Source organism: Muscardinus avellanarius (assembly GCF_963383645.1).
Source record: "Muscardinus avellanarius genome assembly, chromosome: 15".
NCBI classification, from domain to species: domain Eukaryota; kingdom Metazoa; phylum Chordata; class Mammalia; order Rodentia; family Gliridae; genus Muscardinus; species Muscardinus avellanarius.
The window spans coordinates 86,013,571-86,133,530 of NC_137801.1; the positions used below are offsets into that span (position 1 = coordinate 86,013,571).

Below are 119,960 nucleotides of genomic sequence, written 5' to 3' on the forward strand. Positions count from 1 at the left end.
CAAGAGGATCACAGGTTTTCAGCCAACCTTAGCTACTTAGGCCCTCTGCAAATTAGTGATAGTTTGTTTCAAAAGAAAGAATAAAAAATAGGGCAATGGGGGGGTGCACAGCTCAGAGGTAGAATGCTCCTGGGTTCAATCTGAAGTCGAGCGCGCACGCGCGCGTGCACACACACACACACACACCAGTCAATCTAAAATTTTATTTCTAGCCCAAATGACCTTCACAAATGAAGGTGACCTAGGTGGCGTCACATGCCTATGATCCCAGTATTTGGAAGGCTGAGTCAGGAGGATCACAGGATCAGGGCTAGACTCAGCAGTTTAGCAAAACTATTTTAAAATAAAAACTAAAAAGGGCTGGGGGTGTGGTTGGAAGTAGACTGCCCCTGGGTTCAATCCCTAGTCCTCCCCCACCCCCCAAAAAATAAGGTCTCACTAAGTTGCTGAGGTTGGCCACTGACCTGTGATTCTCCAGTCTCAGCCCCCCAAGTACTGGGATTATAGGCTCACACCACCCCAAGCTCTCCTCACTCTATGAATGGAGGGAGGGTAATGGGTGTGGAACTGAAGGTCGTTCTACTTCCGAGGTGCACCCAGAGCCTTTATTTATGTATCTATTTTATTTATTTATTTATTTATTTATTTATTTATTTATTTATTATTTTGTGGTATGAAATTGAGCCAGGGGGAATTCTACCTCCCAGTCACACCCCCAGCCCTCCCTATTTTATTTTATGTATTTTGAAATAGTACCTCACTAAGTTGTGGAGGCCCTTAGAGAGTTGCGGAGGCTGGCTGTGAACCTGCTATCTCTCCTTTCCAATTTTGAATAGGATCTTGAAAAGTCACTGAAGGTCTTGGTAAGTTGTAGAGGCTGTCCTCAAATCAGGAACTTCAAACTGGAGGTTCCTGTATCAGCCTCCCAAGTGCTAGGATTGTGGGCAAGAAACAACACACCTGGAAATATTAAAATACATTACTAAATTTTTTTTTGGTAGTACTGGGGATGAAACCCAGGGGCCTTCAACCTTCAGGCTACACCCCCAGACCTATTTTATATTTTATTTGAAAATAGTGAAACGGGAGTTTCTTCTGAGCCCAAGATGAAAAGGGGGGTTTCCCGAGAAGAAACCTGGGGTTTCATCATAGATGAAACGGAGTTTCTTGAGAAGAAACTCGGCATTTCCTTACAGGGTTCTTGTCTACGGTGAGCGAAGAATGACACCCGCAGACCGCAGGAAGGGGAGTAAAAGGTTTATTGGAAACAGCAGGGAATGGGGAAAGGTGGCTGAACACCCCCAAAGGGGCTGGAACTCTTGGAGTCCAGCAGCTGCCTTCAGGACAATACTTGAGAGTAGCCCAAGCCAAACTGCCTTCAGGTGCAGGCTGCTTTCTTCCGGAGTCCGCGCGATCTGCCAGAAGAGAATAGGAAAAGAGGCAGAACACCACTCGGCTCTCGGGTCTCTGATGTCCAGTAGTTGCCTTTAGGTCACTACCTGAGTGTCACCCGAGCCAAGTGCCCGTCAGTTACAAACTGCTTTCTCCCAGAGTTCACGCGATCTGCCAGAATAGAGGTGCAGGTCACCCCTAGGGGCCCTGGCCAGCCTTGATATCCAGCAGAGGCCTTCAGGTCACTTCCCAAGAGTAGCCTGAGCCACGTGCCATCAGTTGCACTCTGCCTTCTCTCAGGGCTAACAGGACCTGCAAGAGAGAGAACAGCTCCCCAAAGGGAGAGGGGGTCTCTAGAGGGAAAAGCCCCATCTGCTGACCGCCTAGGGCCATTGCCCGACGTCTGCGAGTCCTCTTTTTGGTTAAGGTGACTTTGGGATTCCCAGGAATTCTGGGAAGCAGCTCTCGGGATTTGCATAGGGTATTTGCAAGTCCTTTGAAGAGTCTCCTGTCAGACTTGCTCGGTGAGGGGCTCCTGGGTTGTTTTCTTTTTTAAATTTTTATTGGTGCACTGTATTCATACATCATAATGGGATACAAACTTTTGTAGACATATATGCACACATCGCCCAGTCAGCCCCCACCCAATCCCCACCCCATTCCCTCCCCATCCCTCCTTCCCATGCTTGGCTTAGTGGTTGACATCTAGTATTATAGCAATTTATCCAAAATTAAAAATGATAATCTCACATAACAGTTTCATTTGTCTGATACCAAACTTTTGATAACTTAAAGATAACATTTCAATATTTCTTTTTGCTTTCTTTCTTACCAGAGAATATTTTTTCTTTTTTTTTTTAGGTGAAACTATCATATATTTATATATTTATTTTTCAGAAAAAAAATCTATCCTAATATGGAATATGGACTCTAGATACCCAAAATGATCTCGAAAAAGAACAAAGCTAGAAGATATATATTTTCTGATTTCAAATCATATAAAGCTACAATAATTGAAACAGTGTAGTACTGTTCTAAAGGCAGATATATAAACCATTGGAGTTAAGTAAAAGCCTAGAGCTAAATTCTTCCATATATTGTCAAGTTATTTTTGACAAGGTTTCCACGAACATTTGGTGGAGGAAAAATAATCTTTTAACTAAATATTGTTGGAAAATAATAATTACATGAAAAAGAATAAAATTGGACCCTTACCTAATCCCATATACAAATATTAACTCAAAATAGATAAAAGACCTAAATATAAATCTTAAGACTATAAACTTTTAGAAGAAAATCTGGGTCATAAAACCTCACAACATTGAAATTGGCAGTGATTTCTTGGATATGATTTCAATGGCACAGGCAACAGAAGAGTATATAAACTCCCTAAAAAAAAAAAATATTGTATATCTAAAGACAATGTAAACAGAGTTAAAAGTTACTGATAGAATGGGATAAAATGTTTCCAAATGTTATATCTGAAGGTATATTAATATTCCAACTAGAAATCCTAAAAATTAACAACAATAAAAGCAAACAATACAATTTAGAGATAAGTAAAAGACGAACATAAATAATGAATCTCCACAGATAACCAATCTTAGTTGTCTGTTGGATGGAAAATCTTGTTTCTCTGGTTCTGGTGTGTGTTACCTATTTCTTTTTTGTAGTTAATCTTTGAGTATTTTCTCTAGCGCTGGTTTTGAAGACATAAATTCCTTCAGTTTCTGTTTGTCATGAAAGCTTCTTATTTCCCCATCTAATTTGATAGAAAGTTTTGCTGGGTAGGAAATTTTTGGCTGGAAGTTGCTTTCTTTCAGAGTTTGGAATGTGTTACTCCAAGCCCTTCTGGCTCTCATGACTTGGTTTGGGAAGTCTGGAGTGATTCTAATTGGTTTGCCTCTGAATGTCACGTGGCCCTTTGTTTTTGTTGCCTTTAAGATTCTCTGCTTGGCTTCCACATTGGTCATTTTGACAATTATGTGGCGTGGGGATCCTCTTCTCCGATCCTGTCTAAAGGGAGTTCTATAAGTTTCCTGGACCTGTGTATCGACCTCTTGCTCTATGTTTGGAAATTTTTCTGCTATTACTTCCTTGAAGAGATTGTTGATCCCTTTGGTTTCACCTTCTTTTCCCTCCTCTATTCCAATTATTCTTAGGTTAGCTCTCTTAAAATAGACCCATATTTCTTCAATGTCAGATTCCTGCTGTCGGATATTTTTTTCTAGATTAGAAACTATGTTCATTTTTGGATTGATCATCTTCTAAGAGCGAGATTCTATTCTCCATGTGCTCTAATCGGTTGTTTGTACTTTGAATTGAGGCCTTTACTTCATTAATTGCATCCTTTATCTCTTTTTGGCTCTCTCTGAATTCTTTTAGAAACACCTCTATTATTTCTACAGTTATTTTCCTGATTTGATCTTCTAGAAATCTCTGATTTTCAGTTTTATCGGGTTCTGATGTTGTGGGGTTGTGGGCATTCATTGCTCCGTTGTTATTCCTCTTTCCCATGATTTTGGAAGTTTGTGCCTTCTCTGGGTTCTTCCCTTGGGTCACTACGACTTCACTTAAGGTGCTCTGGATCTCGAGTCTGTGGAATCTCGGTCCCCACTACTCCTTTACTGGGTTGTATCGCAGAGTCTCAGACCCAGGGAGTCAATAGAGGCTGCTTTAGACTACGGGGGGGTGCCAGGTTGGGCGTTCTCCTATGGTGTGATATCTCTGCCACCGCCACTCCCCCACTGGATCAAGTCCCTGGGAGTGCTGTACTGGGATTTCTCCTCTGGGGCCCGCAATTTGACTCACTGTTGTTGAGTACGCAGATGGAGCCGTTGTGGACTCGGTGAATTCGCTGCTGCTGCCACCGGTGGCAAAATGGCATCGCTGCCACGCCCTCAGCCATGAGGCTGGCGTATTTCTTCTCTGGTTTTGAGCTCCACTCTGAGTCCCTCGGCTCGCTGTCCGCCGCTCCTCTCTGGAGCCTGGTGGGCTGTTGAGTGCGTTGGCCTGGTGCCGTCTGGTTAACTCGCCGCTGCCGCCGGCATTAAGGCACTGCTGCCATGTCCCCGGGCGTGAGGCTGGCATATCTCCTCTGTGGCTCTGAGCTCCGTTCTGAGTTCCCCTCCTCTCTGGAGCCTGGTGATTTTTTTGTTTCTCTGGTGATGGTGTTTTCTGGCTATGAAAGGTGCTGATTTTGTTGTAATGGAGATTGGTTGTTAGCGGGGCTCTTAAGTCCTGCTTTTCTCGGTTGCTATCTTCCCGGAAGTCTCCTAAAATTTTTATTTATTTAGTTTTTTTTGTGTGTGTGGTGCTGGGGATGGAACCCAGGGGCATTCTACCTCTGATCTACAAGCCCAGACAAATTTTTGTTCTTAATTTTGAAACAGAGTCTGATTTGCAAAGGACCTAAGTAGCTGAGGCTGGCCATGAACCATGATCCTCCTGTCTCAGCCTTGCAAATGCTGGGATTATAAGCGTACACCACCATACCAGCTTATTTATTTATTGTGGTACTAGGAATTGAACCCAAAGGTGCTCTACCTCTGAGCTATACCCTCAGCCCTATTTCATTTTCATTTGGAAACAGGGTCTTGCTAGGTTGATGGAAATCTGCTTGCTGAGGCTGTCCTCAAAGCTGCAAACTTTCTGTCTCAGCCTCTCAAGCACTGGAATTACAGGCTTCCATTACCATGCCCAGCTGATAGGACAATTTCTGGAATAGACATTTATATCTCCTCTGATTACAAGTTATCAACATTTTCTCTTAGTCTTCAGAGTCTTCGTTTGGGTTGTTTTATGGGTTCAGAGTTTTAACACTTCAGCAGTGCACACTTTCTGCACTTTATCCTTTTTCACTATAAATCCCTTTCTCTTTTGATGTTTTTAACTTTCAATTACAGTCACATCCTATATAACAGCAGTCTATGGTTGGTCACTTATGCATTGGTGGTCCCATAAAATTTAATCGGTTAGTGACATCTTATTTAGCCTCTATCAGTACACTCTATGATGTTAGCAGAATGAATGAAGTCACCTTATACATTACTCAGGACATATTAGTGGCCCATGATTATATGTTAATATTGACATTTGGCTACCTTTTGTTTAAAACCTCTAGCCTAATATTTTCAAGCTTCTTATATTGTAGTTTCTTGTGGTCAATTTATAGCTGGATTATGATTTTAATACAAACTGTCCTTTAAAATCTATGAGTAAAATTAACCCATTTATATTTATTGTAAATACTGTTTGAATTTATTCTTCTCATTTTTATTTTAGCACATTTATTTCTAGTTTCTCTTGCTTTTCTTGTCCCCATTTCTGCCTTTCGTTGGACTGGATTGGCTTTGTTACCACCCCCACCCATAGTCTGCAAATTATAATTCCAATGTAATTCTTCAGGGTTCTTGTTAGCTTTCAAAAAAATTAAGGTCACGTATTCAGAACACGTGTATTCAAAATGAACGATGGTGTGAATTGCATCTTCTAATCTCTCAAAACTGCTTGGCAGTTCTGATTTCTCATTTCGAAATGATAAATTTGAGAGCATGGATTCTCCAACCATTATTTTAAGGATTAAATGTGATGTCATGTCAAGCCCCGCCTTTACAAAGAAATCTTCAATCCCTTCCACTTCTTCGTTCAATCAAGAAATTCGTGGTCCAACTCGGAGGCACAGAATCACCCTGAATCCCCTCTGTCCTTCAAAGTCACCTTCTCTTAGATTATTTCTTGCATCATCATCATGGCCTTCATCTACTCTTTCAATTCCTTTGTAAACCTCAGAACATCTTCTTATCCCTCTTTAGGTTAAAAGAAAATCACATTCCATATAGCATTGAAGGGCTTCTTTTGCTCCACATTGAAGGAACGTCATTTCCCCGGGACTCCAGGCTTTCTTCATTTACCCTCCAAAATGGCGGACTTAGACTTCACGATGAGCACCACGTGCGCCTGCGCCTCCCGCGGTCATTTCCCCCAGCAGCCCGCGCGCCAGCATCCGCTGGCGAGGCGCCTGCGCACGAGGCCCGCGCAGCTCGCTCCTCCCCCGGCTGAGTACGCCTGAAACCGCACGTCCCCTGCCCGCCCTCCCCCGCCCGTCGGCCCGCCCTCGCCCTTCCTGGGAGATTCTTCCGCCAAGGGAAAGGCCCGTGTTTGGTCGACAGCCTACGCACTTGAAGAACAATCCAATAGGCGCCGGAAGCCCCGGGTCTCCCCATTCCATCTCATCTGGGCGCCAGCGCAGTCTCCTCGGGGCCCCAGAGTTGACAACCGATCTCGCGGGACTTTTTGCCAACCGTGAGGCCACGAACGGAAAGAATGGGGCCGTGGCGGAGGGATCTCGCTGGTCGCGCGCACTTCAGCGATGGGGGTCGCCCGGGAGGCGGGAGGGGGAGGGGACGGGGCGGAGCCGCCGAGGGATTGTTGTCTTCCCTCGCCCCGCCCCCGCCGGCCGGGCCAATCGCGCCGGGCCTGGCGCCCCGGAGCCCCGCCCAGCCCCGGCGGCGGGGCCAATGGGCGGCGGCAGCGGCTCCGGGGGCGGGCCCGGCCGGCCGTGCGTGTCTTGTGAGAGCTCTTGAACCAAGTCAGAGCTGGAGTCGCTGGGCGGCTGGGGCGGCCGCGGGTGACTCAGGCGGCGGGAGGCGGGGTGAGCGCGCGGGGCCTCGGCCGCGGGCGGCGGCGGCGGGGCCGGGCGGGCCGGGCCGGGCGGGCCTTGGCGGCCGCGAGCCCGGGGGCGCGGGCGGGGCCGGGAAGCGGAACTCGGCGGGGGTCGCGGGCCCCGCCGCCGCCGCATCGCCTTCCGTGTTCGCAGGGCGGAGCCTTCCTGCCGGCGTGGAAACATGGTGCTCACGCTCGGGGAGAGTTGGCCGGTGCTGGTGGGCCGGCGCTTCCTCAGCCTGAGCGCGGCCGACGGCGGCGGCGACAGCTGGGACGTGCGGCGCGTGGCCGAGTGGCCCTGGCTCTCCGGCACCGTGCGCGCCGTCTCGCACACCGACGTCTCCAAGAAGGACCTGAAGGTGAGCCGGCCGCCGAAGTTGGCTCCGGGTCCGGTGCGGGCGCCGGGCGGCCTCGGGCCGGCGTTCGGTAACAGGCTTGGGCTGTGGAGACACGCTTCGTTCACGCCGCCGCCGAGCCGCCCAGGGAGGAGGAGTGCTGCTGTTAGGGTTGGGGTGGGCAAGTGCGGAATCGTGAAAGCCGAGCTAGAGCTTGGAAAGCATTCCGATGGATGGGTTTTTTTTGGGGTGGGGGGTGTTATTCCTTTTGATTTCCTCACTCAAAGAAAAAACAAACTTTACGACTTGTTAAAAATAAAGTGAGTGTAGAGGGAGGGGCTTAGCTCTGTTTGGCGTCTTAGGGTGGGTGTTTGGCCGTATATGGTGGGTCAGGGCAGCCCTGGGTTCCTGGTCGTCTCCGGTGAGTTTGTGGGTGGGTGTAGCATATGACCATATATGGCGGGAGGGGCGGAGCTGGCCCATATATGGTGTGGTGGAGGTTTCGAAATACTGCACTTGAGCGTCTAGGGGGAGGGAGAGAAATGGGAACAAGTGCAGCCAGTGGTTTTTTTTTTTTTTTTTTTTAAAGCTGAATGACACCCAGAACCTTTTTCAGCTGGATCTTTTGCAAGAGGGACGAATTCTAACTGTACTTCCTAATGGAAGTATTGGTGTGAAAGGATTGTCTGGGAGCAACCAGTGAGGAAGCCATTGTACCAACAAAGGCTTCTTTGTGCAAAAACAGCTGAAAAAGGCTCGCTCGCAAAGACTCCAAAGTGGTGATAACCCGAAGGAAGCCGCTCAGAACAGAAGGTATTTCCACACTGAGTAACGCTGGTGTTTCAGGATCTGCCCTTGGTCCTCACCTTTGCTTTTTCTTGAAAACTCTGCTCGAGAGAGGGGAAGCAAGTTGTAGCGTTGGCAGCTGGCTGTTTTTGTTTCTGAAGCATAGCCCTTGATTTGGACAAGGGGCAGTATATGCCACACACTTGGGAGTCTGTAGAGGATTGTGAGAAAGGGAAACTTAGTTACATGTTTTCAAAGCTTCCACCCTGTAGCTCCTCTTGGTGTGAAGAGTGAACACAGGGGCACTTAACCATGTGCCAAGCATCGGGCTGACCCCTAAGAGCCATGATCTTTCTCCTATCTTTGCTGTGAAGCAGTACTCCGGGGTCTGGTCCCGATGGTGCCCCTATTTTACAGGTGAAAATATCATGCCTAGGGAAGATCACGTGTGGCCCGGGGTTACCTGGGGCCTGGCATAGCATGTTTTCTAACGCAGCAAGTTTCACTCCAGAGGGTGTTCCCTTAACTATCACAGCAGTGTGAGCTTTGGTCTTTATGTTTAGACACAGTATGCTGTACAGGCATGGCCAAGCTATTTGCTTTAGGCTAATAACCTTTCTACATAAAATGAGCTTTGTGTACCAGATTTCAATCACGGTTGTTGTGGTTTATTTCACCTGCCAAGTAAAATTTTCTGTAGTACGCTTGTCTTATCTGATTTGAGTGAAATCAATACTTTGCAGTCTTGGGTTCTTTGGCAGATGACAGGAGACCCAGTGTTCCCTTCCTCGCCCTCCACGGTAGTGACGAGGACCTGCTGGAGGCAGGCCGCCGGGAGGGCCTTCACTTGTCTTCTTTTTCACCTCCATGTTCTTGCCACCCGCACCCTTTGAGGAGGAGGTAGTGTCTTCATTTTCAAAATGAGAAAGTAGTTGAGGAGAAGGCCTCTTGCACTCTTGAGTTAGCTACTAAGTGATGAAGGACTTGAATCCAGGTCTGGCTGTGGTCTTCACTGCACATCGCGCTGTGGTGCCTACGCTGGAGACAGTGGGATTTCGATTCAAGAACAGTTTTGATTATGTTGGGTTTTTGTGTTATCTTCAGACTTCACAAATCAGCACCTTTCGTAAGGCGCAGATCTGACAATTTTTATGTTTTGAGGGTGGGTGGGTGGGGTTGGGGGCAATGGGGATCTAAACTCAGGGTGTTGCACCCCTAAGCTACACCCACTATTCCTTTTTTCTTTTGAAACTCAGTCTCACTAAATTGCTGAGAGCCTCGCCAAGTTGCTGAAGTTGGGTTTGAACCTTTGAGCCTCCTTTCTCAGCCTCCCAAGTCCTGGGATTGCAGGTGTGCATCTCTGCAGCCCACTTATTTCTTTATTCTAATGATATTTGTATCACTGCATTTCCTAGTAATGATGAAGTTATTGGCTTAAGTTCTGGTTTAAGTTTCGGGACAGTGTTGTAGTTGATAAAAGTGGGTTTTAAAACACTAGAACTAGCAGCGTTGCACACCTGTGATCCCAGGATTTGAGAAGCTGAGGAAGGGTCCAGGTTGGAGAACAGCTTGCTCACTTAATGAGTTACTGTTTCACACAAAACAATAAAATAGGGCTGAGGATGTAGCACAAAGCTAAAGGCTCTTGGTTTAAAGCCCCAGTACCATACAACACAATAAAACAAAAGACTAGCTGGGTGTCCTGCCGCATGCCTGTAATCTAAGTAGGTAGGTTGAGACAGGAGGATCACAAGTTTGAGGCCAGTCTCAGCCACTTACTGAGACTCCTAAGCAGTTTAGTGAGACCGTGTTTCAAAATAAAAATTTTAAATGAGGATTGGAGGGCTCTCCCTTAGACATACATCATCTCTGGGTTCAGTCCCCAGTAATAGCAACAAAAAACAAAACACTAGAGCCAAATTGTGCATGGAGAGATGCAGGCAGGAACCATGTAACTAAGGCCACACCTATATTTGGGCCTAAGGGACATTAAGTTTTTTGGGGGTGGGGTGGGGAGCTGGGATGACTACAAATAAATCAAATTCAAGTAATGTGCAGCTGTTCTTCCCGGGTATCGGTGCAATACAAGTCTGTCAAGACTGACTTGTTTAGTTAGATGTGAATTATATTAAAGGCCAAGGCTTGTGTTTAAAAAAAAAATTAGAGACTTTGTATCCAAGTCACTTATTTGAACAAAAAGACAACATACTGCAGAGTAGTTGGTGTCAGAGAAGTGAAGCTGTAGACATAGCCAGTAGTAGTGATGATTAAATGGCTCTTGTATGGCAAGGAGCTCTTGTCCTGTAAGGAGCTGATTTGGTGAGATACATTTTTAGTGTTTGAGGTTTGAGGAAGTTACATACTTGCCCAAGTTTGATTCCAGGCCTTAAACACCAGGCTTTAATATGTAGGTCAAATGAGTCTAGAACACTTGACTTTGCTCCCCTCTGTAACCCTAACAACTAAAACATTGCTTGGCATGTAATACAGGCTCAAGTATTTGAGTAAATGAAGGGATCGTACAATTCTTTGTTTTACTGTGTGGCAACACTTCAGAAGTAACGTACTGGTAGGGCAATGGCGTTTGCCACTTCTAGAGTAACAGCATCTTGGAGCTGAGTGTGGTGGCCTGAGATCTCTTACTAGGGAGGCTGAGAGGAGGATCGCAGGTTGGAGGCCAGCCTCAGCAAGTAGTGAGACTCTTGTCAACCTAGTGAGATCCTGTTTCAAAAAAAAAGGCCGGGCGTGGGGGCGCACGCCCTGCCCTCCTCATCTTTTATTGTTCTCTTTGTACTTGTGTGAAGTAACTGGCTTCCTGTCTTTTTTATTTTCATTATTTTTTTGTGGTATTGGATGTTGAAGTCAGGGGCACTCTGCCTCTGAACTACACCCCCAGCCCTCTTTATTTTTGTTTGGAAATAGGGCAGGTACAGGGATTACAGGTGTGCACCATGGTGGCCAGCACTTCCTGGCTTCTTTCACAAAATCTGCATGTTGGGAATGCCATCCTCGCGGCGCGCCTCTGTGAGTCTTGTTCCCTTTGAGTCTCTCCCTCAGCCCTCTGCCGCTTCATGGTCCTTTGGGGTCTCAGGCCGGCAAGCGTCTTTGTCACCTGTCTGTGACAGTTCCTGTGTCGGCAGCAACTGAGTGTCTTCGCCAGGGCTCAGCTTGTCACCCTTGCGCACAGTTGGAGTGTGAATGGAGGTGGAGGCTGCTCTCAGTCCTGTTATGTGGATGGGAAACTCCTAACGGCATCATAAAAACTGCTGGCTGCCGGGCGTGGTGGGCACGCTTGGAATCCCCGCGCTCGGGAGGCTGAGACAGGAGGATCGCGCAGGTTCAAAGCCAGCCTCAGCTACTTAGTGAGGCTCTCAGCAACTTAGACCCTGTTTCCAAATAAAGCATAAAATAGGTCTGGGAGTTCAGCCCGGAGGTAGAAAGCCTCTGGGTTCCACCCCTAGTACCACACACACACACAAAATACCCCAAATAAAACCCCCAAAAAAACCTGTTAGCTGGCCATTGTGGCTCATTCTTGTAATCTTAGTACTTGGGAGGCTGAGACAGGAGGATCACAGGTTTGAGGATAGCCTCAGCCAGTAGTGAGAATCTCATCAACCCAATGAAATTCAGTTTCAAAATAATAAAATAAAGCTGGGCGTGGTGGCGCACGCTTGTAATCCCAGCATTCGGGAGGCTGAGACAGGAGGATCGCGGTTCGCGGACAGCCTCAGCTGCTTAGTGAGGCCCTCTACAACTCGGTGAGACCCGGTTTCAAAATAAAGAATAAAAAGTAGGGCAGGGGGTGTAGCTTGGAGGTCAAATGCCCCTGGGTTCCATCCCCAGACCTGCAAAAACAAACAAACAAAAACCAAAATAATAAAATAGCAAGCAGGCATGGTGGTGCACCCTTGTAATCCCAGCATTCATTCCCGGAGGCTGAGACCAGCTGAGACTGGAGGATGGCGGTTCATGGCCACCCTCAGCTACTTAGTGAGGCCCTCCACAACTTAGTGAGACCCTGTTTCAAAATAAAAAAAATAGGGCTGGGGGTGTAGCTCAGAGGTCGAATGCCCCTTTGTTCCATCCCCAGACCCCCCCCCCCCCAATAATAAAATAGTTAAGAGAGAGACAGAAGGGTTGCCGATTTTGGCTAGCCTCAGCTACTTAGGGAGGCTCTCTGTAACTTAGTGAGACCTTGTTTCAAAAATAAAAAAAATAGGGCTGGGGGTGCGGTTCAGAGGTAGAATGCCCTTGGGTTCAGCCTCCAGTACCATACACACACAAACACAGATGGAAGCATAATGAATTTCTTAATTTGTGTAATAGTGAAATTAGTGATATTCTGCATTGTAGAGCAGACATGGAGTCAACATATAAGTAAAACATTTTAAATTAATAACTGTGCTATTACATGTTTTCTACTTGGAAACATTTTCTCTTGAGACAAGCCAGGCTGGCGCATGCTTGTAATCCCAATACTCGGGAGAATGAGATAGGAGGATCACAGGTTCCAGGATGGCCTCCGCAAGTAGCCCCGCTCTCATCCATCTAGTGAGATCCTGCTTCAAATAGAAATAAAATTGGGCTAGGGTGGAACTCAGAGGTAGAATGGCCCTGGATTCAATCCCGAGTGTCATAAGTAAGTAAATAGAAGCCGGGCGTGGTGGCGCACGCTTGTAATCCCAGCATTTGGGAGGTTGAGACCAGAGGATCGCAGTTCGAGGACAGCCTCAGCTTCTTAGTGAGGCCCTTCGCAACTCAGTGAGACCTGTTTCAAAATAAAGAATTAAAAAAAAAAAATTGGGCAGGGCATGTAGCTGGAAGGTCAAATGCCTCTGGGTTCCATCCCCAGACCCGCAAAAAAAAAAGTAAATAAATAATATACTCAGTAATATAGGTTTTTATACTAACATTGGGAGGTTTTGAGATTATAACACTGATTCATGTATCATAAAGATTTTTTGTAGGGAAAAATTAGCTTCAAATATTTAATTTGAAATATCTAGCATCTGGTCAAGAATATATATATGTGTGTGTGTGTGTGTGTGTGTGTGTGTGTGTGTGTAGTACTGGGGTTCTTGGAAACCCTTCTACCTCTGGGCTATACTCCCAGACATACATACATACATATATATATACACACACACACACACACACATATATATATATACACACACACACATACATACATACACACATACATACATACATACATATATATATATACACACACACACACATATATATATATATACACACACACATACATACATACACACATACATACATACATATACATACATTTTTGGGGGGTTGGAATCAGGGTCTCTTAAGCCAGTAAGGCTGGTTTTGAACCTGGGAACCTGTACGATCCTGTCTCCACCTCCCAAGCCAGGGATTACAAGCGTGCGCCACCACGTCTGGCTGGTCAAGATATTTGATAGACCAATTAAATAGACATTTTCCAAATGCCTTACTGAAAAAATAGCAGATTTGGAAATCGGAGGTCAGGAATCCCAGTGAATCGGCCCATTGGCCTTGAGTGTCAGTCAGCGCAGTGGACACTGGGTACCTCTGTCAGTCACTTTAGTCCCCTGAATTAAATGCCTTTTTATAGAAGTATTTGCAGAAGAGGCTTTTTTGGGGGGTCTTTAACTATTGAACCTCAGACCTCAAGGCAAATAAAGGACGTTTTGATTTGTTTGTTGTGCTGGGAATTAAACCCATAGCCTCACCCGTGCCAGGCAAATGGTCTACCATAGACCTATACCATCAGCTCCAGAAAGACATGACAAGTTTTTTTTTGTGTATGGGATCTGGGGATTGAATCCAGGGATTTTATTGGGGGGTTGAGGGGACATTCTACCTCTGAGCTACACCCCCCAGCCCTATTTATTTATTTATTTATTTATGGTACTGAGGGTGAAACCCAGGGGATTTTCTACCTCCGGGCTATACTCCCAGACCAATTTTTAGACTTTATTTGGAAATAGGGTCTCATCAAGTTGCTGAGAGCCTCACTAAGTACCTGAGGCTGGGTTCGAACCTGTGCGATCCTCCTGTCTTAGCCTCCCAAGCGCGGGGATTACAAGCGTGTGCCTCCACACCCCACACCCACCCGCTTCTACTTTATTTATTTTGAATCAGTCTTGCTAACTTGCTGAGGCTCTCTTCAAACCTGTGATCTTCCTGTTTTGGCCTCCCAAGTACTGGATTACAGGCGTGTGCCGTCACACCTGGTGATGTCATTTTGGTTGGTTTGGTTTTGTGGTGCTGGGGTTTGCACCCAGGGCTTTGCACATGTTGGGCAAACCACCACTGAGCTACATCCCTCGCTCCAGCATCCCCCCCCTTTTTTTTGGCGGTACTGGGGATGGAACCCAGGGGCATTCTACCTCCGACTGACACCCTGGGCCCTGTTTTTTATTTTGAAATCGGCTCTCTGAGTTGCAAAGGGCCTCACTAAGTAGTAGCTGAAAGCTGTCTGCGAACCGTGATCTTTCCTGTCTCAGCCTCCCGAATGCTGGGATTACAAGCATGCACCACCACACACCCAGCCCTCCACCTCCTTTTTAGTTTTTTGTTTTTACAGGGGGACCCACTAGGTTCTGAGAGTCTTGGTACATTGCTGCGGCTGTCCTCAAAACTGTGATCCTCCTGTCACAGCCTCCCAAGTACTGGGATTACAGGTGTATACCCATTAGGTGACTGCCTTTTCTTTTTATGCTGAACAGATATTATCTAATGTGTTGGAGTCCTTCTCTCCTCTTCACCTAACTTAAAAGATGTAATTGACTAAATTACTATTGTGCCTTTCTTTTGTGTGTGTGTAGGGGGTGTGCGAGTGTTTTTACCTCTGAGCTACATCGACAGCCCTTTTTACTTTTTATCTTGAAACAGGGTCTCTAAATTGCTGGGGCTGGATTTGAACCTGCAATCCTCCTGTCTCAGCCTCCCAAGTATAGGATTGCAGGTGTGTGCCACCATGCCCAGCTGCCGCATTTCTGATAAGTGGAAAAACTGGCATTGAAAGCCGAGTTGGTTTTGAGGTTGATGGAAATGTGAGGCAGAAGGACTAGTCAGTCTAGGGAGAGATCACCTTTCTGGGTTCTGTGGAAGGGCGATAGGCAGTCTGCACACCTTGGTAGGAGTATATGAAGCCAGGAAGAGAGCCCCTGCCTGCTTGCATTTATTCTGATTTTGGAAGTGTCAGGTGACTGCGGAGTGAAAGCCCGCCTTGCCTTACCCAGGTCTGTGAAGCACCTGGGGCCGGGCTGCCTGGTTGTTGTTGGGGTGGGGAACATGGGTCTCGAGGACCTTTCAAAGATATCTGTAAGCCGGGCCTGGTGGCGCACAGGTAGGAGAGAGCTGATTCAAGGCCAGCCTCGGCGAACTAGTGAGACCCTGTTTCAAAACAAAAAGTACAAGGGCTGGGATGTAGCTCAGAGGCCTCTGGGTTCCGTCCCAGTGGTACACACACAACACACACACAGTCTGTAGTCTGAAAAGGTTTGGGATTGGAGTTAGCACAAACCTGTTTTAAATTTACTGCCTTTTTAGTGGATAAGAGAAACAAGTTAGGAACTCGATTCTAACAAGTACTTGAGTGGTGATTAGGGCCCGTTTGCCAGTGTTATACAGTGGTAAGCGAAACTCTGTGTTAATCATCTAGCCACAGTAAATTATACCAAATGTGGATAAGCACAGAGCACTGAGTCCAATTAGCAAGGAAGGGGACCTCTCTTGGGAAGGGCATGTCTAGGAAGGGATTCTTGACTGTGGTTCTGAGAGATGAATGGAAATGAAACCAGTTACGATATGACTGATGTCTAAAGTCAGGAGTAGATCTGGTAGATGGCAGATTTAGTAACTGATCCTTGGTATTCTTCAGAGGCCTCTTTAGTAAGAAGAAAAATTATATTTATTTATTTATTTATTTTGCGGTACTGGAGATTGAACCCAGGGGCATTCTACCTCTGAGCTATACCCCAAGCCCAATTTTTTACTAGCGTCTCACTAAGTAGCTGAAGCTGGCCACGAACCGTGATCCTCCTGTCTCTGGCTTCCAAGAACTAGGATTACAAGTTCTTCTGATAGCAGAGTAATTTAAAGCAGGTTGTAGTGATGGGTCATCTTAAGCCTACCTGCTGTTTTCAGAGAATTTCAGTGCAAAGGGATAAGGATTTCTTTTGAGTTTCAAATTCTTGTCTTCTAAATCCTAAAACCCACGTGCCTAATTCAGACAGACAGAGCTTCTGAGAGGGAGTTATTCGGTTTCTGGGCCTCTCAGAGGTGACTCTGAGGACCCTGGTCCCAGAAGTACCTCTCCGTCCCAGAGCAGTGAGCCAAAGCTGGGTGCTTGCGTGGTTCTCCTCTGGGCTGTGAAGGAAGCAGGGAAGAGGAGGTGGGTCCCATAGCCAATGAGAGTCAGGTAGAATAACGGGGACATACTTCAGCTTCGGCATCTGCCGTGTTTGCTCTTGTTAACGGACTCTGCCTTTTCCGTATTTTTTGTCCAGGTGTGTGTGGAGTTTGATGGGGAGTCTTGGAGGAAGAGAAGATGGATAGAAGTCTACAGCCTTCAAAGGAGAGCTTTCTTAGTAGAGCATAACTTGGTTCTGGCTGAACGAAAGTCACCTGAAATTTCTGAACGGGCTGTTCAGTGGCCTGCAATTGTGAGTAAAGTTCAACCTTTGCTGAGCTGGGGAGAGAGTGTTTCATCCATTTTGGGTGAAACAAAGGAAGTGTATGGGTAACGCTTGGAAAACAGCACTCCACGTGTGCCGCAGAGAGGATGAACTATGTAGACACCAGAGTCCTTAAGGTATCCTGCGAGGTAGGGGCCTGGGCGTGTCCCTTGGCTTCCTAGGGCTCTTTTCTTCGCTTAAGATGGGGTTGGAAGCATAGCATGGTGGCATATATCTGCAGTCTTAGTAGTTGGAAGACCAATACAGGAGGGTTCCAGGTTCGAGGACAGCCTCAGCAAAATAGCAAGATTCTCAGCAACCTAACAGACGTTGTTTCAAAAACAAAAACAAAAAGGCCGGGCAGGCTGGGCGTGGTGGCACACGCTTGTAATCCCCGCGCTTGGGAGGCGGAGACAGGAGGATCGCGCTGGTTCAGAGCCAGCCTCGCTGGCTTAAGAGACCCTGTTTCCACATAAAGTTAAAAAAAAATAGGTCTGGGAGTGTATGTAGCCCGGAGGTAGAAGGGCTTCCAGGAACCCCAGTACCACCACCAAAAAAAAAAAAAAAGGTTGTGAGTGTAGTTTGAAAGTAGAATGCCTTGGGGATCAATCCCCAGTCTCACCACCAAACCGGGGGGGGGGGGGGGATTGAACCAATATAAGAAAGCCTAGGTCAGAGGACATAAACAATTCATACAGATCTGTTTTGTTTGGCCCAAAGTCAGTGTTTTAAGAAAATTTGAGTTAGTGACCCACTTTTTTTTTTTTTTTTTTTGGTACTGGGGTTTGAACCCAGGGGCATTCTACCTCCAAGTTACACCGTAGCCTGATTTTCTTATTTAGAAACAAGGTCTCACTAGGTTGCCGAGAGCCTCTCTAAGCTGCCAAGGCTGGCTCTGCGATCCTCCTGTTTCAGCCTCCCAAGTACTGGGATTACAAGCGTGAGCCACCACGCCTGACTGTTAATGATCTACTTTATTATTTCATTTTATTTTTGTGGTACTGGGAATGGAACTCAGGAGCTTTCTACCTCCAGGCTATACCCCCAGACCTATTTTATATTTTATTTTTGGAAACAGTCTCACTACGTGGCTGAGCGCCTCCCTCACTCAGTAGCTGAGGCTGGCTTCGAACCTGCGTGATCCTGTCTCAGCCTCCCAAGTACTGGGATTACAAGCGTGCGCCACCGCGCCCGCTGCAGTGACTTCCTTTAAAAACGTGAGCGATGTGCAGCACTCCTTTAACCCCAGGACTTGGGAGGCCAGCGGGCAGATCGCAGGCTCAGAGCCAGTCCACAGAAACAGACGTTCTGAATAAAAATAAAATGAGCTGGCAGTGCAGTTCCCTGTAGAAGGCCCCGGGCTCCTTTCTTAGTACCGTACACACATACAGAATGAAAGTACATCTAAAAATGTGGGTTTCCATTATTTGGTAGAGCTGCAGGGTGAGGCGAGGTTGGCTAGAGTAGGGCTTGTCCCTGTGGCAGCAGTGGACGGGAGCCAAGGAGGCGCTATGACCTCCTGTCTAAGGGCTCCCAGGTTGGTCTCCTGACCGCTGTCCAGTGTCCTCTGGCTCACAGTGACTTGGTGTGCAGCTGTGCCGTGTGCGCATGGTAAGTTTGGTGCAGTTGGGGGGCAGCAGCTGCTACAGCCGGAATAGACAGTCAGGCACCGAGGGACGGAAGCAGGGCTTGGAGGAGGGAGGTGGTGACAGGCCTGCACTGCTGCTTTGCCATGAGTGAGAAAAACTGCTGGACAGTTTCATACAGGGTTGTGCTTAAAGCTGTATTATGCTGGGTGTGTGTGTGTGTGTGTGTGTGTGTGTGTGGTATTGGGAATGGAACCCAGGGGCATTCTTCCTCTGAGCTACACCACTAGCCCTATTTTTTATTCTTTTTTGTTTGTTTTGGGTGGTACTGGGGTTCCTGGGAACCCTTCTACCTCCAGGCTGCACTCCCAGACCTATTTGATATCTTTATTTGGAAACAGGGTCTCTTAAGCCAGCGCGGCTGGCCTCCAACCTGTGCGATCCTCCTGTCTCCGCCTCCCAAGCGCGGGGATTACAAGTGTGCGCCCTGCTCTATTCTTTATTCTTTATTTTGAAACAGGGTCTCACTGAGTTGCAAAGGGCCTCACTAAGTAGCTGAGGCTGTCCGGGAACCGCGATCCTCCTGTCTCGGCCTCCCATATACAAGCGTGTGGTGTCACCACGCCCGGCTCTGTGCTGTTTGTATTTTTGTTCCTTGCTCTTAAGAATTTTTCTGAATACCTGGCCCCATTTCCCCAGAAAAACATATACACACATAATTTTTTCTTTTTTTTTTTTTGCAGAAGATTTTTAGAAACCTCGGATATGTAGACCCATATGTTAATGACTCCTATACGTGTATCTAGTTTAAATTGTGGGGTTTGAATAGAATTTGTGTGATCTTGTGGCTATATAAGTAGTTATTATGAGATCTTTGCAGTAAATAAAAATTTAATAGCTTTGTCATTTTCTGCTTGTGAAAATTGCTGGTTCCTACTTTTAGAATACCAGTAGCAGCTATGATGCCAAATACTTCTTTCTGTCTTCTTTTAGATGTACAAACCTCTGCTGGACAAAGCTGGTTTGGGATCCGTAACTTCTGTTCGCTTCCTAGGAGAACAACAAAGTGTATTTCTTGCCAAAGACCTTTTGAAGCCTATACAGGTAAAACATAGGAACATCATTAAGTCATAAAAATAGCTAGGTGTGGTGGCGCGTGCTTTTTATAATTCAGTGCTTGGGAGGCCGACACAGGAGGAGCGCAGGTTTGCGGCCATCCTCACTTCCTTAGGGAGGCTCCTTGTAACTTAGACCCTGTTTCAAAATAGGGCCAGGGGTGTGGCCCAGGTAGAATGCCCCTGGGCTCCATCCCCACTAGTGCGTGCACACAAAATCCTGAAACATAGAAGTGGGAATTCACTTAACGTGAGAAGTAAAATACTGCTGTTGATTGCCCTCATTTAGATGTTTCATAGAAAAAAGGATGATGTTCGCGTCCCTCGGTGTTAGCCTTGGGTTGTGCTGGGTCCTACGGCTGTTGACGTATGTGTTTGGAAACATCTGAGTGGTCTGAAATTGATTTTGAAAGTTGACTTGTGATAGTTGGCATGCTTACAAAGAGTCAGTCCTCTTTATTCGTCAGTTCTGGGTTGTGGATTTGCCTGTTCATTAGAATATGTCTGTCACCCAGATCACTGCTTGCGATGGCTGCAGTCATGGGCACGCACAGAGCAGCAGACGTTTTGAGTGTCTGAGGCACGTGCCCAGCTTGGATCAAGTGAGGAAGTGATGCCAGCCCCTCAGCTCCCATGCTGTACACAGGTGTCCCTTTTGCAGCTTATTAGTGACAAAGTTTTGTGCCTTCTTTGTGATTTCATGTTTAAAACACCCCTCAAAACAGTGCTGAGGTGCTATTTGACATGCTCGAATTCAAGAAAGCTGTGAGGTATGTAACAAGGAAGTGTTAGGTAAACTTCAGGGCTTTTGCCATGAGTCCAAGGCTACTGAATACACGGTGTGTATTAAATGAGGTAATGAGGTGTCTTTTACAGAAACACACGTAGGACACGGCTGTTTGGGTCCACTGATGGAAGTGTGACTGGAGGTGCACGACACTCCTTTCTCTTAGGAGCAGGAGCTTGGGATCCGCTCAGTCAAGAACTCCTGTGGATAACGTCAGTTGGCTCTCTGTATGCTCTTTGCAGTTAGCTTGGGAATACTTTTTGGGGGGGCACTGGAGATTGAACTCAGGTATTTTATCTCTGAGCTACACCCCCAGATGGATTTAATTTTTATCTTGAAACGGGGTCTCATTAAGTTGCTGAGGCTATTCTCTAACCTGCGATCCTCCTGTCTCAGCCTCTTCAGTTGGGCATGGTAGTGCACACTTGTAATCACAGTACTTGGGAGGCTGAGACAGGAGGAGGATCACAAGTTAGAAGCCAGCCTCAGCAGCTTAGTGAGGTTCTCAACAATTTAGTGAGACCCTGTTTCCAAATAAAATATAAAAATCCAGTACTAGGATTGTAGGCACGCACCACCATGCCTGGCTGGAAACACTTTTTTCTTTACAACTTTTAGCCTCCAGGTTCTTGCCTTATATGGTTGTTATGAGAATGTTGGAGAGGAGGGGATCACCATCTTCAGAATAGCATTCACCTAGCCGGGCGTGGTGGCGCTCGCTTGTAATCCCTGCGCTTGGGAGGCGGAGACAGGAGGATCACGCAGGTTCGAAGCCAGTCGCTGGCTTAAGAGACCCTGTTTCAAAAAAAAAAGTATAAAATAGGTCTGGGAGTGTAGCCCAGAGGTGGAAGGGCTTCCAAGAACCCCAGTACCACCACCAAAAAACAATAGCATTCACCTTTCAGGTATCACTTAGGAAGCTTATTAATCCTCTTTGTCTATGGAATTATGACTTCAGGCCAGAATGTCTTTGCCGTGTGCGTAGCTGTTTGCTAGCACAGTCTGGAGTCACTGCCATGCATTGCTGGACTGCACTGGCTTTCTCTCTGCTGGCGTCACATGTACGCTTCCCTTCCCTAGAAGTGAATGAAGACAAGGCACAGGTGAACTTGACTTCGTAATGTGTACGTGAATGGGGCAGGAGGCCCGTGGAGTTAGCTCCGGGTGCAGCTTCCCTCCGGGTGCAGCTTCCCTCCGTACATTCTACATTCGGGCCAGAAATGTGCAGGGGAAGTGACAGGCATTAGGACTGAGCAATACAGTAGCTTTTACGTGTTAACATTGTTAGTTTACATCTTTCATGTGTCCAAGCTTTTCACTTAAGGTAGAACTTCTGAGATTAAAAAAGAAGAAACTAGATTACTACATTTTTATTTAAAACTAGGCATGGTGCCGCACGTTTTTAATCCCAGCATTTGGGAGGCTGAGACAGGAGGGTCGTGGTTTGAGGACAGCCTCAGCTACTACCTAGCGAGGCCCTCTGCAACTCAGTGAGACCCTGTTTCAAAATAAAGAATAAAAAATAGGGCCGGGGGTGTGGCTTGAAGATAGAGTGCCCTGGGTTCCAGCCCAGTGCTGTGGATGTTATGACTATAATGCAAGGATATAATTGAGGGGACAGTAAGGTGCGCTCTTGCCTTTTACTCCTGGTATTGGTTAAAGTATAGTTCTTGAGAGGACTGTCTCGCAGACAAGGACAATCAGATTAGGCTTCTCCTGTATGGAATTCCACGTTAGCGGATGGAGTTACCCAAGAGGCTGCTTGCTCTAGATAATGCAGAGAGCACCTGGAAAATCATTTGCCAGATACAAAATTCAGGATAGAACTCAAGGACTGCCTTTAGGTTGAATTCAATCCACTCTTGTATGGGTAAGGAAAAAAATGTATCTGCGCACGCGCGTACGTGTGTATGTGCATGCGTGTGTGTATGTGTGTGTGGTACTGGGGATGGAACCCAGGGGCTTATGGTACCCCAAGCTACACTCCCAGCCCTATTTCTTAGTCTTTTTAAAATTTGTTTATTTATTTTTGCAGGTCTGGGGATGGAACCCAGGGGCATTGGACCTCTGAGCTACACCCCCTGCCCTATTTTTTTATTCTTTATTTTGAAGCAGGGTTTCAGTGAGTAGTAGTTGAGTGTCTGCAAACCAGGATCCTCCTGTCCCAGCCTCTTGAATGCTGGGATTACAAGTGTGTGCCATCATGCCCGGCTTTATTTATTTATCTATTTATTTATTTTGTGGCATTCGGGGTAGGACCCAGAGGCTTTCTACCTCCGGGCTATACTCACAGAGTATATTTTATTTGAAAACAGGGTCTCACTAAGTTGCCAAAGCATCACTAAGTAGCTGAGGCTGGCTTCGAACCTGTGCGATCCCCGTCTCAGCCTCCCAAGCGTGGGGATTACAACCGTGCGTCACCACGCCCAGTGTTTTTTAATTTTTGAAGCAAGGTCTCACTGAGTTGTGAAGGGCCTCGCTAAGTAGTGGAGGCTTTCCATGAACCGCGATCCTCCGGTCTCAGCCTCCCAGATGCTGAGATTACAAGTGCGCGCCACCACGCCCGGCTTATAAGACGCTTTTAAATGGGTCCTGAAACTCTCTTAGGAAGTTAAATTATTCTACATTACTGGAGAGCCCTAGGTGGCTTTCTCTAATAGGTTGTTTCACTTTACAATAGTAATTGGAGAATATAACCTAAACTTTTTGAAATTGTAGTAATAATGTATGAGGAAAAAACACAGACTTATATTTGACCCATTCTAATAATTTTGAGCTTTCTGGAGACCCTAGCCTCATCTAATGTTGCATGTTTTCCCAGCACAGCCGCAGCCTCTAAGTGACCAGGAGCCACGGGCAAGCCGTGCTTGGCTACCATGTATACGTCACCGTGGCAGAAAAGTGTGAAGGGCCTGCGTCCTGAGGCCTGTGTGTGGAGCTGTGTTTTCTTGGCCCTGCTAGCCTCTGGGTTTGGCTAGCTCTTCCTATTGACAGTTTCTGTATACATTTATCGTAACTGGGTGTGCACGCAAAGCCAGAAGCCTGGAATGGCGCCACGAGTGGGGCTGCTGCCAAGAACACAGTGTCTCAGAAGCAGGCGCTCGGAGGCCCCAGGCGGTTCATTCAGACCTTCCCTTTGCCCCTCCCCCACCTTCCTTACCTTTTGTAAGGAAGAATGCGTTTGGAACACTAGTTAGTTGAAATGAATTCATGTGAAATGAGTTGTTAAAGACAGCATTTCAATGAGTTGACACCATACATCTGTCTCTTATTTCTGTGTCTTTTGCCGCTTGTTTTTTTTTTTTGTGGTACTGGGGGTGGAACCCAGGGGCTTTTCTACCTCCGGGCTATACTCCCAGATCTATTTTATACTTTATTTGGAAACAGGGTCTCACTACGTTGCTGTTAGAACCTCACTAAGTAGCTGAGGCTGGTTTTGAACCCGTGCGATCCTCTTGTCTCAGCCTCCCAGCGCGGGGATTACAAGCGTGCGCCACCACGCCGGGCTGCCCTTGGATCTGATTTTTTATTCCCAATGTCTTTTTTCCTTGGACTGACCAGCTTAGTTTGTTTTTCCTTGGGCTAACCAGCTTAGTTTGCCTATTATTTTCCTATAACCAAAGTTATGTCTTGCTTAAAATTATGCTTTGAGTTGCTCTCAGAATTCCAAAGGCTACTAGCTTGGGTGACTGCATCTCAATCTTAGGCCAGTGATTATGTGATGATTTCCAAATCTTTTTTTTTTTGTATGTGTGGTACTGAGAATTGAACTCAAGGGCATTCTGCCTCTGGGCTACACCCCCAGCCCTGTTTATTTTCTTTTTTTTTTTATTTTTGAAACAGGGCCTCAGTAAGTTGTGGAGGGTCTCACTAGGTTGCTGAAGCTGGCCTTAAACCTGTGATCCTCCTGTCTCAGCCTCCTAAGTACTGGGTTTACAGGTGTGCACCACCATGTCCAGCTTGGTTTTTAGCTTTTGACCAGTTTGTTTCACTGCAGTTGAAAGGGTTTGGTGCCATCAGATGGCTGGTTGGTGTTACTTTATTCCATCTGATTAAACCAGTTGAAGTAGCCACTGCTATTTAAAAACTGTCCTTTTTGCTGGGGCCTCCGAGGCCTGGATCGGAGCCAGCTGAGGGGTTAGGCCAGTGTTGGGGCCAGCGAGACCAGAATCGGGGCCTCCCATGAGGCAAGGCCGCTGCTTGAGCCAGCGAGGTCTGGATCAGTCCACCGGGTAGCCAGGCCACTACTGGGGCTGTCAAGAGTGGGATCGGTATTTGCAATGTGGCATGCACAGAGAAATATCGCAGAAAATTAAAACCAGATGCTTCCCGTAATCAGCAATAACTAGGAGGAAAGGGGCAACAGGAAGAGGTCGAGCTATAGAAAGGGCCCTATAGTGAAGCAAGTAAGGTGACCAATCAGAGGGTATGGAATAGGGGAGGATGGAGCCTCTTTAAAAAGCAGGAGGAACATAAACAAATGTATCAAAGTTAATCACCAAACAAGCATGGGATGGAGGGAGGGGGAGGGAATGGGATGGGGACTGGATGAGGGCTAATTGGATGATGTGTGCTTGTATATCCTCTCAAGTCTTGTATTCCAATGTGATGTATGATTACAATGCACCAATAAAAATAAATTAAAAAAAATAAATTTCTTCTGTAAAGTAAAACAAATAAAAAATAAACACTGTCCTTTTTTGTTATCTTAAAGTGTAATGGTGTTTGATTTTATAGGACGTAAACAGTCTCCGGCTCTCCCTCACTGACAATCAGAGTGTCAGCAAAGAGTTTCAGGCTCTGATTGTGAAGCACTTGGATGAAAGCCACCTTTTAAAAGGTACGTGGCGGTCTGAGGTGGTGGTGCATAAGCGTCCAGTAATAGCTTGTAAGAAGCGAGGGTGCAGCCGTTCTCCTCAATTTGTCATTAAAAAGTATTTAAAAAATACGTGTGTTTGTGTATTTGTACTGGGGATTGAACCCAGAGGAATTCTACCTTCTGAGCAACACCCCAGCTCATTTATTGACTGATTGTGATACTGGGGATTGTACCCAAGGGCGTTCTGCCCTGGAGCTATCTCCCTCCCCATTCTATTTTATTTCTTGTTTTGGAATAGGATCTTACTAGGTTTCTAGAAATCTCGCAAAGTTGCTAAGGCTGTTCTTGAATTCTGATACTCCTCTTGTCTCAGCCTCCCAAGTACCATGGTTCTAGGCATGCACAACTACGCCTGTTACTGTTTTTTGTGGTACTAAGGGTGGAACCCAGGGGCTTTCCTACCTCCGGACTATACTCTCAGACCTATTTTATACTTTATTTGGAAACAAGGTCTCACTAATTTGCTGAGAGCCTCCCTAGGTAGTTGAGGCTGGTTTCAAACCTGTGCCATCCTCCTGTCTGAGCTTCCCAGGCTCTGGGATTACAAGCCCGGCCTGTTTTTTGTTTTAAACAGTCTCACTAAGTGGCTGAGGGTTTTGCTGAATTGCTGAGGCTGGCCTCAAACTTACTCTGTCTCAGCCTCCCAAATACTGGAATTATAGGCATGCACCACTGTACGTGGTTTATAAATAACTTTAGAATTAAAAAAAATTTTTTGGTAAACTGGGCGTGGTGGCGCATGCTTGTAATCCCAGCACTCGGGAGGCTGAGACAGGAGGATCATGCAGGTTCGAAGCCAGTCTCAGCTACTTAGTGAGGCTCTCAGCAGCTTAGTGAGACCCTGTTTCCAAATAAAATATAAAAAAATAGGTCTGGGAATATAGCTCAGAGGTAGAAAGCCCCTGGGTTCCACTCCCAGTACCACCAAAAATAAAAAAATAAAAAAATAAAATTTTTTTGGTGGTTTCCCATGCAATGAAATGAGTAAAAAACTTAATATATTCCAAAGCTCCTAAAATTTGAAAACTTCACAGATTATGTAAACTATCAAAGTAGACATTTATAAAAAGATTAAGCTTGCCTAGTATTAAGAGGCTGAGATAAGACGATCACAGGTTCACAACCAGCCTCAGCAACTTAATGATGCCCTCTACAAATTAGTAGGCCCTGTTTGAAAAATAAAAAGACTAAAAACTAGGGCTGGGAGTGTAGCTTGGAGGTACAATGCCCCAGGGTTCCATCCACGGTACTGCAAAAAATAAAAAAATAAGAATTAGTAATAGGGCTGGGGATGTAGCTAAGAGGTAGAACACCCCTAGGTTCCATTTCCAGTACCAAAAAAAGAAATAGGTCTAGAGATGTAGCTCAGAGGCAGAATGCCCCTGGTTTTAATCCCCAGCAACACACCACACACACACACACACACACACACGGCAATAGGCAATATTTGGTGGAATTTCAGTCTCATAAATTGATAGAGGATTTACTTGCTTTTTTTTTTTTTTTTTTTGTGGTACTGGGGATGGAATTCAGAGGCATTCTACTTCTGAGCTCTACCCCCAGCCCTATTTTTTATTTATTTTGAAATGAGGTCTTACTGAGTTGCAAATAATGTTACTAAGTGTTACTAAGTAACTGAGGCTGTCCACAAATCCAGATCCTCCTGTTTCAGCCTCCCAAATGCTGGGATTACAAGCATGTGCCACCATGCCTGGCTGCAAATCTTTTATCTTTTCATTTACGGTTATTAAGTTTCTCAATCCTAACAATTTTTTTTTTTCAAATCTAACTTCAGCGGTTCTGTTGGGATTCCTAAATATGATCTGTCTTTTTTATTTTCTTTGTGGTACTGGGGAGTGAGTCCAGGGGCGTTCTACCTCTGAGCTACACCTCAGCCTTACTCTTTCGTTTTCATTCTGAAACAGGGTCGAGGTTGCCAAGGGCCTCACTAAGTTGCTGAGGCTCTACTCGAGCCTACCTCGTTTCAGTCTCCCAAGTCCTGGGATTGCAAGCTTTCACCACTGCACCCAACTTACTGTGTTTTTAACATTTTCTTGGATAATGGGGCTATCAGCAGACTAAGAATCTTTTTTCTTTTCAAGGTGACAAGAACTTAGTTGGTTCAGAAGTAAAAATTTACAGTTTGGACCCATCTACTCAGTGGTTTACAGCAACCGTTGTCAATGGAAACCCAGCGTCGAAAACTCTTCAAGTCAGCTGTGAGGAGGTAAAGATGACTGTGCGGCCGGCAGGGCAGAGCTCTGCAGAGACGGTGCTCTTCAGGAGCGAAGCCCTTTCCTAGTCTGTAAGATATTAGAGCAGGAAAGGAAATTATTACAGTTGTTTAAAAAAATCATAAGCCGCCTATTGTTCTTTTAATGGAGCTGATTTCCTCTATGTTCTCAAACATTTTTAATTTTCCAGCGTCTTTGTTGTTTTTATTTTTAAGATTCCAGCATTGAAAATTGTTGACCCATCGCTGATTCATGTTGAAGTTGTACACGATAACTTTGTGACATGTGGTAAGGCCCTGTTTGATAAAATCTCTGCTTCTCCTTGTTCCCTTTTCTCTTGACCTTAGGAGAAACAGGGAAATCACTTAACCTATTTTTATATATTTTAGGTAATTCTACAAGAATTGGAGCTGTTAAACGCAAGTCTTCTGAGAATAATGGCAGCTTGGTTTCCAAACAAGCAAAACCTTGTTCTGAGGTAACCTTGCTTTATTTTATTTGCTGGTGTCGAGCTTTCTCGACTCTTCCGTGGCACGGCCAGGCCCTCTGCTAGCGACGTGGCATCTGCTGTCCTTACTCCACGGCGTGGCCAGGCCCTCGGTTAGTTCCACAGCCGCCGGCTTTCTCACTGTCCCACGGCGTGGCGCGGCTGTTGAGTGTGTGCGCAGCTGTGGCTGTCTGCTCCCCTACTCCCCCGTGGCGCGGCCAGGCGCTCGGTTCGTTCCATGGCTGTTCTCCTCGGTAGCACGGTGGACTCCCGTAGTTACCCAGCCGTCTGCTTTGCTCCTCTGAGCTGTCTTGTCTACTCTTTGCAAGTTCCAGATGTTGGCCATATTTCTGCCCTCAAGCAGATGGAGATAATATAAGTTTCTGTTTCACTTTCAGTTTTTGGTATTTCCTGCAAATTCTCAATAGGTGTGGTAATTTCACCATATGGAGGTGTTTCTTTTTTAATTTAATTTAATTTATTTTTTTTATTGGTGCACTGTATTCATACATCATAATGGTATAAAGAGAGGTGTTTCTGAAGGTAAATAAGAGTTGTGTGTATCGAATTGGAAGAGTGCCTGGCAGGGCAAGAGGAGAGAGAACCTTAAAATTCTGAGTAGAGAGCGTTTTGAAATAGGACCCTTGTCCTCCTGATAATAGGGAAGTGTCACCGATCTTTTATATTTGGGTGTAGAAATGTACTAGTTTTTCAAAGAAAGTGGTTAATTTGCCATCATTAATTTCTACCCAGAGAAGAATAGGCTTCTATGAATGTCATGTGGGTTCAGGTGCCAGGTTTAATTTTTGAAATAGTTACTGTTCGAACCAAATCACTGCTTCTCCTTTAGGTGAGCTCAGCCATTAGGACTTATTATAGGAAAAATAACTTGTATAACTCAGTTACAGTTAGTATAACTGTATAGATAGTTCCTATTATTACGATCATTAAAAACATGTTTATAGGCAGGAGATAGAGTCCCATGGTAGAGTGCTTGCCTAACATGTGCAAAGCCCAGTTTAATCCCTAGCATGGTAGGAAAAAAAAAAATCTTTATGACACTCTGCTCTAGGCTGGAGTTTAGATTTGTAAAAATTAAGGCTTCTGATGATAGCATTTGAGAAGGAACCTTGAGGTCGGGGGAGCTCTGAAAAGGGAAACAGCATGAGGTGGGGCCAGAGTTGGCGCGTGGATCTAGGACTCTGGGCAAGGGCAGCCTGGACCGCAGCATCAACTGGAACCAGAGTCACCGCTGCTGCGCAGCCCTGGCCGAGCTGGATTGCTCGGCCTTCTTGAGCCCCTTGCCTGTGTGCCAGCGACGGCCCCTTTGATACTTTTTACCAAAAGCTTTTTACACCCATGTGTACAAAACTCCCACCTCCCTTCCAAGGTCACGGGCCTGACCTCTTGGGTGGAGGTTCAAGTTGTTCAGAAAGAATGAAGAGGTCCTTTATGGAGCTTGGTATTAATTGCCATTCATTTCTGTCTTAAAGTTACAAGGCAGTTCCAATCCTACCCATCCAAGAAACTGGAAATATTGAGCATTTCTGTGTGCTTGGGTACTTGGTACCGGAAACTGAGAGGTATATGGAGTTCGTGTCTCAGCAGAGCCACTCGTCTAGAGTGGTTATCCCAGCTCTGAAGGAGCCCTGGGCAGCAGCGGAGGCCCAAGTCCTTGGGAGGACGTGTCTTCTTCGACCAAGGCCATCCATGTGTGTTGCTGAGGCTGGGGCACAGGAGGCATTGGAGGGGAGAGGTAGGGTCAGAGGCAGAGTGGAAGCACAGCGCACAGGCGCAGTTCATGGGACCGCCCGCCATAAAGGAGTCTGAGACCAGGCGCAGAACGAAGGGTGGAGAGCTGTGTGGGGGCACCGCACTGGGCTGGTGGGAGACGAGGTGTTAGGACTGAAGAGGGTAGACCGGTGACATGTTGGCTTCCTAGAGCACACAGGTTTCTGGCTTAGAAAGGTCACGTATGGTGTTGAGTTTGGGGATTCTTGTTGCGGCAGGAAATAGATTAGGCTTCGGGGAAGTAATGTGGTTAAGGGCTGAGGAACTTGAGCAAGTGATCATTTTCTCTTAGTTACACTCAGAGAGGACGTTGCCAAGTCATCTCCAATGTCAGAGGCTGAGCGAGAACCTGGGTGGAATCTAAGCTGTCAGGTTCTGACAGTGGCGAAGTTGTTAGCAGTCTAGAGATGAGGCCATTTGCAGGGTTTTGGGTAGGTGTCGTCTGTCGGGGGAACGTGTCACTGAACGCAGTCGGAGGTACAGGAGACTGAGTTGCACAGCGTAGTGCTGGGAAGGGGCTCAGGGAAGATCTTGCTCAGAGAGGATCAGCCTGGGTGCTGAGAGTGCCGAGGCCAGTGGGGACCTCCTGGGAAGTTCTTCAGTGTCAAGCGTATCAGTGATGGAAAGGGAGGTTGAACATGGGAGCTTACAGCCTACAAGGCAGTGCTCGTAGACTACATATAGAGATAATGTGATCTGCCTACTCAAACTCTTACGGGGTGGGAAGGGAGCATGGCTTTTTAAAATCTTAATCAGCATGTTATTCACACGAGCCACGTGCAGTAAGTTTGTATGCTGTTGAACAGATTGCTAGATACAACAGAAGGTATTAAAAAAAAAGCCTAAACTTTAGCTTGCAGATAAGTTCCTTGACTTCTGCATCTAAAATGAGAAACTCAAACTCAATTCCATGATTTAAAAGTGTCTGTTCATTTCTTAAGCCATTATAGTAGTCATTATAAAGGAAGTTGGATTGTAGATTTGTGTGTGTGTGTGGGGGGGGTACTAGGGAACCCAGGGGCTTTCTACCTCCAGGCTATACCCCAGACCTATTTTATTCCTTAAGTTGTTAAGAGCCTCATTGAGTTGCTGAAGCTGACCTCAAATCTGCAAACCTTCTGTCTCAGCCTCCCAAGTACTGAAAGACCCCCGCAGAGGGGAGACCCTTAATTAAGCCTTGGGATAAGCGACGCCAAGTACACACGAGAGACTTATTCTTGATGCAAAAAGCAAAAGGTTTATTAAGGAGCCAGTGCGCACTGGGGTCGTCTCATGATTCACGCAGGAGCTGAGATCGACCCCGAGTGCTAGGGGCTGGGAATATTTAAAGGGAAAAACCACAAGCTGGGGAGGGGATTGGGCCGGATTACATACGTCAAAGGAAAATTACAAAATCATTTAAAAAGCACAATCTGGGGTCAAACGTTGGACAAGATACTAGGTGTGTCCATCTTGTAGTCAGCAGATTTCTGGAACAAGGTGGGCTGACCTGGGGGGTCATACTGACCTGGGGGTCACATATTTTTTTATCACTGTACCCTTAATCATGATCTTTCCTAAGCTTATACTTTTTAAACTGCAGCAGAAATATATTTTAAGCTTGCACTTTTAACCCGTAGCAGAAAGATTTCTCAAATCTGCACTTTAACAGGAATGAGGAACTGTTTGCTGTGCATTGGGCTAGTTGCTAGGGGCTTATAATTTTTCATTGGGGTCTTACAGTACCAGGATTACAAGTGTGTACCACCAGGCCTAGTCGATGGTAGATTTTATCCTGAGTATTAGTTCTAGAAATTGGAGACACACACACACACACACACACACACCCCAGGGATCAAATCCAGGGGTATTCTCCCTCCAAGCTGCATCCCCAGTCCTTTTTTCTCAGTAAGTAGCTGAGGCTGTCCTTAAACCTGCGATCCTCCTGTCTCAGCTTCTCGAGAAAAGTACTGGGAAATAAGTGTGTGCCACCACACTGGGCTTGGATTCTACTGTTAAAGGCGTTCTAACATTTTTGTTGAATCTGGACTAAATATAGTAAAGAGAAGAAAAATACCTCGTAAGTGTAATCGACTTTTCTGTGTGCATTTTGTAATATTTCCTTTCCTCTTTTTTCCCGTATATCACAGAGGCCTGTTTTTGTTTTTTTAAACTAAAAACCATACTCTTTTGTAGCCTCCTTGATTCCCATGTGAATATTTTTCTATATCAGTGTTCTTTTTCATTCTGGATGATTCTTATAATCAGGCAAGTTTTGGCATGTTGGCCTGGCCTAGATTTCAAGAGGAAGCAGGGGGAACGAAAGGGTTAATGTAAGTGTGAGTGAAGGGTGAGTACAGCAGCCGCTTGTGTGTGTGTTTTCCAGATAAATCGAGCTGGCCCAGGGTCGACTTTCAGGCTGCGTTTGGGACTGGCAGGCAAGGCCTTGACCGCCTCCCTGAGTGCTTCTGATTAAGATAAACCGTTCTGCCAGTGACGTGGGGCTCATTGAAGGTCTTCTCTGCCTAGCAGACTGTTCCTCAGAGTGTCGACCTTGCCTGGCTCGCTGGGGAGTCTGCTGAGGAGTGTGAGCCAGCAGTGTCCTCTTAAGAATACTGTCGTACACTCAATTATATTATCTCCGTCTGCTGGCAGGGAGGAGCTACTGGCATGACTGGTAGAGAAGACCTTCAGGGAGCCCCTCCAGGTAAGAGACCTGGGCCTTTGCGAGGCAGGCGAGTGCAGAGGCGTGCCGGGAAGACCATGTGCTCTGGAGCCAGGGGCCTGTCCCTACTGAGCTAGCCCCTAGGTAGCTCGTAGGCGGTTGCACTTCAGCTTCTGACAGGAGCAGCACCCTGCCTCACGCTAATCCTATCACGTGGTGTCAGGATAGAGCATCTTTACCCGGTTTTTCTGCGTGAAGATATTGATCTCAAAATTGGCTTTACCACGTACCACGCGCTTTGGTGAAGCATGGCCTTGTCACATCTGCTTTATTACTCTTGCCTGACAAATGAGGGGAGTGTGCCAGGAATTGCAGAGTCTGACGACAAGATCCAGTGCTCTCACCCACTGCGCCGCTGCCCACACACCTCCTGGGTCCTCCTGGTGCGCGGAGAGACGGCCAAGCCCCCTCCTTCCCTTCGCCCCGCCTTCCAGCAGATGCTTACTGAATATTAAACGCGCGGGGACACTGAACAGCACTGGAGCTGTCTCATCAGGCAGCCCATAGGACTTACTGTAATATCTAACACACGAGGTGCTGACTGCATTTATTCTCTCAGGTCATTCTTCCAGTCCGTGTCACTGAGCACCTGCTGTGTGTTGGTTGATGGGTCCAGCAGTGGACATGGGAGAAGGGGCGCTGCCCCTAAGGCCTGTAGCATCATTGTGAGCAGGGAGTGTGTGGAGGGACTTTGGCAGGAAGCACGTGCAGCAATGTGATGGACTAGTGGGTGGCTTCTGGGGCGCTGTTTTAGGATGAGCGGTCGGACTTTCTCAAGAGTGGACATTTGCGCGAACAGCGGAAGCAGCCAACGACTGCAGATGGGACAGCAAGCTCAGGGACCGGCTAGACGGGGGACAGCGAGCGCAGGGGCCGGCTAGACCTGGGGGGGGGCAGGGAGCTCAGGGGCCGGCTAGATGGGGGGGCAGGGAGCACAGGGGCCGGCTGGGGGACAGCGAGCACAGGGGTCGGCTAGACAGAACAGTGAGCGCAGGGGCTGGCTAGATAGGCTCAGTGTGTTCAGACCAAAGAGGCAGCCAGCGCGTTGACGTGCCGTGAGCAGCGGGACAGAAGAGCAAGCAGGAAAGACGACACGGGACCCTTCCAGGCAGTGGAGTGCCACGAGCGTAGTGGACGTCATTTCAGAAGGATTGGGTAGGAAGTAGAGGATTACCAGACTAGGAAGAGGCCGGCTAGCGAGGAGACGTGCAGTGTGGAGGCCCCCTGGCACTAGTGGGCGCCGAAGGAAATGGACAGGCCCAGCCAGCATGGGGAGACAGGCAGGACTAGTGTCGACTCATGGATAGATGTGGGAAATGAGAGAGGGGAAGTTTTAGGTGGACTTCAGTGGCTTGATGGACATTGTATAGACCAGAAACTTTGGTTATGGTCTGAATTTGTAATTATGTTGATCTCAAGGCAGAATTTAGGAGAAACCGTTAGTGCTTTGTCGCTAAACATCAGCGTTTGGAAGGTCTAGATGTAAGGAAAGGAGCTTAAAGTGAGCCGCGAATAAGCATTTTGTAATGATTTGACAGTTAAAATCTTAATCGGTGAGTACCAGCGATTTGTAAAATAATTTAGTCAAAAGTTTATGTTTAAAAAAATTTAGTTAAGTTTATGTCTTAAAAAACATAAACTTGCCGGGCCTTAAAAAACATAAACTTGCCGGGCGTGGTGGCGCATGCATGCAATCTCCATACTTGGGAGGCTGAGACAGGAGGATAGTGCAGTTCAAAGCCAGCCTCAGCTGGCTTAAGAGACCGTTTCCAAATAAAATATAAAATAGGTCTGGGAATATAGCCCGGAGGTAGAAGGCCCCTGGGTTCCATCCCCAGTACCGCCAATAAATAAATGAAGAGGCAAACAAACACAACTAAGTTCTTCATTTAAAAGATTAGGAAGCCAGGTGCACGCTTGTGATCCCCGCGCTTAGGAGGCTGAGACAGGAGGATCGCACAGGTTCGAAGCCAGCCTCAGCTATTTAGTGAGGCTCTCAGCAACTTAGTGAGACCCTGTTTCCAAATAAAGTATAAAACAGGTCTGGGAATATAGCCTGAAGGTAGAAAAGTCCCTGGGTTCACCCCCAGTACCACCAAAAAAAAAAAAAAAAGTAAGCTAGTCGTGGTGGTACGCATGTAATCCCAGTGTTTGGGAGGCTGAAACTGGAGGATTGCAGTTTGCAGACAGCCTCATCTACTTAGCGAGGCCCTTCGCAACTCAGTGAGAACCCTGTTTCAAAAAAATAAAACTGGCTGGACTTGGTGGCACATGCTTGTAATCCCCACGCTTGGGAGGTGGAGACAGGAGGTTCGCACAGGTTCGAAGCCAGCCTTGCTGGCTTAAGAGACCCTGTTTCCAATTAAAAAACATAAAATAGGTCTGGTCGTGTAGTCCAGAGGTAGAAGGGTTCCATCCCCAGTACCACCACCACTAAAAAAAAAAAAAAAAATAGGGCTAGGGGTGTAGCTCAGAGGTAAAATTTTATCCCTCGTACAAAAAAAAAAAAAAAAAAAAAAAAAAAATTAGGAAACAGGCCCTGAGAGGTGAAACGAACCATCCTACACATAGACGCATCCCTCCCCCTGCTCCAAAAGCAAAACAAGCATAACTCCTGGAGAATGCTAGGCTGCGGCATTTAACCAGAGTTGCATTGGTGAAAGTAGCATGATCTGTGAGATAATTTAGTACTTAGTTCGAAGCTCTGGCAGAATTCTCCTAGCGATTAGATTCTTATTTTGCAGATATTTCTGTGGAGTGCTTTGGTTTTGGGGGCGGAGTCTTGTGTGACCCTCAGTCTCCCAGGTTGCTGAGATTGCACCTGGCAGGCGGGCTTCTGTTGAGCACATCCTGGACCGTCTTTGCAAGGCTGCCCAAGTAGATGAGAGACTCCTGAGGAGGCGGCATATAGAACGTGCAGAACTGCCCGGTGTTACTTTCCAGGGGTACTTCTGCATCAGGGTTTAGAAGTTAATTTCTGGAAGATGACACTTGTGAGGCTCCTGGAGCCTGGAGAAGCATCGCAGTGTGAGCACGGCTGGGGGCTGAGGCACCGAGGAGGACACTGCTGAAGATGGGCGGCGCTTTCACGTGCTCCAGCCATAGGTCAATTTGTTGTCTTGAGTTTCTTTTTTCATAGTGAGAAATTTTGCTTTGCTTGATAATATAAACTATCAAGAGGATCCAAAATTTCATACATTTGTGGGGACAAAATTACATGGGAAGGGAATGGGAAAGAATATCCCCAGCTTGTCCCGTAGGCCTGTGATGACTTGATAATTTTTGCCACTTGGGATGACCTTGAGACTTAGAGCCACATAAGAGCAAGGATCTTGTCTTCAACCTTCATGGCAAGGCAGAGGCTTATCCTGGTAGCCAGGAGGTGCCGCCTCCAGGAGTCCTGTGTGGTCTGGTCTCCTGCCAGTCTGCAGTAAGTGCGTGGCGGGTGCTCCAGGCTTGTCAGGCTGAGTGCGCGCGAAGCTGCCACCGTTGAGGCTCACCGCACTCCATTATTCAAGTAATTGCCACATGGCTATGTTATCCTGGCAGAATGACAGGTCTGAAAAGATCAACTTGTAATCTCTTATAGGAGCACAAAAGTTTTGTGAAAAAACAAGTTATATATTTACAGCCTTCAGTTAAGTGAGTCCGTCATTTGCTTATTGTGCTGGTCTTTGATTTGGCCATGATACTGGGCTGCTTTAGCAATAACCAAGCAAGTAATCTTGGATTTTGCTAGCACTTTGTAATTTCCACCGAGGGGCTTTCCTTTAATGTGTCGGTTTGGTATCTTTTAGGCCTCTCCCAGCATGTGTCCTGTACAGTCTGTTCCCACAGCAGTTTTTAAGGAGATCCTGCTTGGTTGCACTGCAGCAACTCCACCTAGCAAGGACCCCAGGCAGCCAGGTCCCCAGGCAGCCAGCTCGCCACCAGACCTCGGAGCGAAAGTCCCGCAAGGGTGAGTAGTGCTTTGCTAAAGACTCTCCTCTCCATGAGCTACCTAGTCCTGGCTCACTGTTCTATCTCAGGTTGTCCAGAAAGGGTTTCCGTAAGTTTCCAACCAGAGGTGTTGGACGGTGCTGTCAGGTGAAGCTGTGGAAGGCGCACATAGCACGGGGAGGTAGGGTAGGGTGAAGGGGCACGCTTCCTCCACCTGAGCACAGGGAGGAGGACCGGTTGAGGCGCCAGGGCATCTGTAGAGCAGGTGGCTGGCTGCTGCAAGAAGGAAGCAAGCTGCTGGTGTGTGGACTGAGGTCAGTGGTTGCGCAGAGACATTGCAGTGAGGGTAGACAGACACACGTCGACTCCACATACAGGCAGGAACAGGCAGAAGACGAGATGCTCGGAACAGAAATAAGGACGCAGTAGCCACGGGTGATGTTATTAAGTGAAGAAACATACAGTATAGTCAGAGGTGTAACGTGGGCACAGGTTGAGCGGCAGAAAGGATCTCTTGAGGGAGCGATGGACTAAAATATGGCTGGGAGACTGGGAGAGTAGGCTTTGGGAAGGCGGTTCCCAAAGGGTGAGAGGGGCTGTGCACTTGGCGTTTTTTTTCACTAGGGAGAAAATGGCTGTCTGGGATGGAGTGTGGAGGATCCTGAAGTGGAGAAGCACTCTTTACAGTGGAAGGTACAGGAGAGCGCCGAGTGACAGCCCGGCAGAGACTGTAGTCTAAGTGATCAAATGAAAAAAGGTTTCTCCAAAAGGAAATCCTGTGTTAGAGCAGTAGAAGAGAAAAGAGCAGAAATAAAAACTTGCCATCTGCTGGGCGTGTGGTGCACACTTAAAATCCCAGTACTTGGGGAGGCTGATAACAGGAGGCTCACAGGTTCATGGCCAGCCTCAGCTACTTGTGAAGCCCTCTGTAACTTAGTGAGACCCCGTTTCAAAATAAAGGGTAGAAAATAAGCTGGGCGAGGTTTTGCATGCTTGCAATTCCAGCATTTGGGAGGCTGAGACAGGAGGATCACAGTTAGTGGCCAGCCTCATCTACTACTTAGGCCCTCTGCAACTCAGACCCTGTTTCAAAATAAAGAATAAAAAAAACAGGGCTGGAAGCTGGGCGTGGTGGTGCACGCTTGTAATCCCGGGCTTGGGGGGCTGAGACAGGAGGATCACACAGGTTCAAAGCCAGCCCCAGCTACTTAGTGAGGCTCTCAGCAACTTAGTGAGACCTAGTTTTCAAATAAAATATAAAATAGGTCTGGGAGTATAGCCCGGAGGTAGAAAGCCTCTGGGTTCCACCCCCAGTACCACCAAAACAACAACAACAACAAAACAGGGCTGGGGGTGTCGCTTAGAGGTAGAATTCACCAGGGTTCCATCCTCAGTACTGAAGAAAAAAAAAGGGTAAAAAATAGGGCTGGGAATGTACCTCAAGGTAGAATGCCCCTGTTCAATCCCAGGTGCTGTAAAAAACAAAACAAACGAACGAACAAAAAACCTTTATGTCTTGTGGAAAGAGAACTCTAGAATGAGTGTTCTCAACCTAGGGCATGATGACACACACCTGCAATCCCAGCACTGAGGAAGCTGAGGCAAGATGATTGCAGGTTCAAGACCAGCCTCAGCATCTTGGTGGGATGCTCAGCAACCTAGTGAGGTTCTGTTTCAATGCCGGCCTGGTGCGCACGCTTGTCATCCCCGCACTTGGGAGGCTGAGACGGGAGGATCGCGCAGGTTCGAAGCCAGCCTCAGCTACTCAGTGAGGCTCTCAGCAACTCAGTGAGACCCTGTTTCCAAATAAAGTATAAAATGGGTCTGGGAGTGCAGCCTGGAGGTAGAAAGCCCCTGGGTTCCATCCCTAGTACCACAATAAATAAATAAATAAGGCTGAGGATGTAGCTCAAAGGTAGAATGCCTCTGGGTTCGATTCTTAGTACCACAAAAAGTGATAATAGTAATAAGTAAAGAACTCTAGGATGAATTATGGAGGAGAAACGTTCTTTGAGGAAATCCTAGTCAGATTGGGGGGCACCGAGCGATTCTGTGAACAGGCCAGTCAGCCGCTGCCCGTGTCCTTTGGGGCCTGACCACTCAGATTGCATGCTGCTCGTTGCAGGACAGGGTTTTGTACTTTAGTCCTTAAAATGCATTGTGTGAATAGCTTTCAAGGGAATTCTAATATTTCTAATACACGTGTATTTAAGATTTAAAATTTTTTTATCTTGACACATTTGTCTCCTGCCATGAGACTGAATTTGTAAATCCTGGCCAGCAGCAAGAATACTCATTTTAGCTTTGAAATTTAAGTGTAATCTTTATTATATAAGAAAGAGAGTTCACCAGAGGTTTCTCTGATACTAAATAAAAAACAAAAACATTATAACTGCCTTTGCACAGGCTTTTAATTTTGGTACTTTGAAAACACTGAGTTTCTTAAGTGGTGAGTGTATTTTCTGGTTCCACTGACACTGTTGTTTTGAGGGAACGCCAAGGAGCACCATATTATCAGAAGGAGAACTAATGTGGCCCGGCGTGGAGGCCGAGACGGGAGCAGCGCAGGTTCCCTGCCAGCCTCAGCAGCTTAACCAGTCCCTCTGCAACTTAGTGAGACCTGGTTTCCAAATAAAAAATAAAACTGGGTGTCGTGGCGCACGCTTGTAATCCCAGAATTTGGGAGGCTGAGACTGGAGGACCGCGGTTCGAGGACTACTTAGTGAGGTCCTCTGCAACTCAGTGAGACTGTTTCAAAATAAAGAATAAAAAAAGGGGCTGGAGGTGTAGTTCAGAGGTAGAATGCCCCTGGGTTCCATCCCCAGGACCACCCCCAAAAAAGCAAAGAATCAACTTAGGAGTTGACCTTTATGAGAACATGGTGATAGGGTTTAGGTTGTTTTTCTATCACTAACTAACATTTAAGACACTTTTGCAGTGTCGTTGACTGGCTGCTTTTAATTCCAACCCACAGAAACCTATTGCAAATTGCCTGCCATATGCAGTTTTCTTTTCCGTGCTGGGTGCTGTGGGGAACCAAATGGTTGAGAAGGAAGGAGAGATGAAAGAGTCCTGAATGCTCCTTTTTTGTTTTCTGTTTTTCAGTTGTCATAAGCAGAGTTTACCAGAAGAACTCCCTGTCGGTCTAAACACAAAGCCTGAAATACAGAGGACAAAAGCAGACGTTATCTGCAAAGCCAGCTTTCTCTCTCCGAAGTCTTCTCAGGTTGGGCCTGGAGACTTGAAGACTGCGAGTGAGCCCCAAGGCGGCCGTGACCAGCCTGCGGCGAACGCGGATCAGGACGACAGGCTGGAATCCACTCCGCCTCCGTTGACCGGCCTCCCCAAGGAGTGCCCGCCTGCAAAGGCTTCTTCCAAGGCAGAGGGGGAGGCGGCCAGTACTGAACTGCAGAAGCACCTAGAACATGCGCCGGGCACATCCCACGTCCTCTCCGACAAGCCCGAAGTGAGAGCAGTCAATAGTGGTAGCCCTACTAGCTGTGTGGAAAGGAAGGCTGAGCCCTCAACTGTAGGCTGCCCGCCGCAGAACTCAAGGGAAACGTCTGGAAAAGTAGACAGTGAAAGCTGTTGTGCAAGGCACAGCAGTAACGTCCAGAACGGTAAGTGTTTAAAAGATTGCGTGTGTGTGAGAGGGGAGGGAGGGACACATACACACATCGTGTGTGCGCTCTGGGAACTGAACCTCCAGGCCACATCTCCCAGCCCGATTTATTTATTTATTTTTTATTTTGAAACAGGGTCTCACTGGGTTGCTGAGGCTGACGACAAACCCCTGATCCTCCTGTCTCAGCCTCCCAAGTCCTGAGATTACAGGTGTGTACTAACATGCCAGGCTTCAAAATCTTTATTGGTAGATGGTAAGACATGGTATCTGTTTCATACCCTATGATAAACAAATGAAAATTACTTTATAAAAACAACTTCACTTAAAATGTATAAAACAAGTGGAGTAACTGGAAGTGGTGGCGCACGTTTGTAATTCCAGTACTTGGGAGACTGAGACAGGAGGACCACAGGTTCAAGAGCAGCCTCAGCAGTTTAGCTAGACTCTTTTAAAATAAGAATAAGATACGGTTGGGGGTATAGCTTAGAGTTACAGTGCCCCACTGGGTTCAATCCCCAGCACAAAACACCCTGTGGATTCATGACAGTGATGATATCTGTTAATGTGGTAAAGCTGTAAGGCTTCCATTATATGTGTTTATTACCATATGGCTTAATTGTTTCCTGTTGGGTAGATAATTGACTCCATTTTAAAAATTTTATTTTTAGTTTTTATTTATTTTTTAGTGGTACTGGGGGTGGAACCCAGAGGCTTCCTACCTCAGGGCTATACTCCCAGACCTATTTTATTATACTTTATTTGGAAACAGGGTCTCACTAAGTTGCCGAGAGCCTCACTAAGTAGCTGAGGCTGGCTTCGAACCTGTGCGATCCTCCTGTCTCAGCCTCCCAAGTGCGGGGATTCCAAGCATGCGCCACCACGCCTGTTTTTTTTTTTTTTTTTTTTTAACAGCATCTTATTTAGTTGTAAGTGACCTAATGTTGATTACGTGATAACCTTCTGTGAGGTGAGAGTGAAGAGGGGACACTAAAATACACAAGGGTGCCGGGCGTGGTGCACGCTTGTAATCCCAGCATTCGGGAGGCTGACACAGGAGGATAGTAGTTCAAGGACAGCCTCAGCTACTTAGACCCTTCGCAACTCAGTGAGACCCTGTTTCAACAAAAAAGAATAAAAAATAGGGCTGGGGTGTAGCTCGGAGGTAGAATGCCCCTGGGTTCCATCCCCAGTACTGGGGGGGGGGAGTACACGAGCAGTCCAGATCTGAAGTTTTAAGACTGAGAAGTCGCGCATAGTGGTGCACGCCTATAATCCAAGTGAACAGGAGAAGCGCAGGCTAGAGGCCAGCCTCAGCCAGTAGTGAGACTCTGTCAACCTAGTGGACCTGTTTCAAAATAAAAATAAACTAGGGCAATAGGGCAGGGGTTATGCTTGAAGGCGGAATGTCCCGGGTTCAGTCCCCAGCACCACAAAAACAAAAAAGCAGAATTGCGTCATCGCTCTGAAAAAGGACTTTTGGTCAGCGATGTGGAGGGCTTGGCTGAATCTCCCGGAGTCCCTGGGCTCGGCGGGAGGTCCCTGCGCACTCAGCGCTTCAAACTGAGCCCTCTTCTTACAGGGAGAATTGTATCTCATATTACAGGCTGAGCATCGCTAGTCCACAAAATGCTAGCTCTAAAACGTTCCAACATCTGAAAGTCCTTGCGTGCTGTCATGGCACCTCGAGGGCACGTGAGGCCACGGTGCAGACCTGTAATCAGTCTAGAACTTGGGACACCGAGACAGGATGAACACAGATTTGAGACAACTCCCAGCAACTTAGGAAAACCCTGTTTAAAAAAACTAAACAGAGCCGGGCGTGGTGGCGCATGCTTGTAATCCCCGCGCTTGGGAGGCTGAGACAGGAGGATCGCGCAGGTTCGCAGCCAGCCTCAGCTACTGAGTGAGGCTCTCAGCAACTTAGTGAGACCCTGTTTCCAAATAAAATAGAAAATGGGTCTGGGAGTATAGCCCGGAGGTAGAAAGCCTCTGGGTTCCACCCCCACTACCACCAAAAAAAAAAAAAGCAACAAAAAAAAACTAAACAGTTGTGGGGGTGGCCCCAGTACCAAAACAGAAAGAAAGCAGCACACTAAAACTTGATCTGATTACCTCCAGGCTCTGCATGTAAAGTTTATATGAAACATAAATACATTAATGAATTTCATGTTTACACCTGGGTCTCATGTTTAGATTCAAGTCCCATACCTAAGATACCTCATTTTGTATATGTTACTATTCAGATAAAATTCGGGATGGATAAAATACAGATATATTAACAGATTTATCTCTGATCTGTTTATTTGCTTAAAGAAGGTAATTTCTAGGGGGCTGCTGAGTAGATTTATTTTTTTTGAAAAGGCAGTAATTCACATAAGTTTGGAAACCTTTGATTTCGAGGAATAGAAAGAGAACTCTCTTGATCTCAGGGTCCTTCCACACCTAGCCTCTTCATTCTTGAGGCTTAAGTTACCTAGCTGTTATTTTGCGTTAGATTAATTGCATAAGCTATTGTTTGTAAGGAGTTACATAACTCTCCAGAGAAAGTGAATATTCATAATGCTGTATCTGTTCTATTTCTTTATTCTTTTTGAGTCATCAGCCTGCACACTGAGCAGGGTTTTGAAGCCAACCACTTTAATTTGTGTGAAGAAAGAATAAAACTCCTGGTTGGGTCAGCAAGCGACAGGCTCGCGGGGAGCCTCGGGGTCCAGCTTTGTGTCTACAGTTCTTCCCCATCGACAGGACTAAGAGGAGAAGCACAGGCGCCCTCCAGGACTGTCACTCGCCGCCCAGCTCAGGGCTCAGGAGCGGAGTGGGCGCCGTGCAGGAAGCGCTCTGCTGCCTCCTCCAGTCCGCACAGCTGCCTTTCCTGGGGAGGCCGATGCAGGAGCGGCCTCGCCTTTCTCTCTTGGCTCTGCTCTGCTCTGAGCCTCTGGTTCAGTGCGGGCTTCCCTCGCTGAGGAGCTGGGCTTCGCTCCGCTCCCTTCTCTAGGTGTCTCCTCTGTTAGGCCAGGGCAGGACAGCTGAGGTCACGTTTGGACCCGGCCTGTACTCAGAAACCGGTTCAACTCAGGTTGTTGTTTTCCAGTCTTTGAGTAGTTAAAATTACATCCTTAGCCGGGTGTGGTGGCGCACGCACACTCCCAGTACTTGGGAGGCTGAAACAGGAGGATCGCAGGTTTGCAGCCAGCATTCACATCTTAACGAGACCCGGTTTCAAGATAAACTAATAAAACAGGGCTGGGGGTGTAGTTCAGAGGTCGAATGCCCCTGGATTCGCTCCTCAGTGTAAAACAGTAGCAATGCCTTCTTGGTTTGGGATCCTCTCGTGTCCCCCGGACTGACACCCCCACCTGTCTCCTAGCTGTTTATTTAGAAGTTACTTTTTGTTTGCCAGGCACGGTGGCTCACGTTGTACTCCCAGTACTTGGGAGGCTGAGCCAGGAGGATCGCAGGTTCAAAGGCAGCCTTGGCAACATAAGACTCTCAGAAGCCTAGTGAGACCCTGTTTCCGTATAAAATCGGGTTGGGGGTGTAGCTTGGAAGTAGAATGCCTCTAGATGCAATTCCCAGTATGGGAAAAAAAAGTTATTTTTTGTTTGTTTGTTTGCCTAAGAATCTACTTCCCTCTTCTCAGTTCCCTGTGGGGCTGAGGGAGGGTCTTTGGCTTACAAACAGGCTCTCTCCTGTACTGTTTGGGCAGACACAGGTGATTGCCATTTCCTCTTATGTCTCTACCATTTCTCTTTCCTTAGAAACCATATTTCAACATTTCTTTCTTCTACTTCTACCTGCTACAAGTTAAAACTTGGGTGTGTTGGGAGGCTGAGACAAGGAGGATCACGGTTCGTGGACAGCCTCAGCTACTTAGTGAGACCCTTTGCAACTCCAAACCTGTGATGGGCACATAATTTAGAAAGTAAGCTCTTTCTGAAAGCCACATGGCAAGCCGGGCTTTGTGGCGCACACTTGTAATCCCAGTACTCGGGAAGCTAAAACAGGAGGATCACAGGTTTGCGGTCAGCCTCAGCTACTCAGTGAGGCCCTGTTTCAAAGTCAAGAATACAAAATAGGGTAGGGGGTATAGCTCGGAGGTCAAATGCCCATGGGCTCCATCCCCAGACCCGCAAAAAAAATTAAAAATAAACAATAGGGCTGGGGATGTAGCTCGAAGGTAGAATGCCCCTGGGTTTCGTTCCCAGTACCTCAAAATAAATAGAATAGAACTTTTTGTGTATGCGGGGGTACTGGGGATTGGGCCCCTGCCTCTGTTTTGACTTTGAAACAGTCTCGCTATATTTCTGAGAGTCTGGCTAAATTGCTGAGGCTCTGCTCAACCTTCAGCCCTCCTGTCTCAGCTCTGAGGTACTGGGATTACAAGGTGCACCACCACACTTTACAAGTTAAAACCTAGTACCCGAGTTTACTCAGAATTTTGTCTTTAGCCAATGCTCTTAATCTTGAATGGAGGAAACCAAATATCTGTCAAAAGCTAAATGACATCTTTGGGAGCTGTTCAGAAGATAGCTCTTACATCATTAGACCAAAGGGTTATGCACAAATGCAGTTTGGTTTTTATTTCATTTAGAATGGTTAGCTTCTGTTCAGAAGCCCATGTTAAGCCAGTCTCTCCTGGGAGGTGATGGAGCCGAGGGCCAGGAGTGCGCCACCTTGGGCTGCACCGAGTGTGTGGGAAGGGCTTGACCTGGAATCTTTTTTTTTTTTTTTTTTTTGGTGGTACTGGGGTTCCTGGAAACCCTTCTACCTCTGGGCTACACTCCCAGACCTATTTTTTATATTTTTATTTGGAAACAGGGTCTCTTAAGCCAGCAAGGCTGGCTTGGAACCAGTGTGATTCTCCTGTCTCCCCCTCCCAAGCGGCAGGTGTGGGGGGGGGTTACAAGAGTGCGCCACCACACCCGGTGACTTGGAATCTTTAAACTGCTCCTGGCACTTTCAGTGTGAGTGAGTAGGCGTGTACACTGACTTGGAATTACATGTCTTTGTGTTCATCTTGAGATTTAAGTTGCCAGATAGACTCACCACACATGAGAACAAGTTTATAAAGAGACCAGAAGTTCCCAGTTGTCTTTTCTTAAACCATTTTTAAAGTAATTACTACTGAACCAGGAACAGAGATAATTTTTCCTTGGGGAACATTGTCTTTTTTTTTTTGGCGGGTTTAGAGATGGAACCCAGAGGCATTTGACCTCCGAGCTACACCCCTTGCCCTATTTTTTATTCTTTTTATTTTTTATTTTTTAAAACCGGGTCTCACTGAGTTGCAGAGGACCTCACTAAGTAGCCGAGGCTGTCTGCAAACCGTGATCCTCTGGTCTCAGCCTCCCAAATGCTGGGATTACAAGTGTGTACCACCACGCCCGGCTTGGCTTTTATTGTTTTTAATGGTACTAAGAATTGAACCTCGGGCATTCTACCTCCAAGCTATATCCCTAGTCCTATTTTATTTCTTTATTTTGAAACAGGGTCTCACCAAGTTGCAGAGGGCTTCACGAGGTTGCCGAGGCAGCTGTGAGCCTGCAGTCCTCCTGTCTTGGCCTCCCCAGTACTGAGACGATAGGTGTGCGCCACCACGCCCAGCAGACACTGGCTCTTTGAATCGAATTCAGTCGCACACTGATGGATATTCCAGAACTTGGAGGCGCGGGTCCTAAGTCTTGTGTTTTCCTCGCCCTAGCCCGGAAGTCGGTTCTGACAGACCCGGCAAAACTCAAGAAACTGCAGCAGAGCGGCGAGGCCTTTGTGCAGGACGACTCGTGCGTGAACATCGTCGCACAGCTGCCCAAGTGCCGGGAGTGCCGCCTGGACAGCCTGCGCAAGGACAAGGAGCAGCAGAAGGACTCGCCGGTGTTCTGTCGCTTCTTCCACTTCAGGAGGTGAGCCCGGCCCGGCCCGGCCCGTTGCACACTTGCTACTTAGGTACAGCACTAAGGAGGCAGGTGTTACGATTTTATCCATTTAGAAACCTAGGTCTTCCTTCATATTATGTCCTTTCATTTGCTTTTTCATTTTTTATTTTGGTGTTCCTGGCAACTAAACCCAGGGCCTCATACCTGCTAGGCAAACCAGTGAGTTCTACTGAACTATATAAAAAAAGTACTTGGGCTGGGGATGTGGCCCGATGGTAGAGCGTGTGCCTAGCATGTGTGAAGCCCTGGGTTCAATCCCCAGTATCCCTCCCCAAAAAATACTCTTATCATTGAGCTATATAAAAACGTTTTTGGCTGAGCATGGTGGCACACGCTTATAATTCCAGTATTTGGAAGTCTGAGATAGGAAGATCACAGGTTTGTGGCCAGCCTCAGCTACTTAGGCCCTCCCCAACTTAGTGAGACCCTGTTTCACAATAAAGAATAAAAAAAGCCAGGCATGGTGACACACGCTTGTAATCCCAGCATTTGGGAGGCTGACACAGGAGGATCGAGGTTCAAGGACAGTCTCAGCTACTTAGGCCCTTTTTTCAAAATAAAGAATAAAAAATAGGTCTGGGTGTGTAGTTCGGAGGTAGAATGCCCCGGGTTCCATCCCCAGTACTGCAAAAAAAAAAAAAGAATAAAAAATAGGGTTGGGTGGCTGGGCGTGGTGGCGCACGCTTATAATCCCCACGCTTGAGAGGCTGAGATAGGAGGATCATGCAGGTTTGAAGCCAGCCCCAGTTACTTAGTGAGGCTCTCAGCAACTTAGTGAGACCCTGTTTCCAAATAAAAAATATAAAAAAATAGGTATGGGAGTATAGCCTGGAGGTAGAAAGCCTCTGGGTTCTACCCCCAGTACCACCAAAAAAAAAACAAAAACAAAAACATAGGGCTGGGTGTAGCTCATTGGCAGAATGCTCCTTGGTTCATGCTGGGCGTGGTGGCGCACGCTTGTAATCCCCGCGCTTGGGAGGCGGAGACAGGAGGATCGCGCAGGTTCGAAGCCAGCCACGCTGGCGTAAGAGACCCTGTTTCAAAAACTATAAAAATAGGTCTGGGAGTGTAGCCCGGAGGTAGAAGGGCTTCCAGGAACCCCAGTACCACCAAAAAAAAAAAAAAAGAATGCTCCTTGGTTCAATCCCCAGTACCACAAAATAAATAAATAAGTAAACAGTATCTGTATTCAAATATAATTGTATTAGCTGGGCGTATTGGCACACGCTTGTAATCCCAGCATTCGGGGGGGCTGAAACAGGAGGATCGTGCTTTGCGGCCAGCCTCAGCTACTTAGGCCCTTTGCAACTCAGTGAGACCTGTTTCAAAATAAAGAATAAAAAATTGGGCTGAGGGTGTAGCTCGGAGGTCAAATGCCCCTGGGTTCCACCCCCAGACCCGCCACACACACACACACACAGTTGTACTATATCACCTTCTGTTGGTTGTCAACTTGCTTCTGTGGCAGTTTTGTGTGTTGTGGTACTAGGGATTGAACCCAAGGGGTGTTGGACCTCCAAGCTATCCCCCCAGCCCTTTTTATTTTTTGTTTTGAAATAGGGTCTCACTAGGACTAGGTTGTTGCTGAGAATCTTGTCGAGTTGCTGACACTAGTCTTGAACCCGTGGTCCTCCAGACCCAGCCTCTCCTGTGGTAACCTCTGGTCCTTACTGTTAGTAAGTCTAGCTGGTTAGACAGTTGTCTGTGGAGGCAGTACGATTATATCTTGATTTGAGCCTTCCTCATGGCTGGCCTTTACGGTGAAAATGTCAGTGTGTCTGTCTTTCTAATGGCATTATCCAACACCTGGCTGTAATTGTGGAGATTGGAGGCCGGGAAGGCTGCTGACATGAACAGCGATGGCGAGGTGTGCGTCCGTGTGTCTTCCACTTTGCGCAGGTTGCAGTTCAGCAAGCACGGAGTGCTGCGGGTAGAGGGCTTCTTGACACCCAACAAATACGACAGTGAAGCAATTGGCCTGTGGCTGCCTTTGACCAAAAACGTCGTGGGGACTGATTTGGACACCGCGAAGTACATCCTGGCCAACATCGGGGACCACTTCTGTCAGATGGTGATTGCTGAGAAGGAAGCCATGTCGACAATCGAGCCTCACAGTAAGAGTCCCCTCGGGCAGGATCTGTGCGGCCGCCTTCAGTTGCACCTGCACGGTTGCATCCTTACCCAGAAGCTTCAGCGACTGGCATGACGCAGCTTTTCCCCCTCTTGTAGCAGTTTCTTAAAAAATCGGCTGCTGTCTGGGATTATTTCAGGACTCTAATCAAAGGAGTGATGTAGAGGTATGGCAGCGTATTTGCAGAGCTTCGCCAGCAGTGTGGGCTCAGCGGAGGGGGATCTGGCCAGGCGCCCACGTGTGTAATCCCAGTCCTTGGGAAGCTGAGACAGGATCGCAGGTTAGCCTCAGCAACTTAGCAGGAGCCTGCTTCAACACAAAAAATAAAAAAGCGCTGGGGGCATAGCGAGGAGGTAGAATGCCTCTGGGTTGAATTTCCAGCACCACCAAAAGGGGAGGGCGATGAGGCCTCACACTGATTGAAGGCAGAGACTCTTAATGGTAAAGACATTTCAGAGAAAATAGAGGTCAGGCTGTGCCCTATGGCCTGAGTCAGAGCCTGCAGGGCTGGCCACAGGCAAGAGGGTGCCACATGTGTGCACGGGGAGGGAGTGCTCCCCTGAGGAGGAGCTGGGTGTGTGCCCGAGGCCTCCAATCTGGGCCCAGTGTGGGGAGGCAGTGGGGCTGGATCTCCTTCGTGACAAGGCAGGGAAGTGCACCCCAGAACCTTCCTCACTCGGGCTTTCCCACAAGGTGTGAGCCAGCAACGAGGGGGTCCCCTTTGTTTCGCCAGCATGTGTTGTCTTTAGGACATGCGTGACCAAGTACATTTGAATACAAGCACCCACTCCCCCTCTCCCGTCTTTTTTTGGTGGGGGGGTACTACAGATTGAACCAGGACCATTTGACCTCTGAACTAGTCCCAGCCCTTTTTCTTAAATTATTATTTTTTATTTATTTATTTTGTGTGTGGTACTGGGGGTGGAACCCAGAGACTTTCTACCCCCGGACTATACTCCTAGCCCTATTTTATATTTTATTTGGAAACAGGGTCTCACTAAGTTGCTGAGAGCCTCACTAGGTAGTTGAGGCTGGCTTTGAACCTGTGCCGATCTTCCTGTCTCAGCCTCCCAAGCGCAGGGATTACAAGCGTGCGCCACCACGCCCAGCCTTAAATTATTTTTTATTTTGAAACGGTCTCACTAAGTTGTGGAGGCTGGCCTCCAACCTACAATCCTCCAATCTCAGCTTCCCAAGTACTGGGATTGATTCCAGGTGTGCACCACTACACCTGGCTCCGCCCCAGTCTCAAACTAACAGAAGGCCGCCTAAGCAGGGAAGCGTTATTAGGTAAGGCCTGGGTCCTGTTGTCTGTCCCAGTTTGAGGAACGGAAGCCTGAGCGGGAATCCAAAGCTGCCGGAACCCAGGCGCCCGGGGCAGAGCGTCTAGAGCTGCCCATCCTTGGGGGTAGGGCTCTCGGGGGTCAAGGGTTAGGAACCAGATGATAGAAGTTTGCCGTTTTCAATAGAGATGATGAAGTTTTCTTAATTCAGTACATTTTGGTAAAAGCAGTAGATTTAAAGGACTTAGTGACTGCCGTAGTGGGAGACACATGACTGTGGCTGGAAACCTTGTTCAGAACGCATCAGCTGCCGTTTTAAGCACATGATGTTTTTCTTAAAGGGGTCTTTTTTTGTCTTTTTGGACTGGGGATTGAACCCAGGGCGGTGCACTTGCCAGGCAAGCGCTTTGCCACTGGGCCACATCCCAGCCCGCACGTGATGTTTTTTCTTTCCTGAAGGCATTTCTTTTTTCTCAGAGAGAAAGAGGCACAGGATTTTAAGAGCATACTTAGGGAACTCTCTCCCTTCTTGAAAACTTAAGTGCAGTTAAGCTTTTTCCTTGCCTTCGACTGTCCTGTTCTGTCTTCTATGACCCGCGGGCAGATCAGAGACAGACTCAGCGCTGTGACTCTGAAAGATGCCGCCGTGCCCAGAGCCTGGCTCTGGCTCTGACGTTGGGTCTCCACTTCACACTGCCGTTTTTCAGTGAGAACCATTAAAGGGATGGCTTAGAGAGCTGAGCACACATCCCAGTAGAACGTCGAGCCCAGTGACAGGAGTGAGCCGAGAGCTTGCCCTCGAAAATGCCCGGAGCTGCGCGCCTCAGCGCCGGCAGAAGCCGCCCGCAGCCGGGGTCACGGGCGCAGGCTGGCGACGGACCGCGGGGGCTGCCGGCCGTTCAGGAGGAACGACGGCTTTCCCGCTGCACGTCAGCTCCGTGGAGGAATGTAGCAGCTTGACCCAGCGTTGTCTGAGGGAAGGCTCTTCCCGCTGGACTAAAGAGTCTGTGTCCACAGCCCTGGGGTTTCCTATGACTCCGAAGTCTCCTTGAGCTTTCCGCGGCTTGATCTGGTCACAGGACTGAGCACCCCTCCGTGCTGGGGACGCTTCCAGAGCTGCCGGTCCTGCAAGGCCCTATCCGGGCTGTCACCTTCTGCCCTGATGGACCAGGCTGCTTTGTAGACGCCTGGTGTGTCTCAGTCTGCTGAGTGTCTGGCTAGTGTGAGTCAGTCCCTGATGCTCAGTCAGGGGTCACTCCTGGCACTGGAAAACTGAGTGAGGGCCTGGCCCTGCCCTGCCGTGCCCACACTGAGTGAGGAGCCCCTGCAGGCCGCCAAGCACCCTTGGGCTTTTCATGGGTGCTGGAGAGAATGGAGACTAAAAAGCCTCAGGCTGTGTGCCCATTGGCCGCTGTGTCTGGGTGCTTTTTCCCTTGGAGGAAGCTTGGCCCATCCCACCTCAGGTTCTCAGAGGGCCACGTGGTTTCCAGGTTAGGAGCGGCTGCCCTGGGCAGCGGAGCGGGGCTCTGATCACGCGAGCTGCCGACCCTGTGCGAGGGACCACGTGCGGCGCGTCAGTGCTGAAGCCTCAGGACAAGGGCGCGCTGGGAAGCTTCCTGGGCGGCTCTGGGTGTCTCACCCTCCTAGTCAGCCCCTCCCTGCCCCTCGTGTTTGATTCCTGAAGCGTGCTCCCCCAGACTAAGTGATGAGTCGATTGTTGCAGGACAGGTTGCTTGGAAGAGAGCTGTCAAAGGCGTTCGAGAAATGTGCGATGTCTGCGACACCACCATCTTCAACCTGCACTGGGTGTGCCCTCGCTGCGGGTTCGGAGTGTGTGTGGACTGCTACCGGATGAAGAAGAACAACTGCCAACAGGGTGAGCAGCCGCGTCCCCAGCCCCGCCGGAGCCGCCTTCCGGTGCTTGCTGGATCTCTGGAGCACCGGGCTGGGGTCGGGGCCGTGAAGAACGGTCACCGCAAGTCGGTTATTTGCAGGTGCCGCCTACAAGACTTTCTCTTGGCTAAGATGTGTGAAGAGCCAGATCCACGAGCCTGAGAACCTGATGCCGACGCAGATCATTCCTGGAAAAGGTACTGGCATGACAGCCAGGGCTCTTGCAGGGCTGGCAGCTAGGTTAGCGAGTGCATCACACAGAGGAAAGACAATTTGAGTATGTTCAGTGGACGGTCCAGAGCGTGTTACACAGCTCTCCGCTGCCCCAGGGTGCTTTCATCCTGTGAATAAGGTCGTGTGGGCAGTTTTGTAAAGGAAAGAAAATGGTGCCTCGAGGGCCGGGGTGAGGTGAGGGTGCGCCCCTTCCCCACGCCGTGGGCAAAGGAGCCTGGACTGTGCCAGCGTCCACCTCGGGCTGAGGCTGGAAGTGCCCAAGGCCCGGGCTCAGGTCTTCACCCACGCCTTCTTTTCAGCCCTCTACGATGTTGGAGACATTGTTCACTCTGTAAGAGCGAAATGGGGAATAAAGGCCAACTGCCCCTGTTCGAACAGGCAGTGCAAACTGTTCGCCAAGCCAGCCTCGAAGGACGACCCGAAACAGGTACCGCTGCTTGTGCGGCTCGCATGCCGCCCGCATGCCGGGCTCTGCGGGCTGTGAAGGGCCTGGGACTGCGGTGGGGCCGCGCTTTCGTGCTCTGGGGCACGCTCTGGGGCCTCTCTCAAAGGTTTCACGTTTTTGTTCCCTGAAAAAGCAAAAACCTCTTCTGCAGTCTTCCTTTAAGCTGTAATATTTGTAGGGAGTCTTACAAACTTCTTGTATGTTGCAGGATAACCCAGATAAGGTTCAAAAAGCTTTAAACAGTTGAGCATGGTAATCCCAGCATTCAGGAGGCCAGGACAGGTGATGGCAGTTAGCAGACAGCCTCAGCTACGTAGGCCCTCTGCAACTCAGTGAGACCCTGTTCCAAATAAAGAATAAAAAAATAGAGCTGGGGGTGCTGCTCAGAGGTAGAATGCCCCTGGGCTCCATCCCCAGTGCCACACACACACAAAAAGCTTTGAATCCGTAAGCACACTCTGCCTGTATATATTGGAGAGAAGGAGGTGACAACCCTTCCCTGCCCCCGACTTGTCCCCTTTCACCCTTGCCCCGGAATCCCCCACATTATGTTCAGAAGTCAGAGACTCCGGTTTCTCTAAAGCTGCCCCGAAGGCGTGGAGGGCGGCGTGGGGGGAAGCGGTGTGGTCTTTGGAGTCCGATTCCTCAGTTCTTCCTCCGTCCATGCTGCCTGTGTCCTGGCCCACCCGAGCCAAGGGCCGTCTGTGCGGTCATCAGTCACACAGGAGGGAGACAGTAGCAGTCTCTGGCGTCGCGAGTGGGTGCTGGGTGTGAGGGGTGGATGGACGATGCCTCCTGGACCTAAGCCCCCCCACGTCATGGGTTTCCCCTAGTAATTATTATTTAGGAGCTAAAAAGGAACGTCTTCCTCCACAACTGAGTGACATGGTGTTTGAAAACATCGGCTGGAAGCGGGCGCCCAGTGCCACGCGGGCCAGCAGTGACCAGTCACGGGCGCACCGCTCCATTGCTGCCGTCGCTGTGGTTTCTCAGGGGACTGTCTGGATGTTTCTCTTGCTTGTGCAAAATGTTCCTTTTATACCCAACACAGACTTCCTTAGCTGGGGAGAGACCCAGTCTCGGTGCGGTGCTGCCTCAGAGTCCCTCGGTAGTGGAGCCCCCGGCCGCGGGCGGGGGAGCAGCCTCCAAGCCGGCCTGCAGCGCAAAGCCCCCCTGCCCGGCCGGCTCGGCGCCTTCCCACTGGCTGCCGGACCTGACCAGCGGGACTGTCAACAAGGAGAACAAGGGTGAGCGCCCCTTCCGTGCTGGGGTTGGTGCCCTGAGCACACGGCCTCAGGCTCTGGGCCCTGGGATGCAGCGCAGGTCAGGCATGGCAGGAGGGCGGCAGTCATCTCACTGCTCTCCTGATCAGAGTAGTGCCTGCTTCGTCCAGAGTGAAATGTGCTGTCTTCACTTTTATTTTGGCCTTTGTGCTCTTGTCTCGGTTTGATGGTAATATAAAGAACAGCCGGGCGTGGTGGCGACCGCTTGTAATCCCAGCATTTGGGAGGCTGAGATGGGAGGATCGTGGCTTGTGGCCAGCCTTAGCTACTTAGTGAGGCCCTCTGCAACTCAGTGAGGCCCTATTTCAAAATAAAGAATCAAAAATAGGGATGAGGGTATAGCTCAGAGGTAGAACGCCCCTGGGTTTATCCCCAGTACCACAAAAAAAGAAAAAAAAATAGTGTGTGTGTGTGTATGAAGAACATAGACTTTGGATTTAGGTAGAATTACCTAAATTCTAATCTTTCTAGTTGTTATCAAAGAAAACTTAGGCCAGTTTTGCACGTGTGTGCATGTGTGTGTGTGTCAAGTTACTGGGGATAGAACCCAGGGGTACTCTATCACTGAACTATACACCGGGTCCTATTATATTTTGAAACAGGGTCTTACCAAATGGCTGAGGTTGGCCTTGAACCTGCAATCTTCCTGTCTCAGCCTCCCAAGTACTGGGATTCCAGGTGTGCATTACCATGTCCAACTCTTAATATCTGGACATTTTGGGTTTTGTTTTAGAAAAACAACAAACAATGCCAATTTTAAAGAGTGAAATCAAATGCCTTCCACCCCTCCCCCCGCTGAGCAAGTCCAACACGGTCCTTCACACCTTTAACAGCACGATCTTGACGCCCGTGAGCAACAATTCTGGCTTCCTCCGGAATCTCCTGAATTCCTCTGCAGGAAAGGTAGGTGCTTGTTTTACTGTTTGTATTCTGCCCCGTCAGGATGAACAGAGGCAGTAGTAAGACACGGAGAAATTGAAATGGAAAGCGAGAAAAAGGACGCGCGGCCCCGAGGCTTCCCAGAGCGCGGTGCTGGGCGGGCCCCATGGGAGGAGGGGCTTCCTCTGCCTTGTTGGTGTGGTGGGCACCCGTCCACCATCACAGCAGTGGGCTTTTTGTATGAGCAGTGGCATCTATACAAGACACGTGCTTTCTCAAATTCAGACAGAAAATGGACTCAAGAATACACCCAAAATCCTCGATGACATCTTTGCCTCTTTGGTGCAAAACAAGACTTCCTCTGATTTAGCCAAGAGGCCGCAAGGGCTGACGATCAAGCCCAGCATCCTGGGCTTCGACACGCCTCACTACTGGCTGTGCGACAACCGCTTGCTGTGCCTGCAAGACCCCAACAACAAGAGCAACTGGAACGTGTTCAGGGAGTGCTGGAAGCAAGGCCAGGTACGGCCCGGCCGCGCTCACCCTGGCTGCGGGGTGATTGGGCACACCCTGGCACAAGCCGGTTCTGATGGGTTTTGGTTGAGAGCCGGTGGGCATTGCCATCTGGTGCGGTGAACGCCTGCAGGAGACGCGAGGCTGATGGGGCTCGGGGATTAGACGGAATACGGTAATCACACATCCACTTCCACGAATTCGAGCTGAAGACAGACCTTGTGGTGGGCCTGGGCGTGTGCTGTCATCCCGGGGCAGTTTGTTGGCCCCAGAGGTGCCTGCGTGGGAGAGCAGTGTTGTTGGCTCCTACGACACGGTGGGTGTTGGGGTGCTTGTTCTTAGGGCCCTTTTCTATGATGTTTATGCTATGGTTCTAGTTTCTGAATCTTTGGGGTCTTCACTAAAGGAACACTCTGCTCTTGGACAAGAATTTGGGGGAACTTCCCGAAAGAAAAATGTTCGTCAGGAGAGGTGGTGCACGCCTGTCATCCCAGCACTTGGGAGGCTGAGACAGGAGGATCGCAGTTCCTGGACAGCCTCAGCTATTTAGTGAGGCCCTTCACAACTCAGTGAGACCCTGTTTTAAAAAATAAAGAATAAAAAATAGGGCTGGGGGTGTAACTTGGAGGTAAAATGCCATTGGGTTCCACCCCCCGGTACCACACACACAAAAAAAGTCGTGTTATAACAGTAGTTGCTCTAAAAGTGTTTTTTAGCCCTGTGTACCAACTAACAGGATTTGGTTTTTGTTTGTTTGTTTGTTTTGCGGTATTAGGAGTGGAACCCAGGAGCATTCTACCTCAGAGCTACACCCCCAGCCCTATTTTTTAATTCTCTATTTTTGAAACAGGGTAAAACTTAAGTTGCAGAAGGCCTCACTAAGTAGCTGGGGCTGGCCTCGAACCTGGATCCCCCTGTCTCAGCCTCCCAAATACTGGGATTACAAGCTGTGCCTCCACGCCCGGCTGGGTTTTTTCATTTAATCCTATACACAGCCGGCATGGTGGCGCGCGACTGTGATCCCAACACTTAGGAGGCCGAGTCAGGAGCGGCAGGCTCGAGGCCAGCCCCTGCAAGTACCAAGACTGCAGCCTAGTGAGAGTCTGTTTCAAGACAAAAAGTTAAAAAAGGGCTAGGATGCAGCTCAGAGGTAGAAGGGCCCTGGGCTGGATCCCAGCATCAAAAGTAAATTATGTGTACAGTGGCAAGACGACAGACTCCAGAGACTCACTCCACCCTCTCTGGCAGCAGGTTTCATTTGGGTTGTGTGTCATAGGTAAATTTGCGGTCCTGGAACCCGGGGGCATTCTACCTCCGAGCTACACTCCCAGCCCTGTTTTTTATTCTATGCGGCCTTAATATGTAAATATTTTACATAAGAAATATTAAACTTAGTGTAAAGTCAGGATTCCTGGCTCAAGCTGGATAAACAAAAGACTTAACTGCGCAGGGCGGCGCTCACCTGTAGTACAGTACTTGGAGGCTGAGACAGGAGGGTCCCGGGTTTGAGGCTGGCCTCGTCCATTTAGGAGGTAAAACAGGGCTGAGGGTGGAGCTTGGCGGCTCAGGTGCCCGCCGGCGCGGGTGACACGGTGGCCGTGCAGGGCGTGCCCTTTCCCCACAGTCCTCCCTGCCGTCTGCCTGCCTGCCTTGTGGGGTCCGTGAGTGGCCAGGCCGAGGCTGAGGGCGGCCTTGCCTCCCAGAAGCGTCCAGCGCCGTGCTGCGGAGGGTCGGGACGCGCTGGGCCCCGCGGGCGCGCACGCTGACGCCATTGCTCTGACCCTGCAGCCAGTCATGGTGTCCGGGGTGCATCATAAGCTGGACGCTGAGCTCTGGAAGCCTGAATCCTTCCGGAGAGAGTTCGGCGAGCAGGAAGCGGACCTCGTCAATTGCAGGACCAACGAGCTCATCACGGGGGCCACGGTGGGAGACTTCTGGGATGGATTCGAGGACGTGCCGAGTATGTCCTACGCTTGCCCGGGGTGGAGGGTGAAGGCGGGCCCGGGGCTGGCAGGCGCTGAGGATTTAGTATTGCTTTCATCCTCCCCTTTCTCTGAGGGTTTATTTTGTGGTACTGGGAACGGAGCCCAGGGGCGTGCTACCTCCAGGCTACACCCCTAGCACTACTTTTTATTCTTTATTTCAAAACAGGGTCTCACTAAGTTACAGAGGACAGCCTTACTAAGGAGTGGAGTCTGGCTGTGAACCTACGATCTTCCTGTCTTAGCCTCCAAAGTACTGGCATTACAGGTGTGCGCCACCATGCCCCGCCACCTCTTAGGGCCGAGCTAAAGTCAGCCGCACGTGTACCTGAGCCCCATTTTATATTTTATTTTGAAACAGGTTCTTGGAGTTGCTGAAGGTTCTCTTGAATTGCTAAAACAGGGTCTCACTGAGTTGCAAAGGGCCTCACCAAATAAGAGGCTGGCCACGAACCTGCGATGCTCCTGTCTCAGCCTCCCAAGCACTAGGATTATCGGCATACGCCACCACGCCTGGCTGAATTTATGTTTTTGGAAGGAGACAACACCTGTAACCAGTTCTATTCCAAGAAAGATTCCAACTAAAACCTCGGCGTCGCCAGAAGACGGGAGGAACGAGCCCGCCTGGTCCTTATCCCTGGGTGGAGTAGGCGGTGCTCGGCATCTCTGGTGCAGCGAGCCAGTCATTGCTGTTGGGCCCTGGCCTCGGACACCAGCAGGCTCTGCTGTTGAGTGTCGCTGTTGGTGAGCTGGGAGGCACTCAGCTCAGAACGCAGTACAGAGGCCAGACGACCTGAGGGGGACAGCTGCTGAGCCGCTGCCCCTGTGACGGGCACCAGGGCGTGGCCAGGTCTCCGGACAAGCAACAGTCCAGCACCTAAAGACAGGCGACCCGAACTCCTAGGCCAGGGGCAGCAGCGCATCCTCTTGAGCCCAGTGCTTGGGAGGCCGAGACGGGAGGATCGCGGGTTTGGGACCAGCCTGAGCAGATAGTGAGATTCTCGTCAACCTAGTAAGACCCTGTTTCAAAATAAAAGGAAATAGGGCTGGGGTGTAGCTCAGAGGTAGAACGCCCCGAGTTGAGGCCCCTGATATTCGTTCTGCCGCCTTCGGGGTACAGGGGGATTTCTAGACACTGTAGAAATAACATGGTTGCCAACGCGGTGTGTGTGCACTAAGCAACAGATGACTGTCCTTGTGTCGCCTGAGGTAGGAGTAATAACAGGTTCTTTCTGGTTACCTCTCAGATCGCTTGAAAAACGAGAAAGAGCCCATGGTGTTGAAGCTCAAGGACTGGCCCCCAGGAGAAGACTTTAGAGACATGATGCCCTCCAGGTACGCTTCAGAAGGCCGAGGACAGATCATTCTTTGATTTGGTGGCATAAATTATTACAGGTAGTGAGAAAAGTTATTTTAAAGGGGATGTAAAAGGTCTGTGGATTTTTTTGGTGCTTGGTTTTCATTTCGAGTCTCATCTTTGGAGGAGTGGGTAGTTTTGTGAGGGAGGGTACTGGGACCGGAGCCAGTGGTACTCTACCTGTGAGCCGGCCCCCGGCCTCTTGTCAAAACAACGTCTCACTGAGTAGCTGAGGCTGGGTTTGAACCTGCGATCCTGCTGCCTCAGCCTCAAGTACTGGGATTACAAGCGTGCCCACCACGCCCGGCCGAAGTGCATCTTTTTAACTGAGATGACGTAAATGACTTGAGGTCTGGTGTCGAGATGAAACTGCACGAGGTTCCCGTGCTCGGGCTCTGCTGTGAGGAGGCTGACCCGGACTGGAGGGCTTGTGCAGACAGTCGTGGGTCGGAGGGAAGAGATGTCCACAGGGTAGGTCTGTTCTCCCGCGTTGGACTTGCAGAGGCGCCTCCCCACTCAGCACATTCTCCCGCAGTGTTAGTTCTTCCCAGCAAGTTACTGCTCAGATCTTGTCTGAAATACTCCAAATACTCCAGGTCATCGGTCACATCCGTGAGGCGTAGGAGGGAAAGAGATGTCTTTGTTCACAGCTGCGCAGATCTGCTCGAATATTAATGGCAGCTCTCTGCAGCTGCGCGAGCACAGGCGTGTCCGTTCCTGTGGTACCGAAGGAGCAGATCTAGTCACAGCAGTGAACAGGCAAGCTTATCCTGCAAACCCGCCGCTCTGTCCTAGATTTGACGACCTGATGGCCAACATCCCGCTGCCCGAGTACACCAGGCGAGACGGCAAGCTCAACTTGGCTTCCAGGCTGCCCAGCTACTTTGTTCGGCCAGATTTGGGTCCCAAGATGTATAATGCTTACGGTAAGGAGGAAGTCACCAGCTTTTAAAAATAACAACGGGAGTAAAACAAAGTGTTGGGGTTGGTTTGGGGAGGGAGAGGTGGAAACCAGCAGCTGCCCTGATTTTTGCGTGTTTCCTTTCATTCCGTTCAGATTATCTCCTTTTCATAGCTATAGTTAGTTATAGGGCCTGTGCAGTTTTGCATTTTTCTTTTTTCTGCACTTAATTTTAGGTTGCAGAATCATTTCGGTGTTGATGGATTTAGGTCAGCCGGCAGCATTCTGTGCTGCTGTCACGTGTGCTGCGCTCTGTCACGTGTTAGAGGGTGAGAGTTAGTGTTGGAAGCGCACTGTGGATGGGTTTTCATTGCGGATGACCGTAAACTGCCCGAGGAGGGGGGCTGCTAGGGAGAAAATGCTTTCTAAATGTCCCGGAGTTGCCGGGCACGGTGGCGCACGCTTGTCATCCCCGCGCTTGGGAGGCTGAGACAGGAGGATCACACGGGTTCGAAGCCACCTCAGCTACTTAGTGAGGCTCTCAGCAACTTAGTGAGACCCTGTTTCCAAATAAAATAAAATATAGGTCTGGGAGTATAGCCCGGAGGTAGAAAGCCTCTGGGTTCCACCCCCACCCCCAGTACCACCAAAGGAAAAAAACCACCCAGAGTTGCCTTTAACAGAGAGCCTTTAATTAGGGCTGGATTAAAGTTGGACTCTCTTTCAGGACTGGGAATGGAACCCGGGCGCTGTACCTTCGAGCTCCCCCCTCAGCCCTATTTTTGATTCTTTTGAAACGGGGCCTGAGTTGCGGGGGCCTCACTACGTGATCTTCATCCACGTTTGTGCTCTCTGGCTGTCATCTTCAAGTCCTCGTGTAAAGTCTTGGATTTCATTTTTTTCTTATAGTTACTTTCACGTCAGCTTCCACCTCTGCGTCTTAGACCAGAGGCAGCCCTGTTCAAGAAAGGAGTCTGTTGCCGGGCGTGGTGGCGCACGCTTGTCATCCCCATGCTTGGGAGGCGGAGATGCGCTGGCTTAAGAGACCCTGTTTCCAAATTTAAAAAAGTATAAAAGAGGTCTGGGAGTGTAGCCCGGAGGTAGAAGGGCAGTACCACCAAAAAAACAGGAGTCTGTTGTGTCTTGGTTTGGGGGCTGGGGCGGGGGCGTACTGTAACAGCGAGTCGGCTCGGAACCTCAGGTGGGAGCGTGTGTGGTCGTGTTGCCCAGCAGTCTGCGTGCCCAGGAAGTTCTGCCAGGATGGTGGGAAGAGAGGCGCTTGGCATCCGTCCCTTGCAGTCTGGTCTCGGGGAGCCCCGAGGTGTTCCCCTGCGGGGCCCGCTCCCCTCAGAGCCGAGCAGAGCAGCTGGAGGGAGGACTCGGGCGTGGTCACAGCGGGGCGGCCAAGCCTGCACGGGGACCCGCTGCGCGAACTTGCCAGGAGCAGAGTACAAGTGCACGTCTGACAGGTGTTCAGAACAAATGCCAGGCTGTGCGTGGTCACGCGTGCTTATGGTCCCAGCTCGAGGACAGCCTTGGCAAACAGCGAGACCCTGTTTCAAAATAAAAAATAGAAGTAGGGCTGGGGTGTAGTTCAGAGGTAGAGCCCTGGTTCAATCCCCAGTACCACAAAGAGAAAAAAGACAAAATTGCCAGCCTGGCTTAAATACCTCAGAGTGGCCACGGCGGCTGCGGCCTTCTGCCTCTGCCTCCCAGGTGCTCGTGCGGCTGTCGCGTAGCTGGAGTCCGTCTGGCCTGTGTCCGTCGTCTGTACTGTGTCTGTCTTCTTGCACAGTATTATTTTGAACCTGCTTTTGAGCTTCACGGAGTAGAATCCGTCTAAGCCCTCAGACGCCACCTAATTGTTGCACTCATTTTGTGTCTAGTACGTTGATGGCTTCTCTAAGATTTTACACTGTCCACTTTTTACTGTGGAAGTCTCCTGAGAGGCCAGAAGGGCAGAGGAAAGTGGGCGCGCAGGGTGTGCGGCTCTAGCTGCTGCGTCCGAGCTGGTGTTCCGGGCGCCCCCTCTGTTCATGCCTCCAAGAGCCAGCTCAAAGTGGAAGGTTAGATGAGCGCTGTGCGGGAGGCTTTGTCCTCAGAGGGCCTGCCGTCCGCTGTCGCAGGGCTGATCACTCCGGAGGATCGCAAGTATGGGACCACGAACCTGCACTTGGACGTGTCTGACGCGGCGAACGTCATGGTCTACGTGGGCATCCCCCGGGGACAGTGTGAGCAGGAGGAAGGTGCGTGCTGCGCGCAGCGGGGCGTCCCGCGGGGCTGGCCCGAGCTCACGCCTGCCCTCTCCCCCGCAGAGGTCCTCAGGACCATCCAGGACGGAGACTCGGATGAACTCACCATCAAGCGGTTTACTGAAGGAAAGGAGAAGCCAGGAGCCCTCTGGCACATCTATGCCGCCAAGGACACAGAGAAGATACGGGAGTTCCTTAAAAAGGTGCGCTCCTCCCAGGCGCCTCCGTGGGCGAGTGCCGGGAGCCGCCTGCACGCCGGGCAGGGGGCTGCTGGGGAGCGAGGATGCTACGGGACGGGCTGCACTTCTGAAAAGAGGCGGCGCGCCGTCCTGCCGCAGAGCTGGAGCTTGGGAGGCCCGGTCTCTGCTCAAGGCAGGCTTTCTGGTTGCCGCTTCGGAAGCTCGTGGGTGCGTCTTGGCCGGAGCGGCCGGGTCACGTCCTTCCCAAGGTGCCGTCTCGGGTGGAGAGAGCCCTCGCCGAGGCTCACGAGTCGGGGATCGCAGGCTCCGGGTTGATCTGGACTTGGCCGATTGTGCGGCACAGGCGCCGTGTGCGATTCTGGAACTGGAAAGGCGGGGCTTTAAGCTGGTTTGGTGCTGAGGCTGCTGGCTGGCAGCTGGGTACCTGTGGCGTGAGGCCGATGCCCGCACGGCTGGCCTGCTGCCTGGCACCAAGTGGGCCCTTAACACCCACTTGTGCATCAAGATGTTTCTGGCTGAGAAACATCTGCCTCTTCTAGAAAATCCCACAGGTCACCATCTCATTCCCTTGGTGGTGGTGTTTAGAATAAAGTTTAATCTGCAGCCATCTTGAAGACGGCTTAGTAACAGATTATTAAGTGAATACAGGTCTGTAATAACAACAAAACAAATTTAGCCCCAAGGAGCTCCTTGTATTTAAAAGTCTAGGCCAAAATGTCGTTCAAATACAATATTTACAAAATAGGCAGAGACTTCCGTCCCAGTTTACGGGAAGCGCTGGCCGGTCCAGCAGGTGGAGGCACGTTTGCCTGGCATCCGTCAGTTGGCTCAGTGTCCTTGACGTCTGTCAGTGGGACAGGTAGCGTGAAGAAAGTCTGCCACTCGGGGTGTGAGCGTGTCGTGAGCTTTTACGCGCTCATTCCAGGTGTCAGAAGAGCAAGGCCAAGAAAACCCAGCCGACCACGATCCGATTCATGACCAGAGCTGGTACCTGGACCGATCGCTAAGGAAGCGTCTCCAGCAGGAGTACGGCGTGCAGGGCTGGGCCATCGTGCAGTTCCTTGGGGACGTGGTGTTCATCCCGGCAGGCGCCCCCCATCAGGCAAGAGCGGTTACTTTTTCTTGGTTCTCTCCACGGTGGAAGTTTGAGTTTGTTCTGACGCGGCGTGTGTGTTTCAGGTTCATAACTTGTATAGCTGCATCAAAGTGGCTGAGGACTTCGTGTCTCCAGAGCACGTCAAGCACTGCTTCTGGCTTACTCAGGAATTCCGTCACCTGTCACAGACGCATACCAATCACGAAGACAAGCTGCAGGTAAGGCGGTGCTCGGTTCTTGCCTCTGGCTTCTTGGCCCATCATGGCCTCCTGAAGCCAGTGAACATGGCCGCTGCATGTGCTGGCTCCTGCCTAGTTCTGGCTGCTTCCGTGAGGGAGGATAGGACCAAAGAAGAGGAACCTTGCCTCGCTGGACATGGCTTGGGCTTGGGGAGGGAGTGCACCCCGCACAGGCCTCTGCTCCTCAGCGTCAGGTCTGCCCGGCCTAGCCAGGCGTCGGGACGTCCTGGTGGAGCGGAGCGGGATCTTAGGCACCAAAATGGGTGGTAGTTTCAGCGCTCATGTTTGGGAAACTGGCTAAATTGAAACTGAAAAAAGAAAGCTTCCCTGGGCACTTACCTCCTGCACTGTGCCAGGCCTATGGCGACAGAAGCCTTAAGCTTTGAAGTCCTCTGGAAGCCGGGTGCAGGGGCGCGCTTGTAACCCCAGTACGTGGGAGGCAGAGGCGGAGGATTGCGTTGTGGCCAGCCTCAGCGACTTAATTTGGCTCTCTGCAACTTAGACCCTGTTTCCAAGTAAAAAATAAGAAAAAAATAGTGTTGGGGCCGGGTATAATGCCCCTGGGTTCCATCCCCAGTACCACACAAAAAGCCTTTTTTTGAGAGGTAACAGACGGTGGGTAGTGGGTGTTTGTGCTCAGTGCCAGACGGTGGCGCACGTGGTGGAGCAGTCGATTGTTCTCTGCGTTTCAGGTGAAGAATGTTATCTACCACGCGGTGAAAGACGCAGTCGCTATGCTGAAGGCCAGCGAGTCTGGGCTCTGCAGACCGTGACCTGCGCGCCGGAAGCGAACTCTTGGCAGCTGTTGAAACTTGAGGCGGATCCCTGTGGACTCGGAGATTTCATGTTACCTCATTTTCTCTCTAAACTACCCGCCGTGCGCGGCGCCCTGTCTAATCATATCCGTGTTTACAGACACCACGTGTGTATATGTAGTTACTGTTACAGAACATGCTTATACTGTGACTTCGCACCAGTGCAAAACTTACACCAGGACCTAAAACAGCCGGCCCCGCAGTCACCCCGCAGCGCGTCTGGACAGCTGCTCGGTGGGTGGTGACTAGTGGGGCCCTGCGCATCGGGCCATCCGACCCGCTCCCGCTGGTGCAGGGGTGGCGGGGCGCGACCCGGCACTGCCGCTCCATGGCACAGGACTGGCGTGCAGCGCGGAATCAACTACTGTACGATTCTTGGGGTTAACCATCTTTAGTTAAAGGAAATTTTAATTTAAATGAAGCTTTGCTAATTTTAAGTGTTAAGCATTTTGCATTAAAATATTCATATAATGTTTTGGCCCAGTTTATTGACACTTCTCTTTCAGGTTATGGGTTCAGTGCATTTTTTACCAAACGCAGCTTAAAAAAATTGCAAGAATTTTTTTGGGGGAAGCTGGGTACTGGAGTCTAAACTCGGGCATTTTACCTCCAAGCTGTACCTCAAGCCCTGTTTTGTTTTTTGTTTTGAAATAGGGTCTTACTAGGTTGCTGAAGCTGACTCTGAACCTGAAATCTTCCTGTCTCAGCCTTCCAAGTATAAGGATGACAGGTGTGTGCCACCACACCTGGGTAGAAGTGTATTGTGTATGTTTATGTGGTGCTGGGCCTGGAACCCAGGTGTATTCTACCTCTGAGTTACATTCTCAGCCCTATTTTATTCTCTTATTTTGAAACAGGGTCTCACTGATGTGGAGGGTCTAAGTTGTTGAGGTTAGCCTTGAACTCGTGATCCTCCTATCTCAGCCTTCCAAGTACTTGGATTACAGGCATGCAGCTAAGAAGCACTTTTTTCTTTTCTTGTGCGGTACCGGGGCTGGAACCCAGGGGCCTTCTACCTCTGGGCTATACCCCCAGAACAATTTTATTTTTTATTTGGAAACAGGGTCTCACTAAGTTGAGCAGAGCTGTCCTCAAACCTGTAATAATCCTGTCTCAGCCTCCCAAGTACTGGAATAACAAGTACCCGCCACCATGCCCAGCTAGGAAGCACTTATTAAACTTCTTAAAAGCAAGGAAACCAGAAGGTGCTATGATGGGTTTTTGTTTGTTTGTTTTGGTGGTGCTGGAGATGGAACTCGGATATTCTGCCTTCGAGCTACACCCTCAGCCCTATTTTTTTATTATTATTATTCTGTATTTTGAAACAGCATCTCACTGAGTTGCAAAGGGCCTCACTAAGCAGCTGAGGCTAAGGCCATCCTATCTCAGCCAGAGTTACAAGCCTGCCACCACACACGATTTATTTTGAAACAGTGTCTCACTAAATTGCCTAAGTTGTGGAGGGCCTAAGTAGCTGAGGGCCTCATTAAGTAGCTGAGGCTGTCCGCAAACATCCTCCTGTCTCAGCCTCTGGAATGCTGGGATGGCAAGGTGCCCCAGCACACCTGGCCTGTGATGATTTCTGAAGATTGTGATTACACCATCATGAAAAGCTTCCCCGTCAGGTGGAAGCCTGTCACACGCTTTTGCAAAAAAAAAAAAAAAAAAACCCAGAAACACCAATTCATTAAATTTAGAAATGGAAAGTAACCAAAAAAACCAAAATAGCCACTGAAAAAGTGGCACTAAGAAATGAGACTGCCACACATCCTCTCTTCTGGTCCTCTACCATGAACGACCACAACAGTAAAACTACATGAGCAGTTTTAGAGCAGCAGCAGCTCAACTACGCGCCCTGTGGGGTCAGAAGGCTCGCAAAGGCGCCGCCTCTGCGCAGCCCCATCGCCTAGGCCGCTCTCGTAGAGGATTCCCAACTCCTGTCCCGGAGAAGGCCCCGCCGGGCTGCGGGGCTGCTGTGGGCCTGCAGAAGGGAGGGCAGGATCCCGACTGCTGCCGGCCCCGAATGCACCTGAAGCCGCGGAGCAACTTGGCGACCTGTGTGCCGGATTTCCCGAAGACCTCAGGAAAGCGCCGTGACTGAGGTGCGGATCTGAAGTTGGCGCTGTTGCTTAGCGGTGCAGGACGCGGCCTGCAAGTCAGGCTTCAGACAAGGCTCTGGCTAAGTTTATTGTCACAAAAGCAACAAGCTCCCCTGAGCTGGAGTCACCAAGATTAGGTTCCTAACAGCCTCAAAAGTCTGAAGCTAGCGGGCGTGGTGGCGCACGCCTGTAATCTAGTGCTGGGGAGGATCGCAGGTTCACGGCCAGCCTCAGCTGCTTAGGCCCTCCGCAACCTAGTGTGACTTGTGTCCAAATGAAATAGGCTGAGGATGTAGCTCAGAAGTAGAAGGCCCCTGGCTTCCAGCCCCAGTATCCTCCCCCCCCCAGTACTTAGGCGAAATATGGAACATGGGCCGGGCGTGGTGGCGCACGCTTGTCATCCCCGCGCTTGGGAGGCAGAGACAGGAGGATCGCGCAGGTTCGAAGCCAGCCACGCGCGCTGGCTTATGAGACCCTGTTTCCAAATAAAAAAGTATAAAAAATAGGTTTGGGAGTGTAGCCCGGAGGTAGAAGGGCTTCCAGGAACCCCAGTACCACCAAAAAAAAAAAGAAATATGGAACATGTTTAGCACATGGGAACCAAGATGAAAGGATTGGGTAGAAAAAGCCAAATAGAGCCAGGCGTGGTCTGGGAGTGTAGCCTAGAGGTAAAAGGCCCTTAGGTTCCATCCCCAGTACCACCAAAAAAACAAAAAGCCAAATAGAACTTGTGAGATGAGGCATGATGGTTACAGTTAGAAACTCAGCATGTGCCGGGCGTGGTGGCGCACGCTTGTAATCCCTGCACTTGGGAGGCTGAGACAGGAGGATCGCACAGGTTCAAAGCCAGCCTCGGCTACTTAGACCCTGTTTCCAAATAAAGTATAAAAAACGTTTGGGAGTATAGCCCGGAGGTAGAAAGCCTCTGGGTTCCACCCCCAGTACCACCAAAAAAATAATAATAATGCTGAGGTGTAGCTCAGAGGCAGAATACCCCTGGGTTCAAGCCCCAGTTCCATACACACAAAAAAAGGGGATACAGTTTTAGTTCAGAGATTGAATGCTCCTGGGTTCAGTCCCCAGTACTAGTATACTTTTTCAAAGGTTAAATGAAGAGGGAATAATCCAGATCATGATCTTGATATCACATCTAGAATCACTAGGACATTTCAAGGAAATTACACACCAAAGTTTTCAGCAAAGATGATGCAAAAATCCTCTACAAAATACACACTAGAGTAACAGAACACGACCACGTGGAATCTACCTTCCAGGATTGCAGGACTGCGCGCGTGCACCACCACGCCCAGCTCTGGGAAATATTACTTCAGTAGATGGAGGAAGAATCTTAGATGAAATTCAATAGTCTCAGTAAACTAGATAAAGTGCATTTATAAAAAGTTAAAATAACAGTATATAAAAATAATTTCTAAAAAGCCGGGCGTGGTGGGCACGCTTGTCATCCCCGCGCTTGGGAGGCTGAGACAGGAGGATCGCACAGGTTCGAAGCCAGCCTCAGCTATTTAGTGAGGTCTCAGCAACTTAGTGAGACCCTGTTTCCAAATAAAGTATAAAATAGGTCTGGGAGTATAGCCCAGAGGTAGAAAGCCTTTGGGTTCCACCCCTATTATCAACAAAATAATAATTTCTAAAAAGCAAATGCTAAATACTAGCAATAAAAATGAAAATTTAAATACATACAATAGCAACGAGCTGTCACATTCCTAGGAACACATTTACTGATAGTGTTTTCTATTACTACAACAAAATACCTGAGGCAAGTTAGCTTTATCAAGAAAAGAGGTTTACTTACCTCACAGTTTTGGCTGAGTCCGGATCTGGCAGCGCCATCTGCTGGGCCTCTGGGGAAGACTTCAAGGTGGATGGCAGCCCAGCCGAGCAAAGGTGAGCTGGGAAGCCAGAGAGGCTCAGGGTCAGGCCGGGCAGAGGGACATGGGCCTGGAATCCCAGTACTTGGGAGGCTGAAACAGGAGGGTGGAAAGGTTTGAGGCCAGCCTCATCAATTTAGCAAGACCTTATTTTGAAATAAAAGAGCTGGAAGTGTAGTTCAGAGGTAGAGTGCTCCTTTGTTCAAGCTCCAGTACCAAATATAGAGAGTCCCCTCCTAAGTCTTGAGGCTGAGTTGGGAGGATTGTACATCCAAGGACAGCCTTGGCAAGGTAGCAAGATTCCAACCGAGCAGGACCCTGATTTAAAACAACAAAAAAAAGGGTGGGTGTACCTGAGAGGTAGGGTGCCGGCTTCCATCCCTACTAGAAACGTGTGTTTTCAGCACTGGGGATGGAACCCAGGGGCAGTGCGCCTCCGAGCTGCACCTGCAGCACTAGTTTAATTATTTCAAAACAGGGTCTAAGCTGTGGAGGGCCTCAAGAGGTTGCTGAGGCTGGCCATGGCCTGATCTTGCCTCAGCTTCACAGTACTGGGATTACCAGCCGGGGCCACCAGGCCCGGCTACAAAGTTTTTTGGTTTTTTCCTGTGGCATTGGGGATTGAACCCTTGAACCTAGTGGTATTCTCCCTGCAAGCTCCACCCCTAGGGCTGGGCGTAGCTTGGAGGTACAATGCCCCGGGGTACCAAAAACCTCACTCTGCAAGACCAGCTCCGTTCCAAGGGGCTTACTGGCCATCACTAGGCCCCACCTCTTAAAGGTTCCACGACCTCCCACCACCACACCACGCGAGCGTCCAGCACTGCACCGCCTTTGGGGGAAAAATCAGCAAAACAGGCAAACTGGCAAGACTTGTCAGGAAAGGCACAAACTGACTAATAAGTGTTAGCAATGAAAACCTAAGGACAAATACACTGGAGATTGTTAAATTATTAAGTAATAGTTTGGAATAGTGCATTAATAAATTCTTCTTTTTTTTTTTTTTGGTGGTACTGGGGTTCCTGGAAGCCCTTCTACCTCCGGGCTACACTCCCAGACCTATTTTTTACATTTTCATTTTGGAAACAGGGTCTCCTAAGCCAGCGCGCGCGCGGCTGGCTTCGAACCTGCGCGATCCTCCTGTCTCTGCCTCCCAAGCGCGGGGATTACAAGCATGCACCACCATGCCCGGCAATAAATTCTTAAAACAGGCTTTTTATTATCAAAATTCAAAATTATGACGACACACGCCTAGAATCCCAGTACTTGGAATGCTGAGACAGGGGGACTGCAGGTATGAGGACAGCCCCTCTCAGCAAGTTGTGAGACGCTCATCGACCTGTTTCAAATTAGAAATAAAATAGCTCAGTGTGGTGGCGCACGCTTGTAATCCCAGCACTTGGGAGGCTGAGATGGGAGGATCATGGTTTGTGGCCAGCCTCAGCTACTTAGGCCTTTTGCAACTCAGTGAGACCCTGTTTCAAAATAAAGAATTAAAAAACAGGGCCAGGGGTGTAGCTCAGAGGTCAAATGCCTCTGGGTTCCATCCCCAGACCCGAAAAAAAAAAAAAAAAAAAAAAAGAAAATAGGGCTGGGGGCATAGCTCAGAAGTAGAATGCCCCTAGGTTTAATCCCTAGTACTGCAAAATAACTTTTTGACAATATAAGTAGTATTAAAAATGAGTTGCAAATCAAAAGTCTACACCATCACCACCACCGGAAGGCCCCAGGTAGAGGCAGGTTTGTGGGGAGCAAACCCAGGGGCCTTCGAGACGGCGCCCAAGCCGCCGGGCTCCTTCGCCAGCCTGCGGCCCTCCGCCTCGGCCTCCCACAGACCGGGATGGCGGGCGTGCGCGGGCCGCGTCGGGGTGGGGGGTGTATTTCTAAAGTTCTCCTCGCCCCAACCGGAAACTCCGGGCTCCGTACGCAGTAACTTGCCTTCCATCCTCAGCCCTAGGACCTCTGACAAGCTTTCCTTTCTTTATTCTTTGTGCATTCAGCCATTACCTGTTCATTCGGCCTTAAGGACACGACACGATGGCAAGGCAGCTGTCTAGTGCTGAAGACCTCTCTGTTTCTGGGAGTGTCTGAATTTCTCGTGTGTGTGTGTGTGTGTGTGTGTGTGTGTGTGTGAGAGACACCATTTTATATTTTATTTGGAAACAGTCTAAGTTCCTGGGGAGCCTTGCCGAGGCTGTCCTCGAACCTGCGATCGTCCTCTCGGCCGCCCACGGGGCTGCTGCTGCGTGTGGCAGGCTAGGCCTGTGCAGCAGCCACAGGGCACGCTCGACTCTGGGCAGCTGGAGCCCCGGGCGGCAGCGCTCGGCTTTCTTCTGCCCCAGGTCAGCTGAGCACACGCAGCACCGGGAGGCACGTGCAAACACGCGGCGAAGAGCGGCTGCACGGCGTTCCCACACACCCGGCAGGCAGGCAGCTGCGGCCGAGGCCCCAGCGCCCTTTCTAGATGTTTCCTGAGAACGCCCCTGGTGGGGCCGGTCCTCTGCGTCAGCTCCGGCTTTGGGGAGGCCGAGCGGCCCGCCCGGCCGTGCCCTGCACAAGGCCACCAGCCAGCGCAGGGCTGCGGCCGAGGGGTGAGCGGCCCCAGCACCGAGGCTGGAGGGCAGCTGCAGGACACGTGGACGAGGGCCAGCACCGCCGTGCTCTCCAAGGGCCGCCAAGGAATGGCCTGGGACAGCCACGCCTGAGAGCCGCCGCCCATGACAGTCTACAACAGGACCAAGTGTTAAAGCAGAAATTTATTAAAACCCATTTATATAGTGTTTTATACACACTCACAGTCCTCAACCTTCGGGCGATTGACTATGCTCAGGATTGCTTCAGGAGAAGATGGACGTCTTCCCCTCCCTCAGCGAGGCTTCTGCGTCTGGAGTCCTGACAGTTGTCACCCACCTCAGAGCCCACAGACACGAAGCCTCTGCAGAGAAGCCCAGCGCCGCCTCCGAGGCTGGCAGACAGAGCTGGAGTGCAGGAGTGCGCGGTGGCCTGGAAGCGAGGCCAGGAGGCCGGAGGCTGGAGGCCGGGGCCTAGCTGCGTAGCGTGGCCAGCCGGGACTGCATGGCCTCCAGGGCCTCCTCCTCCTCCTCATCCTCCGAGGCAGCCATCGCTCCCAGAGGCTCAGGCTCGGGCAGGGCGTCGGTCACTTTGCTGGGAGCTTTGCCTAAGGCCCCTGGAAAGGAACAACAACAGGCTGGCACCACGGGAGTGGACGGCCCCTCAGCCTCTCCTGGCCACCAGGCTAGGTACGGAGGGGGCGTGAAGCGCGTGTGCCGGCGCACACCTACGATCCTAGCGCTTGGGAGGCTGAGACAGGAGGATCGCAGGCTCAAGGCCAGCCTCAGCAACTGAGGAGGCCCTCAGCCACGCAGCAAGACCCTGCTTCCAAATAAGAAATGAGGCGGGGAGTGCGGCTTGGAGGCAGAACGCCCGGCGTCCTACCTGCTGTAATCTCAAACAGAATCCTGTCGATTTCCGCCTCGGCTTCTTCCTCCATTTCCTCCTGATCCTCCATGCTTTCAAGCGTGTCCTCTAACATCTCCTCTATGATCCCAGCCTAAAGAAAGCACACGCCACGTGAAGCTCGGGCCTTCCCGCCAGACGCCGCGGGCACCACCAGGCAGGAGGCGAGGGAAGGACGGCCCCTCCGCACCGAGGCTGGGGAGGGCCACGCAGGAGGCTCGTGGCGGTCCTGCAACCCCGCTGCAGGGCGGCGCCTTCCGCAGGGGAGTCTGCCGCGCAGGCGAAGCACGAGCCCACGCCCAAAACACAAACACGACCCGGCGACGCAGCCGCGGCTCTGAAAGGACCCCTCGGCTCCCCACAGCGGACCGCTGCCCAGCAGGACGGGACAGGGCTTCTGGACCATCGGGTAAAGGCCAGATACTTATTTTTGGTAGAACTGGGGCTGAACCCTGGGGTATTCTGCCACTGAGATACGCCTTCAGCTCTATTTTTTCATTTTGAAACAGGATCTCATTAGAGGCGAGCTGAGAACCTTTGATCCTCCTGTGTTGGGATTATAGGAGTGGACCACTATACCTGGCTTTTGCTTCTGTTTTGGGGTGTGGCAGTGGGGAGTGACCCCAGGGGTGTTCTACCTCTGAGCTATTCCCTAGCCCCATTTTACTTTTATTTTGTCTTTGTGGTACTGAGGGTTAAACCCAGGAGCATCCTACCTCTGAGCTATTCCCTAGCCCCATTTTACTTTTAAATTAATTTATTTGTGGTGCTGGGAATTGAACCCAGGGGCATTCTACCCCTGAGCTACACCCCCCAGACTTATTTTATTTTTATTGGGAAACAGGGTCTTGCTAGATCAGTCTCACTACTTGCTGAGACTGTCTTTAAGCTTGCCACCTTGTCACAGCCTCCCAAGTCACTGGGATCACAGGCCTGTCAGCCCCCCTCTGCTTCTTCTAAAGAACCCAGCATCTGGCCAGCCTGTCTTCTCGGCCCCTGGCTTCAGCCAGGGCGGGCACCCAGAGCTGCTCCCTCCGGCGCTGGAGGGGCAGCGAGGCGAGGATAGGCACACCCAGAGCTACTCCCTCCAGCGCTGGAGGGGCAGCGAGGCGAGGGCACGGCACACCCAGAGCTGCTCCCTCCGGCGGCGCCGGTCACCTTCATCATCTCCTTGGACAGCTCCCTCATGGTCGCCTGGATCTCTGGGATCTTCACAAGACTCTGCATGGCCTTCATTACTTCCGTGCTCTTCTGCAGGGAGCCAGCCACCCGCAGGACCGCTGAAAGGCAAGGCTGCGTCAGGAGCGCTCGTCAGCCAGGAGCCGAGCGCCCACCAGAAGCCGCTCCCACAGCCGGGCAGAGGCGGCCCAACCTACCCAGGTGCCTTCAGAATGGCGCGCTCTACAGAGCCAGGTCCTGGCTTCTCGAAACTGCGTGTTGCTGGGCTACCACTGAGTGCGTTGTCTGAGTAGGCACACACCGCACCTGTCAGAGCACTCAGGCCACCACGCAGTCTGGAGGCCGTTCACACCACTGCGCCTGAGAGCACGCACACCACCCCACTGTCGGAGAGCACGCACACCACATCAGTGTGGTGAGCACTCACCACTGCGCCTGACAGCACGCACACCACCGTGCCAGTCTGGAGAGTAGTCAAAGGACTGTAGCTAACCAGAAGCCAACTTGAAATGACTGGCAGCCAAGGACAAGCCCAGGTGTAGCAAGGGCCACGCTGGGCGAGGAGACCTCAGGAGAGCCCAGGCTCCCGTATCGCCAGCCTGGGCAGCACCTGCCTGTGCCGAGCTGGCTGCTGCTCCTCGGGAAAACGAGAGAAACTGGGCTGATACGCGAGTCAGGATGGGGTGGGCCCTGTGCTGGGGAACACCTCTGCGTCCTCCATGACCACACGCCTGCTGCCCTCTTCTCCAGAGGAGACCATCCTGGTAAGCAGACGACCATTCCCCTCGTTGTCTTCAGCTCATCAAAATAAGGAGCTGGCAGCGAGGCATGGTGGCACACGCCTGTAACCCCAGTACTTGGGGAGGCTGAGACAGGAAGATCACAGGTTCAAGGACAGCCCAAGGACAGCCTCAGCAAGTAATGAGACTTCATCAGCCAAGCGAGATCCTGCTTCAAAATAAAACAGGGCTGGAGTGTAGCTCGGAGGCAGAATGCCCTTTGGTCAATTCCCAATGCCATCAACAACAACAACAAAAAAGCCAGGCATGATTTTACACACCTAAATCCCAATACTTGGGAGGCTGAGATAGGACAGCAGGTTCACAGCCAGCCTCAGCCACTTAGTGAGGTCCCCCGCAATTTAGACCCTGTTTCAAAATAAAGAATAAAAATAGAGCTAGGGATATAACTTGAAGGTAGAATGCCCCTGGGTTCAATCCTCAGTATACCCCCCCCGCGCATGCACGTGTACGTGTGTACACACACACACACACACAGCATACACTTTTTATTAAAAGAACCAGAAAAAGAGTCAAATGGAAGGGGAAGAACTTAGAAATAAAACATTATGAAAAGATTTAACTTGATAATGAATCAGATTGGGAAAATAGTTTCTAAAAGGCCAAAGCAGCCAGGCGTGATGGCACACACCTATAATCCCAGTACCTGGGAGGCTGAGATATGAGGATCACAGGCTGAGGCCAGCCTCAGCAACATAATGAGCTCTCTGCAACTTAGTGAGACAAATTGAAAAACAAAACAGGGCTGGGGTGCAGCTCAGAGGTAGAGTGGCCCTGGGTTCAACCCCCAAGAACACACACACAGAGGCTGGCGGTGTAGTTCAGAGTCAGAACGCCCCTCGTAACTAACACGTTCGTACACACATGCACACGTTTTCTGTGCTATTTCCTAATATAAGAAATTGTTAGACATTAAAATAGAATTGAAGCCGGGTGTGGTGGCAAACATTTGTAATCCCAATACAGGAGGATCGCGGTTCGCAGCCAGCCTCAGCTACTTAGTGAGGCCTCTGCAACTCAGCGAGACTATTTCAAAATAAAGAATAAAATATAGGACTGGGGGTGGAGCTCGGAGGTAGAATGCCCCTGGGTTCCATCCCTAGTTTTGAAAAAAAAAAAAAAAAAAGAATTTCTTTACGTGGACTGTAGGAGAAAATACATAGTACACGAAAACTCGGAATACAGGTACTGAATTAAGTAAAAACCAGAAAGGCCGAGTAGTCGACGGAGACCACACACACGGGCTGGGTGCAGCGGCGCGCACTGAGCTCCGGCACTTGGGAGGCTGAAGCGGGTGGCAGGTCAGCCGCAAGCCCCGCAACTTAGCGAGGCCTCTGGAACTTTGTGAGACCCTGTTTCAAAGTGAAATGGGGCAGGGGATGTAGCTCAGAGATAGAGTGCACCCAGGTTCAATCCCTAGTACCGCCCCAATGAAAAGCTGGTAAAGCAAAGAAATAAAAGTTGTAATAATAATATTAAACACCCTAACTAAGAAGATATAAAGACCGGGCCTGAACCTGTTAGGGCGAGGATCCACAATGTCCCCCAAAAGCTCGCGCATCCAAGGCCTGGCCCGCAGCGGTGCTCAGGGCGGGGCCTGTGATGAGGGGCGCCTGGCTGGGCAGCACACTCAGGATGCAGCCCGTGCCACGCAAGCTCCCTACCGGGGAATCTGCCTCAGCACCAGGTCTGACACACCAGAGCCAAGGAGCCGTGGAGTGAACCCTCTGAGACCTGGGACAGATCGACCCTTCTCTCTTTTACACCGGCTGTCCTCGGGTACTCTGTCACAGGGATGGGGACTGGCGGCGCAGCTGCGCTGCCAACGAGGCCGGGGCGACCAGGCCATGCGGGCGTGCAGCTTACCCAGCTGGTTCTTCATCCCCATGAGCACGGAGTTCATGTGCGCGCGGGACGCATACAGCTTGCCCACGGCCTTCCGGGACCTGACCATCTCCTTGGCCAGGACCACGCACACATCCTTCTGGCCCTTCTTGGCTGCGTCCTTCACGGAGCGCTTCACCTTCTCCTCTTCTCGCTGGATATCTGAATGACAGGGCACCAAAGCCAGGGCGTTCAGACATGCCGGCACTTGGCTGTTTGTATTGTGAACTACAAGTGTCTATTAAATAGGAAAACATATTAGAGGCTAAAATAAAAAAGTTAACACAGGGAATCTTTTTTCTTTTGTGGCACTGGGGATGGAACCCAGGGGCTTTCTACCTCCCGGCCACACTCTCAGTCTTATTTTATATATTGTTTGGAAACAAGGTCTCACTAAGTAGCCGAGGTTGGCTTCGCATCTGCATGATCCTCCGGTCCCAGCCTCCCCAGTACTGGGATTACAAGTGTGCACCACCATGAAACACTGATTTAAAAGCAAAAAGAGAGCAGAGCGTGGTGGGCACGCTTGTAATCCCAGCATTCGGGAGGCTGAGACAGGAGGATCGCAGTTCACGGACAGCCTCAGCTACTTAGTGAGGCCCTCCGCAACTTAGTGAGCCCTTCTTTCAAAATAAAGAATAAAAATATCAGGCTGGGGTTGTAGCTTGGAGGTAGAATGCCCCTGGGTTCAATCCCCAGCATCACAAAAAATAATTAAATGAATAAATAAATAAACTCAAAAAGAGAGCCAGGCGTGGTGCCAGGCACATGCCTATAATCCCCATACTTGGGAAGCTGAGACAGGACCAACTTAGTCAGGCCCCCATAACTCAGTGAGACCTTGCTTCAAGATAAAAAATAAAATAAAATAAAATAAAATAAAATAAAATAAAATAGGCTGGGAGTGTAGGTCAGAGGTAGAATGCCCTTGAGTTCCATCCCCAGTAGCACCAACAAAAGAAAAACAGAGCCACTCTATATTTATTTTTTGTGGGTCTGGGAATGGAACCCAGGGGCATTCTACCTCCAAGCTGCACCCCTAGCCCTATTTCTTCCTTTCTTCCTTCCTTTCTTTCTTTTCTTTTTCTTTTCTTTCATTTTTTGTGGGTCTGAGGTTGGAACCCAGAGGCATTCTACCTCCAAGCTATACCCCCTGCCCTATTTTTAACTCTTTATTTTGAAACGGGTTCTGAGTTGCGGAGGGCCTCACTAAGTAGCTACGGCTGTCCACGAACTGCGATCCTCTGGTCTCAGCCTCCTGAATGCTGGGATTACAAGCGTGCGCCACCACACCAGCCCTAATTGTTTATTTTATTTTAATTTTTATTTTTGTGGTACTGGGGATGGAACCCTCCTACCTCCGCGCTACACTCCCAGACCAATTTTATATATTTATTTGGAAACAGGGTCTCTTAAGCCAGCTGAGGCTGGCTTCGAACCTGTGCAATCCTCCTGTCTCCACCTCCCAAGGGCAGGGATTACAAGTGTGTGCCACCACGCCCAGCTTATTCTTTATTTTAAAACAGGGTCTCTTGCCGGGCATGACAACTTAGTGAGACCCTGTTTCCAAATAAAGTGTAAAATAGGTCTGGGAGTATAGCCCGGAGGTAGAAAGCCCTGGGTTCCACCCCCAGTCTCTCTCTCACACACACACACACACACACACACACACACACACACACACAACGGAACTTAACTATGCCTTGTATAGATGCAGTTGGTTTTTATTTGTTCCTTTGTTTGTTTGTTTGGTGGTGCTGGGGGTGGAGCCCAGGGGCTTTCTACCTCCGGGCTATACTCCCAGACCTATTTTCTATTTTATTTGGAAACAGGGTCTCACTAAGAAGCTGAGAGCCTCACTACGTAGCTGAGGCTGGCTTCGAACCTGTGCGATCCTCCTGTCTCAGCTCCCAATGCAGCTGGTTTTTAACAACTGAAGCAAAGCGCACTGAGAGCGGGAGGCTCGAGGCCTACAGGGGAACTCACCTCGTATTTGTCTGTCAACAACTCTCATTTCCTTTCTTATCTTCAATGACCACTCATTGACCTGGAAAAATTTTAGATAAGCAATTTTAAGAAAGCCAACGCCAATCTTAGCCTAGCCAGGCGTGGTGACACAGGCTTGTAATCTCAGTACTTGCAAAGCTGAGGCAGGAAGATCGCACAGGTTCAAAGCCAGCTTCAGCAACTTAGTGAGACTCTCAACAACCTAGTGAGACCCTGTTTCCAAATTAAAAATTATATATGTCTGAGGGTGTATCCCAAGGTAAAAGGTCCATCCTTGGTACCACAAATAAATAAAAGAATTGAAATAGGGTGGGGGTGTATCTTAGAGGCAAAACCCCCTCCTGCATCAAAAAAAAGAAAGCCAATGCTCTTAACTAAAATTGAAGAATCTTTGCATTAATTTATATTTATTCCAGACACACACAAAAAATAAAGCCTTTTTTTTTTTTTTTTTTTTTGGTGGTACTGGAGGTGGAACTCAGAGGCCTTCTACCTCTGGGCTATATTGCTGAGAGCCTCACTAAGTAGCGGAGGCTGGCTTTGAACCTGTGCGATCCCCGTCTCCGCCTCCTACGCGCGGAGATTACAAGCATGCGCCACCACGCCTGGCTAATAAAGCCATTTTCAAAGAAAGCCGGTTAGGCCAGGGTTGGTGGCACACACATTTGGGAGGCTGAGACCAGAGGATCACAGATGGCCTCGGCTACTTAGTGAGGCCTTTTGCAACTTAGTGAGACCCTGTTTCAAAAATTTAAAAAACTGGGCCGGGTGTGGTGGCACACGCTTGTAACCCCCACGCTTGGGAGGCAGAGACAGGAGGATCACGCAGGTTCGAAGCCAGACGCGTGCACTGGCTTAGGAGACCCTGTTTCCAAATAAAAATGTAAAAATAGGTGTGGGAGTGTAGCCCGGAGGTAGAAGGGCTTCCAGAACCCCAGTACCACCAAAAAAAAAAAAAAAAATTTTAACTGAAACAAATAGGGCTGGGGGTGTATGATGCCTCCGAGTTCCATGCCCAGTACCGCAAAAATATAAAAGAGAAAACAAGCCAGCCGGTTAGGGCTAGATTCTCCCTCCACCGCCAACACTTTATCCACGGGCACAGGCGTTCCAAGCTTTTCAAAGGTTCTTAGCTAAAGGCAGGTAGTAAGAAGCACTTTAGGGGCCCCGGGGAGCATGGTACCCTACAGGTACACAAAGATTTTTCAAGAGGTATGTAGGCAAAAATAGTTTTACAGCATCAGAAGATTTTCAGCTTTTATACATTTCAAAACTACTGTACACTAGCCGGGCATGACTGCATGCCTTTAATCCCAGTACTTGGAGCACAGATTTGGAGACAGCCTCAGCAAGCAGTGAGACTCATCTACCTAGCAAGACCCTGTCCCTAAAGAAAACAGGACAGGAGTGTAGCTGGAAGGACAATGCCCCTGGGTTCAATCCCCAGCAACACACACACCCCTACTCTACAGCTGGGCATGGTGGCCCACACCTGTAATCCCAGTATTTGGGAGACTGAGACAGGAGGAGACCAACTTCAGCAATAAGCGAGGCCTTCAGCAACTTATCAAGACCTTGTTTCAAAATAAAAACAAAATTGGGCCGAGGGTATAGCTCAGGTACAACTCAGAGTGCCTGGGGGTTCAATCCTCATTACCACACACACACAAAAACAGTAAAACTACTCCACCTGGGTCACAAGCCACCCTTTCCTTCTCTCCTTTAACTAGACAGTTCCCACCCACATCTTTTACTACCGTGATGTTTTCCCTCATCGGGTAAAAACCTCCAAAGCACTAAACATCAAGCCAACAGGACCGGGAAAATAAAAAAATTGAGAATCATGTTAGGCCTAGAGACGTAGCTCAGTGGTAAAGCGCTTGCCTAGCATGGAGGAGGCCCTGGGTTCGATCCCCAGCACAGCAAAAACAAACAAAAAACAGTATCCAACCAACACAAAATGCAGGGTAGATGTTGAGAAGTAGAAAATCACTTGAATGATTACCAAATTCTGAGAGAGTGTGTGTGTGTGGCGGGGGGGTGCTGGGTATAGAACCCAGGGGCATTCTACCTCCAAGCTACACCCCCCCTAGTTCTTATATTTATTTTGAAACAGGGTCTCACTGAGTTGCAGAGGGCCTCACTAAGTAGCCGAGGCTGGCCGCGAACCACGATCCTCTGGTCTCGGCCTCCCGAGTGCTGGGATGACAAGCGTGCACCCTCACGCCGGCTCCTCATGGAGGAAATTTCACACTAAATCTTTGTGTGCTACAGCATCTGACTCAGGCGAGGCTGAAAGAACCAGGGACAGCGCCGACACAATTCCTCCCGCTGCCCTCTCCTCTGAGCCCTGCGTGGTGGCGCACGCCTGCAAACCCTGTACCTGGGAGGCTGAGACAGGACGGTTTCGAAGCCAGCTCAGCCACTCAGTGCAGCTCGCATCCATGCAGCAAGACCCTGTTTCCAAATTTAAAAAAAAATAGGGCTGGGGTGTAACTCAGAAGTAGAATGCCCCTGGGTTCAATCCCCAACACCGCACACACAGAAAGCTTTAGTTGGTAAAGGCTCTTTATAATAATAAAATATCTCCACCAATTTGAAACAATGCCCAGCTTACAAGGATGGAACTGCCCTGCAGGCGTACTTAATCCCATCCTAGCACGCGCCACTCAAACACTTATCTAGCGCCACCTTCACGCTGATGCTCAGAGCTCTGGGCACCACCTGTAATATATCTTACCGTGGTCTACAGGGGACCGTGTTCAACAGCCATCACGGGGTGGCATGGCCGCACTGGCCCCTGCCTACCCAGTGCCAAGACCAGGGCCCACAAGCCCACGCGTGCCAGCCCCCAGCAGTAACACACTACGACCGGGAGAATCGGAGGTTCAAAGCCAGTCCCAGCAACCTAGTGATGCTCTCAGCAATTTAGTGAGACCCTGTTTCCAAATAAAAAATAAAATCTCAGAGGTAGAATGCCTGAGTTCAATCCCCAGTACCAAAATAAATAAGTGTGGTGTGGTGGTGCATGCCTGTTATCTCAGTACCTGGAAGACTGAGATAGGAGGGTCACAGGTTTGAGACCAGCTTCAGCAATTTAAGGACACTCTCAGCAAGAGCTTGTTTTCAAACACACAAGGTCTGGGTGTGTAGCTCAGAGGTAGCATGCCCCTGGTTCAATCCCTAGCACCAAAAAAATAAAAACCCAAACCCCCACCAAACCAACATTACTTCTCCTCATATCCAGAGGTGGCTTCAATACTTTGCAAATCGGCTCTACAGAGAAAAAAAAGCATTTCCCAAACCCAAGGATCGTACTGCATACCTATAACCCCCAGTACATGGAAGGATGAGACAGGGGAATCTCAGGTTTGAGGGCAGCCTCAGCAAGCAGTGAGACGCTCATCAACCTAGCAAGTCCCTATTTCAAAAAAGAGAAGCCGGGCGTGGTGGCGCACGTTTGTCATCCCAGCATTCGGGAGGCTGAGACAGGAGGACTGCAGTTCACGGCCAGCCTCGGCTACTTAGTGAGGGCCTTTGCAACTCAGTGAGACCCTGTTTCAAAATAAAGAATAAAAACCAGGGCTGGGGGGTGTCGCTCAGAGGTAGAAAGCCCCCCGGTTCAATCTAGAGTATCGCCAAAAAAAATAAAAAATAAAAATAAGTCTTGGGTAAGGACAGTACAGGTTAAGCTCTCCCGATAGCACACCATGGGCGATGTGAGCCCTCTCACCTGAGCTCCTGTGAGGTTTCTGTGCTAGCCAAGCCATCCTTGTTCTTAAAGTGATTCTGCTACTCTGCCTTGCCTCCATCTGCACAGTGCCCTCTGAGAGGAGGCACAAATGGAATGGTAGTTAGGAGTACAGGCCTCGGAATGAAACTTACGAGGTTACAACTGCTGGTTCTGTTATGGTTTGGGATGTCACCATGAGTGCCTGTTCTTAGCTAGTTTAGAAAAAATAGCGACAACCACTGCACGCTTAAGCAAAGTTTTTATTACAGGCAGAAAGGGGAGGTGGCGGGAGCGCTGAAACCACGCCAGAGAAGAATGCGGCAGGTCTCAAAAGTGAGCGCTGGCGCCCTGGAGCTCGCAGGTCTAGGAACTGGCCCTCGTCCCTCCTGCCTACCCGCAGGCCAACAGTCGTCCTTTCCCAACTCGCGGGTGCTGCCCCTGGTTAGCTGTGCCGCACCTTTCCTGTTAGCCTTAGTTCGGCTCACAGGGACAGAGCGTCTGACACCAATGGTGTGCAGCTCAGTCAGCGGGGAGCCCCTGACAGGTCTCTTTGTTCTTTGTCTATTTTTTATTTTGGGGCGGGTCTGGGGCATTTGACCTCCAAGCACACCCCCTGCCCTATTTTTTAATCTTTATTTTGTGTGTGTGTGTGTGTGTGTGTGTGTGTGTGTGTGGTACTGGGGATGGAACCCTTCTACCTCCAGGTTACACTCCCAGACCTATTTTTGTATTTTATTTGAAAACAGGGTCTCTTAAGCTGGCTTTGAACCTGTGCAATCCTCCTGTCTCCACCTCCCAAGTATGGGGATTACAAGCGTGTGCCACTAGGTTCGGCTTAAACTTTATTTTGAAACAGGGTCCATTAAGTTGCGGAGAGCCTAAGTAGCTGAGGCTGTCTGCGAACCGCAATCCTCTGTTCTCAGCCTCTTGAATGCTGGGATTACAAGCTGTGCTTTGTCTATTTTTTATTCTTAAAGTCTAAAGCTTGTATTGTCCACCTGTGTTCTAAGTTATCAGCATCCCCTTATCTCTATCTGCTAGAAGTTACTAGATTAAAAGCTTGTTTTAGCCGGGCGTGGTGGCGCACGCTTGTAATCCCCGCGCTTGGGAGGCAGAGACAGGAGGATCGCGCAGGTTCGAAGCCAGCCACGCGCGCTGGCTTAGGAGACCCTGTTTCCAAAATGAAAATGTAAAAATAGGTCTGGGAGTGTAGCCCGGAGGTAGAAGGGCTTCCAGGAACCCCAGTACCACCAAAAAAAAAAAAAAAAACTTGTTTTACAATAAAGAAAAGAAAGACACAGGAATATAGCCTTTTAAAGTATGGTGGTTTTAGGGCTATAACTATTTTGTGTTATAATACTGAGTTAATACAGCTTGCTATTCCATCTTTTAACTTTAAACTTTTGTGAGGGCCTGCATAATTCTTTTCTAAGTACAGGTGTCTGTGAATTCAGCACTGAGTGTTCAGCCAGGCTATACGCCAACTTTTCGCTGGCCAAAGCCAACCTTGACCAGGGCTCTTAGCTGACGGCTTAGAGACTGAGAATTTTACTGTTCTGCCTCGGTAGGAAGGCTTGTTCTTGTTAGCAATTCATACTTCCCTTATTAGCAATCAATACAAGCTCAATCCCCATCAGCTGTGTAATTTACAAACTACATAACCTGGGGCAAATTACTCTCTTCCTCAGCTCCACACCTATAAAGTGAAGATAATAGTACTTACCTAATAAGGCTGATATTCCCACAGGGCGCCTGACATCATGCCTGCTTGAGCTAGTAGTGGTAGAGAGCGCTCCAGTACAGACAAAGGTGGGTGCTGTCCAGTGTACATACTTAATCAATCACTAGAGATCTTACCAGAATTCAAACTGGATTCCATAGGTCTGGGGTAAGGCCAGAGGATTTTTTTTTTTTTTTTTTGGCAGTACTGGGGATGAAACCCAGGGACATTCTACCTCCGAGCTCCACCTCTATTTCCCTATTTTTTATTCTTTATTTTGAAACAGGGTCGCTCTAAGTCGCAGAGGGCCTCATATAAGTAGCTGAGGCTGGCCGGGAACCCGCGATCCACCTGTCTCAGCCTCCCAAGCTGGATTACCAGCTGCGCCATCACCACGCCCGGCGGGGCCACCGAGTTGTGAAAGCCTCCAGGTGACGGTGACGGTGATGGTGATGGTCCTGGAGGAGCAAGGCCACAGCAACTGTAGAGGCGGCCCTCACTACCACTGCTAGTAAACTCCACACCGTCTCCTCTTGGATTACTCTGCGGTCGCACAGTCTAATCAACAGACCAGAAGAACGAGGCGGGAGAAGTCACTTGAGCCACGGGCCGGGAGGTGGCGCGGGCTGGGTGTGGAGGCGCCTTCCCCGCCCGGCTCCACGGCGGCCGCTCGGGGACGGGGCTGGGGCCGCGGGCCGGGCCCGGGGACAGGTGCGCGGCCAGGCCGGGGAGAGGAGGCCGGGCCCGCGGCTCGGGCTCCGGGCGGGTTGGCCTCCGGCGGGGCGGCCATCCCGGGGAAGGGTTCCGCGGCCCGGGCGGCGTGCCGACTCGGGGCCGGAGCGGGGCTCCCGGGCCGGCCGGGGCCGCGGCTGCCCCCGTCGCGCTCCGCACTCCCCGCGGGCGGCGTCCCGGGAACGGCCCGGAGGGGAGCCCGGGGCCGGCGGCCGCCCAGCCCGCGCCCCCGCCCGCCCGCCCGCCCGCCCGCCGCGCCTTACCAGCTCCTTGGGCGGCTTCTCCTGAGTTTTCCCAAATAGCCCCATCATGAACGTAACTGCCTGGCCCCTTCCGGCTTTCCGGTCCCCGGCCGGGGCAGGTCCCGGCAGCCGCCTGGGCGGGGCCGCAGCGGGACGCTGGTCTGGGCGGCGCGCGTGCGCGGAGGGGCGGGGCCGCGCGTCACTGGGGGCGGGGCCGCAGCGGGACGCTGGTCTGGGCGGCGCGCGTGCGCGGAGGGGCGGGGCCGCGCGTCACTCTGGGGGCGGGGCCGCAGCGGGACGCTGGTCTGGGCGGCGCGCGTGCGCGGAGGGGCGGGGCCGCGCGTCACTGGGGGCGGGGCCGCAGCGGGACGCTGGTCTGGGCGGCGCGCGTGCGCGGAGGGGCGGGGCCGCGCGTCACTCTGGGGGCGGGGCCGCGCGTGCGCAGTGCGCGCCGGAGCAAAGCGGGCTTTGGGAATGCCGGGTGTCGGTGGTTCTCCCTTCTTCCCGAGAGGGAGATAGAGAGAGAGAGGAGAGAGAGAGAAAGAAAATCGAAGTATTGAAGCCAGGGGATTACTCCCAACCCTATTTTATTTTTGAGCAGGGACTGACCTCACAGGTTGCTTGGGGTCTCGCTAAGTTGCTGAAGCCGGCCTCGAACCTGCGACCCTCTGTCTCGGCCTCCCAAGTACCGGGATTACAGGCGTGCGCCACCACACGCAGGTAAGATGTGAACTCCTGACTGCGCCCGCACACGCGTGTATTGAGTCACTGGGAGCGGACCGCCCCGCACGGCCCGTCTGCCCGCCCACCGCGTCCAGACCGCCCGCAGTCGCGGTGTCCACACCGCCCGCAGTCGCGGTGTCCACACTGCGGCCCTCCTTACGCCCCCGTCGCAGCACTTGCTGAGCCCACGTCGTCTCCAGCGTGGCCCTCCCTACCTGTTTGTCTGTGTGTGTCGTTGTACACCCGACACTGATGGTGACTTTATGAGATTCTCAAAGGAATCCGACTATGAGGAATAGGCGCGCCTTCTTCCCCGGGAGTGATTGGTGGTTGCGGTCTCTGCCTCACTCTCCGTAGTAAAGGGACCCCTCCTATATCGCCTCAGCCCCATGCTCCTGTCTCTCAGGGGAGGCTGAAACAGGATCACAGGTTCGAGGACAGCCTCCGCAAGTTGTAAGAATCTCAATTAAGACCTTGTTTCAAAAATAAAAATAAGCCGGACGTGGTGGCACACGCTTGTCATCCCCGCGCTTGGGAGGCGGAGGCAGGAGGATTGTGCAGGTTCGAAGCCAGCCGCGCTGGCTTTACGAGACCCTGTTTCCAAATAAAAATATAAAATAGGTCTGGAAGTGTAGCCCAGAGGTAGAAGGGTTCCATCCCCAGTACCACCAAAAAAAAATAATAATAATTAAAAAAATAAAAATAAGCCTGGCATAGAGGCGCATCCTTATAATCCCAGCATTCGGGAGGCTGAAACAGGAGGATCGTGGTTCGTGGACCACCTCAGCTACTACTTAGTGAGGCCCTCTGCAACTCAGTGAGACCCTGTTTCAAAATAAAGAATAAAAAATAGGGCTGGGGGTGTAGCTGGGAGGTAGAATGCCAAAAATAAATAAATAAATAAATACAAGCCAAAAAACATTTTTCAAGTAGGAGAATATTGGACTGCTATTTAGTCAACAGTACTGATCAGATGCCTACTATGTGCCAGGATTTCTGTAGGCTTTAGTAACTGAACAAAACCGGAAGGCTGAGACAGGAGGATCACAGTTCACAGCCAGCCTCAGCTACTTAGGCCCTCCGCAACTTAGACCCTGTTTCAAAATAAAGAATAAAAAATAGGGCAGAGGGTGTAGCTCGGAGGTAGAATGCCCCTGGGTTCCATCCCCAGACACACACACACACACACACACACACACACACACACACACACAAATAACTGAACAAAAAGAGCCTGTACAATCTGGTTAGGACAGGTATTTGGGTGGGGTTACTGGGGATTGAACCCAGGGACATTCTAACTCTGAGCTATGCCCCCAGCCCTTTTTATCTTGTATTTTGAGACAGGGTCTTGCTCAGTTTCTGAGGCTGGCCTGGAACCTGAGATCCTCCAGTCTCGAGGCAGCTGAAAGCAAAGGATGAGAAGGAGGAAGGGCCGGGGACAGATAAGCCCTTCAAGGACACACCCTGACAACCCACATCTCCAGCTAGACCCCATCTCCTAAACTTTCCACCACCACCTGGGAGCACCAACCTTGGGGACACGCATGAGCCTTTGGGGACACTCCAGAAGAGCCACGGCTGAAAGTACAAACGTGCAGGGTTGAGATCATTTCCCAGAATCTTCACTCTAAGATGTGGTGAGCCAGGCGTGATAATCAGGGGAAGTGGGTGATCCCAGCCGCGAGGCTGAGACAGGAGGATCTGGGTTTGCAGCCAGCCTCAGCAATTTATTGAGATCCCCAGCAACTTAGTGAGACCCTGTTTCCAAATGAAAAATAAAATTGGGCTGGCGGAGCCGGGCGTGGTGGCGCACGCTTGTAATCCCCGCGCTTGGGAGGCGGAGACAGTAGGATCGCGCGGGTTCAAAGCCAGCCGCGCTGGCTTAAGAGACCCTGTCTCAGAAATATAAAATAGGTTCGGGAGTGTAGCCCGGAGGTAGAAGGGTTTCCAGGAACCCCAGTACCACCACCAAAAAACTAAAATAGGGCTGGCGGTATAACTCAAGAGGTGGAATGCCCCTGGGTTCAACCCCCAGTTCCAAAAAGAGAACACGGTAGTCAGTGCCTCTCCCCTGAGCAGGGGATGCTACACACCTGAGGCCTGAAATCTGGGCTACAGAGAGGCAAAGTGTGTTCCTAGCAAAAGAAACAGCAGGTGCCAAAGAGCCCACACCGTCTGCGTTTGGACCCTAACGCTGCAGCGTTCTAATGTTGGTCCTGGAGGGCGGAGGATGTAGAAGGATTTAGGGTTGGGCCGGATGCGGTGGCGCACGCTTGTAATCCCAGCATTTGGGAGGCTGAGACAGGAGGATCGTGGTTAGAGGACAGCCTCAGCTACTACTTAGTGAAGTCCTTTGCAACTCAGTGAGACCCTATTTCAAAAATAAAGATAAAATATAGGGCTGGGGGTGTAGCTCGGAGGTAAAATGCCCCTGGGTTCCATCCCCAGTTCCTCAAAAAGAAAGAAAAAGGAATACAGGGTTGGGCTCACGGTCTCACCTCAGTGCAGAACCCCCAGGTCCTGACAGCCCTATGAACGGATCAGGGCCGGGCTCACAGACACCTGCGCACCTGTCAGAGCCCGGCGCCGCGCGGCCTCCCTCCCCAGCTGTGCTCAGGACGTAGCTGGCCCTGGTTTTGTTTTTCTCTTGGCACCGGAGGTTGAACCAGGGACTTCTACCCCTAATATACATCCTTTTTATCTTTCCTTTTGAAACAGGGTTGCTGAGGGCCTTACTGAGTCAGTGAGGCCGGCCTCAAAACTGTGCTCCTCCTATCTCAGCCTCCCAAGTCCTGGGATTCAGGCGCGGGCTACTACCTGGCCATTGGCCTCCCTTCCCTGTCGTGCGGTCCCCCCGCCCGCAAAGCCTGCTCTCGTCTGAGGGGCGGGAAGAGCTAAGTGAGGAGGTGTTGGAACCCAGCTCCTGCCAAACCCAGCAGGTGTTTAACAGGATCACATCCCGGCCATCTGTTCACAGAGACAAGGAGGCACAGCCGTGCTCAGATGTACGTTCTCTTCACAATCCCTGAAAAATATTACAAATAAATGTGTATCCACTTGAGAGGCCTCAATGCTCGTGTTTTACATCCTTCTCTGAATTTGAAATGAAAACTAGAAATAAAAACGAGAACTGTTCCTCCTCCACCGGCCAGCTGGTTCTTGGGTCTCTCTGTGGTACCCAGAGCTTCCAGGCTCGCGCTGTCCCGTTTGCCAGGTAGATTCCTAAGTGAAATGCCCTGGGTTAGAAAACCAGAACCCAATTCCCGGCAGGAATGTCTGCAGAATCAAACGAGACCTGCTCCGTTCTATATAGCAGGCCAGGCATGGCATGCACGGCTGAGACAGGAGGGTCGCAGGTTCGAAACCAGCCTCAGCAAATCGGTGAGACCTTGTTTCCAAATAAAAAATAAACGAGGGCTGGAGGTGTAGCCTGAAGGCAGAATGCGCCTGAGCTCAGTACCCAGTACCACACACAACAGACCCGCGACTCCTCCTGTTGAATTTTTATTCTGTCGGGCGTGGTGGCGCGCACTTGTAAGCTCAGCACTTGGGAGGCTGAGACCGAAGGATCACATAGGTTCAGAGCCAGCCTCAGCTGCTTAGCGAGGCCCTCTGCAACTTAGTGGGACCATTTCAAAGTAAAGAATAAAAAATAGGGCTGGGGGTGGAACTCAGAGGTAGGATGCCCCTGGGTTCAGTCCCCAGTACAAAAGAAATAAAAAGTAAAACACTAGAGTTTGTCGACTTGAGTATTTCCTTCAATTCCCCACCCCTGGGAGGGTGTGGAGAAACCATCATTTGCTGTGTTCATTCAGGGATGAGCTGAGCTCCGAGCCTGGAGCCTCCGGCACGCCGTCCGGCCTGCGGTGTGCTCAGCGCGTGCCTGCCTTCCAAGCGCGTCCATCCGCCTCAAGCCACCTGTGGATCGTCACACTGCTCCCCCATAAAGGAGCTCGTTCCCAACAGAAGCATGCAGGGTTCGCATTGTTTCTTGGTATTGGGAACTGAACCACGGACATTCTGCTTCTGAACTACACCCTAGCCCTTTATTTATTGTGGTCCTGGGGGTGGAACCCAGGGGCCTTCTACCTCTGAGCTACACCCCCAGCCCTATTTCTGATTATTTTGAAACAGGGTCTCACTGAGTTGCAAAGGACCTCACTAAGTAGCTGAGGCTGCCTGTGAACCACGATCCTCCTGTCTTCAGCCTCCCAATGCTGGGATTACAAGCGTGCGCCACCACGTCTGGCTACAGTGGACTTTTAAAATCCTTAACGGGGCATGGTGGTGCATGCTTGTAATCCCAGCATTCAGGAGGCTGAGACAGAAAGATCGGGACAGCCTCAGCTAATACTTAGTGAGGCCCTTTGCAACTCAGTGTGACCCTGTTTCAAAATAAAGAAAAAAAAATAGGACTGGGAGTATAGCTCAGAGGTAGAATGCCACTAGGTTCCATCGCCAGTACTGCAAAAAAAAAAAAAAAAAAAAAAGCCTTAATTACCAGGGTGTGGAGGTACACACTTGTAATCCCAGTACTTGGAAGGCTGAAACAGGAGGATCACAGGTTCAAGGCCAGCCTCAGCTACTTCAGTGAGACCCTGTTTCAAAATAAAGAATAAAAAATAGGGCTGGGGTGTAGCTCAAGGTAGAATGGCCCTGGGTTCCATCCTCCGTACTGTAAAAAAAAAAAAAGAGTAACTATGGGGCTGCGGGTATAGCTTAGTGGCACAGCACGTGCCTGGCACAAGTAAAGTCCTGGTTCCATCTCTAATAGAGCAAAACAGAAAGATTGCTATAAAGAAGAAAGGAAAGCCGGGCGTGGTGGCGCTCGCTTGTAATCCCCGTGCTTGGGAGGCTGAGACAGGAGGATCGCACGGGTTCGAAGCCAGTCTCAGCTACTGAGTGACGCTCTCAGCAACTTAGTGAGACCCTGTTTCCAAATAAAATGTAAAAAAAAAAAAAAAAAAAAAGGTCTGGGAGTATAGCCCGGAGGTAGAAAGCCTCTGGGTTCCACCTCCAGTACCACCAAAATAAAAAATAAAAAAAATAGAAGGAATGCAGCTGGGCGTGGTGGCGCAAGCTTGTCATCCCAGCACTCGGGAAACTGAGGCAGGAGGATCGCGGTTCGCAGACAGCCTCAGCTACTCAGTGAGGCCCTCGGCAACTCAGTGAGACCCGATTTTAAAATAAATTTTAAAAAATAGGGCAGGGGCTGTAGCTCGGAGGTCAAATGGCCCTGGGTTTCATCCCCAGACCCGCAAAAAAAAAAAAAAAAAAAAAAAAGAAAGGAAACTAAACTCACATATGAACCTTCTCTGAGTTCACCATAAAACAAAAACATAAAGATATAAGAATATTTTGGGAGAAATTATAAAGCATGAACTATTTCTTAGATATTGTTGATGCTAAAGTTCTTAGGAGCGCTGGGCATGGTGGCCCTGTAATCTGAGTACTCAGGAGGCCGGGACAGGAGGGTCACAGGTTCAAGGCCAGTCAGCAACTTAGCAAGACCCTCGGCAAGTTGGACCCTGTTTCAAAATAAAAGATAAAATGGGGCTGGGGTGTAGCTCAGGGGTAGACTGCCCTGGGTTCCATCCCCAGCACTACAAACAAGACAAAAATTCTTGGAGTGAAACGGTGTGCTGGCTGGCTGGGTAAGGAGACAGCCTTGTTCCTAGGAGGTCTGTGGTGATAGGTTCAGGAGAAAAGCATAGTGATAACTCAAATTTATTTTCAAAAGGATCAGCAAACTAAAAAGATGAAGGAAAATAGACATAGGAGGCCGGGCGTGGTGGCACACCTGTAATCCCAGCATGTGTGTGGCTGGGACTGGAAGGTCGTGAGTAGCAAGGCCCTTCTCAACTCAGTGAGGGCCCGTTTCAAAAACACTAGAGCCGGGCGTGGTGGCGCACGCTTGTGATCCCAGCATTCGGGAGGCTGAGACTGGAGGATCGCGGTTCGCGGACAGCCTCAGCTACGTAGGCCCTCTGCAACTCGGTGAGACCCGGTTTCAAAATAAAGAATAAAAAATAGGGCAGGGGGTGTAGCTCGGAGGTACAATGCCCCTTGGTTCTATCCCCAGTGCCGCAAAACACACACACACACACGGAGAACTAACATAACAAATTTAATAAAATGTGAAAATAGTGTGTAAAATAGAAAGAAATTAATGGTTTTTTCTACTATGGTTCCAACTTTTCCCTAGTTTTGAAATTTTAAAAAAAATTAGCTGGGCAGGTGGCACGCACCAATAATCCCAGTACCTGGGTGGCTGAGACAGCAGGATCCTAGGTTCAAGACCAGCCTCAGCAACCAAGTGACACTCTCAGCAACCTAGAGAGACCCTGTTTCAAAACAAAAAATAAAAAAGGGTGAGGTGTGGAGCTGGGAGGTAAGATGCCCTGGGATCGATGCCTAGTACCAAAAAGAAAAGTTTAAGTTAGGCATGATGGGGCGCGCGTGTCACCAGCAACCTAGAAGACCCTGTTTCAAAACAAAAGAGTCAAAGGGCTGAGGATGTAGCTTATAGGTGATATGTCCAAAAAAAGGAGAAAAGAATGTTCCCGCCTAGTGTAATGGACGCGTGGCTCGTAGGTGACGGCTGATTCCACCTAGATGAATGTAAGTACTAATAATTACTTAGTACTTCTTTCCGTTTTCCCTCCACAGGAGTAAAGCATCGCATTACTCACCTGGAAAATGACAAACTGGTGAAACAGCTACGGAAATCGGCTGCCGTATCAAAGACAGTTCAACACGGGAAGGCCTGTGCCGTCTGGTTTTAAAATAATTTATTTCACGGGTCTATTTTAATTTCATGTCTCGGAGCATACATTATTTAACCAAGAGGTGCTGGACAGAGCTCGTAGAAAGGGAGGAGACGTCCGGCTGAGAAACCGGCTCGCCTCCAGTAGGACTTGGTCCTACCTGTAAAATCCCGCTAGGATAAACTGCTATCACATCTCTTTTGTGCTTACAAAAAACAAACAAACAAACAAACATTAACTTCTGAGCTTCCGATGTTGTAAATAAAAACCTTTACGATTACGTATGCATTCGGTTGACAGCGAGGCCACCGAATCGATTCCGTCCTCGACGGCCGCGGAGCGCGTTGGTCCCGGCACCGACACTGAACCAGACCTCGGCCGCGGGCTGAGGACACGGGCGGCTGCGAGGTGCTGGGCCGCAGCGGCTTAAGACGGGCCGGTGGGCGCGGGCAGTGCGGCCGGCGGCTTCTTCCTGTAGGAAGGCCACCGGCACACGGGGCAGCAGTGGCGGCCGCCGGCCAGCCACACCACGATGCAGCTCTGGTGGAAGACGTGGCCGCACGGCAGCCCGGTGAGCAGACACCCGCTCCCGAAGGTCTCCAGGCACACCACGCACTCGGTACAGTGCAGCATGCCGGCCGGCCAGCCGGGGTCGGCGTCCGCGCCCGTGCACCTGCAGCCGGGCGCCCGGCCACAAGAGCAGGCCTCGGGCGCGTCCTTCCCGCCGCTCCAGGGGGCCGCGCTGTCACCGCCGGAGTCGCTGTCGGTGTCCACAGACGCATCCGACATCTCCTCTTCGGACGGGGCCCCGAGGCCTCCGAAGCGCCACAGGGGCAAGTTCTTGATATAGTCGGTGGGGATCAGAGGGTGGAGCCAGAGGTCGGGGAAAGCCAGGCGCTCCAGGAACAGGTCAGGCTCCCCGTCCCAGTCCGACCCGGCCGGGAGGTTGGGGGAGGCGGCGGGGTGGAAGAGGCAGCTGGTGTACCAGTCCCACAGGCTGGACAGCCACTCCAGGTTGTTGCCGTGGGCCTCGGCGTGGCTGCCGCCGCGCCGCCGCTTCTTCTCAAAGTAATCGATGAGCAGCCCGTGGCCCAGGTAGGTGCTGAGGAAGAGCGCGGGGTGCGAGGAGTAGAACATCCAGTCGGCCCGGACCCACGAGGCCAGCGTGGTGGTGTTGGAGTACCTCAGCAGCTTCAGGCTGTACTCGTAGAAGCTGTCCAAGTAGGGGAGCTGCAGAAAGCCCAGCACCGGCAGCCAGGAGATGATGAGCAGGGAGTTGTAGGTCCCCAGGGTGCTGATGAGGACCACGAAGCGCTTGATGGTGGCGCCCTGCGTGATAAACAGGTCCATCCAGGCCATGAGGTTGACCAGAACCAAGCTCAGCACGAACAGGTCGTTCACCTCAGGCTGCAGGGAGCGCAGAAACGAGTCCATGGCCGGCAGGGAGAGGAACTCGCCTGTGTGGTTCCCGTACCTGTACACCCCCTCGGGCGTCCTGAGTATGTACGACGGCGTGTCGTGCACACCGATGTCGCTCATGTAACTCTTGTTGCCCCAACTGTCCACGTTCACGAAAATAAACTCTACTCTCCCGGTGAACTTGACGCTCAGTGCGGAGAAGAAAGCGGGCGGCTGGTCAAGGTTGGCGAACAAGTAGATTTTGATCCAGTACTGGTCACTTCGGCTCCACTCTTCCTTCAGACGCTCAGCGTTGTAGATGGTCTTGATGCGGGAGGCAGCGTGAGCCGTGATCCACTTGAAAATGTGCTCCGCCTCCACCTTGCGGCCGCTGTACTCCTTGAGCGTGACCCTGCCCTTGGAGGTGCTCGTCTGCGGCACGGACATGATGAGCGTGGAGCGCACCCAGCCTCTCCTCCTGCAGTACCTGCAAAGGCACAGGCAGCTGGGCAGCAGGCCGCCTCCCTGGCGGTGCCCTCCCCGAGCGAGGGGCCTCGCTCGCCAGAGCCCGACTGACCCTCGTGCCAGGAGAGAAGGCAAGCTGTTTTTTGTAGTTTGTTTTGTATTTTTCTTTTCTTTCTCCTTTTTTGGTACTTGGGATTGAACTCGGGAGGGGGGTACGCTACAGCTCGGCCCTTCTTAGTTTCTGGTTTAGAAACAGGGTCTGACTGGGTTACCACGAGCCTGCAGAAAGCTGCCGTCTCCAGTCTCAGCCTCCCAAGCACTGGTGTGCACCACTGCACACAGCTTTGGTTTTCTGTTTCTGTTTCTGTTTTATTTTTTGCAGTACTGGGGATGGAGCCCAGGGGCAGTCTACCTCCAAACTGGTGGTTCACAGCTCAGGGGTGGAGCAGACAGGGATACAGATTTAGCGCCCCTGGGTTCAACCACCAGTACCACACGGGCGCACAGCACACATTCACGAGATCAGGCAAGAGGGGAAACTCCTGACATGTGTGGCCTGTGGTTTTATGATGTTGACTACTTTTATCTCATGAATTTCGTGACATAATCTAAGATAATGAAGACAGCATGTTGTGTCGAAAGCAGGCTGCTGACGACTTCCGGGACCCACTATCGCAGTGACTCAGTACTGCGACCCCACTTCTTAACCGCTTGCTGGGCTGAGTCACTTCCTTAACCAGGTGGATTCCATTAATATCACTACTGATTTAACGAATTTAAATTAACCATTTAAACTAATTTAACCATTTAACCATTAATTTAACCATTTAAATTTAACCATTTAAACTAATGGTTTGCAAAGTATGTATTTCTAGAGCCAGGTGTGGTGGCACACACCCAGAATCCCAGAACTCCGGAGGCTGAGGCAGGAGGATCGCAGGCTTGCGGACGACCTCAGCAAGTAGTAAGACTCTTAGCAACCAGTGAGACCCTGTTTTAGAATAAAAATAAAATAGGGTTGGTGTGGCTCAGAGGTAGAATGCCCCTGGGTTCAATCACCAGCAACACACACACACACACACACACACACACACACACACACACACACACGGGCTGGGAGAGTGCTCAGAGGCAGAACGCCCCTAGTCTCAATCCCAAGTGCAAAACAAACAAAAAGACAAAATGAAGTCTAGATATTTTTCAATAAAAGAGTGATCTAGTGCTGACTTTTGGCACTGAGGGAAAATCAAACCGCAGCGCTGCCATTTCTTCTGGCATGGGACCACCAGTGGGAGGGGGGTCTTTTAGAAATAGTCTATTTGAAGCTGGGTGCGGTGGTGCGCTCCTGTGATCTGATTCCTGGCACTTGGGAGGCTGACACAGGAGGATCGCAGGCTCCAGGCTAACCTCGGCAACTTGACAAGACCGTTTCCAAATGAAAATATAGGGCTGCGGGTGGAGCTCGGAGATAGAATGTTCAAAATCCAGTACCAAAGGGAAAAAGAAAAAAGACCCTATCTGAAAACAACAGAATCAGACCCAACTCTAAGGTCTTTGGTAAACAACAACAAAATTAAGAATTAAGAATGGCTTCCTTATTTTATTTTTTATTTTTTTGTGGTACTAAGGATTGAACCAGAGGCATTCTACCTCCACAATACAACCCAGCCCAATTTTATTTATTTATTTATTTACTTTTTGCAGGTCTGGGGATGGAACCCATGGGCATTTGACTTCTGAGCTACACTCCCTGCCCTATTTTGTGTGTGTGGTACTTGGGGTAGAACCCAGGGGTTTTCTACCTCCGGGCTATACTCCCAGACCTTTTTTTATACTTTATTTGGAAACAGGGTCTAAGTTGCTGAGAGCCTCACTAAGTAGCTGAGGCTGACTTCAAACCTGCGCAATCCTCCTGTCTCAGCCTCCTAAGCGTGGGGAGTATAAGCGTGTGCCACCAAGCGCACCAAGCAATGCTGCCCTATTTTTTATTCATTATTTTGAAACAGGGTCTCACTGAGTTGCAGAAGGCCTAAGTAGCTGAGGCTGTCTGCAAACGGTGATCCTCCGGTCTCAGCCTCCCAAATGCTGGAATTACAAGCGTGGGCCACTATGCCCTGCTACTGATTATATTTTTCATTTGGAAACAGGGTCTCACTAAATTGTGGAGGGCCTTGTGAGACTGCTGAGGCTGGCCTCAAACCTGTGATCCTCTTGTCTCAGCCTCCCAAGTACTGGAATACAGGTGAGCACCACTGAACCCTGCTCTAAAGACACTCTTAAGAGATACCCCCAAAAGAAAGAACACAGAAGAACTAGAAAGAGAGCGACCTCAGAGAGAAAGCGGATGACAGGCAGCTAATAAGCACTCCTACGGGGCAGCTGTCAACCAGAGTGTGCCACACCTCACTGAGGCTCCAGCCCCGCAGGCTGCCTGCGGAAGGAGGCTCCTGCGACTCAGAAGCGTCCAGCCCACTCACCTGGGATCGCTGGAACAGTTAAAAGTGCCGGTGCGTATTCCGAATCTTGACACCTTTTTAACCATTTTCTCCCAGTGAATTTTACCCACCAAAGGACTTCTGTCATTCGCAATCACCTATTCCCCCAAAAGAGAAAAAAAATGAAACTTTAATTACCAAAAACAGAGTCAAACCAACCATTTCTATCTATAGTATACTTTCATGGTTTTTTATTTTGGTTTTTTTTTTTTGTTGTTGTTGTTGTTTTTCAGTCCTGGAGATGGATCCCAGGGGCATTCTACCTCCAAGCTACACCCCAGCCCTATTTTTTATTCTTCATTTGGAAACAGGGTCTCACTGAGTTGCAAAGGGCCTCACTAAGGGGCTGAGGCTGGCAGGAACCGCGATCCTGTTATCTCAGCCTCCCAAATGCTGGGTTTACAGGCGTGCGCCACCACGCCCAGCTTAATTTCACATTTTTGAAAAAATACTCAGTGTGAATCTCATAGGAGGAGCAACTGTCTAACTGGTACCGGGCAAGTGTCAAAGCCCTGACCACACAATAAGCCCCACACGCGCAGCCATGCGCACGCCGCGGCTGCGCTGCAAAGCCGCACACTGCGCCACGTGGCCTCTGCCCAGGAGAGAGCCCCATGGAGGAGAGCGGCCTTGGGGGCCGCTGCTCTGCTCTGAAAAGAGATATAAACAATAATCCAGAGAGAGCAGATGACAGATGATCACGTGGGAGTTCAGAGTTCCGCCTTCACTGTTTCCAAGCATAAATACGACTCGAGTGAAACAAACGCTTTCTACTATCTGCGCTCTGGCTGATCAGTACTGCTGTTCTCACCGGGCGTGCTGGCCGCTTGTCATCCCCGCGCCGGGAGGCCGAGACAGGAGGACCGCGCAGCTTCCAAGCCAGCCGCATGCTGGCTTAGGAGACCCTGTTTCCAAATAAAATATAAAAATAGGTCTGGGAGTGTAGCCCGGAGGTAGAAGGGCTTCCAGGAACCCCAGTACCGCCAAAAAATAAATAAATAAAAATACTGCTACTTCTCTATTTCTTTCCTTAACAATCATGAAACACTCTAACGTGTTGCAGAAGGCCTCACTAAATAGCTGAGGCTGGCCGTGAATCTGTGATCCTCCCATCTCAGCCTCCCAAGTACTGGGATAACAAGCGTGTGGCCCCACACCAGTCACCCAGTAACCCCTGCACATGACGCTGATGTCACGGTCCTCGTGCCTCAGGAGGTCCATATTAGAGTCGTGTTCAGTTGTGTGCTTAGTAAACACATGCACGCAATTTAGTGCATTGATCAAACAGTTGATAGTACATGTTTTGTTGGTGGTACTGGAGACTGAACCTTGGGGTGTTCTACTGCTACCCCCAGCCCTTATTTATTTATCTTGGTACTGGAGCTTGAACCCAGAGACATTCTACCTCTGAGCCACACCTCCAGTCCTGTTTTGTTCTGTTTGTGGTGCTGGGGATGGAACCCAGGGGCGTTCTACCTCCAAGCTACACCCCCAGCCTAATTTTTTTTTTTTTTTTTTTTGGTGGTACTGGGGTTTCTGGAAAACCTTCTCCCTCCGGGCTACACTCCAGACCTATTTTATATTTTTTTATTTGGAAACAGGGTCTCTTAAGCCAGCGAGGCTGGCTTCGAACCTGTGCAATTCTCCTGTCTCCGCCTCCCAAGCGTAGGGATTACAAGCGTGCGCCACCATACCTGGCCCCAGCCTAATTTTTTTATTCTTTATTTTGAAACAGGGTCTCACTGAGTTGCAGAGGGCCTCACTAAGTAGCTGAGGCTGGCCACAAACTGCGATCCTTCTGTCTCACCTCCCGAGTGCTGGGATTACAAGTGTGCGCCACCACACCCGGCTCTCCAGTCTTTTTCTTTTTGTGGTACTGGGGGTGGACCCCAGGGGTTTTTCTACCCCTGAGCTCTATTCCCAGACCTATTTTATATTTTATTTGGAAACAGGTTCTTACTAGGTTGCTGAGAGCCTCACTAAGTAACTGAGGCTGGCTTTGAACCTGTGCGATCTTCCCATCTCAGCCTCCCAAGCGCGAGGATTACAAGTGTGCACCACGCCGGGCTCCAGTCTTGTTTTTATTTTTTATTTTGAAACAGGGCCTCAGTAAGTTGCTAAAATTGGCTTTGGACCTGTGATCCTCCAGTCTCAGCCTCTCTGGTACTGGGATTATAGGTTTACCACCATGCCTAGCTCCTATTTTATTTTGAAACAGCATCTTGCTAAATTACCACACATTGGCCTCAAACCCACAAGCCTCTAGTCTCAGCCTACCAAGTCCTGGGATTATAGGTGTGCGCCACTGCACACAGCTGACGGTGCTGTCATGAGAACAGACGTCCTATGCAGAAACTCTGTTCTAGTCAAACGCTCAGAACACAGTCCTGAAGGCCGGAGGGCCGCAGCTTGAAGGCATGGCCTTCGTGGGGAAGCTCTTTCTGAGGAGGCGCACAGGGAACACCGTCCAGCATGGCCGCAGGTTTCGCACTTTTCCTCTGCCCGAAAGTATTCACAAGTTTTACCTGGAGTAACAGGGACACCAAGCTAGGCAAGCTCTCTCTTTTCTGGCTCCACTCACAAGTCAATATGTGATTCTTTGGTCACGTAACCATAGGTACTGTGACTTACGTTTCAGGTTCATCAGACCCAGGGCTCTTTGCACCACATCGCCATGCCCCTGCTCTTAGCCCGTGTGTGGAGCTACCTCTAGGTACACCTCCAGCCCTTCTTGGCTTTGAAGCAGGGCCTCACTAGGTTGCTGAGCCTATCCTGAACCTCCGATCCTGTTTCAACCTCCCAAATATTGAGATTACAGGTGCAGGCCACCACGTCCAGCTACCCTTCACTCTCTTAAAAACAAAAAACAAAAAACAAAAAAACAAGCTATCTGTAATCCCAGTATTTGGGAGGCTGAGACCGGAGGATGGCAACTTCAAGGACAGCCTCAGCAAGTAGTAAGACTCTCACTAGAGAGATCCGGTTTCAAAATGAAAATAAAATCAGGCCGGGGTTCCATTGCCAGTACCAAAAGAAATAAAAAAAATTAAAGCCCGAGCCGGGCGTGGTGGCGCACGCTTGTAATCCCCGCGCTTGGGAGGCAGAAACAGGAGGATCGAGCAGGTTCGAAGCCAGCCACGCGCACTGGCTTAGGAGACCCTGTTTCCAAATAAAAATGTAAAACTAGGTCTGGGAGTGTAGCCCGGAGGTAGAAGGGCTTCCAGGAACCCCAGAACCACCAAAAAATAAAAAATAAAAATAAAGCCCAAACATATAAAAACTCCTCTGTTTAGATTACTTCCCCATCTACGGTCAGGGTGCGCACACTTCAGGTCTGTTTATAATGACCCTGCTTCAAGGCCCTCACTGTACATGTCTCTGGGGCTTGTGAAGAGCCCAGTGTTAGGGAAGGGGCCGAGCCAGGGTTTGCTCTCAGGCCTCTGACTCCATCAGAGACAGAAGTGACTGCAAGGTGACACCGCTGGGGCAGGCGCACGGCGACGTCCAGCCCCGTGTCACCTAGAAGTCTGTTCTAGTATCTGCCTTCACTGGATTTAAGGAGGCCGGAGCGGAGGCCCATTCCTAGAATCCAGTACTGGGGAGGCTGAGAAAGGAGAATGGCTGGTTTGAGGCCAGCTTTAGCAACTGAGACCCTGTTTCAAATAAAAATAAAAAGGCTGGGTGTAGTTCAGAGGTAGAATACCCCTCGGTGCAATCCCCAGCACTCCAAAAAGCCGGGAGGGACGTATCAGTTAAGGGAAGAGGCCGTCTTTGGGGAAGGAGTATTTTCAGACAGTTGAAAGGAATGGATGGAAGGCCAGACAGCGCCGCCTGCGAGGGCCGCGAGGGCCACCGTGGCCCCTTTCCACAGCCCTCCCCCTCCGCACCGACCTGAGCCCGCGCCTGCTCCGCGCGCGACCCGCTGAGGCGCTGCTTTGCTCCCCGAGGAGGTGCTTGTTAAATATTGAAGTCAAACAAAAACCATCTCAGCTTTCTAAAGTCTAGTCACTCCTACTTCTGAGCTCACAGAATCTCTAAAGTAGAGACTATATCGTCTTAATTTCTGTTATGAAGAAAAGTCCCAGTTGAATGTGGCGGCTGATACCTGTAATCCCGGTACTCGGGAGGCCAAGACAGGAGGATTGCAGGTTCAAGGCCAGACTCAGCAACTTAGTAAGACTGTTTCAAAATTAAAAAATATACAGGGTGTAGCTCAGAGGTAGAAGGCCCCTGGGTTCAATCCCTAGTACCACACACACAAAAAAAATCATAAGTATATGCAAACTATAAAATCATTAAAAGTGAGGATGAGCCGTGCGTGGTGGCATATGCTTCTAATCCCAGTACTTGGGAGGCTAAGACAGGAGGTGCCCAGGTTGAGGACAACCTCAGCAATACAGTGGACTCTCAGCCACCTCGCAAGTTCCTGTTTTATGCTTATTTTCTATAGTACTTGGGATTTAACCTGGGGGCATTCTACATCCAAGCCAAAGCCCTAGCCCAATTTTATTTGGAAACAAAGCCTCACTAAGCTGCTGCGGTTGACCAAACCCGCGATCCTCCTGTCTCAGCCTCCCAAGTACTGTGATTACAAGTGTGTGCCACCATAGTCGGCTGAGATCTGTTTTAACACATGAGGGCTGCGGGGCGTGGTGGCACATGCTTGTAGTCCCAGTACTTGGGAAGCTGAAACAGGAGGATGGTAGGTTCACAGCCAGCCGTGGAGACTTAGCGAGGCTCTGAGCAACCTGGTGAGATTCTGTTTCCAAATAAGAAATAAAATCGGGCTGGGGGTGTAGCTGGGAGGTAGAAAGCCCCTGGGTTCCATCCCCAGCACCCCCCACACGCACACAAGGACAAGTGTGACCAACAAAACCAGACGTTGACCCCACTTCTCTTTGCTTTTTTAGAGTTCTCAGTTGCCTACTCCGTGAGTAAACATCAATGAGATTTTTCACCAACACGAAATACAGGCTAAAGCAGTTTGCGTGTATCTTGTCTCTAGTGTAGCGTTAGGGAATAAAGAAGGTGGCATCACCCTGAACAAAGCCACGGTCCAGAAGCAAAGGGAACAAGCTTGCAATCAAGGCCTGCTGTGCACAGCAAGTGCACGGGGCAGTGCCCAGGACACCGGCAGAGCTCCAGCACTGTGCGTCGTAACACCGCTGTTCCCTGCTCCTCAGCCAGGCCTGAGACTCCTGGTCACGTGACAGCAGGGAACAACCGTGTCCGCCCTCTGCCCGTGACACAAGTCAAAACACAGACACAGAGTGACAGGATAAATCCATAAACCACAGACTATGCCAACGTGCCTGCTGCGCCATCTGCCACAGAACGACGGTCTTTTGTTTTTGTTTCTGCGGTGCGGGGGGTTGAACCCAGGGGCATTCTACCTCTGAGCTACACCCCCATCCTGATTTTATTTCTTTATTTTGAAACAAGGTCTAAGCTGCTGTGGGTCTTGCTAAATTGCTGAGACTGAGCCGGGCGCGGTGGCGCACGCTTGTCATCCCAGCACTTGGGAGGCCAAGACAGGAGGATCGCACAGGTTCAAAGATAGCCTCAGCTACTCAGTGAGGATCTCAGCAGCTTAGTGAGACCCTTTTTCCAAATAAAGTATAAAATAGGCTGGGAAACCGGGTGTGGTGGCGCACACTTATAATCCCAGCATTCAGAAGGCTGAGACAGGAGGATCGCAGTTTGCAGACAGCCTCAGCTACTTAGTGAGGTCCTTTGCAATTCAGTGAGACCCTGTTTCAAATTAAAGAATAAAAAAAAAGGGCGGAGGGTGTAGCTTGCAGGTTGAATGTCCCTGAGTTCCATCCTCAGACCTGAAAAAAAAAAAAAGAAAGAAAGAAAAGAAAACAGCCGGGCGTGGTGGCGCACACCTGTAATCCCTGCACTTGGGAGACTGAGACAGGAGGATCACACGGGTTTGAAGCCAGCCTCAGCTACTTAGTGAGGCTCTCAGCAACTTAGTGAGACCCTGTTTCCAAATAAAATAGAAAATAGGTCTGGGAGTATAGCCCAGAGGTAGAAAGCCTCTGGGTTCCACCCCCAGTACCACCAAAAAAAAAAAAAAAATAGGTCTGGGAGTATAGCCCGGAGGTAGAAAGCCCCTGAGTTCCACCCCCAGTACCACTAAAACAATAAAAATAAATAAATAAATAATTGCCAAGGCTGGCCTCAAACCTGCAATCCTCCTGTCTCAGCCTTACAAGTGCTGAGATTTTAAGCATGCGCCACCACGCCTGGCACAACAAGGCTTTTGAAAGGAAAGGAACTGTCTTCTTTTAGTGAAGCCAAGAGGACCAGGTGGCAGCAGAATCAAGGAATCCCCGAAACTGAAAAATCAACAAGTGATGAGAGCTGGGGCTCGGGCCAGGAACGAGGCAGGGAAGGCTGGGTGCTGGGGAGAAGCGCGAGGGAGACACAGGAGGACGTGGTTTGGTGGTTACGCGGGGCGTGACTGGTAAAGTCGTCACACAAACCGTGGCACCTTGAAAACTCAACTCAGTCCCGTCTGCCTCACACCGTGAGATCACAGGAGACACGGACACCTGTGACAACGTGAGGAGGGCTGACGTGGCACCGTGAGATCACAGGAGACACGGACACCTGTGACAACGTGAGGAGGGCTGACGTGGCCACATCTCCACATCTCTATCTCCAAAGCACTAGTCAGAGGCTAAAAAGGAGCATCAGCTGGGCGTGGCGGCACAGGGCACACCGTAATCTCAGGTAAATAAAATAAAACCTGCGATCCTTTTTTTTTTTTTTTTTTTTTGGTAGTACTGAGGATTGAACCCTGGGGCATTCTACCTCTAAGCCACACCCCCAGCCCTATTTTTTTATTCTTTATTTGGAAACAGGGCCTCACGAAGTAACTGAGGCAGGCTGCGAACCATGATCCCTCTGTCTCAGACTCCCAAATGCTGGGATCACAGGGTGCACCACTAGCCTGGCTTCCACTTTTCTTAAGAGTTGTTTTCCAGCAGGGCAGCGCACGCTTGTAATCCCTGCGCTTGGGAGGCGGAGACAGGAGGATCATGCAGGTTCGAAGCCAGCCTCAGCTACCTAGTGAGGCTCTCAGCAACTTAGTGAGACCCTGTTTCCAAATAAAATATAAAATAGGTCTGGGAGTATAGCCCGGAGGTAGAAAGTCTCTGGGTTCCACCCCCAGTACCACAAAAAAAAAAAAAAAAAAAAAAAAGAGTTGTTTTCCACCCAATGGTGGTGGTGCACGTTTGCAATCCCAGTACTTGGGAGGCTGAGATAGGAGGATCACAGGTTCGCAGGCAGCCTCAGCAACTTAGTGAGGCTCTGTCTCCAAACAAAAAATAAAATAAAATAGGGCTGGGGTGTTACTTGGAAATAGAATACTCTGGGTTCAATAGCCCAGCACCACTTGCAAAAATAAATGAATAAATAAAATATTAGATATCATTTGTAAGGCCAGAACATAGTGCTGACTAGTAAGGCAGAGTGTTTGTTGTCTACAGACAGCGTCCTATGAGCCCAAAGAACCTGCAGGCTCCTGACGTGGCTCTTCTACGTTCCGAAGACGCTCCGTTTCCAGGGCTCGGTCAATGCAGCAGGCCAGTGTTTAGAGTGTGAGCACAGTGGGTCTATCTACTCAACTCCATCTTGGTAATAAATCTAAAACGACCCAACCAGTACGTCTTCCTTGACTAGACTTAATAAATACCAGGAGAGGAAGTAGAATAACCACTTACTTATAAATTAAAGCTCTAAGCCGGGCGTGGTGGTGCACGCTTGTAATCCTCGCGCTCGGGAGGCTGAGACAGGAGGATCGCAAAACTGAAGCCAGCCTCAGTAATTTAGAAAGACCCTGTTTCCTTTGGGCGTCGAGGCGCAAGCTTGGAATCCTCGCGCTCGGGAGGCTGAGACAAGAGGATCGCACGGGTTCGAAGCCAGCTTCAGCTACTTAGTGAGGCTCTCAGCAACTTAGTGAGACCCTGTTTCCAAATAAAATATAAAATAGGTCTGGGAGTATAACCCGGAGGTAGCAAAGCCCTGGGTTCCACCCCCAGTAACACACACACACACACACACACACACACACACACACAAGGAGACCATGTTTCCAAAAATAAATAAATAAACAAATAAATAAAATAGGTCTTGGGGTATAACCTGGAGGTAGAAGGCCCATGAATTTAATTGTCAGAACTACTAAAAAGAAAAAGAAAAAAAAAGAGGACACTGGAGCCTGTCTAGAAGAGCTGAGCTATGCCTAAGACACAAGGCCCAAACCAGGAGTCACCAGGTGCTACAGACTACTGCTCTGGTTAAAAATGACTCCCACCAGCCGGGCGTGGTGGCGCACGCTTGTCATCCCCGCGCTTGGGAGGCGGAGACAGGAGGATCGCGCAGGTTCGAAGCCAGCCCCGCGCACTGGCTTAGGAGACCCTGTTTCCAAATAAAAATGTAAAAATAGGTCTGGGAGTGTAGCCCAGAGGTAGAAGGGCTTCCAGGAACCCCAGTACCGCCAAAAAAAAAAAAAAAGGATTCCCATTTCTGATACCTGAACTAGCCAGATGCCATCTTTCGTATCTTCCACAAGCTCGTAGAAGTGCATTTCACCGCTGAAATTGGTGCTAGAAACAGATTCCGACGCCTCCTCTTCCTTGAGAGCTGAGTAGAGCTCACCCTCCATCAAGTCACCTGAGGGAAGGAGAAAAACAAGCTCGTAAGCACGCTAGACCCCACGTCCCCAGCTCCAGCGGCCCATATTTGTATTCTTTTTTTTTTTTTTTTTTTTTTTTGGTGGTACTGGGGTTCCTGGAAGCCCTTCTACCTCCGGGCTACACTCCCAGACCTATTTTTTATAGTTTTTTAAATTTGGAAACAGGGTCTCTTAAGCCAGCGAGGCTGGCTCCGAACCAGCGCAATCCTCCTGTCTCTGCTTCCCAAGTGCGGGGATTACAAGCATGTGCCACCGCGCCCGGCCATTTTTGTATTCTTTTTATTTATTCTTTTTTTTTTTTTTCTTTGCAGCACCGAGGATGGAACCCAGGAAGATTCTACCTCTACACCCCAGCCCTATTTTGTATCCTTTTTTTTTTTAAACAGGGTCTCACTGAGTTGCAGAGGGCCTCACTTGGTAGCTGAGGCTATCCTTAAACCACAATCCTCCTGTCTCAGCCTCCCGAATGCTGGGATTACAAGCGTGCGCCACCACACCCGGCTTTATTTTTATTTATTTATTATCTTTTTGTGGCACTGGGGATTGAACCCATGGGCATTCTACCTCTGAGCTACACCCCCAGCCATATTTTATTTTTATTTTGAATCAGGGTCTCGCTAGGTTGACGAGTGTCTCACTACTTCCTGAGGCTGCCCTGGAACCTGTGATCTTCCTGTATTAGTTTCCCCTGTTTCAAAATAAAGAATAAAAAAAAAAAAATAGAGCTGGGGGTGGAGCTCGGGGGTAGAATGCCCCTGAGTTCCATCCCCAGTACTGGAAAAAAAAAAAAAAAAAAAAAAAAAAAGAATAGAAATGGAGCCCGGGAGCCAGGCGTGTTGGTGCACGTAATCCCAGCATTCGGGAGGCTGAGACCAGAGGATCTGGGTTCAAGGACAGACTCAGCTACCTAGTGAGGTGAGGCCCTTTGCAACTAAGTGAGACCGTGTTCAAAAATAAAGAATAAAGCCGGGCATGGTGGCGCACGCTTGTAATCCCCACACTTGGGAGGCGGAGACAGGAAGATCACAGGAGGATCACGCAGGTTTGAAGCCAGCCGTGCTGGCTTAAGAGACCCTGTTTCCAAAATAAAAAAGTATAAAAATAGGTCTGGGAGTGTAGCTCGGAGGTAGACAGGTTTCCAGGAACCCCAGTATCACCAAAAAGAAAAAAGAGAGAGAGAGAGAGAAAATAAAAAGTAGGGCAGGGGGTGTAGCTCAGAGGTAGAATGCCCCTGGGTTCCATCCCAGTACCACAGAAAGAAAAAAACTAAAAAATAAAAAGGGCTTGGTGTGTAGCTAAAGTGGTTCTGAGTTCTTGATTAGTGTGAGCGAGGCCCTGGGTTCCAACTTCAGTACCAAGAGAAATAAATAAAAAGAATAATCCTAGTCAGGCGTGGTGGCGCACGCTTGTAACCCAGGCGCTTGGGAGGCTGAGACGGAAGGATCGCGCAGGTTCGAAGCCAGCCTCAGCTACTCAGGCTCTCAGCAACTTAGTGAGACTCTTTTTCCCAATAAAATATAAAATAGGTCTGAAGTATAGCCTGGAGGTAGAAAGCCCCTGGGATCCACCCCCAGTACCACAAAAAAAAAAAAAAGAATAATCCTATATTCTAGAGGCGTCATCACACAATTTATTAGGAAATAACTAAATCTATACAGTCCAAAATACCATTTCAGTATTATTTAGTTTTATACACATATCCAGGTTTCATATAATATGTGTGTTACTAGGGATTGGACCCAGGGGTGTTCTATCTCCAAGCTCCACCCCCGGCCCTTTTTATGTTTTTGTTTTAAAACAGGGTCTTGCTAAATTGCCCAGGCTGTGATCCTGCGATCCTCCTGTCTTAGCCTCCCAAGCACTGGGTTTACAGGTGGGTACCACCACCAATTTAATTACGTGAAATTACAATTTCATGTAATTTTTAAACAGTATAGTTTATATGTTTTTATTCATATTGTTTTTTTCTTTGTATGTATGGGACTAGGTGCTGAACCCAGGCGCGTTCAACCTCTGAGTTACACCCAAGCTCTTTTTATTTTTTGAAACAGCATCTCCCTGGTTGCTGACAGTCTTTGCTAAACTGCGGAGGCTGGTCTTACACCTTGATCCTTCTGTCTCAGCCTCCCGAGTACTGGGATTACAGATGGGCCTCACCACACCTGGCCCTGACTTAAAAGATTTAGAAATGGGTCCACAGAATTTGACATCAGCCCTACTTAAAATAGCAACATGGTTTATATGGCTCAGAGGTTAGAATTTTATCTACCAGAACAAACTCCATATTCATATACTAATTTACAATGTAAGTTTAGAGCTCTTAAATCAAAAGGAAAGAAAAACATTGATGTCACATTATTTTAACTTTGGCCTTAAGTATTAAATAGTGAATACAGCAGCAAAACCATTCAGAGTAAATGTTTGACAATTAAATTGCTATACCAAGCTGGGTGTGGTGGGGCACACCTGTCATCCCAATACTTGGGAGGCTGAGATAGGAGGACTGCAGATTCAAAGACAGCCTCAGCAACACAGTGAACTCTCAGCAACCTAGTGAAACCCCGTGCAAAACAAAAAATAAAAAGAGCCAGGTTGTAGATGAGAGTTGGCCCCTGAGTTCATTTCTTAGTGCCAAAAAATAAAAGAAGTTGCCATCTGCCATACCAAGACATTTTTGCAATAAAATGTGTGATCTGAATCATATTTTTGTGGGCTGTATATATTCTTTAGATTATATGTGTACTCATAGATTCCACATGATGAGTATTTCTAGATCAAAAGGAAGACAATAATACATAAATTAATGTCAAATCATTGGTGACCAAATTATTTTACTATGAGTCTGGGCATAGTGGCCCACACCTGTAATCCCAGTAATTGGGAGGCTGAGAGAGGAGGATCATGGGTTCAAGATCAGCCTCGGCAACCTAGTGTGACCCTGTTTCAAAACAAAAAATTGCTGGGAGTGGTGGCGCACACTTGTAATCCCAGCCTTTGTGAGACTGAGACAGGAGGATCATGGTTCATGGATAGCCTCAGCTACTTTGTGAGGCCCTTTGCAACTCAGTGAGACCCTGTTTCAAAATAAAGAATAAATAGGGCTGGGGGTGTAGCTTGGAGGTAGAATGCCCCTGAGATTCATACCCGGTACCGAAAAAAAAAAAAAAAAAAAAAAAAGGTATGGAGGTGTACCTTGGAGGTACAACCCTCCTGGGTTCAACCCCTAGTACAGCAAGAAAAAACCCACAAACCTTTATTTTTACTATAGAAAATTATTTGAGCCAGGCGTGGTGGCGCACATTTGTAATCCCAGCATTTGGGAGGGTGAGACAGGAGGATCGCAGTTTGAGGACAGCCTCAGCTACTTAGTGAGGCTCTTTGCAACTCAGTGAGACCCTGTTTCAAAATAAAGAATAAAAAAAGGGCTGAGGGTATAGTCCTACTCAGAGGTAGAATGTCCCTGGGTTCCATCCCCAGTGCTATAAAATAAATAAATAAATAAATAAAAGAAAATAGCTGGGCATGGTGGTGCATGCTTGGAATCCCAGCACTGGGGAGGCTGAGACAGGAGGATCGCGGTTCGCAGCCAGCCTCAGCTGCTTAGTGAAGCACTCCGCAATTTAGTGAGACCCTGTTTCAAAATAAAGACTAAAAAAGCCGGGTGTGGTGGTGCACGCTTGTAATCCCAGCATTCGGGAGGCTAAGACCAGAGGATCATGGTTTGTGGCCAGCCTCAACTACTTAGTGAGGCCCTCTGCAACTTAGTAAGATCCTGTTTCAAAATAAAGAATAAAAAATAGGGCAGGGGTGGTAGCTCAGAGGTTGAATGCCCCTGGGTTCCATCCCTAGGCCCACAAAAATAAATAAATAAATAAATAATAAAGACTAAAAAATAGGGCAGGGGGTGTAGCTCAGAGGTCCAATGCCCCTGGGTTCCATCCCCAGACCCACAAAAAAAGAAAAGAAAAAAAAAAAAAGCAAGTAAGAAGGAAAATGATTTGACTTTAGCAGATAAAACACTTCTCATTTCTAAACCTGGAGAGTTGGGCGAGGATTGTAGCTCAGTGGTAAAGTAGAGCACCTCGCCCAGGGTTAGATCCCCAGTACTAAAAATAAATAACTAAACAAACCTGGAGAGTTTATTTATTAGAGATCCTGTGTGTGGGGAGTACTGGGGGTGGAAGCCAGGGGTATTCTCTCAGCCCTATTTTGTTTTTTATTTTGGAACAGAGTCTCACTAAGTTGCAGAGGGCCTCACAAGTAGCTGAGGCTGGCCGAGAGCCTGTGACCCTCCTCTCTCAGCCTGCCAGGTACTGGGATCACAGGCCTGGTGAGATCTTTTACTTCAGTGACACCGTTTTCATCCTTATGGAGAAGTCTTTATAAACCAGACAACAGACAAAATAATAGTACACTTTTTTTTTAACATTTTCTAAAGAAAAATGTCTCACTTTTCAGAGGAGGTCCCCTCCCTATAACCTAGTAGTGAGTTAAAAGTTTTATAACCTTTAAACTACAGCTATGCAGGCGCTAAACTGCTGTGGAGTATGTGTTATTGTCTATGACACCATGTGCCTTGAAGGTACTAAATAAGGAAAAAATTATCTTGTAAAAGACTCAGCTGACACATACACTTAAAACCACAACAACAAAGCCGGGCGTGGTGGCGCACGCTTGTCATCCCAGCATCTGGGAGGCTGAGACAGGAGGATCCCGGTTTCTGGCCAGTCTCAGCTACTTAGCGAGGCCCTCTGCAACTCAGTGAGACCCTGTTTCAAAATAAAGAATAAAAAATAGGGCTGGGGGTGTAGCTCAGAGGTAGAATGCCCTGGATTCCATCCTCAGTAACACACACACACACACACACACACACACACACACACACACACATTCTCTTAGCATATTTCAGTTCTACTCCTCAACCCATCAAGTGATGATGACAAGCGACAAAAAGGCAAGATACAAATTTCTAAAAATCCTGACCCAAGCCAGACACCGAGCTGCACACCTGTCATCCCAATGCTTGGGAGGCTGACACAGGAGGATCGCACGTTTGAGGACCGCCTCAGCAAATAGTGAGACTCTCATCAACCTAGAGAGACCCTGTTTCAAAATAAAAATAAAAAGACTTGGGGTGTAGATGAAAGGCAGAATGCTCCTGGGTTCAATACCCAGTACCACAAAGGCCAGCCTCAGCTACTTAGTGAGGCCCTCTGCAACTCACTGAGACCGTTTCAAAATAAAGAATAAAAAATAGGGCTGAGGGTGTAGCTCAGAGGTAGAATGCCCCTGGGTTCCATCCCCAGTACCACAAAAAAAAAAAAAAAAAAAAAGTCCTGACTGAGCCAGGTATGCAGGCACACAACTGTAATTGCCCACTACTTGGGTAACTTAGGAAGAGTGCAGGTTTGAGGCCAGCCTCAGGAACTTTGTGAGACTCTGTTTCAAAATAAAAATAAAAAGGGCTGGGGTATAACATGCTCAGAGGTAGAATGTCCCTGAGATCAATCCCCAATACAAAAACTAAAACAACAAAATAAAATCCTGACAGAAATACAGACTCTAGAGCTGGGCATGGTGGCGCAAGTAATCCCCGCGCTTGGGAGGCTGAGACAGGAGGATCGCACAGGTTCGAAGCCAGCCTCAGCTACTTAGTGAGACCCTGTTTCCAAATAAAATATAAAATAGGACTGGGAGTATAGCCCGGAGGTAGAAAGCCTCTGGGTTCCACCCCCAGTACCACAATATATAATATATATATATTATATATTATAATATATATATATGGAGAGAGAGACTCTAAATAAACAAACAAGGCAGGTGTCATAACAAAAGTTCACAGTATTTCCACTAATTTATTTACTTATTGTGGTACTGGAGATGGAACCCAGGGATATTCTATCTCCAAGCTACACCCCCAGCCATATTTTACATTCCTTATTTTGAATCAGGGTCTCACTAGTTGCAGAGGGCCTCGCTAAGTAGTGGCGGAGGCCGGCCGCGATCCTCCTGTCTCAGCCTCCCGCCCACACCATTCACCAGTGTAAAGAAAAGCCAATACGGTGCGGTGTGCACTTCGCCCATATTTGACTTTATGATTTAACATTTAAATCTTAGTCCCAAGTGCCTCCTGAATACTGATTATCCCAATGTTTCCCCTCCGGCGTGGCTTGCTATTACAATCCTGACATGCACTGCCATTTGCAGGCTGTGTTTTGGAGTTCTTCTTTTCCTGTATTTCCACAGACGAACAACGCCTTTCAGTTTGTTGACATGCCTGAATTTTGAGAAGACTCACTCAATGAGCAACGCCAAAAAGCTACTCTTAAGCTGTCATGTAAGAATAACCTTTAAGACACACATGGGCGCTCCAGACCATCCCAGCTACCTTCTCAACACTGGGACGGGCATATTTTGTGGGAGAAAATCGGACCTAGGAAACCTGGCCGGCTCTCCCCGACCTCGGCGCCCCCTGCGGTCGGCCTCCCCCGAGGACCGGGCGGGCAGGCCGCGCCCGGCGGGGTCCCCGGCGGGGTCCGCGGAGGGGCAGCCGCGCCCGGCGGGGTCCGCGGAGGGGCAGCCGCGCCCGGCGGGCGGGGGCACGGCGGGGGCACGGCGGGGGCCCGGCCGCCCCCGGGGAGGGCCCGCGCTCGCCTGACTTCTCCACCAGCTCGCGGACGTCCTTCTTGTCGGGCAGCCCCGAGTAGCCCAGCCCGCGGCACTCCAGGATGGTCTTGAGCTTGCGGAAGCTCAGCGCCACCGGGTCCACCAGCTGCGTGGCCAGGATGCCCGTCTCGTACCACACGATGGCCTCGAAGAAGCGCGCCAGGACGAACAGGACCAGGAGGTAGAGCAGCAGGAAGCAGAGCTTCAGCCACATCTTCCCGGCCGGCCCTGCCCGGGCGGCGGCGGAGGCCGAGCTCCCGCCCTCGGGCCGCGTCCCGCGGGCAGGCCGGGCGGCGGACCTGGAGGCGCGGAGCCCAGCGACTAGGCCCCGCCGGGCCGCGGCCTCCGCCAGCAGCGCCGGCCTCGTCCCGACGGGCGACAGGTCGCGGTCGCGTCCCGCCGCCCCCGCCGCCTCCCGCGGCCGCGGAGCTGTGGACCCGCTGCGGCCGCGGCCGAGCCGAGACACAACAGCTGACGTCGGCGGCGGGGCGGGGCCGGGGGCGGGGCGGGGCCGGCGGCGGGGCGGGGCCAGCGACGGGCGGGGCCAGGCGGCGGGGCGGGGCCAGGCGGCGGGGCGGGGATAGGGCGGGGCTGGGGCAACAGTGGCAGCGGGGCGGGGCGGGGCCGGGGCCAGGCGGTGGGGCGGGGCCAGGTTGTGGGGCGGGGCCGGGGGCGGGGCGGGGCGCTGACCGAGCGCAGCAGTTCGCCAGAGGGCGGGGCCAGAGGCGGGGCACGGTGTTGTCGTGACGTCGAGTGTGGGCGTGGTTTTTGTGGGGGCGGGGTCAAACCCGGATCTGGCTGCCGCCTGCCTGTACTTTCTACACTCCCCACGGTCGCCCCTCCCATGTTCTGTTTTTTCCCCTTTCTCCTCTTTCTCTCTCCTTCTTCTTTTTCTTCTTCTTTTTCTTCTTCTTCTTCTCCTTTATCTTCTCCTTCTTCTTCTCCTGCTTCTCCTCCTGCTTCTCCTCCCCCTCCTCCTCCTCCTCCTCCTTCTATTTTGTAGTAATGGGGGATTGAACCCAGGGCATTCTACCTCCGAGCTACACCCCCTACCTCTATTTTATTTTTTTGAAACAGGGTCTCGCTAAGTTGATGAAAGTCTCACTACTTACTTAAGCTGACCTCGAACCTGCGATCCTCCTGTCTCAGCTCCCCAAATACTGGGATTACAAGCGTGTGCCACTACGCCCAGCATTTTTTTTTTTTTTTTTTTTTTTTTTTTTTGTACTGGGGATGGAACTCAGAGGCATTCTACCTCAGAGCTAACACACCCAGCCCTTTCTTTTTATTCTTTTATTTTATTTTTGCGGTACTGGGGATGGAACCCAGGGACATTCTACCTCCAAGCTACACCCCCAGCCCTATTTTTTATTCTTTAATTTGACACAGGGTCTCACTGAATTGCAAAGGGCCTCACTAAGTAGCTGATGCTGGCCGCGAACCTCCTGTCTCAGCCCCCAAAATGCTGGGATTACAAGTGTGCGCCACCATGCCAGGTTGTTCTTTTGTTTTTGAAGCAACGTCACACTCGGTTCCTGACAGCCTGGCTGCGTGGCTGAGGCTATCCTAGAACCCGAGGTCCTCCTTCAGGCTGCCCAACACTGGGATTTCAGGCGAGGCCCATCATGCCCTGCTGTTTTTCGACTTTTACATGAGAATATGGTTGTGTAGTAGTGTTGGAGGATTTGGTCAAAAGGGAAGTTAGAAGGCCAGGCGTGGTGGCGCAGGCTTGTCATCCCAGCATTCGGGAGGCTGAGACAGGAGGATCATGGCTTGCGGCAGCCTCAGCTACTTAGTGAGGCCCTTGGCAACTCAGTGAGATCCTTTTTCAAAATAAAAAATGTAAAACATGGCTGGGGGTATAGCTTGGAGATAGAATCCCCCTGAGTTCCATCCCCAGCACTGCCGAGAGAAAAAAAAAAGGGGGGGGGGGTAGAAGCAGGGTGTAGGCTGCTACTTCTAACAGACTTTTGTCCCTGACTGGTACAATCTTCTTCCAGCCTTCTGGCTCAGGGGTGTTAAAAGCCAGGCATGAAAGCCTTGATGACCTGGGACAAAGGTTGTTGAGTGCTGGAATGTCCAGGTACAAAGGACTGTGTTTTATGGGCACTGCCAGCACGAGGGTTTATATAAAAGCGTGGCACACACCCGCCCACAGTGCTCGCTTGTTTAACCCCCACGGAGCACACTCTGCCAATCTCTGCCAGACTTGCAGGAGGTAGGGGAGAGTTTAACTGTGAACTGGACAAGGCTGGCTTCCACCGGCCTTCATCAGGAGGGAGCAAGCCCAGGAACTGACAGAGAAATGAGGGCCGTGAGCCACTGTGCGAACCACTGTGCGAACCGTCCGGGGCCCTAAGCCGGGAGGGAGAGCAGGAGGGGGCGAGTGTCCCCCTCACCTTGGCTCACCAGGCAGTGGGCGGAAGGGCCTGCACCGGGGACCTGTGGCCTCGGAATGGCGCCCTTGCCAGGAGAGCGAACAGAGGCATTTCAGTGCCCAGCTGGTACAGGAGGGCCACGGGGAGGACGGGGAGAAGGAAGCGGAGGAAGAGGCGGAGGAGTGGGAGTGGGCGGCCCGCGGACCTTGCTCCTGGCTTTGCTGGCTTCAGTGTGATCGTTTCTGGGACTGTTTTTGTTCCAGTCCAGGACTGGACTCGACAGTTCATTGTCACCAGCTTGGGCCTGAAATCCCAGAATCCTGGGGCACGTCAGTCATGGTGACCCCGTTCTGGGTGATATTGCGTGTGTGTACACGCGTGTATGAGTGCTTACATGCGTGTGCTCTCTGGGGGATTGAACCCAGGGGCATTTTATCTCTGAGCTACACCCCTAGCCCTACTTTATTTATTTATTTATTTGGTACTGGGGATGGAACCCAGGGGCATTCTACCTCTAGCCTAGTATTTTTTAGTCTTTTTATTTTTTGTTTGTTCGTGTGTGTGTGTGTGTGTGTGTGTGTGTGTGTGTGTGTCTGGGTATGGAACCCAGGGGCATTTGACCTCTGAGCCACACCCGCTGCCCTATTTTTTACTCTTTATTTTGAAACAGGGTCTCACTAAGTCGTGGAGGGCCTCACTAAGTAGCTTAGGCTGTCCGCGAACCGTGATCCCTCGGTCTCAGCCTCCTGGATGCTGGGATGACAAGCGTGCGCCGCCATGCCCAGCTGCACACACACTTGTAATTCCAACATTAGGGAGTCTGAAACCGGAGGATCGTGGTTCACGGACAACCTAAGCTACTTAGGCCCCTTGCAACTCAGCAAGACCCTGTTTCAAAATAAAGGATAAAAAATATAGGGTTGGAGGTGTTGCTTGGAGGTAGAATGCCCCTGGGTTCCATCCCCAGTACCACAAAAAAAAAAAAAAAGAAAAGAAAAAGAAAAAGAAAAAAAAAAGAAAAGAAAGAAAGAAAGACCGAACTGGAAAATTCCAGAACTGCAGTCATGGGTGAGGCCATGGTCAGTCCTGCCGCTGAGTAAGGCAAGTTATGAATTTCTCGCTTCCTTCCCGCTGCCCCGCCACCCACCCAGTGCACAGCGAGAGGCTCCTCCCAGCTTCCTCTCAGGGTTGTCTCCAGTGCTGCCTTCTCCTGGCACCAGGACAGAACTCAGTCCCCTTTCTGAACAAAAGCTTGAAAGGCAAAGTCAATATGGGTGGAAAAGCAAATAACAAGTCACCTCTCATCCTGGGCTAAACTGTCCCCTCCTCTGATGGCCTGAGGCTTGCAGTAACACAGGGTGCGACCATAGGACAGCCCCGCTGGCGGAAAGCGGGGGAAAGTGCCCTACAAAGCACTAAAATAGAGCCCTGCGTGGTGGTGCATGTCTGTAACTCCAGAATGTAGGAGACTGAGGCAGGAGGGTTGCAGATTTGAGGCCAGCCTCAGCAATTTTTTTTTTTTTGCAGTACTGGAAATTGAACCCAGGGGCATTCTACCTCCAAATTTCACCCCACCCCCCACCCCAGCACTATTTTGTATTCTTTATTTTGAAACAGGGCCTCGCTAGGTAGCTGAAGCTGACTGTGAACCTGTGATCCTCCTGTATCAGCCTCCCAAGTACTGGGATTACAAGTGTGCGCCACCACGCCCGGCTCCAGCCTCGGCAATTTAACAAGAGCCACAGCAGCGACTTAGTGAGATCAGTTAAAAAAAAAAAATGGCTGGGGTGTAGCCATTACCTCAGTAACACACATGCACGCACGCACGCACGCACGCACGCACAATTACCCAGCCCCAAAAGTCAACACTGGTTCTATTGAGAAATCTGGTCTAGTGTCACCTGATCCTCGGACTCTGGACTCCGCCTGGCTTGCAGGGCAAAGCACCCTGGGAGTTTAAAGAATGACCTATCAGCAGGGCAGAGTGGCACACGCCTGTAATCCCAGACCTTGGGAGACTGAGACAGGAGGATTGCAGGTTTAAGGTTGGCCTCAGCAATTTAGCAAAAAGCTCAGCAATTTACTGAGACACTGTTTCAAAACAAAAAATAATAAAAGCTGGGTATGGTGGCCTCTGTCTATAATCCCAGTACTTGGGAGGCTGAGACAGGAGAATTGAAGGGAGGAAGCCAGCATCCACGATTTAGCAAGGCTGGCAGCAAGTTAGCAAGACCCTGTTTCCAAATAAAAAATAAAACAGGGCAGGGGGGCATGGCTCAGAAGTAGAACACGGTTCAATCCCTGCTATCATACTATTGATTGTCATGGTGCAATTCTTGCTTTTTTTCTTTTCTTTCTTTCTTCCTTTCTTTCTTTCCTTTTATTGTGGTACTGGGGATTGAACCGAGGGACATTCTATCTCCAAACTACACCCCCCGCTGTATTTTTTATTTTATTATTATTTTTAATTATTTTTTTGCGGTACTGGGTTTTAATTTTATTTATTTATTTATTTTTTATTTTTTTATTTTTTTTATTTTTTTTGCGGGTCTGGGGATGGAACCCAGGGGCATTTGACCTCTGGGCTACACCCCCTGCCCTATTTTTTATTCTTTATTTTGAAACCGGGTCTCACTGAGTTGCAGAGGGCCTCACTAAGTAGCTGAGGCTGTCCACGAACCGCGATCCTCCAGGTCTCAGCCTCCCGAATGCTGGGATTACAAGCGTGCGCCACCACGCCCGGCTTATTTATTTATTTATTGGTGGTACTGGGGGTGGAACCCAGAGGCTTTCTACCTCCAGATTATACTCCCAGACCTTTTTTTATATTTTTATTTGGAAACAGGGTCTCACTACGTTGCTGAGAGCCTCACTAAGTAGCTGAGGCTGGCTTTTTTTTTTTTTTTTTGGTGGTACTGGGGTTCCTGGAAGCCCTTCTACCTCCGGGCTACACTCCCAGACCTATTTTTTTATATTTTTATTTGGAAACAGGGTCTCCGAAGCCAGCGCGGCTGGCTTCGAATCTGCGCTATCCTCCTGTCTCTGCCTCCCAAGCGCGAGGATTAAGCGCGTGGGCCACCACGCCCGGCTGGGTTTTTATTTCTTATAAATAGGATCTCACTAAGTTCTGGAGGGCCTTGCTAAGTAGCCGAGGTTGTCCGTGAACCACGATCCTCCTTGAACCACGATCCTCCGTCTCAGCCTCCCAAATGCTGGGATTACAAGCGTGTGCCACGACGCCCGGCTAAATTCTTGCTTTCTGATGTAGCTCTCCTCAAACAGCACACTGGCTGGCGAGAGCAGGTCCTCACAGGTGCAGTCCCCCCTCCAGCGCAGGCCACCGCAGCATGAATGCCCAAGCCAGGCCCAGGACTCCAGATTGCAATCTGTGTGCCAGGCCAAGCTCACTACCAGCATGGACCGGCCAGAAGCCTGCCCACCCCAAATCACCCCAACCACTGTGGCAGGGAGGTGCCGGAGGCGTCTATACCCAGCCCTGACACCCTCTCCAAGCTAGCTTGAGCCTAGGTCCTCGCTGTGGGCAGAAGGCGACAGTAATCATAACCCCCCACACCCAGGCCCCACCAAGGACAGGACTCCGTTGCCAGCCCAGATGGCCGGAGGCAGGAGTCACAGTGGGGACAGACATGGCCGCAGGCGCCAGGCCGTGGAGCTCAGGCTGCCAAGGACCCACGCAGAGAGGGGAGCTGGCAGCAGAGCCCAGTGTGAACAGACCGCATGCGCTCCAGGTGCAGCGGCCCTCACCTGCAGAACTCGATGCAGAGATAAGGTCATGAGAGGCTCAAGACAACTACCACCTCCACCTACGGCCTGCAGAGCATCAGAGCCGGGGAGCGGAGTGCCCGCCAGCTGGAGGGAGCTAGCTGGGGTGCGCCGGACCAGGGAGGCTGAGACAGGAGGATCACAGGTTCGAGGCCAGCCTTAGGAATTCAGCAAGACCCTGTTTCAAAGTAAAAAAAAAAAAAGGACTGGTGGTGTAGATGGGAGGTAGAATGCTTCTGGATTCGATCTTTAGTTCCAATAAAATAAAGTAAAATAAAATATAAAATAAGTACAATATGAACATGCTTTTAAGAATGTCAGTCTGGCTAACTAATGTTATTTTGTGTGTGAGTGCTACTGGGGGTGGAACCCAGGGGCTTTTCTACCTCTGGGCTATAGTCCCAGACCTATTTTATACTTTATTTGGAAACAAGGGCCTCCCTAAGTAGCTGAGGCTGCCTTCGAACCTATGCGATTCTCCTGTCTCAGCCTCCCAAGTGCTGTGTGCCACTTGTGTGCTGTGTGATCACAAGCGTGTGCCACCACGCCTGGCTAATTGACGTTTTAGATGCAACGAATGCAATAGAAACATAACTGGGTGTGGCTTGTAATCTCAGTGATTAGGAGGCTGAGACAGGAGAACTGCAGATCCAAGGGCAGCCTCAGCAAGTAGTGAGACTCTCATTAACCTAGAGAGACCCTGTTTCAAAAAATAAAATAGAAGCCAGGTGGTGGGGCACGCCTGTAATCCCCATACTTGGGAGGCTGAGACAGGAGGATCGCACAGGTTCGAAGCCAGCCTCAGCTACTTAGTGAGGCTCTCAGCAACTTAGTGAGACCCTGTTTCCAAATAAAATATAAAATGGGTCTGGGAGTATAGCCCGGAAGTAGAAAGCCTCTGGGTTCCACCCCCAGTACCACCAAAAAATAAAAAATAAAAAATAAAAAAAATAAATAAAGCTGGAGGTACAGCTTAGAGGTAGACTGCCCCTGGGTTCAATCCCCAGTGACAGACAGACAGACACACACACACACACACACACACACACACACACACACACAGTCTCTTGCTAACTTGCCGAGGCTGACCTCAAACCTGAGATCTTCCTTTCTCAGCCTCCCAAGCCCTGAGATTGCAGGCATGCGCCACCCCCAGCTCCTCTTTAAGTCACTCGATGAGCGCTGCCTTAATCTCCTAACTAGAATGTAAACTCTTCAGGGGGGAGACCCGCCGCCCCACCTGCCCTGTCCTCAACACCTAAAACAATACTTGGCTTGAATACTTGTTGAACAAATAAAAGGGCGTCATGAACATGAATTATTAGCCCAGGAACTTCCTGGTGTTCAGCACAGCCCAATCCGAGGAAGAGCGTAATCTGTGCTTTGCTAAGAACCTTAGCCGCACGCACCGGGGTCTGGGTTGTTCTCCACCTTTAGAGCAAGCTCTACTGTTACTTAAGCATCAGGAAAGGGATTTGCAGGACCAAGGTAGCGTGCGACAGAGCTGGGGTTCAAACTCAGAGCCCGGACTGCCACCAAAAAATAAAATCCCGCCGGGCTGGTGGCGCACGCGCGTAATCCCCGCGCTTGGGAGACAGACAGGAGGATCGCGCAGGTTCGAAGCCAGCCTCCCTGGCTTAAGAGACCCTGTTTCCAAATAAAAGTATAAAAAATGGGTCTGGGAGTGTAGCCCAGAGGTAGAAGGGTTTCCAGGAACCCCAGTACCACAAAATAAATAAATAAACAAAAAATAAAAAAATAAAATCCCCAAATATTTATTTTTTTATATGTTTGTGGTACTGGGGGTGGAACCCAGGGGCTTTTCTACCTCCGGGCTATACTCCCAGACCTATTTTATATTTTATTTGGAAACAGGGACTCACTACATTGCTGAGAGCCTCACTAAGTAGCTGAGGCTGGCTTCAAACCTGCGCGATCCTCCTGTCTCAGCCTCCGAAGTGCTGGGATTATAGGCATGCTCCACCGTGCTCGGCTCCCAAATATTTAAAACAAGATAGAAGACAAAATCCAGACATGGTGGTACATGTCTGTAATCCCAGTATTGGGAAGCTGAAACATGAGGATTGCAGGTTCAAAGATAGCCTCAGCAATGTAGCAAGACTCGCAGTAACCTAGTGAAACTATTTCAAAACAAGCCAGGCATGGTGGTGCGTGCTTGTGATCCCAGTACTGGATGATCACGGTTTGCGACAGCCTCAGTACCTAGGCCCTCTGCAACTTAGTGAGATCCTGTTTCAAAATAAGGAATAAAAAATAGGACTGGGGGTGTAGCTTAGAAGTAGAATGTCCCCGGGTCCCATCCCTAGTGCTGCAAAAAAATAAATAAAATAAATAAATAAATAAATAAATAAATAAATAAATAAATAAGGGCTAGGGGTGTACCTTAGAGGTAGAATGCCCCTAGGTTCAATCCCTAGTACAAATAGCCGGGCGTGGCGGCGCACGCTTGTAATGCCCGCGCTTGGGAGGCTGAGACAGGAGGATCGCGCAGGTTCGAAGCCAGCCTCAGCTACTTAGTGAGGCTCTCGGCAACTTAGTGAGACCCTGTTTCCAAAAAAATATAAAATGGGTCTGGGAGTATAGCCCGGAGGTAGAAAGCCTCTGGGTTCCACCCCCAGTACCACAAAAACAAACAAACAAACAAACAATCCCCAGTACAAAACAAAACAAACAACAAAAAAGATAGAAGATAAACCAGGCATGGTGGTGCACACATGTGATCCCAGTAATTTGGAGGCTAAGATAGGAGGATCGCAGGCTCTAAGTCAGCCTCAGCACTTTAGTGAGGTCCTCGGCAACTTATTGAGACTTTATTTTCAAATAAAAAATAAAATAGGTCTGGGAGTATAGTCTGGAGGTAGAAGGCCCCTGGGTTCCACCGCCAGTAAAACACACACACACACACACACACACACACACACACACACACACAATTAATTAATTAATTAACAAGAGCTGGAGCCTGCATGGTGGTCCATGTTTATAATCCTAATCCTAGTACTTAGGAGGCTGAGATAGGAGGTTTGCAGCTTTGCGGCCAGACTCAGCCATTTAGCTCGGCCTCCGCAACATAGCAAGATCCTCCTTCAAAATAAAAACGGCTGGGGGTGCAGCTCAGAGTTAGACTGCCCCTGGGCTTATTTCAAAGAAAGACAGCAAGAAAGAGAGAGAAAGAAAGAGAAAAAGGAAAAGAAGCAAAAAGGAAGCCGGGCGTGGTGGTGCACGCTTGCAATCCCCGCGCTTGGGAGGCTGAGACAGGAGGATCGCACAGGTTCGAAGCCAGCCTCAGCTACTTAGTGAGGCTCTCAGCAACTTAGTGAGACCCTGTTTCCAAATAAA

At 49.8% G+C, this 119,960-nt stretch overlaps 2 protein-coding genes across 3 annotated transcripts; one reads left to right on the forward strand and one right to left on the reverse strand.

Moving 5' to 3' along the window:
• Window positions 1–7,238: 7,238 nt before the first annotated feature.
• KDM3A (lysine demethylase 3A) lies at window positions 7,239–63,408 on the forward strand (the record flags this gene model as incomplete). Its single annotated transcript, XM_080711431.1, has 25 exons — window positions 7,239–7,415; window positions 16,700–16,855; window positions 19,447–19,557; window positions 25,093–25,195; window positions 27,337–27,461; window positions 27,684–27,756; window positions 27,858–27,946; window positions 36,248–36,408; window positions 39,495–40,015; window positions 45,716–45,914; window positions 47,847–48,061; window positions 51,085–51,237; window positions 51,356–51,451; window positions 51,788–51,915; window positions 52,985–53,180; window positions 53,950–54,119; window positions 54,381–54,617; window positions 56,397–56,568; window positions 57,838–57,925; window positions 58,743–58,873; window positions 60,975–61,094; window positions 61,164–61,303; window positions 62,226–62,402; window positions 62,480–62,614; window positions 63,328–63,408. The coding sequence occupies 25 exons, from the start codon at window positions 7,239–7,241 to the stop codon at window positions 63,406–63,408; spliced, it is 3,954 nt and encodes a 1,317-aa protein (XP_080567557.1).
• A 7,074-nt stretch (window positions 63,409–70,482) lies between these two features.
• LOC308273908 (charged multivesicular body protein 3) lies at window positions 70,483–110,653 on the reverse strand (the record flags this gene model as incomplete). 2 transcript variants are annotated; one of them, XM_080711316.1, is made up of 7 exons in its annotated part: window positions 70,483–70,625; window positions 70,895–71,009; window positions 72,074–72,195; window positions 74,761–74,940; window positions 76,765–76,825; window positions 103,612–103,751; window positions 110,428–110,653. In XM_080711316.1, 7 exons carry the CDS (start codon window positions 110,651–110,653, stop codon window positions 70,483–70,485), a joined length of 987 nt encoding a protein of 328 aa, XP_080567442.1. The 2 variants fall into 2 exon arrangements, with proteins under 2 accessions (XP_080567442.1, XP_080567441.1); XM_080711315.1 differs by lacking the exons at window positions 103,612–103,751; window positions 110,428–110,653 and adding an exon at window positions 83,234–83,303.
• Between the last annotated feature and the right edge of the window lie 9,307 nt (window positions 110,654–119,960).